Below are 124,969 nucleotides of genomic sequence, written 5' to 3' on the forward strand. Positions count from 1 at the left end.
ACGGACTCAGAGTTGGTTCGGAAACGACTGTACAACCATACCCCAATTCTTGAATTGGCTATACGTGCGTTGGCTTTAAATAGAAAATTTGGCTCCTACCCAATTTCGTGAATTGGCTTCATGTTGAGTCAGCTTTGGCTTCAAAATGACAATGTGGTCCCTAACCAATTTCTTGAACTGGTTACATATTGACTCTATATTAGCTTTTAAATGAGAATGTGGTTTAAGGCACAACGAGTCAATTTAGAGTCGTTTTTATTAATCAAAGTATCGAGCTCAAATACAAGAGTTTAAGGCACAACGAGTCAATTTAGGAACCCTAGCAATGCTTTGGAATTGAGTCATGTGGCTGTGTTTTTGGTCTCTTGTTTTGGCTTCGATTTCCTTCCCTATCATGTCGAAATCGCTCCCTATTTATAGGGAAGTCCCTTTACCCTAATCCTCAATAACGCTAGTCACTACTCCCACTGGGGCTAGGAAGTAAGCCCCACAACCCAAAGCGGCGAAGAACAAATAGAATTTGCTACAAAAGCCGGCTAACGGGGGTATTCCTGCGTATGAGAACATAGTAATGGAGAAGGTAATAGCCGAAATAGGATTCGTCTTGGCTAGAGCGCCCAAATCCGCTATATATTTGACACGGGTTTGCCGTAATGCTGAAACTATGGCGAATGCATCCATCGTCATTAATGCATAAATAAAGATACCAATTAGTAGTGATTGAATTCCTTCTATGGTTCCACATGAGAAACCAGTACGAATATAACCTACATGTCCAATTGAACTATGAGCTAGAGGTCTTTTGACTTTCGTTTGGGCCATGGCGGCCAGTGCTCCTAAGATCATAGAAGCAATGCTGCAGAAAAAGAAGATTTGTTGCAATGTAGCTCCATAGGAACCATAAATAGAAACACGTAAAATATTAGCAGAAATAGAGATTTTAGGCGCAATAGAAAGGAATGCTGTAACCGGGGTGGGCGAACCCTCATAGATATCTGGTGCCCACATATATAGAGTCAAAGGGAATATGGAGTCCGAGGAGGAGGGGGTTTTCTTCGGGGCTCGAGAGATTGAATAGACCCACAAGTTTTAAATTCGCCACTGGGGAATTCACACGAAAGGGAACGAGGAATTCTCAACGAAAAAAGTGCTCTCTGAACCGAACGTGAAAGTTTTTTTCCATCAGACGGCTGTTCCTGTAACTCTACTCTCGACTTGGATTATATATCCAAAAAGGTCCGCTCTCGGCCATTCCACACGCTGCCTAGCCGAGGTGTGGTTATCTGAAGTGGATTCTCTCTTTTCTAGTAGATGTCGAACCTGCTGCCCCATTGACTAAGAAGAGGGGCGGGCGCAGCAGCTACATGGACCCCTTCCTTTCTGTTGTTGCCAGCGCTTTCCCGGGCCGAGCCGGAATTTTTGATTATTATTCTAATGGGCAGGCAAAGCCCGCAGGCTGCTATCCCAATAGGCCAGCGGGCGGAATGAGGAGAGGCTCCAGCAATCATAGCACCGCGGTCGAAAAAGCGTGCTCCCTTCAGATAACACGCACCGTAGGCTATCCTCGGCCTTCTTCGTTTTCAATGCAAAAGAAAGTAAATCTCTCGATCTTCGAAAGCTCTTTTCCTTACCCCGCCGCATCTCCCTCCTTTCGTCGAGCCTTTCCGGGGTTGTTCCTTCCTTATCAGAACTTGGCGGGCATTCTTTCCAGCCGGGGGATGGGTTTTGTTTGAACATAGGCTCAAACATGATTTGAAGGTCCTAGCTACGCCATGCGTTCAATACCAAATCTGGAAAGCTGCAGAAATGACAAAAAGAGGGCGCTTTCCTATGTTGCACTGAAAAAAGAAGGACCTAAGAGCGTCTTCTCTTAGGTTTTTTCCTCCCGCGCCCGCCGCCGCCTGGCCCCTGTTAGAGGGGAAGGGGAAGATTAGCAAAGCGAAAAAAGACAGAGGGAGGGGGAGCAGCATTTTATTCTCTTCGCGAGAACTTCCGGATCAAAGAAGCATTCGGAACGGGCTCCGCGTTCATTTCGTTGGCGGAAACGATCCAATCCATTCGGGGCTTCGGCCAAAAACGAATTCGACTTGATTCATAGATAGAATCAATGATAAATAAACAAAAGATAGATGAACGAGATATCTTTTCTTTCTATAAAAAAAGAGGAATAGAATAGACATCCCTTTCTTTAGATGTCTATCTATCCTTCCGATTTTATATCGTTATATCTGCTCTCTCAATTTTTTTTAGAGAGAGCAGATAGATCCTATCCCCTATATCGAACACTAATTCCTATCTATTGATAGGAAGATCTTCGTCTAATAGCGGACTTTGCCTTTTTTTAGGAATTTCTCATATCCAAGGCAGCTTACCACAAGAACCCCACCCCATACGACTACTAGTTGGGGGGGCTGTTCGCCTTTTGAATCAAACAAAGTAAGTTGTAGGTAGGGGCTTCATAGCTACTTTCATTCTAAAGGAAAGCGAAGAACCAATCTTTAGTCAATAGGAGCCCTACTTCCCTCGACCTCATCACTTCAATTGTTGCGCAAACCAATTTCTTTCTTAGTCACCGGGCGGAGCGCACCTTTGTCACAGTAGGGCGAGCTGTTTGATAGTGACTTCTTGCGTTTGGTAGGGCGACGAAAGGCTACTTCCTTCAATCTAGGAAACAGCCGGAAACTCGAGAAGGTCGCCTTTGGAAGCGTTCGCCAGTAACCAAAGCCTTACTCCTTCCTTTTGATTATGTCGTGACGCTGACTGAATCCAATCTACAAAAAAACCCGGAAACTCAACAAAGTGCGTTCCCTTTCGTCAAGTAGGTAAAGTAGGCATACGAACCACTTTTGCTTTGCGGAATAAAACAATGAATGAGGCGGAATGGAGAAAGGAAAGGTCTGCAGGTATTTATTACTCTTATAAAAGAGGAACTCGAGCTTATTGCGAGAGGTGCTTTAGCAACTCGACTGAAAAGGAGAGGGACAAGGGCGGTCTTGCTTGGCGCGAAGGCTGCTGGTTTGGGGGTACGGTACTAAAGGTCCTCGGACTTCCAGGCGGTTTTTATTTTGGGCAGCTGTTCACCGTTGGATCTCGCCAATACAGCCCCCTATGGTTTTTGTTACCGAGATATCTTTTTTTTTCATTGTTCCTAGGGATTTTTTGGGTAATCTGCTCCCATGCTGCAAACAGTCAAATCTGAACTCAACCTTGTCGCTCTTTTTTCTTTCCTCGCGGGCAGGAAGCACACCAGCAGCGTGCGTTGCCTGATTCTACTGTGTTTTTTGCACTTGACTGGGTGGACAGTTGACCGGAAGAGAACTTCGATTCGCCCGGCCAGCAGGCGGGCGGCGTGCTTATCTTGTGTGACAACACTACAGAGCGAGTGGCTCTTCTAGGCGGGCAGCTGTGTGACAACACTACAAGGGTTTTTTTTCCTCGTGTAACATGCTATGGTCTCAATGCCCTTACGAGGTAGTGATGAGTTTCACTCGCTCTAAGCCCGGCCCGCGCGCGGTTAGGAAGATTGTCCGCAATCTGAGCGGTACCACCCACCCTACCCTACCACCTATAGGCGTCCGTCCGTCCTACAGCCGCCCGAAAAGGAACTGCAGTGATCTTGAATAGGAATCCTACAGCGATAGCCAGAATCCCCATAAAAATACCACTAGATCGAGCACCAGTGATTTCGTATCCGGTCAAAATCTTGGCTAATTGATCGAAGTGGGTAGCTAGAGTAGATCCATAGATCATGGAACAAATAGGGTGGGTAGGCCCAACCACCACACTACACGTATAGACGCGAACCCCCCTCGTTACCGTACGTGCGACTCTCACCGCATACGGCTCGCACAAAGACTCCTAAATCCATTCCGAGCCTTTTCTTCCCACTTCTCCCTTCAGTCGAGTTACTAAAGTACCTCTCCAATCCTCGATCAAACTTGCCCAGGCGCTATTAAATAAATGGGGGTCTTTCCTTCGCCTATCGTATATTGTATGTATCGGCTTGGCTTCGTCCAAAACTAAAACAAGAAGGCATTCCGGCGGGCGCGTGCGTGTAGGAAGGCCGACCATTACATAAGCTAAAAGACTAGGACTATAAGCCAGCCGGAAGCGACTCGCTTCTATTCCCCGTTGGGATTGGATATAGATGGGGAATCTATTGATCGTAGTAGTTCGCCAACCTCTCTAACTAACATACGATCAAATTTTCGGTACGGCCAAAAAAAAGAAAGAGCTTCGCTCGGTGGGCCTTCCTACGCTGACGAATGCCTCCTTTCTCTTCTCTTCAGTCTACAACAAGTGGGAGAGGCAGGATTCGAACCTACGTAGAAAAACTTTAACAGATTTACAGTCTGCCGCTTTTGACCACTCTCCCCTTTCCCTTTTCTCTTACCTTCTGCCTTCTCCCCTTCCCCTAGTTCCAATCGTTTTAGGAAAGTCGGCATTCTTTGTGGAAAGGACTTATACCATGAACGGACTCTTTGCCTTGGGTCAATCAGTTCCTTGGCTTACTAATGACCACTTCGAGAAGAACCTATTTGAAAACAGTCTAATGCCACATCTGACTCAACAGCTCCTTCTTCCTTTTCTTCTTCATACAAGCCCCCTTCAACTATATGCAACCACTTCTTGAACAACCTATTCCTATTCATGCGACAACAGCACATTCTATGCCATCTTACTTATACTATTATTAAACCAAGCTTCAATTGCACAAGCCATTCTAAGGAAGATTAGACTGGCATCTGCCTTAGCCCTGTCTCCCTCTCTAGCTAATTGAATACCAGCTTTCTCTTATATTAGTATTATATGTCACTTCCTTGTCCTATTCTTTTAGTTTTAGTATGCATGGGGGTAAGGAGATATTGATTACACAGTAGTTAGGAGCTCATAGTTTCGTGCGCTTACGGTGTGCTCTTTCTTTTCTTTTTATGACAAATGGCCGCCAGTAGACGACAATAGGTGAGGTGTCCGGTACGTGCTTCTAATGATTATTCCAGGCTGAGCATAACATTCTTATGCACCCATTTCACATGTTAGGTGTAGCTGGTGTATTCGGCGGCTCCCTATTTAGTGTTATGCATGGGTTCCTTTGTAACTTCTAGTTTGATCAGGGAAATCATAGAAAATGAATCTGCTAATGAAGGTTACAGATTCGGTCAAAAAGAATAAACTTACAACATTGTAGCTGCTCATGGTTATTTTGGCCGATTGATCTTCCGTTTCAACAATTCTCGTTCTTTACATTTCTTCTTAGCGGCTTGGCCGGTAGTAGGTATTTGGTTTACTGCTTTAGGTATTAGCACTATGGCTTTCAACCTAAATGGTTTCAATTTCAACCAATCAGTAGTTGATAGTCAAGGGCGTGTTATTAATACTTGGGCTGATATTATTAACCGTGCTAACTTTGGTATGGAAGTTATGCATGAACGTAATGCTCACAACTTCCCTCTAGACCTAGCTGCTGTTGAGGCTCCATTTAAGAGGGAACACTGTAACAACAACCAGATCGGGTCTATTCCCATTCCTTCACCGAAGTGGTTGACGAGCTCAAAAGTTCCTTTTTTCTTACTTTTCATGGCTGATTAGATCACTGAACTTGGTTCACTGACGCTAAGAGAAGGAACCATTGGATTATTTATATATCCCTCCCTTTCCACTAGGCTTAAATCGGCCAGTAAATTCTGGTGGACCAAATACAGCAACCTCACCTTTAGCCATGCAGAAGAGGAGATTCCCAGACTATGATGCCTGGCACCGATCAACTCTGAAAGTCCTGGATTTTTTGTACTCTCTCTGAAGAAACTATTGGATATGTATTTGGACTTGCAACAGCTCAGGAGGTCTCTCTTTGGCTGATCATTTCAATCATTGTTCTATCTCCCGTGACTTTTCTTTGCTAATAAGCTAGCTCTCTGCAAATGATAAGAAAGGTAGAACTAGGGAGATAAGAGATAAGAGATTTCTTTCCAATTCCCTTTTTTGGAGGCCAAGCGAGCTAAATGGTATAAAAATCACTCGCCAGCCAATGGGAGTTTGCTTAGGAAAATAAGGTGCAGGTCAGGTTCGGTTCATTCCTTTCAGCAGTATCGAATAAGCCAAATGAAAGTGAGAAAGCAGGCCATCTATCCGTTGACTTGCCCCGGAGTGAGCTGCATCGACAGAAGAGAGAAGAGAGAGTGGAAGCAGTAAGTGAACTTGACTTGAAAGAATTGCCACTTGACGCCCGAACATCATTTTCAGAGGGAAGATATCGACCATACATAGGGAGAGAGCTCAAGTTAGACGGCGCCTTAGCGAAACTTTCTCACTCTACATTCATTCCCTAATCACACATGACTTTGAACGTTGATTTTACTTCACATAGCTTTTCGTCTCCTTGATAGCTGGAAGAGAACGTTGAGAAGCTGATCTGTCTTTCCGCGCAGAATCCTCTTTATCTAAAGTAAAGAGCAGAGTTGCGATAGAGAACCTATTTGCTTTCTTCGACTCCCTTGCCCCTGTCCTTGCAGCAAATTCAAAGAGTTGTGTGGCATTGACTAACTCACTATTCCTGCCTGAAGGAAATGCATGAGCGAATCTTTCAGTTGCAATTCCCCTTTCCAAATCTAAATCAAAGAACGGGATTAAGGGGAAATCAAAGTTGGCGATGGGACTGATGCTCTTTCATTGCTTCGAGGATCACATTTCTTTTCAGGTCAGAATCTGATTGATGCGTTGTAACATCCACTGACTCAAAGAACTACCCTTTAGTAAATAAATCCCAGGGAAAGTCCATTTATGTTCAAATCTCTAGTGTAGTGGCTGGTTCCTCTACAACTACATCATAAGAAGAAGCCAGGTCTGAGGCCAGCGAGCTCAAGATCAGGAGCCAAAGCGGACCGAAGAAGGCTTCATCTGCTCCAAGCCCCTAAAGAAGTGAAGGGACTTGCTTTCCTAAAAAAAATGAAATGGAAAGAGTTCGTTTCTTCCTCAAATTGTAAACATGGGTTGTCCAACTGGAAATGATAACAGAATGCATAGGTCAAACGAAGGAGTCCCAATAAGCGGATGAATATAGTATACCTATTTCCTCTATGAGGGAGAAAGCAAATTGAAGAACCCGCGGATATGTGCAAAACTTCAATTCTTCTTAGCCAAGGCTTTCCAACTCTTATAGTAGATAATATCTAAAGCGATAGAGCTGGTGGATGGAAATGAAAATGTCCTCCAGAATGAAAGTTATAAAATAGATAAAGAAAGGGCGCAAAACGCAGTCCTCCAACGGAATCAATGGCATTCCTTTCTTACTAGTCCTTACGAACTCTACATTGCTTACAAGGTTGAATAGCAGAAAGCCTTAGCTTTAGCTACTTCAATCTCTCCTTTCCTCATATTCGAGCAAGGAAAGCTGTACAAAGGAAAAGGTATTCTAAAGACTTGTTTGCAAAAAATGCAAAATCTCTTACTTAGAAAAAGTACCTGCAGATTCCTGCCCAAAATCAACTGCTATTGAATCTAAGCCAATTGAATGGAATCAGATCATCCGTTTCTGGTATTTTGGGTGTCATCCTATCCAGTACTGGATGCAGTAGAAGGTGCTCTCGGGCGAATTCCCGGCTAAAAAGTACACTGAGTTAGGCGAGAATTGTCTCGAGATTGACAGATTGACTTAGGGGAATTAGGAGTTGTTTGGAGGTGGGTACCACGGAAGAGGTAGGTTATCCCTGAAAAAGGGACTCGGATAGGAATAGAGACTAGAAGCTGACAGCAAGCTCTTAGTCTTGGCTTCTTCTTCCTTTATTTTATGGAGACAGGGTTACTACCATACTTGGAGCATGAATTCATATGTAAGATCACTAATTCGTAAATTGACAACCTCTAGAAAGGGCCTTTTTCCCAAAAGATTCCTAATAGAAATTTCGTCGATATTGAATACCTTATTGACTTTGAGACTACTAATAGCAACGAAGTTGACTCGACCAGTTTACAACTTCGAAAGAAGGAGAGCGGAGATCTTTCTTTCAATCGAAGGGTCATGGGTTTTTTCATAGGCACCGGACTGAGGTATGAAATGAAGGACTTGTTTCACTCGCTTCGGGCTCAAGCTTAGATAAAAGAGTCCAATGAGCCCAAATGGAAATTCGATAGAAAACTAAAGCTGAGAAAGTCACAATCCATTGAATAAGATCGGCTAAAGGTGAGAGCTCAAAAAAGAAAGAAAAGAAGTCGCTCACCCGCCTACGATTGATTGGAGACTTATTCAATAGGTCCTCCTTTAGGGGTCTATTTTCTCTGACTTGACTCAGCTTGACCTACTTGACTCAGCGGTTAGAGTATCGCTTTCATACGGCGAGAGTCATTGGTTCAAATCCAATAGTAGGTAAACCCGGCCGAAACCCCAGCAAGAAAACCTCCTTAAAATATTTCCCTGGCAACCTTTTAAGGGAACCCGCCCAGAAGCTTCGATTTGTCAAAGCTGCGCTAAAAGCCTTGAATTCAAAAGTTGAAGGTCGATAAAAGAATAAGAAAGGCCATAGAAGAACTAGACGCCATTCAATCCCAGCTATTCTTTTTCCAGTTCAATGAAAGGCTCGCAGAGCAGAAGAGTATATTATCAAATTGGATGAATTGAACGGATACAGAAAAGGATGGGGACCACAATATCAAAGACTTCCACACTACACTCACAGAAAGAAGGGCAAGGAAGACTATCAATATCAGTATCAAGAGAATAAAGAATGAGAGTGGAACCTGTGGAAGCCTACATCAAAAGAAAAGACAGGCGGAACTCTACTTTATTAATCTAGTGGGCACAGCTAGCAGAGTGGAGGGCCTCTATAATAGGTTAGGCTTCTTTCTTCTGGGAATTGGCAGTTGCTTTAGCAGCTGTGCATATCTTAACTAGTGGGCTTAGTCCGAAAAGAATATTGCCTGCTCTTCGTAGAGCAACTATGTCATTTCTGTCTATTAGTGAAAGGCTAAGGCTCCATCCATCCGAACTTTCGAATGATTCCTCTATCAAAGTTATGAAATAAGTTTGTTAGAGAAAGCTAGGTTTCCCTAAAAAAGGGTTTTCTCGCTCAGTGTCATCGTTCCGGTGATCACCTTTAGGTCAGGATACTAAAGTGGAATGGATTGCATTTCAATCTTGCCTATAATGTTGATTATTTTCCCCAGCGTAGGTGGTCTTGAAGAGCCTTTCAGCGGCTTAATAAAGGCTGGAATTTACGGACCGGACTACTACGTGTCGGTTCCTTTTCAATCTAAAAGAGCAAAGGCCTATTCTCCCACCTACCAGCAGCCTAATTCCCCCTCTTTCCAATCCTAGCTCTACGCTTGATTCGAGAAAGAGGACCGAAGGAACAACCTAAGAGACCAATCCAAATCCAAACCTCACCTCTTCGCTTCTTCCTCTCTAGGCTTAGGCTTTCACGGGAGCTCTCTCTTCTTTCTTGTTGAAAAAGCTGTTCAACTGTGGCTAATCTCCGCGAAGGTTCGCAGGAATATGCTCTTTGCCTTTAGCCTGGCACTTTTTCCATTTCATCAGATGCTGTTAGCTCTCCAGATAGCGACGGAACTTAGGAATGAACGGATTTCAAAGTTTTCTGCTTTTACTTTAAAAAAGAAAGTTACGAAGTCTCCCTGACTTTTTTTTAGAGCCCGACTACAATCCGATCTGTCTTCTCTTATGCTAAGATATTTCTAGTTACCTTGCAAACACTCTAAGACGCAACAACAACGGTTATTCAACTAAGACTTTTCTTCCGATAACAAGAACAGAAACACCGGTTATTGCCTACACTGGTTATTCAAGACCGGCTACGAGAGCTGTACCACCGAATACTGAATCAATTGCTAGTCTTCCCACACCGCTTACTTTGACAGAAGCGGATTGCCAAGAGTTGATTCATTACCATTTGTCCTGAAAAGCCCAAGTGGAACATACAGTAAACCCTGCCCCAGTCATTCTAGCAGAAACTTTCCGATCACTTCATCATTGTAGACTCTGTGGAGAAGAAAGGTTCGTAAAATGTTAAGCAACATTTGACCTATGCCACACTTTCGATTCCCCGAAAGTTCTAATCGAAGGCATTAAAGGTCGGCAAAAAGCAAGCTAATTCGGGTTATATCAAGGAAACGGCTCTCTTCAAAATTCGAAGACAAAGGGAATTTGGCTATACCACACAAAATGACAGGCAGTGAATATCCCCGAGTGCCTCTTTTCCGCGAACTCTAAATAGACTTTAAGTAAAAATATGGAACTCTTATTCGTTACTTTTGATCAAGACGAAGCGAAAGAAAAAAGAGCCAGACTGTCGTGTACTTTAAAGTGTCCTTCGATTCGGGGGGCGACTTTTCTTTGAATGTGTAAAAATGAAGGTACTCCCAGGGGCTCAATGCAATGAAAGGGTTGGGATTTTCTTTGAATATATAAGCCAAGAGTCAAAGATCCCGATTGGACTACACGGCGGAGCAGATTCTTTTAATAGCGGTTGCTAGTCAAAATCATAAGCCGAGCACAAGCCTACCTGCGGACTAGATTCTAATTATATCAAAACCCAAGGGTTGTTCGGACTGGTACGATCTTGACTTCGACTCCGACCCCCGAAGTCAGGTATGACGCTCCTATAATCATATGATGAATGTTTTAGAGGATCTGCAGGTCGTGAAGGGGATAAGAAGAACTCTTGGTGAAAGGATTTTTTCTGACTTTCAAATCCTCATCAACTAACTAGTTAATGAGACTTCTCCAGAAGAGTCTTCTTTTGAATGCCTTGAGGAGCTCCTCTTTTTATCAATCGTAACAAAGCAGAAATGATTTCGTCTTGTAGGGACGACCGACTTGGAATTGGAATGCAATGTTGGCATTTACATTCCCTTTTTCAACTTCAGGGCTTTAGCGTTCCGGATTCAAATCCTTTTTTGGTTCCCGGCTTACTCTAAGCTAGACAAAATCCCTTCTTTCAAAGTCACTAGAAAGATAATAAAAGAATAAAAAAAAGGTCTAATGAGCTAACCAATCCTCCTACCCTATGGGAATGCTTTCCTAAACTCTGATTGCTCTTGCCGACTCGGAACGAAAAGATAGCGAGGGATTGAGAAATTCCTCGTTGGATTGGGAGACCAACTCGGAAAGAAAGAAAGAGGCTTGGATGCTAGGGATAGCTTGAAGAACGAGTACCGAGAGAAAGGACCTTCTTTTGAGGAATGAGGATTAGGAAGCTTACTCGTAGAAAATGAAGTTGGCACCTACTAAACCAAGTGCCTGAAAAGGGGTAGTGAAAAAGGAGAAGGCAATCTCGGATTGTTCAGACACTGCCTTTGGTTCATTACCCGTTGAGAAGGCAGTAGAAGAGGTAGCATTCGCATACCAAAGCAAAGACGGCTGGGGATTCTTCATAGCATAGCAAGAAGGAAGGGCGTGCTTAATATATAAGGACTAGTAGAGGCAGTATAGGTCCTTCACCATGAAGATTGTATGCTTTCCTTTTCACTCAACAATGAAAGCTAAACGAAACCGATTCTAATCTCTTTTCCATTCAGAAAGAGAATCGATTATGTAGCTCACAGAAGGGGTGATCAAAGAAGTTGACTAAGTGAATGGGAATCCGATAGCTCTACCAGCCTTGGAAGAGTAGTCAGAGGCAATTCGCTAATATTGAACCTTTTCTATCATCTTTCTTTCCTCAAGCATGAAACAGAGTTGAGCGGTAGGCATTCCTTTCCATTACAGTGGGAAAGCGTATGCGAGTCATAGAGTTCTTTTAGTAAGGTTTGAGGTCACAGGTACCGATGCAGTGGAAAAGGAAAACTAGGATATAAACAAGACCCATTTGTTTCAAGTTTAGGGCCCCCTAGTGTTACAAGCTACTGCTTGCGAAGGAAAGAAAGAGTTGCTAAAGCTCCATGAAAATAGTCTCCTTAAGATAACCATGCAGAAATTTGTAAAAGTTCTGTTAGGTTCTTAGTAGCAGTCGGCGACCTTTTCTTCTTTTACTTCACATAGCTTTTCGTCTCCTTGATAGCTGGAAGTTCTCCAAAAGTATGAAAAGCAGGAGGACTTTGTACCATCCATTCCAGTGTAGTTGAATTCAGTTCAAGAGCCCAAGGACTCGGAGCACATCTTTTGTTATTTCCACTGCTTAAAGTGATTGTTACGACTACGAAGAAACAACAAATCCCAACTACGGATATATAAGAGCCAAAACTGGAAAGGGCATTCCATCCAGCGTAAGCATCCGGATAATCTGGAATACGACGTGGCATACCTGAAAGCCCTAAGAAATGCATAGGAAAGAAGGTCAAATTAACCCCGAAAAAAGTGATCCAAAAATGGATTTGACCTAAAGTTTCAGGGTATGTCCGACCAAAGATTTTACCCACCCAATAGTAAAATCCTGCAAATAAAGCAAACACGGCTCCCATAGAAAGTACATAATGGAAATGTGCAACCACATAATAAGTATCATGTAGAGCAATGTCTAGCCCTGAATTTGCCAGGACTATTCCAGTGAGTCCTCCTATGGTGAACAAAAAGATGAATCCTACAGCAAATAACATGGGTGTTTTGTATTGTATCGAACCCCCCCCCCACATGGTAGCGATCCAACTAAAGATTTTGATTCCAGTGGGGACAGCTATGATCATGGTAGCCGCGGTGAAGTAGGCACGGGTATCTACGTCTAAGCCCACAGTAAACATATGATGAGCCCAAACAAGAAATCCTAAGACACCAATACTGATCATGGCATAAACCATGCCTAGATACTCGAAGACCGGTTTTCCCGAAAAAGTCGAAACGATATGACTTATGATACCGAATCCAGGCAGAATGAGAATATACACCTCTGGATGACCGAAGAACCAAAAGAGATGCTGGTATAAAATTGGGTCTCCCCCTCCAGCGGGATCAAAAAAGGTTGTATTAAAGTTTTGATCGGTTAATAACATGGTAATTGCCCCTGCCAGTACCGGGAGTGATAATAAAAGTAGGAATGCTGTCACTAGAACGGACCACACAAATAGGGGTAATCTATGCATAGTCATTCCAGGTCCACGCATGTTGAAGATAGTTGTTATAAAATTGATAGAACCTAAAATGGATGAAACACCAGATAGATGAAGACTAAAAATTGCTAAATCAACTGCTCCTCCAGAATGACTGGTAATACCACTTAAGGGCGGATAGACCGTCCACCCAGTGCCGCTACCTACTTCTACTAAGGCTGAGCTTAATAGGAGCAAGAGACTTGGTGGCAACAACCAGAATGAAATATTATTTAATCGTGGAAATGCCATGTCAGGTGCACCTATCAGAATCGGAACAAACCAATTACCAAATCCACCTATCATCGCCGGCATAACCATAAAAAAGATCATTAAAAAAGCATGAGCTGTTATTAAAACATTATAAAGTTGATGATTCCCACCAAGAATTTGATCGCCGGGTCGTGCTAATTCCATACGAATCAGTACTAAGAAGCATGTGCCCATCACTCCAGCAATGGCACCAAAAATAAAATAGAGAGTTCCTATATCCTTGTGATTTGTGGAGAACAGCCATCGAACTAGATTTTTCATAAATTTGAGATTCTTTCGTTTATTACCTTATCAGAGAGGGGTAGGGTATTTAGTAACTCGAGCATTTATTGTTTTTACTATCGTCCGAGGAACGCTTCAAATAGAAGTGGTTGTGGATTCGAACCACTGACACAAAAAGGATTTACAGTCCTTTGCTCTAACCAGCTGAGCTACCTGTGAACCACTTTGTTCTCAACTTATCCAATGAATCTCTTTCTCTTATTCAAATTCCACTTTGTTTAGTTTAGTGATAGTTAGAGGTTAGAGAGCTAGATCACTCCTCTAAGCAGCCTTCTGATTATATACGTATTTTTCTCAAAATCGATAAGCAAGGGTAGGGTTCCTGGATCGGTCTCGACCAGAAGACCGAGAGGTACTTTTGTCACGAGCTGGCTTAACCCATTCCCTTACCACCAAGCCTGGATAAGCAACTGAAAAGTAAAGTAGAATCCCTGGCTCTTTAGACTTCCACCAAGAATGCAACTAACAACTGTTGGACAATGCCAATAGAAAGAATTCATCCAGCTATATTGAAAAAGCTACTTCAGTTTCCCTTGTGGTGCAACTCACCAGACTGAAAGGTGGAAGAGGAAAAGGTAGGTATGTATGATGGCACGCTGTGCGCCTAAGCTAAGTGGGCAGATAGGCTACCGATGAGTTGTTCTGCTTTGAATCTACTAATGCCATAGGATGTCTTTCAAGAGAACCTTTGTGGAGACGGAGATGGAACTCCTGATGATGCGCACCCGAAGCTTTGGCTTAGTTATGCTCTCCTTGCTTTATAGCTCAGGGGATACCTAAGGTCAATTGAAAGCCGCCCAACAGATTAACCTGACTTCAAGGAAAAGCTCCGGGTGCTTACCTTATTCATTGTATGGCTCTTTTCCGGCGCGAGCTAGCCTGTCTATAGTTTACCCAGGTATCCACTAGTGATAAAGGAAAGACTTGAGACTACTATTGCGCTAACGGCTGGGCGAGTGAGGTCCCGAGTGAAGTCCATAGATAACCATATACAATCTAGAGCTTTACCCTAAAAAAGAGAATAACAATTGATAGAGCGGCAAAGGAGGCTACCCTCCGCGGCGGGAATACCTGACTAAGCGAATAGGGTGAAGAGGCAAGTTTGAAATGCGAACATTTCATTTCATGTGAAAAGGTTAGCTAGCTCGACTTCCTGTCCAAGTCTGCCTTTGAAGCCTAGTTCCCATTTCCTTCGTGTATAAGTGAAATCGGTCGTAGTTGGATGAATAATCTAGTTCTTACTACGGTTAAGCAATGCTCTTCGCTGTGGGAAGAACTTGAGAATCACTTTCCTTTGCTGGTGCTTTAGGTTCACTTCAGTAGTTCGTAAGCCTTCAGTTCTTGCTCTTCCACTGGTTACCAGCTTATGACCAGCGGGTAACCTAAGGTTCTACCCTTTGGAATTGCTCCCTTTTTTTGCCAGCTCTTTGGAAGTGCCTTTTCCTTTACTTTATTTCCTTTAGAAAGATTATCCTTGTCTTTGTTTATGCGGAACAAATTACTAGAATTCGTCCCGATTAGTTGACACTTTTCACAAATTTGACGAACATATAATTGAGCTCGAGCGACTACGTACCTTTTAGTCGAGCATATTCTAACCTCAAGTGGCCGAACTCAAGGGACAAGGAAATGGAACCTCTAGAATAAGCGATAGGGCGGATAGACCTACAACCTCATAACCTACTTATAAGATTTAGAAAGCGTAAAAGACTCAAAAGACTCGAAGGCTAAAAAGGATTCATACCTTCCGTGATAACCCGATTATCATGTTAGCGCGACTAGTGATTCCGCACCTCCTTCGTTGTTACATCCAATAAAGTATGCTCTGGTCTTTATTGATTTGGAAGGCCCCTATGAACATCTTTTTCCCTTTCACACACTTTTCATCCTCACAGCGACTTCTCCTGTAGATGCCCAAACTAAAGCTTTCGCTCAAGGGATATCGCTTCATTTACTGCGTTAGGGTGGTGCCAAGCCCTTCATCTCTGGCTAAGGCTCAGTCAGATAGGCTCAATATCGGGCTTATCCGGCGAAGTCTCAAACTCTGTTGTGCCAGGGATATCAGGCTTGAGTTGGGACAGGTGCTTATTTCGATACCGCTTCTGTTGTTTTTGTGATGCTAGTGATCACATTTACAGTTAGAAGTAGGCCATGATTTGATTAGCTAGAGTAGAGCTAGGTTGGTGCTGCTTTGCTTGGCAATCCTTGATCTAATTGAATCAGAATCCGCAAGATAAGCAGCCGAACGAGCAGAGCAGTAGAAGGACATGTCATCTAGAATCCTATTCTTCCGATGCTTTGATCGGTTCCTTCTGATATGGAAGAGTTGACTACCCAGCACATCTTTGTTTGCTCGACTCGGTAAGTACAGCCGCTTCCTTTATTCTTTTCTTTGAACCATTACCCTCAAGGGACTACTCCGTTGGCCCAGTGACCCTTGGTCTTTTGTTGCTGTTCCCCGTTCCCTTTATCAGCTCTTTACCAGCTATCCGATTACCAATGAACAATAGCTATGACCGATAACCAAGGTTCGTAGAAACTCTATAAGGAGAGGCATAGACCGGTGGTCCCTTCAAAGTGCCTCTTTGTTTTGTACGAGCTGTTTCCAAGTGTTTTGATTAGTCGATTCTTCTTCTGAGTCCAGCACTTTTCCTTTGTCCGATCGTCCGTCTCTTCCTCTCCTCTTGGTCGAGTTGCTAAAGCACCTATCTTTCTGATCCGAAGCCAAGGGATGTGCGATGTTTCTTTCTTTTGTTATTGTGCTAATTGCACTTTAGATTGAGAAGATAGGACTGATCGGTATCCATTGAAGATTCCCTTGCTTATCGGCATTCCTGCCCTGTGCACTGCTTTCTCAGCTTCGAAGCTTGGTTTGTTTGTCTCGAAGATTGACGACTTATTGGCTGTTGATTGACCGGTATCTGGTATGCTTCTTCTTCCTTACAGTCGACTGTTGCTACTTCGGACTACTACCATTCACTGCTGAGAAGAAGCTGTTGTTTAAGGAGCGGCACCGATCAGTGCCTTGTTCCTGTTACCAGTGTCTTGTCTTGGTTCCTTGTGCCCATTGTCTCCTAGTGTTTTGTTGAGTTTACTGTGTCGATAAAGTCCTTTTTATTCGAGGAAGTGTAGCCTTTTCAATTACAATTCTTTTATTCGTCCAAGTTTACTGTGCCATTTCGAGACTGTCCTTCATTCGAGGTATCATGTTTATTGTGCCATTTATAGACATTGAGGACATTACTGTGTTGTACCAAGCACCAATAGTGTGAGGATTAAGCCGTTATTCTATCTTCCTTCCTTCGCTCTAACGGGTGGATTCGCTCTAACAGGAGGATTCCGCTCACTTGGGGTGGAGTAGCGTATGCACCTCTCTTTCTTTGTTGCCTCCGGTGTGCTACCGAGCCTTTCCCAGGTATTTACTTACTGCCGGTTTACTCCACAGCATTGCCATCTTCTTTGTTTTGTTGGTATGAGCTGATCGGCCCTCTCAAGCGTAAAATAGTCCTCTGATTGTGTTGTATTGGCTCCTTAAGCAACATTTGTTTACTTATGACCGGGTGCTGCTTATGCCTAGACATCTTCCCCAGGACTTCTTTTCGAAAGACGTTGCCCTATGGTAGGTGCTGAGTCCAGCACAGTTGTTCCTTTGTTACTGTGCCATTTCGAGACCTTCGTCCGATCATTGTTCCTTTGAAGACCTGTCTTTTATTCCTTCTCTTTCCTTGCAGTAATTAACTCACATTTATGGTAATGCTGATGCTTGGCAGCTTCACTGTTCCTTCTTGTTGTGCGTAGGCTTGGCGTTGTTTACTCCATCGTGCTATCTTTGTGCTGCTAATCAGTATATTCTTTGCATACTGCTATCTTTGTGCTAATCCATTTCAGTAAACGGGAAAGTGGAGGAGTAATGATTGGTTCCATCAATCTTATTATTTCCTTTGTTTTGACTTGGGTTTCTTTCATACGAGTAATGCTATTTATCAATCTTTGTGTTCATCAGTAGACTCTTCAGCTCCTGGCTCCTGATCAATCTTCCACTCTGCGCCTGCTGCTGATCCATGTCATTCAGATGTTCCTCGTCCTGTTGATAAAGCACCTTTGCACCTTTTCCTCGAGGTTGGGGTTTCGGTATGCTTACAGGGGTTTTAGGGCGGAGTATGAGCGTGTTGTTTATTCATCGGCACCTTGACCTTGACTAATCAACGTAGAGCGTCTTGGCTTCGTACGGCTTGGTGCTGTAATCTTTCTTTCCTTGGTCAGTGGATTATGGTTCAGTACAGATAGTGATAATGCTCCAATGGTTACTGCACCTGTGTAGGGAATTTTATTTCTTTTTCTTTCTTTCGTAATTAAGTCCATTTTATCAGTCGGGGAAGGGAGGGAGAGTCCTGCTTCGGACCTGTGACCTGCTTCGGGGCATAAGTGTATTAGTGCTTCTGTGTACGATTGTGCTGATCAGTCGTTTGTGCTTTTGCGATAATGCGATAACTAAAATAAAGAAGAATGTGAAAGTATGAGTTTTGTACTTGAGTGATGTGCTACTGATCAGTTGTGTGAGGGCTTTTGTTTCCATAGAGCGTGTGCGAAGTGTGGAGTTTCGTACTTGACTCCATCCCGTGATCAATGTGCTAATCATTTCAATATTGAGACTCCATCCTGCTTCTGCTCCTGATCCTTTGTGCTGCTAATCAGTTTTGTATGCCAAACTGCTCCTTTGTGCTAATCATCAGTAGAAAGTGGAGGAGTAATGCTTGGTCAAAGTGCTGTAGATTTGTTTCGGTACGAGCACTGCCTTTGTGCTAATCATCATTTCAGTATATTCTTTCTTTCGTGTTCCATCCTGATTAATCTGTAATCTATGTTTTGTACAGCTGGCTTGGGAATCATCAGTAGAGTCTTTCCGCTCCTGATCTGTCAACTTTCTTTCGTACGGCTGCTTGGCGTGCTGTCATCTTTGCTACTCCGCTTCGTACGGTTTTGGGTGAAGGTTCAATCTTTTGTTTCGTACGAGTCGGATATGTTTGTGCGAGAAGAAGGACAGCTTTCGTAGAGAGTCCGATCAATCTTCCACTCTTGCACTTGCATTCATTCGGTTCTCCTCTCAGTTCCATCTAAATCCCCTCGTCCTGACTAAAGCACCTCTCCGTGTTCCGTCGATCACCTAGATAAATTAAATATAGTAATAAGAATGAAAAGTATGGCTTGGCGTGTTGGATCAATCAGTCATTGCTTTCATCTTTAATTAAGTATATAGAAAAGAAGTGTTGTCTGTGCCAAGTCTAGAAGTGGTAGTATTAGCGATCCTATTGAGGTGTTTATCGGGTTCGCAGCTCGAATTTCAATAAAGTCAAGTTTCCTCAATCCCGTTTCTGTTGAGTTGCCAAGATTTCTCAATCCTTGTATTAGTTGATCCTTTTGTTTATTTGAAAGATCGGCGGGATGCTACTTCAGGTAGGGTACGGGTGCTCTATCATTGTCTGATTTTAGGTTTCTGATCGCTAGCCTGCCGGGCCCCCCATCAAACTATCAATCTCATAAGAGAAGAAATCTCTATGCTCCCTGTTCTTGGTTTTCTCCCATGTTTTTGTTAGTCAACAACCAACAACCACAACTTTTTATAGTTGTTACTCCTAGAGGCTTGACGTAAGCTGTCTGGAGGGAATCATTTTATTGAAATCAATTAATTTAATCATGCGACAAAATCCGAATCTCCTTTTTTGCAGTTCCACGAATTCCGGAACTAACGACGTTCTGCCAGGAGTGCCAGTTCTCGACATGTTTCCTACTATCTCAGTCGAGAACATAATTACCCACCCCTTCTACTGTTTGGGTACAGTAGCTCTCTCAGAGGAATTGGTGGATCCAATTATTATGGATAGGTTAACCCGGTTGAATCACTTCTTAGTTAATATGCGCTGGGATTTTTACGAGGGAGTGATTCAGGCCGGATATATTCGGAACCTCCATCGAGAATTGGACCAGACTCCTGCGGAACTACTAGGCGATAAGCTGAACGTTATTTATTTTCGGGAATCCCTTAATCTATCTACCAAAGTGAATGAATGGTATCTGCAAAATTTTGGCGTTCCTGGCCCTATCAATTTTATTCGAGAATATGAAGCAAAGTGTTATTCTAAATTTGTTCAAGTTATGCAAGCCCCCACACCGCTAGAAGAATTAAATTTTACATTTTTATTTAGTATTACTACTATCGGTATTATATTAGTATTTTTCCTATTCTGGGGTATGAGAAGAAAGAAGAATTGCAATAAGTGTGAGAAAAGGATGTTAGAAGGTGCAAAATCAATAGGTGCCGGAGCTGCTACAATTGCTTCAGCGGGAGCTGCTATCGGTATTGGAAACGTCTTCAGTTCTTTGATCCATTCTGTGGCGCGAAATCCATCATTGGCTAAACAATCATTTGGTTATGCCATTTTGGGCTTTGCTCTAACCGAAGCTATTGCATTGTTTGCCCCAATGATGGCCTTTTTGATCTTATTCGTTCTGGTCGGAGAAGCGGGCTAGTCCCCGAAAATGCCCGTTAATCAAGTTGGGGATTCGAACTTTATACAGAAGGTTTTTCCGTACCAGCTTCTTCTACCTATACCGCAGTTGAAGCACCTAAAGGAGAATTTGGTGTCTTTCTGGTCAGTAATGGAAGCAATCGTCTCTACCGTCGTAAAATAAGAGCACCCGGCTCTGCCCATTTACAAGGACTCTCATTTCGTCCAGATCTTTGCTTTGCGGCATCTCCAACTGTAAGCTCTGATGGACCAACACTTATGCATGCGATTTCAAGTCTTCATAAATGAGAAAGTTCGAGTCATTACACAAGCAAAGGATAGCTATAACGAGAAAAAGGTATTTTTATTTTGCTAATCCCAAGGGGAATGTGAAATGTGGAATGAATCAGGAAGTAGCCCTTTGATTTATAAAAAATACAGAAGTAGTAGTCTTCCCGGGTCTCACTGTTCGGATAACTTTCCTTTTAATCCTACTGCATAGGCAAGATCTCATCCTTCGGCGAATCATGTGGGGCTCAGAAGAGTGCTCCCTACGACGGTAAATCGGGGCAAAAGACCCTTTCTTCGACGACGTGGACACGGGGAGGGAGCAGGCGAAGCGTGTCGTTCGTAATGGAAAGAAAGAGACCACTACTTCGCCTCTTTGTTGGACCGCCGGCGCAAACACAGTGGTCTCTGATCAGGACCAGGAACCAATTCGAATTTGGATCTTGACATGTTGGTGGTTTTTAACCGTAGGCATCTTGCCAGGAAGTTGGTGGGCTTATCATGAATTAGGTCGGGGTGGCTGGTGGTTTCGGGATCCCGTAGAAAATGCTTCTTTTATGCCTCGGGTATTAGCCACAGCTCGTATTCATTCTGTAATTTTACCCCTTCTTCATTCTTGGACCTCGTTTCTTAATATTGTGACTTTTCCATGCTGTGTCTCAGGAACCTTTTCAATACGGTCCGGATTGCTAGCTCCCGTTCATAGTTTTGCTACAGATGATACACGAGGAATCTTTTTATGGTGGTTCTTCCTTTTAATGACCGGCATATCTATGATTCTTTTCTACCAGATGAAGCAGCAGGCATCGGTCCATAGAACGTATAAAAAAGAGATGGTTGTGGCGCGAAGTACTCTTGTGCATCTACGCCACTCGGCTCGCGCGCAACCCCGCCCCGTTATGTTATGGAAGAATTGAACTTCTTGCTGGGCTGGTTATTCAGAGCCAGCAATTGGCTGCCGGATTTCGTCCTGCAATGAGGCAGATCGCTTCGGGGGGTCACTATGGCGTGGCTGAATGTAGAGCAGTCCGCCCCTATAGCGTTTGATCAGTAGATTATTTAGAACTTCGGAAGATGGTCAAGGTACGAAGTGACAAGCCACTGCGCTAGATGCGCATGTGGTCGTAGTAGTCGGCTCGTCGCTACTTTTATCCAAAGAATAAGGCCTACAAGCTCTCTGTTTGGAGACAGAACAACGTTATAAGTTCTGAGTCGTATGAAAACTAGCGGTTTGGGGGAAATAGCGATTTATCAATAACATAGAATAAACAAGCTTGCTTGGCAGACTGGAAGATAAAGGCAAGCAGCAACATAGAGTAACTTGACCTGCTCGCTGGGGACATAAGGATTGACATGTGCCGAGACAGCTGTCCCGCGGATTAAGGAATCCGCAAAGGCTAATGCCATAAGACGAGCAAGACTAAAGAAAGAGAAGATCGGTCCTCGTCCACTCGGAAAGCTTTTTCTCATCATAGGGGGACGGAGACGGTTAGTCAGCATTCCACTACCAACGAGCAGCAAACTCCTTGCAACTCTAATTGAGAAAAACCCAACAACGGCCACCCTCCCTAGGTGTAAGATAATAGGGCTTGATGCCTAGCGGCTTCCTTTTACGGGTTGTCCGATCTCACAGGTTTACACCTTTTAGGAATGAATGTTCCACGAGTCGTGATGCTTTGATTGTCGTCTTTCGAATGAAGGATTTGTCTAGCTAATAAACATCATCCTTCAGTCCGCGCCGGCATTCCAGAACAAATTCTTATCGCTTAGCACAAGCGCTAACCCTGACAAGGCCCTACATCGCATATGCAGTTGGAGTGGTTAGTCGATTCATGCAAAATCCAAAGAAACCTCACTTTCGACGAATATTGAGGTACATGAAAGGAAGACTTGACTATGGTCTTCTGTATAAGAAAGGAGAACAGTGTAAGATAGTTGGCTATTGTGACGCCGACTATGCTGGTGATCACGACACGCGTCGATCAACAACTGGAAACGTGTTCAGGCTTGGTTTAGAAGCAATTTGTCTTTGAAAAGTAAGCGGTGTTTTAGCCGTAACCCTTGTTGGAAGAGAATACCACGTAGGAGTGAAAACTCCCCTGCTCATCTATCTTCATTCCAAAGGCGAACATTTCAATTGAGTGACTGTAACTGCTATCTATAGTTTACAGTCAGTAGTTCTTAACCAACCGCCCAGCTTTATAAAGCTTTAAGAGGGAATAGGGAGTAAGGGGGACCTTCGCTTCATTATCAAATTGACCTGGACCCTCTTTCTTCTCCTGCTGCAGATTTTGCCCTGCGCGGATTCTGGAGCTTCTTCTTTAGTCTAGGATTTCAAATAATAATCAAATCAAAAGAAGCGGCTGGGCGAGAACAAGAAGCGGTCGTCGTACGCCGGCCGGTAGCTCTACTAAGCGAAGAACCGCTCGCTGCCTTTTCTTCGCGAATAACCATGTGGAGTGGAGGTAGCCTAGGAGAAGAGAAGCAAGCTACCTTCGCCTACCTCCCATCTATAAGCGGCAATGGTAAGAGCTGGTAAGCATGGTAACTGTATCGACTAAGGGGCCGTTGCTCCGCGTTCTATCTAGGTTCCGCTCTGACCTTTCCCCACCTCACATAGAAGAAGGGGAAGCCCTTCAATAGAAGAACCCGTGTGAGTGGGAGGATTGAATCATTCATTCATCGGATACGTCTTTTCCCGTGATCCATTTCATGTCAACTCTAATTAGTTATCAAAAGGCCTACCTTACAAAGGGAAATGGCCGCATCAGCCCGCTTCGTCACCGTCGGTTCCCGCAACCAAGCCTTTCTCTTATTCTTTCTTTCAGAAGGGCTTGCGGTTCATTACACCAAAGGCTTTTAGTGAACTATTGAAGCTATCGAGAGAGTACCAAATGCTGACGGTGACGAAGGTTACCGACTTTCGGTGGACGCGGAGCCAACGAGTTCAGTCGAAGAGCGTAACGAGTCTAAGGTTACAGAAGCGTTCGCCAACTTTGATAGGTATAGCATTGCGAGCAAATAGAGAGCAGAGAGCTTACCCTTTCTTTCTATGAGAGTCGCGAGCTTGTTGTAGTCGGTCCTAAAGAACCTTGTTGCTTACTTGCTATATTCCCGCGTTCTTGCACGGCTCGCGCGCAACCCCGCCCTGCTTTTCCCTTCCCCCTCCCCCCCCCCCTTACCGTCCAAAACTCAGAGGCCGTATAAACTAAAGGAAAAGACTTACCCATTCGGTGACTTTCGCGGTCGCCCTCACTGAACCGATTTGAATCTGAACTACAATTTTTTCCAAGTCTTACCGAAATCGGATTTCCTTTTCGTGCCATATTTTTTGACTTTATGGATTTCTGTCCCTTTTTTCTTCCCGGTCCAATATTTGTTCTCGAAAGTCTGAGTTTACGTGTACTCTCCAAATTTATGACCAACCTTCCCCTCAGTGATCTTAGAACGCTACTACGCATCTTTACTATATAGTGTGGTAAGGTAGGTTTGGGTATAGCAGGACTTGAACCTGCGACCATTAGGTTAAAAGCCCAATGCTCTACCAACTGAGCTATACACCCAAATAAAGATGTAGTAGTCAATTAAGATTGGTGCGGAAAAGAGAAAGAGGTCTCAACAAGCATTAACTAGTTGATGCTGATCGAACTCTCAGTTCGAACCTCTTCGCCAACATGTTACGAGGCTCCAGTCTTAGGCGGGTCACCATTACTTGACTTAGCTTAGAAAGGCGAACACCTGGGCAAGGGAAAGCGCAGTGCGCTTGGTCCTTTCGAACCAGTCTTTATAAACCTGGTGCAAATGGCTTTCGATAGTTGCATCGTAAACGGGCATCCAATAGATTCTACTCATAAAGAGATAGATCAGTAGTTTAGGAATGTATGCTTGCTTTCTTTTTTTTTCTTTCCTTTCATCGGAAAATCAACAACCTAATTCAACTCACTTCTTTTACCGGGCGGTGGAAGACTAGGGATATATCATTTAATCAGGAAGGGCATCACCAGCTACAGTAGTTGCATTCTCACCAGCCTTCATAGCAAGATTTCATAAGGAGTATTTACTTAGGAGGGCTATAGATAAGATTCTAAGGTAGGGTTCTATATAATCTATTTATTTCCTGTTGAGGATAGTTTAATAATCCCATAGCGCATCGACGTAGATCGCCCAGTTGGTTCTAGGTGGGGTCTCGAGTAAGGGTAGCCGCACTCTCCTTCTTTTATAACAAAAAGCGGAGGACCTTCCCTCTTAGCTCTTAAGGAATTCTGAAACCTATACACGTTGTTAACGAGCTAACCTAACTAATATAGATAGAAAAACCTGAGCAAAGTAGCTAAGGGACTAGGTCGGTTATTTCAGTTCCGAGGAAAGAGAGGACTAGAACTAATTCTTATAAGCTAATGTGCGATACGCGTTACACGTGTTAAGCATATACGCGTGTAACATGTTCATATGTATGTTCATTCACATGTTCACATCAGTGGTAGCTTGAACAAACAACAATTTCTCCCTTCTCACATAGCATGTCTCATTCATATTCAAAGCAGACTGTCTTCATGCTCAATCAGTAGCAAGTTTACTTCATCCCCGAGGACCGGTCCAGTAGAGGAGCGGAAACAACTCTGTTATCTTGCATTCCTCATTCGCATTAGAGCATTAGAGTATGAATATAAGCAAGCTTTCCTTATTCTGAAATCTAAAAAAAAAGAGCTCTAGAAGTTCAGTCGGTGTTCTCTCATCTCTTAATTAAGATATTTCTTAATCGAGAATCGTGAGACTCGCCCAACCTAGTAAAGGGGCTTGAATCGGTATTTTGTTTAGGGAGAAACCCTACTAAGGAAAGGATGAGATATAGCATTAACTCCACTTGTTGGTATTCGTTGGGACGCATGCTTGGAACGGCCTCTAAGGGGTTGTTGTATAACAAGTGCATAATGTCCACTAGAACGTCCGTGTATTTTATCATCAACCTAATGAATGAATTACAAGATATAGGGCTTTCCTATTATCACAGGCTGTTCAAAAGGATCTCCTGTTCTTCCATAAAAAAATCTGCTTTTTCCTGGATACTCGGGTTCAAATACCCATGGATTCGCTGTTTGCTTACTGGCTTCATATAATTCAGAAAACACTAGTTTTCTCGAAGCCTCTTGTTCATATCTCTCATCAAAAGGGGCTATTCGATAATGTCTATCTAGCAGACTTCCCGCTAACCCAAGCGAGCATTCAAATATCTGTCCTACATTCATTCGTGAGGGTACTCCTAATGGGTATGGGTTGAAGACCATATCCACGGGTCTTCCCGCTTAGGAAGAATTGCGAGCCGGAGTTTTGTTTTAGTCCATACAATGCCTTTCTGAGTCTACTAACTAGATGTGAAGAAACTGATCACCCTGGCGAAGGTATAAACTAAACCCGACTCTAAATCTAGAATCGTTTTCCATTCATAAAAGCATTCCCCACATCTCACTGGAACTTAGTATCAAGGGCTACAGTAAGAAAGACAAGAGAAAGGTAAGATGCCGTGGTGATCTAAGCCGTCAACGAGCAATTTTTCTCAGTTGAATCCAAAGAAAGAGGGCGAAGAAACTCATTAATTCATTGATGAGGGCTAGGCCCGAGAGAAAATAAATATGAAAGGGAAGGAGATATTCAGGTGGGTCGAATCCATAAGGTCATAATCGAGTTAAGCTTGCGCTTACGTTTTACAACATTGAGAACTTCGAATCATCCTCCACAACCCTAACCTCACAATCAAATCTTTTCAAATTCTCTTTTTAGCTGTGATTTGAATGTCTAAAGTTTGTCTTCAACCTCCCTGGTTTCGACATGGGTTCAAAACTCCCGGTTAAGATCAAAAGTAGGAGCTAATTCGTCTATCACAGGTAGTAGCTCACCCGCCTCTCTTTCTCAAGTGAGACAAAGGCATTCAAGATGGACTGCTAAAAGACATATCTTACCTTTACTTTACATCGCATTTATTCTTTCAGAACCTTACTATCTATTGAGCTTGAACTACTAAATCTCTATTATTACATACCAGGGTTTACTACAGTTTCACTGCCCTGAAGGGAGCTAGCCCTGCTTCTTCTTCAGTGTTTGCTAACTGCTTCTGTGCTTAATCCCGCATGATAAGAGGAGGTTTCTGAAACGGACACGGACTCAAAACTCCCTGAGTCTATACCTAGTGAACTCCCTGGGGCTGAGAAGAAAGCTTATAATTCGATTGGAACATTTACTTCGAGGGCACTCATAACTAAAGTACTGGGGAGCGGTTTGTTGCCCTTGTAGGTAGTCCTTGTTGGAGAGTCATAGCTTATCTCAATTGAGAGTCCTGCGCTGCATCTTATCTAGACCGCTGCCAGCCGGATTGAAATTCCAGTTGTTGGAAGAGCTACTGCAACTAAAGCAACAGATACTAGAACTATTGAAGTCACAGCTACTTCTGCAACTAACTACTGAGACTCTTACTTGAATCATTTATGGAACTCTCGTTGGAGCCTGTTCTTTCTTCTACGAAGCCTCCTGTAAAGGCATCATTTCCATTCATCTCAGTTAAAGGCTTTAGTTGTTGAATTACCTGGAGTTTCCTCAACACCCACTACTAGAGAAAGTGAAGATGGTTCATTTACAGACCCTGTCACTCTTTCTTATCCTGTAGTTTCATATGGAATGGTTTCAGCTTTCTCTACTCCTACTAGGTCTACTTAGCCTTCTATTCCGAGGTGGCTTGCTTTCCTGGGGCTGCTAGTCTTTCCTATCCCTATGGTGTAAGGAATGCTTACTATCCTATTTATTAGGTAACTCCCCTTCTCCTCTCCTTTCTTAGCTCTAGGCTTCAGCTTTCCTTCATTACAGTGAATGTAAGCAACACACCCAAATCTCCTGAGATATGAATAAGTAGGGACTGATTGAAACCATACCTCATCTGGAACATGGAAATTGATTGCTGTGGAAGGGTATTTGTTGATGATGTGCACAGCTGTGTTTGCAGCATCTGCCCTGAAAGTCTTGGGAAGTCCACACTCACAAAGCATACTTCTGATCTTTTCAATGATTGTGCGGTTCATCCTTTCAGCTACCCCGTTTTGTTGAGGGGTGTATGCACATGTCTTACAATCCCATTTCTCCGATTTACAGATCTTTCATTAAGGGATCTAACATTAAGGGATCTAACATTGATTTACCATTCCTCCTATGAAGTGAATAACTAACCAAACCTTTCTTCCTTGGCTTACTTGGCTTCCCTTGCTTTCCTACCATTCCCAACTAACCTACTTTCCTAGTTCTTTGATTCTGATATTCCTATTCCTGGGATTACTAGTTCTCACATTCCTCTTTTCTTTCTGGTTTCCCGGATTTCTCTTCTTCCTACTTTCTTTGCTCTCCTGGCTTTCTGGATGTGAGGGTTAGAACTATCTCTAGCTCTCCCAGCTACATCCGCTCTAACTGCATCTGTCCACCTATCCACCTCTCTAGGCTCGATACTTTTTGAGAAGAATCTCACATGTATCATCTAAAATTGCTCCATCCTCCTAAGATATGATGGAAACTGCTCAACATCCGCAGCCCTTGGCTGCACCCCGCTACATGCGGCACAACTGGAGCCTGCACTAGTACCTCTCTCGATAACCGCTCCAACAGCACGTCAACAGATCCGCCAAGCGATCATCTCGACCCTGGCCTCCACCTGCTGCAACCCTTCACTTGGGTTCCTAGCACCCCCAGCACGCTCACCGGCTAACCCTCTCTGGTCCCTCCTGGTAAGCTTGCGACCCTCTAACGTACCTCCTTGTGGAACTCTAGGCCACCAACTTGCTGGCCTTGGGAACCTGCTCGACCACAACCACGACTACGACCACGCCCACATCCACAACCAACAACTCAAACACCTTTAACCGCTGCTCTTCCAAGAACAAAGACTAACAAGCATAAAAACAAACCAAAACCACACAAAGAAACATAACATACCATGGAATCTCATTGAAGGCTCGAAGAGGATGTTCTAGGACTCCATGCCACATACAATTAACTAACTCAAATAATCAATCTAAGCATGCAAATCTCATACATCAGCAACAGAAACACAATGAACCCATACCTAGAACCGTAAGGGCTCTGTACCAAACTGAAACGATCCGACCCGTTTTTTGTAATAAATAATAATAATATTAATAAATAATAATACATAATAAATAATAAATAAATAACTCAAAAATATTTATTTAAATATTTAACCAATAAGCATCGGAAAATGCCAATAATAATAAACCAATAATTAACCAGAATCATAGACCAAAAACTAGCAACTTAAACCATGGTTTTAACTCCAACATTCCAATTCTAGCAACCTATAATACACCAAAACATAACAACTAAGTCCCTAGAACATCTTCCTCTTCATTTCCATGATCCCAATGTCACACTTTGCCTCTACCTGCACCACAAACACAATGAGATGCATGAGTATTACCAAAAATACCCAGTGAGGCGATTCTCCCATCTACGAGCAATACACACAAGCAAATCAAGAGTACAACTACAAATAAAATATAACAAACTAGCCATTAAACAGAACAACCAATAACACTTTCACCACACCTACACATCATCACACAAAACAAGTCATACAACTCAATCGCTTAGATAAGCTCATGGTCACGCACTCACCTTAACAAGTGATTCAAGAAACTAACTACAACCAAATGAGAGGCTCTCCAATATCTAAGAACAACCAAACTGGCTCCTACAACCAATAACAACAATAAACAAACACTGAAAACAAACTGCCAGAAAAAAACAGTAAAGAACAACCTCACAAGTGAAACTACGAAATCGAAACAAACCGTTAACTTTCTAATCCCTCCGGTGAAAAGCAAGATACGTCTAGACCCTTCCCACAAAATGTCAGCACGATCGGTTTTCAGATGAAACCGCTATCGATCCCGAAACACCCAATGGTCTCAATCCGCGAATGAGAAGAAATGCCCCACAAAACTGCCAATATCTCCTAGAATATTAACTCAAATTCACTTCTGTAAAAAGGAGAGTGTACGAACATCTCTTAGCTATATCCATACCAAAACTCAATACCTTTAGAAACGATTTGACCAGTCGGATCCTCCTTCTCCCAAACTCTAACAATTATGTTTCTCTCTTTACTCTAAGGAAAAAGCTTGATCTCATTTTATTTCTCCTTTACACCCAATAACCAAGAGTTATCTCTCTTTCTCTCCCTCTCTCTGTTAACAATGTTGTCGGTAGTTTAAAAAATAGAGGAGGCGTGACTTTTAGAAGGAGCTTAAGGGGGGTGTATTGAACTTGATATTTTAGGAGATTTTGGAGTATTCTGAAATCCTCTGTTATTTAATTGATGATTTTTTAAAATCATCTGAAATCCTATGTTATTGAATATGAAATTTATAAAAATCATTTAAAATCTCTTGTTATTCAATCAATAATTTATAAATCTCATCTCAAATCTACTGTTATTCAAAAAATCACAACCTTTTTATAAAAATCTAATGAATGTGATTTTAGGAGACTTTTCTAACATTTCTAGTTAAGAAATATGGCTTACAAAATCCCACCTTAAAAGGTGAAATTTTGAAAAAAAAAAAAAAAAATCTTTTAAAAAGAGTTCGACATCTACAGCAACTCGCTTTCTCTCTCTCTTTTCTCTCTTTGATCATAAAAATCCTAAAAACTTTCGTTGAAGTGAATAATAACAAGTTTCTGCGGTCAGTTTTTTTTAATTACTGATGTGCTGGGAAACACACAAAAAAAAAATATTTCTTGGATTATCTATGATCATAGGTAAGAGTTGTCGGAGTCGAAACTTTGATCGGATGATCGTCTCTACCATCGCTCTCCATGTCTCCGCTCACCATAAACTTCTCTCCTGGCAATAATAATCCCCTTTATCATCTCAAGATTTTCAATTTCATGTTACAGACCCCCTAATCACTTAGCAGGTTTGAGATAATTGAAAAGTTGGATTCAATTTTCTTTACTTTCAGGAGCCAGTGAAGCAACATGATGAAAACCCAGTTATTATACAGGTATTTTTGATTTTGCAAACTCTGTTTATAATTATATCAGAAAACCCAAAAAAAAAAAACTGCAGACTTGTTTCCTCATGAATTTGCTTATGATATGAAATTGAAGTTTCGTTTGAGGTGATTAGAATGCAGTTTGCTTTTGTGTGGATATAGATTACATTGGAACAACTCATCATGGACCAATAACTAACAACGCAACGATATTAGGAGATTGGTAAAAGCTCTCTGCTTTGTTTCTTTTGTCTGAATTGAAAAGCTCTATGCTTTCTTTAAAAACTCTGATTAGTCATTGCTTATTGTGTATATGTAGGTAGTACAGAGGAATACTGGAAGAGAGAAGAGGCAGCTCAAGTCATCGCTCTTGTAAGTGTAAAAAGTTTGTTACAATAAGGTCATTGTTCTTGTTTCTTTTTGGTTCATGTGGATTATAATACCTCTTTGGGGTTTTAAAGCTTATAGTCATCATTATGTTTACCAAGAATGATTAGCAAAATTTTTGGTAAATAGCAATTGTGTTTGGTGATTCAGTTAATGTGGGAAGGAATTGGGCTAGGAGGTGGTGATGAACAGCTCCTCGAAGGTGATTATGGCAGCTACAATGGTCAAGGTAGTAAGCTTAGTCAAGGTTTTAAGCTTAGTCATCTCCACCACAAGTAACGAACCTTCGCCATTACCATCATCAAACATCGATTCTTTATCCAATCCTCTCTACACAAGTGTTTTTCAAACTCCAAACAAAACCCATTTTCACCATGAACCATCTTTACAAGCTTCTCTTGATCTGATTCAAGAAACATATCAAACATATCAAACATATCAAACATATCAAACATCTTTACAGGCTTCTTCTGTTGATAACTTTATCTACATATCAAACCCAAATTACTCAAACGAAGCTACAAGTAAACAAACCACACCTTTGAAACACCTCAGTCTTCACCGTCACGGCTTGAAGATGATGAAGACGACGACGATATAACCAAAGAAGATCCAACACCAACATTGTCTCCAATGAAGGATCTGCCTGAAAAGTCATGCTCCGTTTCACTAAAAGCTAAGTTTGAGAGCTGCAGTTCTTCATATGAGATTAGTTCTTCATATGAGATTAATCTTTTTATGAACCTCACTTTTTGGTTAACTGTGACAGCTCTTCATTCTTCTGAAATGCATATCATTTTGGGCTTTTTATTTGTGTTGTAGTTGCTCCACCAACGATTGGAAAAAGAACATGACCAATGTCTATTTTTCTTCTTAAATTAATCATAGTATGAAAGAAGATTAGGTAAATAATCAACAACATTCCAAGTTGCTCTTTTTTTCTTCTTTCTAAATATTAAAATCACTTAAAATTCAATAATCAAATCTCAACAAATCTCAAAACCCAAATCTCACCAAATCCTAAAATCTCAAATTTAATAACCAAATTTCCTAAAATTACACTCAAATCTCTCAAAATTCTAAAATATTAAAATCTCAGTAAATCTCCTAAAATATCAAGTTCAATACACCCCCTAAGAGTTTTTGCTTTAATTAGATTAAAGCAGGATTTAATTAAACCAAAATTAATTAAAATCTACTTTTTAGGTTTACTTAACATATCACAAACACTATTCCTGAAACACGGATGTTACAATGTGTTAACAACTTAACATGTCTTATACACTTAAAATAAATTTGAATTTTTAAAACAAAAATATTTTAATTTATTAATTGAATGGGTAAACTTTATTTAAAGAGATTATAGTTTTTATTTACTTTAAACCTATAAAATCATCTAGTAGAACTTTTTAATAGTTTTTAGAAAAACAATTTTTTCTAAATAATATTAATTTAATGTTTTAGAAAAAAAAACTTTTGGATTAATGAAGATCGTGTTGCTAAAGCAAAGAGGTGAAAAGATCAATGAAAGATTCCTTATGAGATATGGAAACTTAAGGTAAAATAAAGAGGAAACAATATCGAAATATGGAAACGTAGTCCTAAGTCATATCGACACTAGGACGTGAGTGTAACTCACTATATATAAAGAAATACTCAAAGCTTGTATATCATCACTAGATGAGGACCCGCTCGATGTGCGGATAAATTAAATTAAATATAACAAAAATATATTAAAATTTATTTTACGTTATTTACAAATTTTATTTTTGTTATAATACACTGATTTATATCCATTTACAAATTTTTATGTATGTTATTATTAAAAGTGTATTTTTAACACCTAAATATATTCTATGTTACAAATATATCTTTATCACCACCTAGAAAATGTCTATATGAACACATTAAGCTAACTATTTTGACTTTCACTTTTACTTAGTATTTTAATTACTAAAATTGTTGGCTCAAAAAATATTTTGAATAAAAAATATATAATATAATCTACTGATCAATGATGTATCATCACAATAATGTAATCACCATGGAGAAAACCTCGGCTCCACCCTCATCTCTTATGGAGAGAACCTTGCGTCCAACCTCCTCCACCATGGAGAGAACCTTGGTTCCGCCTTCCTCCCATGGAGAGATAACCTTTCGTCCAACCTCCTCCACCTTCCTTCCTTATGGAGATAACTTTTTGTCCAACCTTCTTCACAATAGAGAGAACCTCGGCTATGCTCTCCTCATGTGTGGAGAGAACATTTTCACATCTTTTTGCTATCTCAAAATGACTTGTTTCAACAACCAATGAAAGTAAAAACATTTTTCTAACGTCCCAAAATCTTTTGATATGTTCAATTTCTCAATGTATTCGTGGAAATGTCTTTCACACACCATGATGTAGCCTCTTTCTCTGTAACGCCTCAACCACCACCTTGCTTAGTTAGGCCATGTCCACTCTCAGTCCATGGGACCACCTTCCTAAGTGGGTCCAACATCTATTCCCATCCCGTGGACCCATACATATTTGATTGCTTTAAAAACTTGTTTACCGACTCTACAAATCAACAAATGATATTTTCCTGAGTTTTGTCCACACTTGCACAGTTTCGACAATCACTTCCAGGAAGGTCACTCATCATGAAGTTCCCTCAGGACCCTTGACCGAAAAATAAGTACATTTTGGTGACATATGTGGCCAAATTAATTCTTTTAAACCTTTCCGCAAACCATGGTGTCACAGTCTTTGAGCTCATATGGATCTATCAACAACGATTTTTTTTTCCAATCTATCTAGCTACATTTGTTGTAAGCTTGTGTTTGATTAGCCTATTTTATCCATCCATTAGGTTGATGAGCTTCTACTCGTTATCTCCTTTTGGGATTGAACGGATAATGGTAACAATTATGTTTGCAAAAAAAAAAAAGTTTATGACCAACCAAATAACCAATCAAGGTTAGAGAAATTAGAAGAAAATTAACTTGACATAATTAAAGAAACAATAGAAAATTATAAGCACAATAATATATGAATCCCAAATAATAAAAAGATGAAAATATAAATTAAATAAAATTATCAAAATTACTACATTAAATTTTAAAATACAGTATTAGGAAAAGAAGAGGCATATATTAATCTTTTTTTTGGGTCAACATATTAATCTTACCTATTACCAACTGAAAAGGGATAAAATAGGAGAAAAATTTTATTCTGTTTTTTCTTCTTGTTTAAGTTCTATGTATTTTTTAGAATCCTTTCTGATTTCTTGCATCTTGAAAAACCAGCATCCAACAACACTTTCCACGAAATTTAGGAAAGATTTTACGAAATTCAGGAAAGCGTCATTAAACTTTAGGATGACCTTCATTAAAAAATTGGAACTTAAGGATTACCTTCATAAAAAGTCTGGATATTGTTAAGTGATATCATTACCTCTCACTAATAGAGTAATCTTTCACATATTGTGGCAAAACACCAAAAACACATTTATTTAAATTTTAGGAAGGATTCAATAATATTTAGGAAGAAAACCTTAAACTTCATGATAGCCTTCCTAAAATATTTAGGAAGAAACAAAATCAAAATTTTTAATCTTTCATATATAGATAAAATATCATGATGTGCACAAAATAAAATCAAATATCACTCACCAAATATAGAGTAATATGTGGTACATTATGGCAAAACATAAACTAAAAGATCCAAAAACTCATTTCTTTAGATTTAGGAAGGATTTCACGATGTCTAGGAAGACATTCTTGCAATTTAGGAAGATTTTCCTAAATAATCAGAAATCCCAAAAATGACGATGATCATAACCAGAAGATGCTCCCCCGCTGTACTCTGCATCATCAACACTACTAGCCAACTCCATCATCGACGAAGTACAAGCCGAAGACATCGACATCGAAGACGATGACAAACTTTCGTACTCTTTACCAACTGCTTTGTTATCAATGACATTATATCAAACACTTGGTATGCAACAACTTTGGTGTCCACATAGGAGAGAGTAGCACTCAAATACACATTTCAGCTTCAAGATTACCCATGATTTTCCATTTCATTCACAGTTCAGATTCCAATACCCAACAATTCAAGCCACCACTCATAATCAGATTTTATTCATTACCCAACATTTCCTAACAATTTCAATACCCAAACATTGGTTTAGCTCTGAGACCACCACTCTTAATCAAACGTACATATCGTAGAAGAATTTATTCTAGAATCTCAAAGAAGGTTCTGGCTGAGAACAGAGTAACGAGGACCTCGCGTCTCCGTTACACGGCAACGACGTGGCGTCTCCGACCAATCTTCGTTCTTCTCAAAACTCTTCCATCTTCATTCTTCATTTTTCTTCTTCTTCCATCTTTGTTCCTCCTTTATTTCTTCTTCCATCTTCGTTCTGCTTCTTCTTCTTCATCTTCTTCCAATAATCATCAGATCAGATTGACTGCAAATTTGTCTAATTTTTTAATTAAAAGCCATAAGAATCACGTCAGAAATCTCAAAATCTAAGATCAAAACTGATATATGAAGAAGAAGAAGAAGATCGGAAGCTTCACGTCAAACATCATTGGAAGCTTTACTTAAGCTTTCAAAATTGTAAGTAACAAAATAATAATTAATTTTATTATTTAAGAAAAAATCATAATAATGCTACTTTTGGAATATTTGAACTTGTGTGCTAACTTTGGAAGAAAAACATAAATTAGTGCTAGTTTAGGGTATTTCTCTTATAATTTCAAATTTTATGAAATATATATATATATATATATATATATATATATATATATATCCTTATAATTATTTAAAAAACTTTGTAATTTTCTATATTTTTTTGTAATTTTTGATAATTATCTTTTTATATTATTAATATGTTTTAAAACAAATATTTTGTTTTTGTTGTAATCAAATTCCTCCTATTAAATATTAAATTTTACACATGTCAAAATCTCAGATTGATAACTTGGCACATGTCAAAATCTTGTTAAAGACTAATTTTAAAATCCAACTTTATATAATAAGATAATCTCTTCTTCCGAAATCTTAACCAAGTTCGTGTTCTCCGATAAAATAAAATAAAAATTACTCAGATATTATAGAAAAATAGGAATATTGCTGGTGTATTATACATTTTTAAAAATTATTATATATTTAGTGTTATGGGTGTAATTACAATTATCATCCTGGATTAAATTTTCATTTTTAATTTTAAAAATATTAAGAAAATACACATTAGCAAACTATTCTACGTCATACAACAGCTGAGATATAATGTTTTGTCGCTGACTTATAACAAAAATAAACTGAAAGTAAACAGCTGAATTTTATTACTTGACGGCTGGGTTATAATACTCAAGTAAAAACGAAAGGTCTCGTAGATTCATATGACGGCTGAGTTATAATGTTTTGTGGCTGACTTATAACAAGAAATAAACTGAAAGTAAACAACTGAATTTTAGTACTTGACGGCTGAGTTATAATACTCAAAGGAAAATGAAAGGTGTCGTAACAAGAAATAAACTGAAAGTACACGACTGATTTATATTACTTCACGGTTGATTTATAATACTTAAGAGAAAACGAAAGGTCTCGTAGATTCATATGACGACAGAGTTATAATGCTTTGTGGCTGACTTATAACAAGAAATAAACTGGAAGTAAACTGCTGAATTTTATTACTTGGCGGCTGAGTTATAATACTTAAGGGAAACGAAAGGTCTCGTAGATTCATATGATGGCTGAGTTATATTGCTACTCGGCTGTATATAAATCACTCAGCCAACACAAACCTTGTTCGAGAACATATAGCTCAGCTTTAGCTGATGGCTCAATGCGTTCAATCCGTAGTCATCGAGAACCAACTTCACAATTTTGTCGTGCGTTGTTTCCGCATCTATCTACAAAACTCTACACCCTCTATCGTTGGTGTTAAATATATTTATGTGTTTCTTTACCCAATTATTGGAAACAACAATTACCGGAACTGGATTCATGAACGAAATTGAAGAAGAATGAAGAAAATGAAGTTATGGATATCTCTGTTGATGTGAAGAACAAGTTGATGAACATGTAAATCCTTCACTTTTGAACCAGGTGTAGAAGAAGAGTCGAAAAAAGACATTTCATATTTCCTTAGAAGATGATGACATGGAATGATGACATGTAAATATGTGTGCGGCAAGTCAGCCACCAAATGAAAATGTAAATCAGCCTAATTAAATCAGCCATCAAACAAAATTATAACTCAGCCGCAACATGAATACTATTACAATAATTAAAAAAACAAAAAAACGGCTGCCAAACTCAGCCGCTTAATGTCATAACTCAACTGAAAATCTGTAACTCAGCCGTAACGTTTAATAAGTCGGCCATAACTGAATGGTATAATTAATCTTTTGCTACTAAGTCAGCCGTAAAATGGCTGAGTTTTCCAATAAGTCAGCTAATGACGGCTGAGTTATAGTATTTAATCATAACTCAGCAGTAACGACATCTCATAAGTAAAAGCCATTGTTAATAACTCAGCCAGCCGGAGAAAGTTAATTCAGCCGTGTCGAAGTATTAACTCAGTAAAAATTTTGACGACTCAACCATCGAATAAAAACTTAGTCGTACTTATGGCTGAGTTATGCTCTTAAGTCAGTCATTTTCTCATAACTCAGACAGATTTCATTAAGTCAACCGTAACTACATGCTGATTTATGCTCTTAAGTCAGCCGTCCTTTCATAACTCGGCCATTTTCCATAAACGAGTCTAACACCGGAAGATCCGTGCAAGAGCTAAAGATCGCATACACCACAATTATATGTGCAATTGCAACCTTTGCGATTGTGATGATGGAGATTTTACAGCTCAAGAATAGATGGGATAGCTTGTTTGGAAAGAAAGCGAAAGATCTAAAAGCTTATTCAACAAATTCTATTGATGTGGTCTAGTTTTTATTTTGCTTTTAATGTCTTAGTTAATTATTATCATTTGTCCACTCTTCTTCTTCAGTAAAATTCTAGGCTTGTTAGTCATTTTCCCTTTTCTTTTACATAAGTCATTCTTTGGTTTTACTTGTAGAAGATGAGTTAAGTTCTTTTATTCATTAATTAATTTTCTCAATGGAACTAACTGAACATATAACTGGCCATTATTCGTTTCTTCCCCTTATGCGAGTTTGTAACGGTGTAAATTTTCTGTAGGAAGCTTACACTGTTTGTATATCCTTCAAAGTCCTCAGTAGATATACTAAAAAAAAAAAAATGATGTGAGAAATAAGATTCGGACATACTCAAAGAAAACATGTGAATTCCTTTGCATTAATTTTTATTTTAATGCAAAAACAATAAAGAATGTGTTTTCATAATATACATCTCTCTTTATATTATGAATAAATTACAACTCTATCTTTAATAAACAAAAACAATGGCTTACTTAAAATTAACATCTTTCATAAATTAAAATATATATATGAATAAATTACAACTATATCTTTTCTTTGTTCTTTGAGTTTATCTTCTCAGATAATAATTACCACTAGGCTTTTGGATATACATGAAACTAGAAAGAATTCCTAGTTCCAGAGTCGGTAGGAGAAGCCAATGTTTATATATATATATTGGAGGCAGAGAGAGATCATAAGAAGATCATTGAAGACACGAAGAAGGCGAATATTACTTGGTCTTCGTACGTTGTCGTTAGAAAGAGAAAGCAAAAAGTAGTACTTAGAAAAAGAAGCGTTAACACACATCGGATCTCGGAGGATAATCTTTATCATCGATGGAGGGGAGGAAGAGCCACGAAAGTGGAAAGATAGCGTCGTGTTCAGAGAGAGGAAGGAGAAGAAGTGAAGAAGAGAGACTGTCTCAAAGATGGAGGAAGAAGATAAGAGATGAATACTACGATGGTACATCATCATGGAAGAGGGACAGAAAACACAACATCTCTTGGTCGTCGTTGTCACAAAGAGGAAGAAGAATTGAAGACAAAAGTTGGAGATCAGATGATCTATCATCCATGGAAAAGGGAAAGATTGCACCGTCTTCATGGAGAGGAAGGAGAAGAAGAGATGAATATGACGGTGCATCATCATGGAAGAGGAAGAGCAACGGAAAAGACAAAATCTCTTGGTCTTTGTGGTCACGAAGAGAAAGAAGAACTGAAGAGTTACATCGGAGAAGAAGTGAAGACAGGCGAGATGATGCAACATCATGGAAGAGGAAGAGCAACGGGGAAGACAAATTCTCTTGGTCTTTGTGGTCATCACGAAGAGAAAGAAAAACTGAAGACTTACATCGGAGAAGAAGTGAAGACAGGAGAGATGATGCAACATCATGGAAGATAATTGAAAGAGCAAGCAAAAGAAAAAGAAGAAGGGAGGGAACTGATGAGATACTTAACCACGATGTGTTAGAACAAGTTATGTTGCGACTACCAGTGAAATCCCTGTTGAGATTCCAAACCGTGTCTAAACACTGGAGAGGTACGATAAGGTCCAAATCTTTTAAGGAAAGACACATGTTGCATCAGAAAACACAGGAACCCAAAGTTGTGTGTTTATATTCTTATACAAGGTATAGAAGCTGGTATAGGAAAGTTGCTCTAAAGACTATGAGGTTGGAGTGGTCTTCCGCTTGTCTAGTAGAAGAAGAAGAAGAAGGATATCATATTAGCGATGATAAAGGGATACCTACTAGCGACGAATATGGGAGTCCTTCTGATAGTATCGATGGTCTTGTCTGCTTGTATGCCTCCACAAGAGAAATTACAGTGATAAACCCAGCCACGAGATGGTCCTACAAGCTTCCTCTTGCCAACTTTCAAATAGACAACAATGACTCAGAGGTCCCTTTGCCAGGATTTGGAAAAGACTACGTTACTGGAACACACAAAATAGTGTGGTTACATAATATTAACAAGTACAATACCACCTTATCATGCGATATATTCGATTTTGAAGTCAAGCAATGGAGGCAGGTGCCTCCACCTCTTCCTGAACATCGCTTAAACAACACCAACTTACCAACTTTTGCAAACGGATGGCTTTATTGGTTCCACCTAGACTTGACCAAATTGATTGCTTTTGATCTTCACACGGACATGTTTCAAGTCATTCCAAATCCTATTATTGAGACATTATCATCATCCGTTGTTGATATGAGCTTCGGTAGCATAGACGACGACCGTCGTCTTGTGTGGGCTTTAGAGACAAATGGAGATGGCATGCAACACGTTTGGAGGCTCACTAACCACAACACTGGTGGGGCATTATTGAAAATGGACAAGTTGTTCTCCATTGACTTGAACAAGATTAACCCCACTTGCTATACGCCTCATGATGAGACTTCACTCTTCCACCCTGCGGCAATTTCCAAGAATGGTAACAAGGTGATGCTCTTTAAGCAATTCCTGGAGCCCCTCCTATTTCAACCCCCAAACTCTACATATCACATCTTGTCTTGTTCTCCTCTTCGTGACAGTCTCCTTGTTCCTTTTTTTCCAAGTTTAGTCTCTCCCTTTATGAGTTAATTTCAAGTTCTTAAAATGGATTTTAATTAGTGTCACATTATATGACATCTTGTTGAACGTTGTCATATTTTTCAGTGCAAGTTTCAGACTTAATTTGGATTATTTTTGATCATCTATTAGTTCACCATGATGCTTCTTCAAAGGATATTAAGAAGAAGTGCTTGGATCTCATCCTACTTGTGTGGTTTTTCATTCTATTTTCCTTATCTTTTATTTATTTAAGTATTCCGTATTCGGTTTCTATTTGGAGTTTCCTAATATTGTTATAGTAGTGCATGGTTAGAGTTCTACGTCAAAGTGGATTTCACATATATATTCTGGAGGATAATTTCCTTGTAGCCATAGAATAATACAATTATCGATAATTAGTAAAATTACGATTTAGCAAATCTCTTTGTGTTCTAATTTGTTTGACGAGGATGGAATTGGAATACAAACACTACTTTACTTGTTCAAACCTGCTTAAGAGAGAATAGACCTCATGAACGACGACGATATCAAACATTGACGGTAACTTGTTTGATTCGCGGTCGTCAAAAAAAAATTCAGTCTTAGAAAAAAGTATTCTGCAGCTCAGAATCTTCGATAGTACAAGTGAGTATAATCTCGTATAAGGGGTTGTCCTTTTTATATCTAATATGAACTAGATAAAAAGCTGCGCTAGGCCACAAAAATATTTTTATAATTTGTATTAATTTATTCTTAGTCTAATACATTTTTATTAAGAATTATTTTTACTTTAGCTTATTACAAATGATTAATTTATTTACTTTAATAAAAGTTTTAAAACTATTACTGAGAAATTCATTTTAAAAAAGATTTATTTATTAGATAAATATATGCATTTATAAGAAAGTTTGAAGGATAACTAAGATCATGTTATTTCAACTTTATCATTTTTGGAAACTAAATATCAAACATTGCAGCTAAATGATATTTATATGTTTAGCAAAAAAAAAAAAAAAAATGGAGCAAAATCTTATATCTCTCGACAGTAGTTTTCTAATATGTTAGGTAAATTAAAGGTAAAAGCTAGAAGATTGATCGTGAAGCTTGTATCATCATGTAGTTCCCTCATGAAACTGCTTTTTTTCCATGGATGCAAATGTGCTCATGTTCTTTATCTTCTCCCAAACCCAAATTATGTCACATATTGAGATAAATGACTAAAAATGATGATAAATTTTTTAAAAGGATAGAGACGCTTCATTCTTATTAGGCAATATCTTCTTCCTAAGGATGGATTAATCTAGTAAAAGGCTAAAATTGTCGGTAACACATAAATTGCTTAGAACCTTTTGATCCTCTCGTTTTTATATTCTTTATCTCCAAACTCAACATGATTACATTCTTTTCGCTTGAGGTTCATAAATCACCTTCTAGCTGGTTATGAATATTTACAAATCAGACTTTATTACTCGGATGGACAAGTCAATTACATTCTGATTCCAACGATGACTGTTTTCGGTGGAAAGTCGATGGTAAGGATGTTCGAGTCCGACTTCAATTCAGAAATTTCATCATCCATCTGATTCTAAATCTTCACCTATCAGAAAAAAAAATTAAATTGAAAATTGTTATCACATCTCAAATATGAGTATATGTAACGGAGGAAAGACTTTGGGGCCGGGTTTGGTTTTATCAGTTTATTCGGTTTTTTGGGTTATTTATTTATCAAACATTTTTCAAGAACTAATATTCTCCTCTCGAACTGATAAGGGTGAGATGCGTACACACAAAACGTATGCCGTAACATACACATGTACGTGTACATACATGCAATGGTGTGTAACGTGTTCGAAATGACTTGATCGAGAGCCCTTGAGATGCGGAAATAATAACTAATGAAAGTTCCCACTTCTTCCCCAAACATATTGTCCTTCTTTCTCTTTGGACAACTTCTCGTTATACCAATGATCAACTCGCTCAAATTATATTTTTTTATTCTTCTTCTTTTTTGTACAACCCGCGATTTGAAATTCGAACTAAGTCGGATGTATTAGATTTGAAGGAAACAATTATCTATAATAAATAAATAAAAAAGTGGAAGATAAGGTAACGTTTTGGTGCTTAATAATCGAAGGATAAGAAAAAAAGATTAAAATAAAAATTTATATATAAAAAAAAAGAATGTCATCTCTGTTCAGAATTTGTATTAAGACACCAAAAACCCCACGCCAATCATATTACATTTTTTTTTTTTTGTTTTTTTTTTTTTGTCGAGTGTGAGAATGTGTTTATTATTATATATAATCACATCACAAGTATTTCCTTTTTTTTTTTTTTTTTTTTTTTCGCTCTCTCTCTCTCTTTACCTCCTCTGTTTTTATTTTCTTGCTCTGTTCCAATGGCGGAACAAAGCTGGATAAGAGGACCAATCATTGGGCGAGGCTCAACAGAAACGCTATCAATTGCAATGGCAAACTCCGGTGACTTCTTCGCCGTCAAGTCCTTTGAGTTTTCTTCAACGGAGTTTTTTCATAGAGAAGAACCGGATCCTCTCAAAGTAGAGCTCTCTTCACATATTCAAGTACACTGGGTCTCATGTAACGGTGGAGTCCGAAATTTTCGGTGGAGAAGGTGAGAAGATGGAGAATAAAAAAAACTTAGTAAACGTTTTGGGTTTCGTTTACTACCTGTTCGACGAAATGCCTCTGAGGAGGTATGTATGGTTCCTTAGAAATTTTTGTTTTCAAAATTCGTCTTTTTATTTCGTGTTTTATTTTTTATTTTTAGAGTCATATATAATAGAGGATTCTAAATAGAATACCCCATACAATCTTAACTCAAAGGCAGGCACCAAGATTCAAAGAAGAAAACGAAGAGTTCAAGAAGGAGTTCAGAAGAAGCTAGAGAATATGGCTCCACGATGGTCCAAGAAGGAGATTGAAGAACTACTAAAGGGTTATAATGATGGATCCTCATTCGTATCTCTGAGTTATTCGACATTCTCCTGCAAACGCACTCCTTCCGAGTGCAAAGCCAAGATTGATGAGCTCTCAAGAAACGTATGTAATGCATCGTTTTCATGTTCAAGACTTTGGACTTGTTTGTTAAGTTTCCAGACTTTTAGCGTCTCTTTCTTTATCTTCTTTTCCAGCCATGGTCGAGTAAAGAACTTGATCAGGTCCGAAGGTCAGGGGACCTCATTTGCTGTAACCCTTATCAAGCCTCACTTCGGTTCCAGAGACCAATCTGTGTTCTTCAAAGGAAATACAAGTTGTTGGCTCTAGCTAGACGGAAGCCTCTGCTTCATTTACAACATACACCCATGGAGCAACGACAGGTTAGTTCTCGAGTAGAAACTCTCGATTGATCATGTGATTAGGTAGGATTTGAAATAAGAATGGAACCCTTCTGTGGATTAGGTCAATAAGATGTGTCCTGGGAGTGATGTTGAGAAGATGGCTCTGAGTGATGTGGATAATTTTCTATTATCCGGCTTAGAGAAGGAGAGAAAGAAACTTAGGGAGCTACTCGGTCTACGAGGTTGCATAGCAATTGTGGGTCCTGAGCAGTCTGGGAAGAAGGTTCTTCTCCGATCTGTGTGTGAGGAATTAAATATCCAGATAAATGTTGTTCCTCACAAGGTAAACCAATATACCTTTTTGAAACACGGTATATATTAATATACAGTAGAGTGCCTCACAGTAGTTTATCTCTCATAGTTTTCGTCTTGTCTTTTCTATCAGAATCATGAACCTCAAGACTCCTACTTGGTTCATCATGCTTTTTCACAAAAAAGCATGAACTCGCTTCTCTTTTTTGATGATGAAACGCTCTGTAAATGGGGTGCTGCCCTTGTTGATTTTCTTTCTTACCCTCGGAGTAAGAAGGATATATTTGTCGTGCTTTGTTTAAGTAGGCCGTATGTGCTTGACAAGATGGTTATAAGATTATTTGGGCAGAGGTACAGTAAAGACTCCCTTAATAGGTTTTTTTCTAGTTTTACAAGGTCTCAAGTTGTGATCCAAACTAACTACAATCTCATTTGATCTTTATACAGATTGATACTCGTGAATCCACCTGCTGCTTTGATAAGGACGTTAATTTTGAAGAAGATTCTTCAGGAAAAGGATATTGAAGTCAGTGATAGTATCGATCTTCAAATGTTCGGTACCCTCACGTATGGCTATAATCCGAAGGAGCTTGAGGTATGCTTTAATTTTTTTTCTACAAGTCGAAGTACTGTACTATTCTATGTTTGCAAGTTTTACATGGCTTTTGTTTTTTTTGCTTATGGTAGCGGTTGTGTGACCTGGCGAGCTCTGCTCGGTTAACTAGAGAGGTACATGACGAACCTAGCTCACATTCCAGCTTGTTAAAAGTCTCTCAGGGAGACCTTATTGAAGCCTTTCAAAGAGTAAGTGGTAAAAATATAATGAAAATGGGTGTAAGTAAAAGTTGTGCGTGTGTGTGTTACTGATTTTACTATTTTCTTCTGTTTGCAGATAGAGCCCTTGTCAAGTTTGCCACTGTTGCAAAGTATGAAAGACTGGTGTGAGAGTGTTGCCAGTGTCAAGAACGACTGAGGAGAATGTTTTTAAACTAGTGTAGTGGTTTATAAAACTAGCTTCGAGTTTCCACATTTAACTCTTTCATGGTTTTTCCAAAATTTCATTCTGTTTTCTATACTTTTGCTTTCTCTCACTATTTCTCTCAATTCGAAAATCCACCACATTTAACTCTTTCATGGTTTTTCCAAAATTTCATTCTGTTTTCTATACTTTTGTTTTCACTCTCTTTTATGGTTCAAATACAATTAAATAAAAAAACACATTGATTTCATTAGCCTCTCGATTAATTTCATTATATACATTGCTGGGATCACTTATTTAGCTATGTCATGTGTACACATTTATTTGACTAAAAATATTAATGTGATGTAGGATCAAGTATATAATCTTCGATTGTATAGAATTAGTTCGTAAGCAATCTTTCATAATTCATTTTTTTTTCTGGTTTTAGTATTTACCTGACCAACTAGGAATTGAAATCATACATTTGCATTACAGAAAGAATAGCGAACCAAAAGAGAAAGAAAAAAAAGTAGCGAACCGGTGAATGAACCGGTTTGGTTCAATAAATGGTTTATAGGGATTGAGAAGACAAGACAGAGTAATGGGTAAAAATAGATGCATGAATAATGTGAACTGTTAAGGTTGATTTTCACCTAAGCGTTTATAATCAATACAATAAAAGTAGAATGTGTTGTTCTCCCTATCTGACAACTCAGCATTTTAGGTTATTCTCAGCTTGACATCTCAGTAAAATTGTTAACCAATAAAAACATTTTAAATAATACAACTCAACATGTCTTAACCTATGATAAGTCTCTTTTTTCCATGTCACTTTTTCTATTAAACTTAATCTTATTTTGTTGGACTTACTTTTTAAAATAAGTGGGCTTAAAATAATTGGACGAAAGAATTCAATAAAATTTGATTGAATAGATTTAAAGAATTTTTATTGGATGAAATTGGATGAAAGAATTCATACATAGAATTCAATAAAAAAAATTTTACTTCGTGATTTTTATGAAACGTTTGGTTCTATTTAGTAAAGAGTCTTAAAAATTGGTTTAGTGATGTAGAAGATTGATATTGGTCACGTTTAACAATAATTGAAGTTGGTTCAGTTTGAGTTAAGATGGATTGGTCATCAAGCTGCTTCGGCATAGTTAATCTGGGTTAAGATGGATCAATCACGTAAGATCAACGAAGTTCCACAATATAATCATAGTTAATTCTATTTCATTATTTGTATGGATCTGATTTCTAAAGAACTCTTTCTCTCGAGTATATATGTATGTGATTCTGTATGTGTATCACGTTATAATCAATCAACACATAAGTTCTCAACCTCTAATCTTTCAAGTGAATAGAATACTTATCCAGAAGGGTTGTTCGAGGTTGGTGATTTTTTGTCTCAGTTTGGAGATTTTTTTAAGGAGGCTGGGGAAGAGGGAAGAACCGGTATAGGTTCTTAATGTTAGGTTTTGATGGGTTTAATTTGAAATCGGGTTGAAATAAGGTTTAATCCGGTTAATAAGATTAATTAGTTGGTTAAGCAATTATTAAACCAATAGTAAACCACATAAATCCAGATTCAAGGAGTAATAGATGATATTTGATATTTTGAGGGGGAAATGACAATAAAACTATTGATTTGGGTGGAAATAGGTCTAAAACTATTGATTTAGGGAGACACGTAACGAGGTTAAAGTTCTGTGTAGATTTGATACGATGTTATAGTTACGAGGGGAAATAGGACGTCATTCCCATAATATACGATAGATTTACAAGCATTCTAAATACTTTCAAATCTTTCTCGTAAATTCTAACAATTATATTTTGCAACCCTTTAATAGAATAAAAGAGAGATTTTAATAGAATTGAAAAAATATCAATTCCACTAATTTCTCTGTTTCTTTCTCTCACCACGTTAACAAAAAAAAAAAAGCAAACTGAGCATCACGAGCACACAACAACCTTAGCAGAAATCGCAGGCACTAAAAAAGCTAACATGTTGCCATCTCTCGTTCATGAAAGTAAAGAGATCGAGCCAAAGTTATTTTGCTGTCGTTTTAGTTGAATCCATATGTCGTCATTGGTGTTTGGTTGACTCCGTCTTATCAAAAGAGAGAAACGGCTAGGAGTCTAGGACACAAAATCTCCTTAACTGGAATAGGAGAAGTGAGGTATCATGTAGAGATGTCATGAGTGAGGCTTTGATCTCGTCAATATAAAAATGAGAGAAAAAGAGACGTTGGGTCTGTGATTTCTTCTATGTAGACTGATTCGGTTGAACTCAAATTATTGCAGTAGAATGGAAAAAAACATTATAATATTTAGAAATCGTTAAATTTTTTTCATAATTTTTCCGAACATAATATAATATAATAAAGACATAAATCAAATAGAATCAAATCATCAAGAGAGATTTTAAACCTGTAGATTCGTAAATAGAAGCATTTTTTGATCATAAGGTGGATTCATCAATGGCAATGGACATTCTTCTTATTCTGTACCGCGGAGAACAGACCCAGCCGCCGTAATCAGTCATCGGTGATTGTTATTTTTAATTACAAAAACATATAAAATTATGAAAATAAATAAAAATAAAAATAAAATATAAAACAATCCCGCGGCATAGCGCGGGTACTATCCTAGTCAATACACTAAAAACAGAATGCGTTTTTTTCCTGTGTTGACACCTAAGCATTTTTTGGTAACCTGGAGCTGACATATCAGATTATTTTTCAACCAATAAAATTATTTTATTAATACAGCTCAGCTTCATTTTTTTACACTTTTTTTTCAATTTTTTTTTTTTTTTGAAACACATTTTTTTACACCTAAACATTTTTCTCCTTTACTTCTTGACACATCACAATAATTTGTGTCATATGAAACGAATTCACAAACAAAAAAAGATGCTAATCTGAAAACAAACAAAAAAACTTAAGACGGATCGAGCTTGAGAGAGATTAATCGGAGATGGAGCAGAAGACTAAGAAAAACCTGATACAACCAGAGAGAGATGGATGTTAAGAGAGAAGATGGAGAAGAAGATTATCATACACAAACAAAGAAGATTAAGAAACATGGCTTGAAGCAAAACGCATCCCTTAATTCTACTGTTCGATTCTTTGTGGCTATTTCATTTGTGTAAAATTGAGATTAAGGAGTTTTTAAATTTGTTTTGCACTTTTTGTATCGTGAATCTGATGTATGGAATTGGTGGAGACCCCTAATTTTGATTATGGGGAAACCTTTGTTCTTTCTGGGTTATTAGGACTTGGGGCAAGTGCTGACTTTTTTTTGTTTATGTAGTTTGGGGAATTAGAGAACTAACATTCGGAACATTTGATTGATTCGTTTATTTTTAAGTGAGGGTTTTTGGGTAGCACAGGTTATGTATCATGGATCGAAAATGGGACTGTTCAAGATAACTTTGGCTCGATCTCTTTACTTTCATGAACGAGAGATGGCAACATGTTAGCTTTTTTAGTGCCTGCGATTTCTGCTAAGGTTGTCGTCATTGGTGTTTGGTTGACTCCGTCTTATCAAAAGAGAGAAACGGCTAGGAGTCTAGGACACAAAATCTCCTTAACTGGAATAGGAGAAGTGAGGTATCATGTAGAGATGTCATGAGTGAGGCTTTGATCTCGTCAATATAAAAATGAGAGAAAAAGAGACGTTGGGTCTGTGATTTCTTCTATGTAGACTGATTCGGTTGAACTCAAATTATTGCAGTAGAATGGAAAAAAACATTATAATATTTAGAAATCGTTAAATTTTTCTCATAATTTTTCCGAACATAATATAATATAATAAAGACATAAATCAAATAGAATCAAATCATCAAGAGAGATTTTAAACCTGTAGATTCGTAAATAGAAGCATTTTTTGATCATAAGGTGGATTCATCAATGGCAATGGACATTCTTCTTATTCTGTACCGCGGAGAACAGACCCAGCCGCCGTAATCAGTCATCGGTGATTGTTATTTTTAATTACAAAAACATATAAAATTATGAAAATAAATAAAAATAAAAATAAAATATAAAACAATCCCGCGGCATAGCGCGGGTACTATCCTAGTCAATACACTAAAAACAGAATGCGTTTTTTTCCTGTGTTGACACCTAAGCATTTTTTGGTAACCTGGAGCTGACATATCAGATTATTTTTCAACCAATAAAATTATTTTATTAATACAGCTCAGCTTCATTTTTTTACACTTTTTTTTCAATTTTTTTTTTTTTTTGAAACACATTTTTTTACACCTAAACATTTTTCTCCTTTACTTCTTGACACATCACAATAATTTGTGTCATATGAAACGAATTCACAAACAAAAAAAGATGCTAATCTGAAAACAAACAAAAAAACTTAAGACGGATCGAGCTTGAGAGAGATTAATCGGAGATGGAGCAGAAGACTAAGAAAAACCTGATACAACCAGAGAGAGATGGATGTTAAGAGAGAAGATGGAGAAGAAGATTATCATACACAAACAAAGAAGATTAAGAAACATGGCTTGAAGCAAAACGCATCCCTTAATTCTACTGTTCGATTCTTTGTGGCTATTTCATTTGTGTAAAATTGAGATTAAGGAGTTTTTAAATTTGTTTTGCACTTTTTGTATCGTGAATCTGATGTATGGAATTGGTGGAGACCCCTAATTTTGATTATGGGGAAACCTTTGTTCTTTCTGGGTTATTAGGACTTGGGGCAAGTGCTGACTTTTTTTTGTTTATGTAGTTTGGGGAATTAGAGAACTAACATTCGGAACATTTGATTGATTCGTTTATTTTTAAGTGAGGGTTTTTGGGTAGCACAGGTTATGTATCATGGATCGAAAATGGGACTGTTCAAGACAACATCTTGTTTGGTCATCCAATGGTTAGATACAAAGTACGGAGAAGTTCTCAATGTCTGTTGCCTTGACAAAGACCTACAAATTATGGAGTTTGGCGATCAGACTGAGATTGGGGAACGCGGTATTAATCTCAGTGGAGGGCACAAGCAGCGTATACAGCTCGCATGTGCGGTCTATCAGGAATGCATTGTATACTTGCTCGACAATGTTTTTAGCGCAGTGGATGCTCATACCAGTTCAGATATATTCAAGGTAACAAGGGATAGAATTTTGTTATTGTGATGTTTGGCATAGAATTGTGTAAGAGGAGCTCTGAAAGGCAAGACCATATTGCTTGTAACCCATCAAGTGGATTTCTTGCACAAAGTCGATTGCATTTTGGTAGAACAATTATTCCTACTTTTATCTTCTCGAAATCCAAAGACTCGAACTTTGTCTTACGAAATAAATGGACTTTCAGGTTATGCGGGAGGGGAGGATTGTTGAGTCAGGAAGATATGGTGAATTAGTCAACTCAGGGTTGGATTTTGGGGAACTCTGGCTGCACATGAGACATCAGCAGAGCTAGAAGAGCAACTTCTTCAGCCCAATAACAACCGCTCCAAACGCTCAAGTCCGTGTACGACCCAGTCTTCCTACAAAGGAAGATGAACTTGATGCAACACAAGCTAAGATGGCTCTCTAGAGTAACTTTCTCATGTGACAAAACAAACAAAACCTATTTAACAATTTTGATATTTTATCGAATTGTTAAAACGCCTTTGTTTATATTTCTATTAATGAAGTCAAAGCTGTGTAAAGAAACACTAGGTAACAACCCGCACTTCAAATAAAATTATTACAAGTGAATTATTATTTGGGATCTAAAGTATCATAATAATAGTTTTACTCATATTGTTTTGTTTTATTTCAATTTGCATTTAATTATTTTGTGTAAAAATATGTTTGACCCGTGAAGTGTGGAAAAAAATTAAACGTGGTGGAAAAAGTTTTGATAAAATGTTATTAGTTATGGTAATCTGTTTTTTGTGTTTTTAAAAATCAAATTCATATATTTTATATTTCACATTATTATCTACATTCATATGCCATTAAATAGATAAGACAATATTTTTAGAACGGAAAAAATGTCATTAAAATCCCCAAGGTAGCATTTTCGTTGATTTAAATCACGAAGTCTTCATTTGTTGAAAAAAATCCTCACTCTTTTCTTGACTTCTATTTAAATCATGAAGTCTTGTTGACTTCGCCGTTTGAAGCACAACGTTAACTGGCCAGACGTAGATATTAAACGAGGTTAATTAGGCGTTAACAAAATTCATTAATTACATCCCTAAATCGAACCCGATTATCAATTCCTCTCAAAATCCCCAAATCACAAATCCTAATTTGCGATTCCTCCTTTTTTCTTCGATTGGATCTTCTTCTTCGAATTCAACTGATGATTCCGGCTCCACAAACACACTTCGATGGCACTCCACGGTCAAACAAAGCTACCACTGATGTCTCTGAGCTAGAACTCATCTGTTGAACTCGAAGAAGAAGAGAGAAATCGAAGAAGAAAATAGATTATCGATTGGGGTTTGAAATTTGGGGAAAATGAGAATCGATTTCTCAATTTGAGGGTTTTAGGGTGTTATAAACAGTGTCGTTTTGCTATTAACGGATCTCGTTAACAGAAAATTAACCACGTCTAATTTCTCCATTTGGCCACTTAACGTTATGCCTCAAAAGGCAAAGTCAACAAGAGTTTGCGAATTATTTGGAAGTTAACAAAAGATTTTTGTTTTTTACCTCCAAATCCAGAGTTTATGCTTTAAATCAACGAAAATGCTAACTTGGGGATTTTAATGATATTTTTCCTTTTTAGAATACTCAACTTAAACTAATCCTAAGTTTTAAAATACCGTGAGAAAAATGTATTAAAATGGTAAATAATAATAATAATAAAGTGTAGTAGTGGTGAAAATTAACAGGGAACAATTAATGTATGGAGTTTTCAAAAAAATTCATTCTCATGTTAAGATCGCTGAATCACCATTTATTATGAAATTATTAAAAAGTCAACATCTTATTATTACTATTATTACTATTTTTGATAATTTTTTAAATATATTTGAATAGTCATTAAATTTTTTAAATAGGACACAACTTTTTTGTTTTTCAAAAATTTAAATTGGTGAATAAAGTTAAAATTTTTCACGGAATGTTATTTATTTTTAAGATTATTGTGATAATTAATTTTTTAAATATACTCGAATAGTCATCAGATTTTTTAAAATTGGAAAATAAGTTTTGCATTTCAAAAAGTTAAATAAATGAATAAGTTTTTAATAGTTTGTGAATGTAATTAACTTATAATTAAATATGTTATGAAAATAATAATAAAATAATTACTTATATGTTATGGTTTTAATAGTTGATTATTTTTTAAAACTAATAGAAATAAACATTACCTTTATTCTAAGGGTGAGTTACTAGAATATTGCATAAAAGCTTCCTTATTACAAAAGCAACATACAATTGTTTGTAATGACTAGACTAACACCTTGTGCCTATACTACCCCTGAAACTAATATTGAGAAAAAACGTAATTACGGCTAATGCCATTAGAAAAAAAAAACATTGGAAGTTGAGACTAAGTCTACCGATCCTTTGATAGTAGATTTATACACGTGGACTGATTAAAGGTGTACGTCAGATATTTTTGGTACACTTAGTTGTAGTCTTGGTACACTTATCGGTCACTGTAGATGGTACACTTAGTTGTAGTGTTGGTACACTTATCGGTGGACGTACATGAAATCGGTTCGGTAGATTAAGTTGGTAGAGGAATTTCCCTTTGATGATAGACTTTTGTTTTTAGCGCGTGTAGCGGCAAATGTAAAAGGGTGGGAAAATATTTATGGTAGACTAATGGCCTGTTGTGACAGATTTTTGCGACAGCCTTCTCTCCTTACAGATATTTTTGGTATACTTTGTTTGTTTTTTGAAATAGTTTTCGTAGTGTTGTGGTAGGCTTCTTGTCCGTGGTAGATTTAGTAAGCAAAATTGACAGCTGTAAAGTCTTACCACACTAGACGAAAACAACAACAAATAACTCAAGAAGCTCTGACGTAGATTGAAGACTTGTATATTCACGATATAGACATTTCCACCTTCATAATTACTAAAGCAAAATTAAAACAGTAGACAAACAAAGATATCATGTCATGCCGGCAAATCTTTTAAGTCTTAAAAACAACAACAATAAACGCAAGAAGCTTGTTTTAGGAGAAATTAATACAGACCTGTGGATAGTGATGTAAAGCCTCATGAGCTCTTTCATCTTTTCATCACCAAATCCCAACATGTGGGAAAACAAATTTGCACCATGATACAAAAATAGAAGTAAAGAGTACACTATCAGTACCGAAAACTCAGAAGCTACAAGAAACATGAAAAATATCACAGAAATATATACTCTTCACTAATCTCCGATAAACATACGCAGCTACAACAGGAACACGAGCAATCAGGTTGAGACAATCCTCATATGTTGGCTCCTAGAACCTGGACAAAATGATTTTTGTTATGATACCAGCTACTATGAAACGCTGTCAATAACTAAACCAGAAACTTGAAAAGCACACTTTGATATTGATATAAGGTAAAGAAAATTAGCATTCCGCTAAAAATTGAAAAAAGAAGAAAATAAGCTTTAACCCATCTCACAACAAGAACAAACAAAACAAGTGTACAAGTACAGAGAACCACACAATTGTATCATACCAACCTTTGGCCGTCTGAACGAACAATACTCACTAGTGACCACGACGTGTGACAGAGTTGTCCATGATGCATCATCAAGCACAAGAAAATAAACATGAAGCTGCAATGCAAAAGATAAAACGAGCATTGAGATAAAAGAGAAAGAGAGAGTCAGACAAAGAGAGAGAGAGTAAAAAAGGAAATTACTGATTCAATGCATCACCTGAGAGCACACAAAATGAAAGTCTCTTTATCAGTCAAACATTGGCCTTGCTGCAACAGCTTATATTAAGTATGGAGAGACCACGATTGAACTTCCCTGGATTGTTCACTATACCTTCCTGGATTGTTCTTCGAAAGTCAAGAAACTCAGACCCTGTAGTGGTAATTTACTTAAACAGAATTATTCATTTACAAACTTAAACATGAACAATGGAATTAGCTCTAATGTGTTGCTGAAGTATTTTGTTGTTGTTGTGTCATGAATATTATTTAGTTGAACTTGCTTACATATATGACATTTTTGAGTGGAACAGTTTTACAGGGTTCAAGTAAGTTTGCAATCCCCTGAAGGTGTTACCACAATGCGAGGAGTGTTGAGAAGATTTAATGATTTTCTTAAGCTATTATCCGATGTAAGTACTTGAATTTAAGGGGTTGTACTACTCTCCGTTATTTATGTATGATTAAATATAATGTGGTTGATGCCATATATGTTTTCCTTGCAGCTTAAAAGAACATTTCCTAGAAAAAGTTTTCCATCAGCTCCTCCCAAAGGGCTCTTGCGTATGAAAAGCAGAGCAGTGTTAGAAGAGGTATGCATTTTTTTTTCTGGGGCTAAGGAACTGAATGAGATCACTTGTGTTATTCTCAATAACTTTTCTGTTTAGTGCTACTTTTTCCCCTTCCTCCAATTCTTCCCAACCAAGATTAAGTACGAATAATGCAGATTGATGGTAGACTTCATGTGTATAAATATATGGAAAGCCATGTCCCAACAGAAAAATTACAATTATTCGTGTAAACTATTTGTTTCACAAGTGATAGTTGTGACCTCGTTGCAGAGAAGGTGCTCTCTTGAGGAGTGGATACCGAAGCTTTTATCTGATATAGAATTGGCAAGAAGTGTCGTAGTTGCATCCTTTCTTGAACTAGAAGCTGCTGCTAGGTCTGGTATGAGCTATTACAGTATGCACTTAAGTCGTGCATTGGTCAGTTCTGTGATATGTGATTAGAGTCTAACATGATCTTGCTTTTCAGCATGCCAAGATGTAGATCAGAATGCCTCTGATGCCAATAATGATAGAAATAGCACAAGTTCGTCTCCTTTGGTTCACCCAAGTCTGAGCTTGTTTCATGCGGGTGGGAGTTCTCTTACATCTGACTATGGCAGTGATACTGCTTACGAAACATCTGAGCTTGGATCACCAAGTTTAGGACAGGATGATATTTCTGAAATTGGCACCGAAGATCTAACTCTGGATGAGGATATTACAAATCCAATAGAGAAGCTTGTTAACTTCAGCATGTCCAACATTGACGAGGGACTTTCAATGAGCCAAACTATTCTTGAGCAGCTTGAAGACTTTCCCAAGCATAAAGCTCGCTCAAGATATGTCAATAATATCCTAGGGAAGGATGTGTACAATGGAAATGCTTCTAAAGGTGTATTTCTTGCTAACAATGGCTCACGACTTCTCTCTGAACCAGAATCATCTCACTCAGTAATGCATGATAGAAAGCTTTCTGTTGAGAGTGCTGATGGGTTTGCTCTACACACTGGTGAAACATCAACATCTGGATCGAACTTCTCATAGAAAGATTCCAATGCCTGAAAAAAAAGAAAAAGCAACTTTTTATATACAAGAATTCGAGATAGGGAAACCAAGACAGGTAAAAAAAACATAAATAATGCTTATACGAGCCTGCGGCAGTTCTGAAACCAAACACCATCTGGTTTATCTCAATCGAGACATCGTGGAACATCTCTCATCTAAATGTGCGTGTACTCAGCAAGAACATCTGGGAAACACCATAAACAGAGGACCAACAATAGCCCATATTAGATAAAGCAACCACTAGGCAAAAGGTTTATGGATGAAAGGTAACCTGAAAGTTAAACTCTGAAATCATACGCACTGCCACAATGCTTTCTCTCAGCACCTCCCACACTGTAATCCCGTGCCTATTCGATCTGCATCAAAGAAAGACAGAGATGTTTTCACTTACATAGAAAGAAAAAAAAAATCGGTTGAGAGATGTAGTGCAGAGAAGACAAAAACCATCCATCAAAACCATCACTCATCGATAAAAGGAAGAACAAGAGATAAATCATGTTTCAAAAGTCCCTGATGGCACAGTCAAAAATTCAAAATCTAGTCAATTAAAAAAAGAGATAGCTGACATATATTACCTGAATAAACTACATGTCCAGCCTTTTGCATCAGAGGAGCTTAGAGTTACCTGAATATTCCTCATGATTCCAAATTAAACAACACTAAATATAAGACATGAATCATAAGATTAAAAACCACATCAATCATTGACAGAGAAATGAAAAAAGCAAATCAAGATTCTTCCTAATTCTCTCCTTTTCAAAGATCGAAACAAAAAAAAAAAAAATTGGATACCTCACAAGAGATAACATCGGTTCTGGGATCACCAGGCAATTCCTTAACAAAGGAGTGGTCCCAGTTAAAATCTTCGACCTTCCATTTAACCTTACAACAACCTTCATCAACAGCTCCAAGAGTTTGATTCTGCAGATCTTTCGCTAAAGAATCAGTAGATGAATCTGTTACAGTCGTCGGAGACGAAGACGAAGCCGAAGAAGACTCCATCCGACCGAAGGAAGATCAGGTCAATCGAAATTGTCGGCGAAAGGAGAGACAAAAAGGGAGTTTCGAAGTTGAACTGAAGAGATGAAGTGGTCGGAGGTAGAAGAGAGACGACGGACAACACACACGCAACAACATTTCTTCTTTCCTTCTTCACAAAAAATTCGTACGACATTGAAAATAAACACTAGATCTACAACTAGATCTACTTTGTTCTTGAGAGAGAAAGAGAGAAAGTGAGAAAGTGAACAGTGAGATTATCTCCGGTGAGTCGGGTGAGATTATCGGCTTTCGGGCTGACCCGGATACCCAAAGAATCGTTGTCTCTGCTGCAATCTTGAAGCTCTTTCTGGACTCGACTGAAATCTATCATTTTTTTGATATATCTCCTCTGATTGAAATATCTCAAAGAAAAGAGAGAGAAAACCCTAACAAGAAAAAAAGATTGAAACTTTTATTGGAGAAGTAAAGCTTTTTTCTTGTATCTTATGGGAATTTATCCAACAGTCGATTCTTTTCTTGCAGAATCAGAGTAAAGGAGGATTTGACAAAAATCAAACAAACATCGATTCAAAAAGAAATAAAAACAAAAACAAGAAAACAAGAGCAAGAACATAAGATCTTAAGTTTTTTTCGACCAAATTTAATTATAAATGGCATACATCATAATAAAACACACAACCCTGGTTCATATGTAATTTACAAATTTTTATGTGTTTTTCTAGTAAGACAGAAATCTCAACGTAGTAGTCTAGTAATAAACCTACTTTTATGCAATATTCTAGGTAATTTCCCTTATTCTAATGGCATATTTATATAAATAATAATAAAATAATTATTTCCTTATATATTTTAATGGCACAATTAATAAATCAAAAGGTTTGTTTTTGTAAATATGTTTATCTTGAGATGCGTAACTGCAACTAAATCTCCAAATCATTTTGGCAATGATACATTAGCATTTTCAACAAAATGCTTCTCTATTAATATATAGGAGATATTTAGTTGTAATTTAATTCTATTTGATCCATATAGTATAACAAACACTAGATTTTAATCTGCCCTACACCGCGGAGCTCATTATTTATTACTAATTTTTTTTTTTTTTAATTTTTAAGTTTTATTTACTTGTTAATTTTGTTAGCTTAGTTTAGTGTTTAAGATTGTATATTTGTATTTTGATTGTAATTTTAAGATTGAACTCATGGTATACCGTGAAACAATTTGTTTTTTTACATAACATTTATTTCAACTTAGTAAATATGTATATTACTCAATATTGATAGTGTTGAAAAAATAATGAATATAATGTTTTTGTCTGTGTAGATTTGAATTAATGATATTTTAAATTTCTATCAATATCGATCCAAACTCGTCCCATCATATAACCATGTCCCATGATATTTTAGCTCGATGTACAACTTACTTTTAAATATTTATTGTTTTATTTTATAAGGATTAGATGAGTTTAATATGATATTTATTAAAATTGTAAATATTTAAAAAAATATTGATAAGATTTTTGCTTTTTACAAAATTTAAAAATTTATAAAATTTTAATATTTATCACATTTGTAATTTTTTCACGTTTAAATATTTCTAATATATGAAATTTCGTAAATGAGTAAATATATTATTAATATAAATGTTTTATAAAGTTTAACTTTTTCGAAAAATTAAAATTTCTAATTTTTAAAATTATTTTAAAGTATAACTATTTATAATATCTATTTTTAAGTTTATATTTATTTATAATAGTTTAAATTTTTTTGGAAATTTTAATTCTTTGAAATAATTTTAAGAGATATTATTGAAAAAAAATTTCCTTTTTAAGGTGTTGGCAGTTTTAATTTTCGACTAAAATGATATAAAAATCTTAAATTTGAATCTTGACAAAATCTTCTAAATATCTATATTATTAATTGTGAAACATTATATGATAATTTTAAAATCTTTTAATCGTGTTTGGTTATATAGATAGTAGATAAAATTAATTGTGAAGTTGTTACCTTGTAAATAAAATAATTATGAGTATTTTCTAGCAAAATGTACTTCAAAAATACTATAGTAAATGTTTTTTTAAAGACTGACATATATTTATTAAAAAGAAGTTAGTAGTGATATTTGAGATAAAATTAATATTATTAAGCTATTATGTGCTTAGCTTTACACAAGTAAACATTTAAAAATATGGCATACAATGTATACAAATTATGAAGTTAAATAAATAGTTGAACAAAACAAGAAATTAAATAAATAATTAGGATAAGTATTTTATCGAATATTTATATTTACCTTAACATATCACTATGGGAACTGATTTGATGATTCTCTATTTCTTTGTAAGGTTGTTTTGGCTTGGACTTCCATCCCAGGATCCCAATGAAGGCATGAAAAAAAAGAGTATTACTAACCCTCTTGCTTTTTTGAAAGGAAAGCATGTGTGATGGAACATGACTTTTAAACTATATGATTAGTTTTCTAAGTATTTGTTTTTTGGTATGAACTGAAATTCAAATACAATTTAAGAAAATTACTCGCAGCGTAGCGCGGGTGTTAACCTAGTATCTTTAAATACACACATGTACAGAGAATTATAATCTGTATAGAATCGAGATTTGGTAATTTCTTCTTGTCATAAATTAACAATTCTTAATCAGATTAATCAAAAATATATGTTTGATTATATATTTTAACAACAAACACACATAGGGTAATATGGTTAACTTTTTTGTAAACCAAAAATTATTCTCAATTATTAGATGAAACCTGAATTAGCTATATATATATATATTAACTTCAATCATTGGCCTAAAACAAATTTCCTTAAATTTTATCACAAATTTCCATCAATTTATGTGGAATTAATATATCTACCTAAAATTTTCATGTTCAAAACAAATATTTCTAATATATTTTAGTAGTAAATTTTAATAAGTTATCCATTAGGTCTCATATAGCTATAAATATTTTAACTAGGGAAGTACCCGCGCTTAAAGCGCGGTATTAAGATTTTAATAACAACAGTTTTGTTACTTCATGATATATTACTTTTCTGAAAAATATGTAATAATTGACATATTTAAATATAGTATTTTATTTTTTGAAAAATTTTAAAATGTTTTATTGGATTGTCAAGAAGGTTTTGTATTTGCATATATAGGCAAAGATTTATCTTACTAAAGATAAATAATACTCTCAATGTGAAATATTAATTATGTCTTTTAAATAAACAACTAAACTGTGGTAAACAGATATTGAGATTCAATAATGTATTATCTCAATTACAAAATAAAGATGAGAGTAATGCAAAGTTGGATTTCAAGTAGCGGTTAATACAAACATACTAAATTTTATAGACATTCGAAAAGAGACAAATAAACGACCAACACTCCATTCTTTACATTTGAGTGCCTGTAACATCCGTGTTCCGGGAATAGAGTTTGGGTTATGTTGAGTAAACCAAAAGAGTGGATTTTAATTAATTTTGGTTTAATTAAATCCTGGTTTAATCAAATTAAACCAAAAACCCTTATTTCTCCTTCTAATTGTCGACACCTCCTCTCTCCTTTTGGGGCTTTTGTCGTCATTTTCATCAGAGAGAGGGAGAGAAAGAGACATAACTCTTGGTTATTGAGTGTGAAGGAGAAAGAGAAGGAGATCAAGCTTTTTTCTTAGTGTTAAGAGAGAAACAGAACTGTCAGGGTTTGGGAGAAGGAGGATTCAACGGGTCAAATCGTTTTGAAAGGTACTGATTTTTGGTATGGTTGTAGCAAAGATATTTTCGTACACTCGCCTTTTTACAGAAGTGAATTTGGGTTAATATTCTTCATACATCTCCTTTCCTCTCTTTTCTCACTTCTATGGAGCTGATTTCTCCCTAATTTTCTCTTTTTTTTTTCTATCAAAGGTGTAAGCGAATACTGGGGTCATTGGTAATTTACCTACCCCTCGCTTCCAAACTTTGTGTGATCATTTGACTCAAGAGTAGAATAATGAGGTCACAGGTAATTTACCTACCCCTCTAAACTGATCAAAATCATCTCATCTTTTATTCTTTTTTTTCTGATCTTTTTTTTTTCTTTTTCTTAAAGTACTGAAGAGAAGAGAGAGGGGAGACATCTTTGAAAAATTTACACTGTCTTATATGGCCTGAAGAAGAAGTCTAGTCCACTGATTTCCAACTCCCTAGGCAAGAGAATAAGGTCCAATTAAAATCCTGATAAAAGTTGAGACAACGTTAGATCAATCAGATATCCATTGAATAAGGGCTTTCAGGATTGTTGATAAGGCTCATAGTCTTTCTAAGGTTGAGTTATGAGATTAAGCATAAACAAATAATCATTAGAGTGTTAGCCAAATAAGAGAAATCATTAATCAAGATCATAATTCCCAAAGACAAAAAGAAAAATTTTGAAAAATTTGACTCAAACTTTATGGTATTGAGTGACACAACTGAAACTCAAAAACAAAAACGTAGTTAGTAACTAACCTCCCCAGACTTAAACAACACTGTCCCCAGTGTTATCAAGCCTAAGATTGGTCAAAGAAAAATAAAATAAATATAAATGAAAATCAAAAAAAAAAGAAAAACCTACCAGTGGGTTGCCTCCCACTAAGCGCTTGTTTTCAGTCATTAGCTTGACTGTGCTGGAGCTCAGGCATCTGGTGGAACAGAACGTGGCATTGAATGCTTCTGAGACGAATGTCTCATCATCCAAGGTGGTGTATAAGCTTTAGGTGCATGAGGTATGCCAAGGATGTGAGTAACAAGACCAGGACGGGATTTAGGGACGAGTTTGCTTCTCTTATGTCCTGCAAAATCATCAACAGAAGAAACAAGCGCTCTACGATAATCTCGTGGCTTGGTTAACTGCAAAACAGCTTTTGTATCTTTGAAGGTCTTATTGATGATAAGAAGAGGTTTAGGTGTAGAACAGGTGTACCTTTGCCTTACCTGAGGACTCTGGAGTGTGGAGTGGGGGGCTTTTTGTTTGGGCACAGCTTTATGACTTGGAGCATCAGTTTTGGACAAGTTCTGTCTCGGATGTGGAGGAGTGTCGACCGACACTAGTGTTGTGTCGATCGACACTAAGTCTGATGCTCGTGTATTTGCTTCTCTGCAGCTTATCTGAGCAATCTTCTCAACAGAAAATATATGTCCATCAATGGTAGGAGCTCTCCTCAGCTTATCCATCTCAAAATTCATATCATCTCAAAATATTTGTCCATCAATGGTATGTGCCCCTTCTTCACATCATTGATGGCACCAGCTGTAGCCAAGGAAGATCTTCCTAAGATGAGAGGGTCTTTAGGCTTTGTATCATACTTCAACACCACAAAGTCAGTGGAAATCATGAAGTTTCCAACCTTAATTGGAATATCCTCTAAAACACCTTCAGGAATTCTTCGGGATCGATCAGCTAAGATAAGAGAAATCTGAGTTGGCTTGAATTATGTCATCACAAGTCTCACAACAACAGAATGTGGCATCAAGTTGATACTAGAGCCAAGATCACTAATTGAGTGAGAAAACCTTCCTACTGAGATTGAGCAATCAAGTACAAACCTTCCAGGATATGGTAACTTCTTAGCAGTCCTACACTGAATTGTTGCACTCACTTTCTCAAAGACAACCACTTCTTGCTTCCTCTCTTTCCTCCTTTGAACAGGCTGGTTCAACAGAATTGCACTAACATCCTTAGTTACTAGTGCTCCTTCCTCAGGGCTCAAACCATTGGATACATTCTCTTAACATAGCTCTTGAGTGATGGTGAAATCTGTACTCCATCAATCAAAGGCATCTCAATCATCACCTTATCCATCATTGCTTTGCATCTAGCTTCCTCCATCTCCTGCTTATACTTTCGTGGCTTAGGAAAAGGAATCTTAGGTTTGTACACCCTCTCAGCACCTGGAATCGGAGATTTTGTGTTGTTTGGTTCCGTCTGAGATGAGTGTCGACCGACACCTAGTTACCGTCGATCGACACCATCATCTGAGTCGACAGATTTGACGATTTCTCACCCTGTTCTGCAGAAACCATTTCAACAACATCTTCATCTCTCACAGATATGGCATTACAAGCATGCTTGGGGTTTGACTCAGTTCTTCCAGGACGAAAACTCTCTTGTCGTTTTATAGACCCAGTAGTCTGTGCAACTTGACTCTCCAGCTTCTTAACATGAATGTTTAATGCATCTATCTTCCCATTCAGCTCAGTGTAGACATTGTCAATCTTTCAATTGAATGTCACTGTCAAATTCTCTTGTCCCTGAAGAATCTGCTCATGCATGGCCCCCATTCTACTCTCAGAAGAAGTCTGTGGAGGCGGAGACTGATAGGATGAGTTCCCATAGGTCCTTGTGAAGTTGCTCCCTTGTTGCTGCTTCTGATAATCCGGTTTTGGAGTGTAGCCTGAAGAGTTTCCTTTGTAAGGCATGTTGCCTTGCTGATTATCGAATCTCTGACCTTGATTCCCATCTCGATACACATAATTGACATTCTCTTCTGTATTCTCCAGCTCTGGCTCAAATGTCTCAACTTCAGCAGCAAAGTAAACTGACTTCTTACCCACAAGAAGATTGTGAACTGAATCAAGCTTAGCATTAAAAGAAGAAAGCTGGTTTTCATCAAATCCTCCATGCAATCTCTTCCTTTCAGACCTTGCTCTCTTAGTGTTATTACTGGAGGCCAAATTCTCAGTTAAAACTTCAGCATCTTCTGGAAATCTTGTTTTGAAATTCCCATGACTTGCAGCATTCAAGGCTAACTGATACTTCCAGTCACACCCTCTGAAAAAGATACTCAGCAGTTGTACCCTTGTAAGACCATGGTGTGGATAGTCCCTCTGGTAAGCTTTGAACCTCACCCAAGCTGCCTTGAAAGCTTCATCTTGTCCTTGCTTGAATGAAGAGATCTTAACTCTCAACTCATCAGACATAGCATCATCATAAAAATAATTAAGGAAAGCCACCTTAATTTGTTGCCAAGATGTCAAAGATCCAGCTGACAACTGTTTTAACCATTGAAATGCCTCTTCTGCAAGTGAGTAAGGGAAAAGCTTGCAGTAGATGAAGTCTTCAGTCACACCATTAGCCTTGATACTGGTCACAAGATCCTCAAAATGCTCAATGTGGTCCAAAGGCTTCTTGAAACATGCTATTTTTATGGTGTGATGAATGATGATAGAGATGATGAATGAACAGGTGGAATGCAAGGTGTTTCAATTACCCTTATGTAGTTGTAGCATAAAGGATGTCAAACCATAATGAGTGTGAAACAAGCAATCAGGATGTTAACACTTATCTAAGTTAAGCCAAATATGATGAATGTTTTTAACTAGCAACCTAATGACAATGATAAAATGCAGAATGTAAAGCTACTAAGACAAGATACTAAATGCAAAGTAAACAGTGTAAACAAAGCAGTAATGATATTAAACAAGAACAAGTACTACACTAAATCAAGACAAGTAATGAAACATGATCAAACATAAACAAAATGAATGCAACAGGAATGAAACAGGAAAGATGTAGGAAATGAAAAAGGAAGTGAAGCAAGTAAATGCAGAACAAAAACAAGAACACTGGATGATGCTCGAGCAAGCACTCAATCGGATGCTCGATCGAGTGGGAGGTCGAGTGGACAAATACGAAGAACAGAAACAGAACCAATCAATCAAAACAGAGCAAACAAAAGCAAATCAAACAGCAAGCAATCAACAAGATTTAAACAAGGAAATCCGTAAACAAAGAAAGGTCCTAAGGATGGATTCATGGGCTGGATTCAAGCTAAAATTATCTATACTGGTCAACAAACCTTAATCAACAATGAGCTATCTCTAGACAATGATCTTCTAATACTTGCTAATCCAGTCTCATGGCAATAACAATCAAGCTTAGATACTCCTAGACCTAGTTCTTACTAGCTAAGAACATATAAAAGCAGGCAATAAACAACCAGATCATTAATGTCAAAAATTACCTTACACAACAAATCTCTTGGGATAAGCATGATAATCTCTAGCATTAGCCTTATCTAACAACTTAGATATTGGTGTGATGCTAAGAAGCTTAAGATCTATCCTTACCCTCTCAGTATAAGAACAACATAGATCACATCTAATCTAGAAGAGATCTATAAATAAGCAAGCTTGACCAATCTAAACAACCATTACCCTTATCCAGCCTAATCCATCCTTAAGATCTCTACACACTACTCACAATCACTAAACATGACGAACAAAATCATAAACCCAGAAATCAATGAAATTTGCATGATTAGAAAGATAAGACAAAGATCTACAATATTGAAGAAGAAATCAAACTCAAATTCTCAATACTTAGAAAGTAATGGAACCAACAAGTATCAAAGATTTATGAGAAAAATACAAAAGTGGCTAATGATCTAAGCAAAAAGTAGATATTCCCAAAAGGGTAAAAACTAGGTTTAGAGATTGTTTTCTCTGAAAAGTGGCTCTCTTGCGGCCATAGAGTACAAGGGGTTTATGGCTAGAAGACAAAATAGGAAGGTGACTCGGTCAACTCGACCAGGTGCTAGGTCGAGTGACCTCTTCTTCTGCTTCTTCCAGCCGGTCGAGTCCTTCTCCGCACACGGTCGAGTGTCTGGTCGAGTGTGGTGGTCGAGTTGACTTCCGTACCTTGATACTTCTGCTCCAACTTCCTTGTCTTCTTCACTTGATAGCTCTAATCCTCCTCAGCATCCTTCCATGCTCCTTGGGATCCAAAATCACCTGCTTATGCTAAAAACTATGCAAATGTAATGCAATTCTACTCTAATGCATAAACAGTCCTAAAGCTACTCAATAATGGCCAAACTAGATAGTAAATCATACAAAATATGTAAATAAACTAAGGTAAAACAAGGTGAAATATATGAACATCAACACCCCCAAACTTAGTGTTTGCTTGCCCTCAAGCAAATAAACAAGAAATAAGGAGGTAGGTGAGGTTTGAAAATGGGATCTCAGCTCCTAAAGCTTGCTAATAAACTAGCTAGAATCAATGTCCAAGTTACTAGTACTATGATGCAAGTTGAATGAGCTGTACTTAAAAGATTTTAGACAAGCTTATCACAACTTTTACTGATTTAAGCCTTAGATATCCACATGCATTCAAGTAGCCATTTCCTTTAACATACATTAAACAAGAACATGAATCAACTTATGCAATGCTTAAACTCATTTTGCTTGGTAATAAAAGGTTTAGAGACAATGATGGTCTCTCTTTAGAGTGGGGCTTATCAATATCAAGGTTCTCTCATAAAAAAAATGGATTGAGCTTTAAAAGAAGGCTAAAGGTAAGAACACTTAGACACATACAAGAACAAAACCTTGTCTACCCAAAGGTACCCAAAGTTTTTATCCTATCATTCTAATCCCAAATGATTTTAGTTCTACCCTTTATCTTCATCTCTTCTCAAATACCCTTTTCTCTTTTGTTTTTAAGCCTTAGGAGAGGTTTCTTATTTGAATCATCTAGTGGAATTGGGGTTTCTTTCTTATTTGCTATGGTTCCCTTTTCTTCTTAATCTTTAAGACATAAAAGCTTTTTTCTATACTCTTCTTTTCTTTCTTTCTTTTCTTTGACTAGAACCATATTCAACAATCTTATACTTCCCATTCTTTCACTAGAGCTTTAATTTAAACACATTTCCCTCCTAAAGACTCTAACCTTTAATTTTCTTTCTCTTTTTCTCTTTTCTTTTCTTTTCTTTTTCAAAACAACCAAGTCTCAAACCCAACAATTAAACCACCTAGTCCTATCTAGTTTGAAAATTGCAAACTAGAACTACACAAGGCTTTACTCTTGTCAGCTCAAATCTAACACTTTCTACCAAGTTCAATCCCAAATAGGCCTCACACACACAAGAATAAACATGGCTTGAAAGAAGGATTGGTTAAGGGTAGGGGAAACCGATTTTTAATGATTAAATCAGCTACTTGGATCAACAAGAGTGGTAACAAAGAAGAAAGATGATCCAAATATGTATATGGTATCCATGAGTTTAAAGCAATGCACAAATTGATAATTAAAAGTCAATATTAGGTTCTTATAAATAGGAAATGGCATCAAATCATAACATGCTTCAATTTAGACCATAATGCAGTTTAGTAATTCAAGGCTTGGTTAAATCTTATGCTTCTAGCTACTCAACTAGCATCAAAGTACTATTAACTTGGGCATTGATCCTAGTTTAGTGAATTTAAAGAAGCTAAGAAGGCAAAACTCATCATAGATCCCTAATGCAAAAATATGATACAGTCCTATATGAATCATGCTAAACAAGATCCTAATATGCAATGCAAACTACATGAACACTCTTTTTTTTATAAAGATTTTTGCAAAAAATATCAAATTTTTTTTTGTTTTTTCTATGCCTTAGATGAAATGCAAATACTAACATGATAATGCTAAAATTTGAAATAAGAAAACAAAACACAACATCAAATACTATCTCAAACCTTCCCCCAAACTTAAATTACACAGTCCACTGTGTAAGAGAAATTTGTAAGAGGATTCAAGACTTAAAACAAAATAAAACTAGAGATGCAATGGTATAAACAATGGAGAGGTGATGTTGGTACCTTATGGGTTGTGGAAGAAGCTGTCCACATCCTCATTCATGCTTTCATATGTGTAGTTGGGGTCTTGTTGTTGACTTGGATGTGGAGAAGGAGGCAACTCGACTATAGCCATCGATTGGCACTCGGTCGAGTAGGTTGGTCGAGTTGGTGGTGTTGGAAAAATTTGTTGACCTTGTTGCCCAAAGTATTGCTGCATGATGGCTGGGTCCATGAAATATTGTGGTGGGAAGGGAGGGTAAGCTTGGCCATAGGGATAGCTTGGATAACCAGCTGGAGCTGGGAAACCATAGAGAGGTATGGGCAGGTACTCGGCCGAGTGCATTGGAGGTGCTCGGTCGAGTGGGTGCTCGAGTGATCCGGTCGAGTGCCTTGGAAACTGTTGTTCTGGGCGACTTGAACCTCTCCTCCTCTGAATAGGCTCATGCAGCGAGGCTCTTGCTGGTTCCACCGTTTTTTCAGCTCTAGACAATGCTCTAGTTGAGCTACTCCTCCTCAATGAGCTAGATGGGCTTGGTGATGAATTTCCACTCTTCAATATAGCAATCTCCTTCTTTAAACCCTTGATGGACTTAGTCATCCTTCCCACCTTCTTCTTCAACTTGTCAAAATTATTGACATGCCACTTGTTCCACTTTTGTAGAAGTGTCAACCTCTTGCTAGTCTCTCTCACTCCTCTACTATCTCTTGGATTTGGCTCATAATCTTCAAAATAAAAGTGTTCTTCCCCATCAGCCATCTCCACATCTCCAGCTTGATCTTCTCTCACTTGGGCTGTACCATCAAACAAAAACTCAACAGCTGGCCAAAAGTCTATGTTTAGCCCTTCTCTTATGGTGGTGAGAGCTTGATTAGGTAGAACAAGCTGAGTCTTCCCTAGTGTTGGATGCTCAAAGTTGAAGAAGTGCTTCCCATTGTGCATCTCCTTAGCTAGAATGAGAGTGGAGGTGAGGTAGTTGGTGTCAATCCATCTTGGCTTGGCCTTCTCTCCTTTAAGTGGTACTTTGGCAGCTACTAGCATTGGAGTGATGATGCCTCCAATGGTTGGAACTCCAGTTGAGCCTTTCTTGTGCAGCTTGCTCACCCAACTCCTATAGTAGGTTAATTGATCAATGAGGACCATAGCAAAATCTGTCTCCACACTGCTCCCAAGGATAATGGTTCCATCCCTTGCTTGAGTGATGATTCCATAAAGGACTACATCAATTATCTTGAGTTTTCCTTCATTAAGATTTACAGTTTCCTTCCTAGCAAAAAATGTATTTGCTAGGGCCTTGTGAAAATACCTCAAAACTGGGCTTCTTATCTTGGAACTCTTGGTCCTGGAGGATGAGTAGATGTTGCTATCTCCAATGGTTTCCCAAACAGCAAAGAGCTCTTCCCTTGGTATAACCATATTCTTTTCACTACCAACTTCAAATCCATAAATATTGGCTATCTTCTTGAATGAAAGCTCATATTTCTTTCCCTTGATGGTGAAGTCACAATAACCACCTCCCAACTCTTTATCCATCCTTGGGAAGAAGTGCAACTTGATGGTGGCTAAGAACTCACAGCTCTCTTCTCTATACCCTTCCATGCGCAATCCCATGAACTTGCGTAGATTGCACTTCCCAAAGAGAAACTCTACATCTTCAGCAATCCCCAGCTTCTCCATGGTCTCCTTGTGTGGATATCTTGTTCCTTGGAAGTTCATCCTCATGAAAGCTTCATAGAGCTGTCTTGGAGTTAAACCACCAGATTCTTCTTCCTCTTCTTCATCTTCTTCCTCACTTTCAACCTCTTCTTTTTGTTCTTCAGCAGCTGGCCTCTTCCCTCTTGCTTTTTTCCTCCTCATGTGTTCTTGAAGAGTGAACTCCATCTCCTCCTCACTCTCAGTTCGCTCTGGATCTTCCTCAACTGGTTGATGTTTCTTCTTTGTTACGCCACTCGACCGCCTACTCGAACCAGCACTCGGTCGTTTGCCTGCTCGAGTGGGTGATCGAGTGCTTCCACCAGCTTCTCTTCTTGATGCGGGTTGAGCATCACGACGATCCAAGAAGCGATCAGCAGCTTTCTTGCCTTCAGCTTCACGAATAACAGCTTGTCGTGATGTTGTTGTAGACCTTGAAGACATTTTGAAAGAGAACTGAAAGGAATAGACTCAAAGCTCAAAGTTAATAGGTTAGTAACCCAAAAACCAAAAAAACTAAGCTTAAGAAAGAAGATGAACTTGAGAGAGGTTTTAAGCTAGATTTTGATTTTTTTAAGCAAATGAGAGAGTGTGAGAAGCATAGGATCGAGTTTATCTCTTTATAAAGAAGCTAAGGGGACAAGGAGACAAGGGTGATGGTCGAGAGCTTGACCAAAATTTGAATTTCAAACTCCTTTCTCCCTCCACTCAATCGTGCAAGACAAACTTGAACCGAGTGGGCTTGGGCTTTGGTGCTGCTCGATCGAGTACCTCTCATGGGCTGGTCGAGTGGCTTCCCAAATTCATTTCTACAAGTCCAATTTTCTCCAAATCCATCTACACTCTCATAAAATGGCCTGCCCAACACAAACATTAGACAAAAAGTTCAAAACTACAAGGAAAATTAAACATATGTACAATGATACCTTAGGGACTTCCTCCCTAGTGAGCTTGTTTAGAGTCACTAAGTTTGATTTTTGATGCCTTTTCAGGCTTGGTTTAGAGTCCAAGGAGGTGATGAAATCCCCCTGGCTCAACTTGATCTTTTTGGTGTTGCTTCTTGATCACTAACTCCTTAACACTTGAACTTTGTTTCTTCTTAAGCTTGAGTCTTGGTCTTTCCTTCTTCAAAGACCTCTTGTTGATTTGCACTTGAAGATCCTTCACTAAACCAGTTAACTCTTAAACTAAATCCTTGAGATGTTGAACTGATTCCTCATGAAATGAGACATTTGCTTTTGAAGTCTCTTCTTCCCTTGAAACCCCAAAATCAGCCTTATCTTCAATCTTAAATGGTTGACCTCCAATGGTTGGTTGGTTAGATGGATTTGTAATATCAAAGTTCATGGTCAAACCTTCGGCTATGTTCAACCTTATCAGCCCTTCCTTAACATCAATGACTGCTCCTGCTGTGGCAAGGAATGGTCTCCCAAGCAAGATTGGATCCTCTAACTCCTTATCCATCTTTATAATGATGAAATCAGTGAGAATTCTTGCCTTGCCTATCTTGACTAAGAGGCTCTCCAATTTACCAACCACATCCTTGTGTGAACCATCAGCTAGACTTATGTAGAGATTGCTTGGCTTGAATTCAGTGTACCCAAGCTTTTCTGCTATAGAGTATGGCATGACACTAACATATGCTCCTAGATCACACAAGCATTTGTTGAAGTGTAGGTAGCTGATGGAACAAGGTAGATTGAATGGCCCTGGATCTTCAAATTTTGTTGGAACAATAGCTGTCTCAATCTCCTCTTGATCTCTCCTATCTTGATTCTGAGCTTTCTGCTTGGATATGTCAAGTAGCATGCCTTTGTAGAGAGGATATGGAGCATAGTGTTCCAAGGCAGGTCCTCTCTCTTCTTCTTTCTTTTCAATGACTTCTTCTTGTTGCAAAGCCATCACTTCCCTTCTTTCAATTATCTCCCTGAGTTCCTTCAGCTTTTGTTCCTTGAAACGTCTTGGGAATGGCAGAGGTGGTTTGTAAGCAGGAGGAATGTATCTAACAGGCTTAACAGCTTCCGCTGCAATAACTCGATTGGTCACTCGATCAGGTACACGATCGTGTGTGTGGTCGAGCACATGGTCGAGTGCTTTGACGGCTTCAGTCTGCTGTGTAAAACCTTTACTCTGGGCTTCAATTAGTAAAGAATCCTCCCCAGCTTGAACCTCATTGTCCTTAGTGACAGCTTTCTCACAGAGATGAATATCTTTAGCAGTAAACTCCCTTGGGTTTTGAATAGCTTTTCCAGGAAGTTGATTAGGCTTAGGAGCTGAAGTAGAAGCAATATGGCTATCCATGTACTTCACTTTAGAGTTCAGACTTTCAAACTTGATGTTGAAATCATTATATTGAGAAGTCAGCTTTTGGTTCAGCTCAGCAAACTTCTTTGCATCCTCAATCTGCCCATTTGCTTGCCCAAGTAACATTTGCTGCATCATAGCTCTCAAATCTGGTTCTTGGCCTTGGGAGGTCTGAAACCCTGGAGGGGGACACAATTGAGGCTGGAACCCTTGGTGTTGTTGCTTGGGTGCATAGTTGTATTGTTGTTGAGGCTGTAGAGGTGGATCAACTTGATCTTGAAGATTGGCTACATTGGTGCTTCTATAGGAGAGGTTGTTGTTCTTGAATTGATTGCAGCCCTTGAACCCTCCTTGATTTTGCATGTAGCAAATCTCAGCCAACTCTCTCTGTAACGCCCCCGAACCGTCCTATGACCACGAAGGCCGTCGGACAGCCACTGGACGCCACTTGCGGAATTGCGCCGAGGTGATCTGGTCCAGGGACGGAAGCTGCAGACTTCCCGATCGGTCCTTCCTAGCACGATCCCACCCGCAGCCGAGTTTACTTAGGCTTTGCAACCCTCGCGGCCTGGTGCGTTGTGTTAGCCCGGACAAGGCCGAGTATCATTTGCAACTTGCCATGTTTTCTCCAAAAACTGATTATATATTACTTTAACAAAATATTACATCGTAAATAAATCATTAAAGCAATATACATAGATAGTCGGAAAATTATACAATAATCGTTTAGGAAAACATAGGGTTTTACATGAAACACAAGAAAACCCTATCCGGCACCCTAACGTTCGCTCCGGCTCTAAACTCACTTAAGCTTCCCTGCAAGACACAAATAATATCATGAGTAATCTAAGATTACTCAGTGATCCTGGGTACCCCTTCATCCTAAACAGGATTCTACTTTCCCAACCCGACTACCCCAGCAAGCAAAGAAAACCAGCAAGTTGTAACAAAATAGCAAGTTACCAAAGCAACGCAACAAAAGCTTAGCGGAAGCAATTCAAACAATAAACATGCAAGAGAGGTTAGATCACTACGACTTAATTCGAACGATCCAAACTTGCTGCCATACGAGAAAGATGACCTAAGGAAACAAGGGACTACTTGGACCTTAGACTCTTACCTCCCATTCACCACTTACTAAGACGTCTAGCATATGACAAGGAAACTTGAAATACCATAGACTCTTAGACAACACGCAACATGCAAAGACGACTAGACATAAACAAGGGAAGCTTGAATACTCTAGACTTTTTACACCTAGGGCCCTTCGATAGTATGTTCCGTTCCAACACTTCCCATGCCGAGACCACAAAGTTCACCGGCATAAACCCACAAAGAGCTACATCGTCATGTAGCGGTTACGTTGGTAGCTAGCCAACCGTAACATTGTCTCGCGCGAGTGGTCGTTGAGAACTCTCGCAAGACATCCGCTCTTGGAACAGAAGATCGACACAATCCTAGCCAAGACTCAAGAAACAAATTCAAGAGACTAAGCTAAAACCAACACACAACCACAATTTCAAGCCTTGATAAACCAAGCACGATGGCGTGAAATCAAGCAAGAATATAACATGCAATAATCAACAAGAAGCAAGAAATGCAATTCATGCAACTTAAGATTATTCAATGTGCATGCAACCAAAATAATCAACTTAAGCAGGTTAATGCAACAAGTTCTAATAAGCATGCAACCGTTTAAAATTTACCCTCTTCAAATCCTTAAATCCAACTTTACATGCGACCTATTCGATTTAACCATTTAAATCCTTAAGGTTCATTTAAACATGTTCTAACTTCGATTTAAAAAAAAATTATGCAACACATTGCAAAATACTTAGCCACTTAATCATGCATGGAACCGGTTTTTAAACAAGAATAAATTCAAGTAAAAAAAAACTCGGTTCGATCATGCATGCATCCATTTCCAAATTTTAAGCATGTCCAAGTTTACTTAAAATGTATTACACTTCATTTGCATGGTCGTTCATGTTAGATGTGCATTTAAACATTCCACTAACATGACTCCTACCAAACCTACGCATGCAACCAATTTAAACCACAATTTTCATACGTATATCCTACATGCATTACCGCAGAACTCACCTCCTTCACGCGTCGATAGCTACGGGATCTCACTGCACCACTTGATCAGACAGTCTTCACGTCGATCAGCTTCCCGCCTCTTCGACCGCAACCGCTTATCTCCTCGATCTCTCTTCAACACAGCTGTCGATCTTTCTTGGTCTTTTCTAGACGCAACCGTCGATGATTTCTCCTCTTGATCTTCCTCGACAACTCTCTCTTTTTCGCCTCTTTCTTTCTCTAAAAAAAACTTAAGTGTTCTGAGTGTTTTTGAGCTAAACACAAAAATGAGGTCGAGTATCCTCTATTTATAGGCTCCAAAATTCTCTTCTTTCTCTTAGTGCTTCTTGACAAGTGGCTCTCTCCCTCCTTGCATGTTGAGCGTGTATCTCACCCCCAATAGCTGCTCGCCATTAATCTTTATATTAGTGCATGTAAAACTCTCTATTAGTGCATGCCAATTAACACTTAATTGTGTTTAACTTTGGCCAATAGAATTCCGCCATCTTCCTTAATCTCCTTGATTAAGTTAATCCTCCACTATCTCTCTTAATCTCCTTGAATTTTTAATTCCTCCACTAACTCCTCCTTAATTAAATTAATCCCTCCACTTTCCTTGATTCTTATTGGTCGAAATTTTGAGAAAATAATAATTTTCCCAAAATACTCAATCCTTCGTCTGGCAACTTCGACGTTCCTTCTGGCGATTCTCGTCCCATTCAGACTATTTTCTCGATCGTTCGGACGCTCCGTTCGGCAATACTCGGAAATCTCTCGGGCAATTCAGACAGTACGCCTCGGCGATACGTCTCGGGCAACTTCGACTACTTTCTCGGGTACTGGGCAACTTCCTCGGGCTCTCGACAATTCTCTCGGGTACTCGGCAACTTCCTCGTGTCCTCGACAATTCTCTCGGGTACTCGGAAACTTCCTCGAGTCCTCGACAATTCTCTCGGGTCTTCTCGACAGATTCCCTCGACGAGTTTTCTCGACCTTCTCGACGAATTTCTTCGACCAATTTTCTCGACACTCTCTCGACGAATTTTAGGGTCTCGACCATGCATCCGGTACTCCTGTCTTGGCTTGGTCATCCTCCGACTCACAAATATTTCCTCGGACTTCCTTGGGTCATTCTTCTTTATTTTCCTTCCTCTTCTTTCTAGGTCTTTTCCGGTTCGTTTCCTCGATCTTTTATTTTGAGATTTCTACTCTTGGTGAGGGTCATTACACTCTCTCCCTTGAACTTGAGATTCTTCTTCACCAATGAAATGAATGGTCTTTTGTTGGCTAAGTAGAATTCTGTTTAGCTTCTCATTAACCACTTTTAAGTCCTTCTTGTACTTCTCCTCTTGATCATTGGAGACAAACCTTACTTTTCTGTCATAGTCTTCATTATAATTTCCATCTGATTGTGCTAGATTCTCTACCAATTCCCAGCCTTCTTCTACATTTTTGTTGAGGAAATTGCCATTGGAGGCTATGTCCAAAAGCATCCTTATCTTAGGTAGGACTCCTCTATATAAGGTGCTGAGCAAAGACTCATTGCTGAATCTATGGTGTGGACATTGAGTTTGGAAGCCCTTGAATCTCTCCCATGCCTCACAAAAGCTTTCATTATTCCTTTGTGCAAACCCAGAAATCTCATTCCTCAACCTTGCAGTTCTAGCACTAGAGAAGAACTTAGCTAGAAAGGCCTTCCTACAAGCATCATATGTAGTGATAGCACCAGTTGGAAGTGTCTTCTCCATAGATGTGCTTTGGCTCCAAGTGAGAAAGGAAACAGCCTAAGCTTGAAGCCATCTTCACTAACACCATTGATCTTGGTGAGTCCACAAATCCTATCAAACTCATCAAGATGGTCTAAGGGGTCTTCCATTGGCAAACCATGGAACTTATTAGCTTGAATCATGGTGATTAGACCACTCTTGATCTCATAGTTGATGTTGGCAACTGGAGGAGGAACTATACCAGCTTTTTGGTTATGTGTATTTGGTGCATCTCCAGCACCAATGTGCCTTGGCCTTTGCTTTTGATTGTTTTGTTGCTCCATTAGCAACTGATTTTCTTGTTCTTGGAGGATTCTTGTTCTCTGCTGTCTCAGGTCTCTTGGTAGGCGGTTGATGTGATCAAGGTACCTTTGAAGATTCTGATTACCCTTGGATCTTGTTTGCATCAACTGACTCGATCACTGACTCGGACAGGCACTCGGTCGAGCTCTGGCTCGAGTTGAAAACTGAACCGACTGAGACGAGAAGACTGACTGAATCCGGGTTGTGGCTCGATCAGGTACTCGATTGCGCAGACGGTCGAGTGGTTGGTCGAGTTGGTACCTGAGACTCAAAACAACTGAAACAATATCTTTATGTGGTGTGGTGAATGAATGATGAATGATGTATGATGTGATGATCAAGTGGAGTGCAGGGTGTTTAAATTCCCCTTATGCTGTTGTAGTATAAGAGGTGTCAATCCTAAATGAGTGTTTGCAAGCAATCAGGATGTGCATATATGTCTAAGTCAAGCCAAATATGTAGGATGTTTGTCACTAACAACCTAATGATGAATTGTAAAATGCAGAAAGTAAAAGCTACTAAGATAGATGCTAAATGTAAAGAGAACAAACTAATCAAAGCTATGATGAAACTAGAACAGAAATGGAAACTATAGTAATGCAAGTAATGAACTAATGCAAGGCAAGTAATGAACAGGACACTAAGTGAATACTACAGAAATGCAACTAAAATTAGACAAGGAATGAGACAGGACAAACGTAAATCATAAACAAGAGTTCTGGAGATGAACTCGAGCATGCACTCGATCGAGTGTAGATCGAGTACAGGGTCGAGCTGGCTAAACGCGAAAAATAGAGCAATGCAAGCAAAACAGAGCAATACAAAAGCGAATCAAACAACAATCAAACAACATGATTTAAGCTAGGAAATCAATAAACAAGGAATGTCTTAGGGTTGGATTCATGGGCTGGACTTTAGATTGTGGTTATCTAACTTGATCAACAAACTTCAATCAATATGAGCTAATCTCTAGACAATGATCTCTAAGAACATGTTAATCCACTCTCATGGCAAAACAATCAAGCTCATATATTTCTAGGCTTGTTCTCACAAAGCAAAGAACCTATACAAGCAAGCATTAAGCAATATGTCAAAAATCAAACAAGACTTCTAATCTCTTAGCAAGCCTCATGATAGTCTCTAGATCTAGCCTTATCTATACACCTTAGACATTGGTGTGATGCTAAGAGGCTTGAGATCAATCCCTACCCTCTCGGTTATATGATCAGCATTAAGAATATCTAGCCTAGAAGAGATCTACAACAATCAAGCTTGACCAAATCAAACAACCACAACATCCATCCAGCCTAAACCATCCCTAAGAGCTAAGGAAACTACTCACAATCACACATGATGAACATCGAAATCATAAACCCAGAAAATGTCGAAACTTGTATCAATAGAAAGATAAAGCAAAGATCTACAATATTGAAGAAGGAATCAAACTCGAATTCTTAATATTTTGAAAGTTATGAAACCAACAAATATGAAGAATCTTTTGTTCTTCTCCTTCAAGGAGGTACAAGATCTAAGAAAATAAAAGTGCAAAAAGTAATAATTCCCAAAAGGGTAAATACTAGGTTTGAGAATATCTAAAAAGCTGGACTCCTGGTGGCTTCAGGGTACAAGGCCTTTAAATAGGAAAAGGAGTGGAAGCCCTAAAAATGCTAAAAGACAAAATAGCCAGGCGGCTCGGCCAACTCGACCCGGTGCTCGGTTGAGTGACCGGTCGAGTTGCCTTTTCTTTTGTTCCTTCCACTCGGTCGAGTCCCTCTCCGCACACGTTCGAGTGTCTGGTCGAGTGGGCAGTCGAGTGGGACTCCGGACCTTGGTTCTTCAGCCCTAACTCCCTTGCTTTCTCCTCTTGATTGCTTCACTTCTCTTCAGCATTGCTTCCATGCTCCTTAGGCTCCAAAATCACCTGCTTATGCAAGAAAAGATGCAAATGCAATGCAACTATACTGTAATGCATGAACAGTCCTAAAGCTATGCAATAATGGTCAAAATGGATAGCAAAAGATGCAAAAGATGTGAATAAACTAAGGGAAAACAGGGTAAAATATATGAACATCAACAACCAAGCAGATCTTAGACTTAGTAGTGATCAAAGGAGCAATAGAACTTAATCTTAGACTTATGTAGATCCTAAATGTCACAAACAAACACTCCCCGGCAACGACGCCAAATTGAAACATGGTATTTTTATGGTGTGATGAATGATGATAGTGATGATGAATGAACAGGTAGAATGCAAGGTGTTTCAATTACCTTTATGTAGTTGTAGCATAAAGGATAACAAACCATGATGAGTGTGATGCAAGCAATCAGAATGTGAACACTTATCTAAGTTAAGCCAAATATGATTAATGTTTTTAACTAGCAACCTAATGACAATGATAAAATGTGGAATGTAAAGCTACTAACACAAGATACAAAATGCAAAATAAACAGTGTAAACAAAGCAGTAATGATAATAAACAAGAACAAGTACTACACTAATGCAAGACAAGAATGAAACATGATCAAACAGAGACGAAATGAATGCAACAGGAATGAAACAGGAAAGATGCAGGAAATGAAACAGGAAGTGAAGCAAGTAAATGCAGAACATAAACAAAAACAATGGATGATGCTCGAGCAAGCACTCGATCGGATGCTCGATCGAGTGGGAGGTCGAGTGGACAAATACGAAGAACAGAAACAGAACCAATCAATCAAAACAGAGAAAACGAAAGCAAATCAAACAGCAAGCAATCAACAAGATTTAAACAAAGAAATCAATAAACAAAGAAAGGTCCTAAGGATGGATTCATGGGCTGGATTCAAGCTAAGGTTATCTAAACTGGTCAACAAACCTCAATCAACAATGAGCTATCTCTAGACAATGATCTTCTAATACTTGCTAATCCACTCTCATGGCAATAACAATCAAGCCTAGATACTCCTATACCTAGTTCTCACTAGCTAAGAACATATAAAAGCAGGCAATAAACAACTAGATCATTAATGTCAAAAATCACCTTACACAACCAATCTCTTGGGATAAGCATGATAATCTCTAGCATTAGCCTTATCTAACAACTTAGATATTGGTGTGATGCTAAGAAGCTTAAGATCTATCCTTACCCTCTCAGTATAAGAACAGCATAGATCACATCTAATCTAGAAGAGATCTATAAACAAGCAAGCTTGACCAATCTAAACAACCAAAACCCTTATCCAGCCTAATCCATCCTTAAGATCTCTACACACTACGCACAATCACTAAACATGATGAACAAAATCATAATTCCAGGAATCAATGAAACTTGCATGATTAGAAAGATAAGACAAAGATCTACAATATTGAAGAAGAAATCAAACTCAAATTCTCAATACTTAGAAAGTTATGGAACCAACAAGTATCAAAGATTTATGAGAAAAATACAAAAGTGGCTAATGATCTAAGCAAAAAGTAGATATTCCCAAAAGGGTAAAAACTAGGTTTAGAGATTGTTTTCTCTGAAAAGTGGCTCTCTTGCGGCCATAGAGTACAAGGGGTTTATATAGGAGAGAGGGGAAGCCTTAAAATGGCTAGAAGACAAAATAGGAAGGTGGCTCGGTCAACTCGACCAGGTGCTCGGTCAAGTGACCTCTTCTTCTGCTTATTCCAGCCGGTCGAGTGCTTCTCCGCACACGGTCGAGTGTCTGGTCGAGTGTTGTGGTCGAGTGGACTTCCATACCTTGATACTTCTGCTCGAACTTCCTTGTCTTCTTCACTTGATAGCTCTAATCCTCCTCAGCATCCTTCCATGCTCCTTAGGATCCAAAATCACCTGCTTATGCTAAAACTATGCAAATGCAATGCAATTCTACTCTAATGCATAAACAGTCATAAAGCTACTCAATAATGGCCAAACTAGATAGTAAATCATGCAAAAGATGTAAATAAACTAAGGTAAAACAAGGTGAAATATATGAACATCACTTCTCATTGGGAAGGTTTGAGAAAGGTCTCTGTCCAACCAGCTGGAAGTAAGCAGGCTTCAGCTCAAAATCATTCCTTTGGAATGGAGGAGGAACAATTGCAGATCGGTTCTGATAAACCAGGTCAGCTCTGTTGAAGTCATCAATGGTCCTGATCAAGTCTCGGTTGTTCTCCTGTCCTCGAACCGGGTTTTGGACGTGGTTTGCAGCTCCATGTCCGTCTGCAGGAAGGGGGTGTCAACCGATACCCTGTTGGTGTCGATCGACACCATCGGCCTGTTCGTCAACGACAACAGCTTGCTCGTTGCCAACAGCATCTTGCTCGTTGACAACAACAGCTTCAACAATCACAATGCTTTATGCATCATGCTTTTGGCCCTGCTCATTGCGCAAGTGGCCCTCTTGATCCCTCAAAGCACCATCCTCATCACGCATCATAATGATTTTTCTAGTGTTAGGCTTAGGAGCGCAAGTGGCTTTTCGGTTCTCACGCTCAAGTTTTCCCAACTCTTGGTTTGAAAGCTTCAAAATTGGACCAGTCTTATTGTTTCTAGTGTTAGGCTTAGGAGGCATGCACCTGAAACACACAAGAGAAAAGAAAACAAAAACGTGTAAGTTTCAAATAAAAAGAAAAATTTAGACAAAATCAAAAACTCAAATCTAATGGTAGATCAAAGAGTCCCCGGTAACGGCGCCAAAATTTGATATGCTCAAATTAAAACCCTAGAGCTACTCTCTCAAATTAAGAGACCACTACAGTATTTAGGGGTCGAATTCCACAAGGACTCTAGATTACGCAATAAATTGTAGAGTTTTATAATTATGATAAACAAGTTGATTTAAATTAAGAAAAGCACTGCAAAATATTAAATAAAAGTTGTAAATTCAGAAGATCAAAAAGCTAGGTATAGGAAATTTTTCAGCAAATTACAAAATATTAAATCAATAGTTAAATAGGATTCAAGCAATTAAAAATCAGATCTAGAACTCTAAACACTTTTGTAAAATAAATCAGTTCTCACTGCAAATATTATCTAAATTTAAAAGCTGAAAATCTAAATCTCTTTGTAAAATTCAAGGTTAAAAATCAGCTTTAAAAACAAGTTTAGTTTGTTCATAATAATTATTAAATCAAATCTCTTTGCAAAAAATAATTTTGCTCATCAAAAGGTTTTATCAGAAAAATCAAGGGAAATTACCTAGAATATTGCATAAAAGTAGGTTTATTACTAGACTAACACATTGAGATTTCTGTGTTACTAGAATAACACATAAAAGTTTGCAAATTACTTCTATATCTGAGTTGTGTGTTTTATTACGATTTATGTCATTCTCTTTTAAAACGAAGATCGTAAAAGGGGAAAATAAAAAGATCATAAACCTAAGTCGATCTCTTGAATCTTTGTGTTGTTTGTCTTACGATTGTTGGGTTGAGATCAGCTATTTTTAGATAGCTTGCGGCGTGAAAAGAATCAGTGTGGAGGACGTTTGGCTGGAGGACCACTGACGGCGAGTTGACGGCGAGGTGGTTTGAAGTAGAGGAGGAGGGAAATAAAGCGATTTGCTCAGAGGTAAATTTCTATATCGTGGTTTAGTCTCTATTGCTTACTGTTTTCTTATACCCGAGTATTACATAGTAGGCCTTGTATATTGTATGTTAGTTTTCTGTATGTTGTTGAGCTCTGTTTTTCGGAAGATATTTGTGTGACTTCATGTTGTTTCGTTGCTAATCTAAGCAACAAATGTTTTGTGATATTGAATTAATAACTAAACTAAAGCTTCTGTCGTAGATATGGGGTCAAGCAAGAGGTATCCAAGTAGGTTGTATGGGGTTGGTAATTTTCCACTACCGATGAGAAGCATGCACCACGATTGTAGTTTGTCCAATCTTGGTGGTTTGAAAGGCTTTGTTGGTGATGAGGTGTATGACAAAATAAGAAAGAATTCGCAGCTGGGAGTTCTATTGGATCTAGCCGAATCTGACTACCTGTTTTGTGGGAAGACCATCCATTATCTATTGTCCAATCAATTGGCAATAAACATTCCTTCGGAGGTATGGTTTTTGGTTGGAGGAAAGCCGTTGAGGTTCTCTCTATATGAATATGAAGAAATTAGTGGTTTGAATTGTGAGAAGATTGATGAAATAGAGTTTGAAGTCGATCATACACCTTTATGGGCGGCTTTAAAGGTGAAAGCTTTTAATGGACCCAACTGGGAGGAGCTAGTTGAGGGTTTGAGAAGCTGTCGTGGGTGGTCTGATGAAATGAAGACGCAGATAGCTCGGTTGTATCTTGTTCATGTTTGAGTGCTTGGTTTATCAAGGAACAGTCGGATTCCTCTGGAATACGCTAAACGGGCGTTGAATGAAGAAGCATTTGAGAGTTTTCAATGGGGTAGGGTTGGATTCAAGAGTTTAGTTGATTCCATCAAAGTCCTTGGGTTACCTAACAATGCTTATACCCTCCATGAATGTGTCCATGTATTGCTGATATGGGCATTTGAGAGCGTGAAGGTGCTGGGGGCTAGCTACGGGAATGTAAGAGAAGGTGTAGATTTGCCTCTGTTAAGGTGGAGAGGAGGGAGGCCAAGGAAGGACATCGAAGCCTTCATATCCGGGAGCAAACTCCTTAATAATGGGGAGGTATGCCTTCAATTTACGTATACATATTTGTCTGCATTTTTTCTTTGTGATAGATTATTAAAAGTTATGGTATCTGAAATGCAGCTTCAGGTGAAGCATTTAGTACCTAAACCTTTGGAGTTATCCAGATTGGCCAGGACAGTATTGTGTGTATGGTGTAGGAGAAGGTTTGAAGAAGAAACTGGATAATCTGCTGTTAGACGTGATCAATGGCGAAGTGGATGAAAGAGAATGGGATTGTGTAAAAAAAAGGAAGGGGGAACATACGAAGAAGAGGGAGAGGAGGCAACATGTTGTAGGGGTAAGTGACGATGATTTCCTTGAAACAGCCCCAACCAGCATCCGTAATGTCCCCAATAATGCGAAGGAGCAGAAAGAAAGTGTTGGGGACAAATGTTCAGCAGAGAAGGCGTCTGCAGATAAGCATTCAGGTGTGCAGGGTGAAGATGGTAGTGGAAGGTTATTTACTATGGTTGAAACACTAGGGGCGAAAATAGATAATATTCAGATATCGTTTTCTAGAGCAATAGCGGAAGTTGTGTTCAAACTTCAAGGTATGGAGAGTAGGATGGGTAACTTTGAGAGTGACGTTCAACTATTGAAGAAAGTTGTTATCAACACAACGGATGGAGGAGCGCATACGCAAGGACCTATTACATTAAGAAATGACGAACAAAAAATAGAGGAGGTATGATCTGCGTACCATATTGATAAAATTGTTATTATATATCTATTGTTCAGTATGAAGTCATTGTATTTATATATTCGAGGAAACAATATCAATTTCAGTTTTGTGAAGTTGTATAATTAATTTTGTAATTATTTTGATATATGATTTTTTTCGTACACACAATTTAGCAATTTGTATACTTTGTCTCTAGTTTAACAGCGTCATATTATATTTCAAATGTCTTGTAAATAACGTCAAATACATGTCTTTTGTTTCAAGTCATGGCTATATCAGATAAAGCATTCGGACAAGGATGGTTATAAAGTTGCTAGTTGTGTTAGGAATCCGTTAGCCATTAAGGATAAGGTAATGTGGTCTGGGAGTATTAAAATCGAACCAGAGGACAGTGTAGAGCGAATTCCAAAGCAGATGGTAGACAGTGTACAGCGTGTCAAAAGAGTACAGAGTTGGGAGACAGAGGAAGGCGATAAAAGAGCAAAGTATAATGACAAAGTTGATGGAGCAGGTGCTCAACCCGTTCCTATTAATGTTATCCATCCAGTAAGTGGTGGTAACCCTCGCTCGTCGGATCGAAAGTGCGAATCTGTTGTGGATTTAACCAATGAGACCAGGAGTCGTGCATCGTCTCATACAGTGAAAGATAAGGAGAAAGCCATGTATTTTGCATATTTGTTACAAAAGGTGTTTCCTCCATCAAGAGAGCTTGATCTTCTATTAGTAGATCCAGTGGGCACCAACCCTAATGACGAATCAATGCGAGCTGCATTAATGACCCGACGTGAAAGCAACATTGTAGTCATATCTCCCGCAGTGTACGATCCTTTTAGTGAGGCAAGTCCTGAGAAAATTGCAAAGCTGATGTCCTTCCTAACTGATGATTTGTAAGTCTTCATTTAGAGTTGTATATAATTAGTGTCTATATTCGGATTTGAGGACTACGATCTATAACTGATTTGTTAATTTTGGTATTCAGGGCTAAAGTACCTTCCACTGGAAATGCCGAATTTTATTTTCGCCTCCTGACCCCTAAACAATTGTGGCCAACTACAACATTCGGCTGGTTATGGGATGCGGTAAGCTTCGTAGCATAACATTTGACGCAGTTAACTATGGTATACTAATGCCTGATAGATGTCACTCGTGTTGCAGCACATGGTTACATGTATGCATATGTTCCGTATTAGGGGGACGCAAATGCCATCCCCATATAAATAGATCGTATTGCTTTTCTCGATCCTTTGTTTGTTAGTATGTGGGCACTCGAATTCCCTAAAATGGAAGCCTCTAATCAATGGGTTTTTGGAGAAGGTTGTTTTGAGACGTACGTGGGAAGGCTGCCAAAATACAGAATGACAAACAAAGTGTGGGTTGACGATGTAGACACCCTGCTCTTCCCATACAACCTCGATAACAACCATTGGGTAGCCATCAAAGCTGACTTAGTCCAGCGGAGGCTAAGAGTTTACGATAGCATAAACAGCGGTAGAACCGACGAGAGTCTACAAAAGAAGTGCAAACCGTTTGCAAAAATGATTCCACGCTTGATACAAGCATATAACCGGAGGTACAAAGATGAGCATATCGGGGCGGCGGCATTTAGTTACTACCGGGTGAAAACACTCCCACAGAACTATCAACAAGGTGACTGTGGTTTGTACACGTTGAAGTGCTTAGAGTGTATAGCTCTTGGAGTAAATTACACAGGCCTATGTGATGCGGCCATGCCTTCTATTAGGATGAAACTTACAGCAGACGTGTTTGATGAGGTCCCAGACCGAGACTGCTTTCTCCAACTAGATGCTACGTCGGAGACAGTAGATTATCCAGAAGCTGAGTTCAACTCGGGATCAAAAAGTTGAAGAGGTTCCATGTCCATTACCGGAGCAGTATGATTTTGCAAAATTGAAGATTGATTTTACGCGTGTTGCTAATAGAAGATGCGTGTTTGGTCATTATTTTGGTAACATGTGGGATTTGAGGATGTCGTTCTTAGATTTTCCGAGGGCTGGTCACTCAAATAGCTCCTATCGGTTGTTTGTAAACCCTCTTCAGGTGTAGTGTTTTTTTGTATATTGGAGGGTGTAGATATGTATCATTATGACGTCTTTCTAACCAGTATTAGTATATGTTAGGCCTTTATCAGATGTGTACGTACCATCAACTAAGTAACGGCCTTATTATGGTCTGTGTACAGACGTACGTATATTCATATATGTACGTACCATCAACTAAGGAACGGCCTTATTATGGTCTGTGTACAGACGTACGTTTTTCTACCGTTATAGACTTTATTTTTAGGTGGATGGTTGGTGCTTAGTTTCTATCCATTATGAGCACACTAACTTGTCCCTACTGGCAATCCTATGATATGATGAGCGTGGCAATTAAATTGTATTCAAAGTCAGCGAACCATAATCATCCTAAGAGACTGTTACGGATCATATGGACCACCTGCGTGAAAGTAATAAGTACAACCAGGAAGAATGTTTATTCGCTACTTAATTTATCGGACCAATACCATCTTCGTAGACGTCCATCGTGAACTTCTTTCGGAAATTGTCAATATTGTTGTCGCAGATCTTCAAGCAATTAGTGATCGGTTTACCCATGCTCAACAGTTCTAAAAACTTCATAGTAAAAGGTCCACAATCTCCCGTCCTCAAGTTTTGTCCTACTAGGCTAACCCTTACAGCGGTAAATGGATCGAGAGGGTAGTTGACATAGATAACCCTCTGAAGTAGGTACGGTATCATCTCACACACCGGCTTGATCCGGGACGTTACAAGGGTTTCTCTGGTGGAGGTCATCAAAGGATCGTAAATGGAAACATGTCTCGTTATAAGATTTATGCCCACTCCTACCCAATGCTTAGATTTCCAGTTCATTGGAGCATATATAACGTCGACATCTGTAACCCACTTCAACCTTGGTTCGTGGTGCATCCTTTCCCCATTGACGATGTCAATGAGTACTTCGTCCCATCTGAAATTCCGTTTCGCTGTGCTCCTGTTGAATGCTTGGAACCTTCTTGTCAACTCGTAAAACAGAACGTCGTCCAAAATTACGGTCCTTTGTTTTCTTCTCCGTTTTTGTGCCACAGCGTTAGGGCAATCATCTCCATGCCCCAAAATTACGTTAGGGCAATGCTTGGAACCTTCTGACGTCTTATGTCCCCTCCGTTACTGTTAAACCACTCGAACTCGAGTTTCCCGCCTTCTTGATGCAGTTCTTTCCCATCCTCCTATTCAAAATAATGAAACTTTTAAGACGCGTGTTCGTAGTAGGTCCGTTGCTAGAAGCAAAATTTTGCACACGTGTAGATTAGAGGAGATAAACAAATAACCGAATATATATGAAACCCACAGATGGTTATCCCTTTTATGGTTACTTCATGACCTACCATTTTGTTACAATGCAGATCAGGTTCCATTTTAGTATTTAGCTGCAGCAATATCTGTTCAATTAAAGGTGGACAATGCTTTATTACGAATTTAGTGTTGTAATCTCCATTCCGTGTCAAATACTTACATCGGATACGATTTTAGTTGGTGATAACTCGACAGCAATGTCCCCCGCGTCACAATCTTGGCGACATTCATTAACTCCATTGTCCGGGGATGGTTCGTTCAGGCCACAGTCGTTATTATCGGTGACCCACTCATTAATATGAGTACGGTTTGTATCCTACTGTCAAATATATAAAGCGTATATGATAGGTGCATAAGCATAAACACCCCCATTACGTTGATTGAGTCGTATTCTAAAGAGGATCTTGTTGTCCATTACCTGGCCTCCAACTAAAGAGTCACCACTTACAGTGTGTTGACCATCTATGGCATCCTTCGAACCATCATTATTCCGATCACCCTGTGCACACCACGATAGCAACATAAATTAATATACGTAAGTAGTGAGAAAATCCTTAAGCTATTTGTCATATCAACCTTAGCAGTGGCAGCGCATCCCCTGTTTCTGACTTTCTCTCCCTTTTTTTTCATAACCATTACTGAACTCATTCTTCTAAACTTTATAGTTTTCCCTCTTTTTTTTTTGAATACTTCTTCTCTGAAACTGTATGCGAAGCGTCAGAAGGTTCCCCATGTTCGTTTCTTTTAACCTCTAATAGTACAGCTCTTATCTCCTTGCGGATCTCTGTACGTACGAAAATCTCCATGTTTGCCTGATTTTCCTTCATCAGAGCTTCTTGTTTCCTGTAGAACCAGTATAGTTCCGCCTTAAACCTTTCAAATTGGTCATCGTCCAAACGTTCATGAACAACGTGCGTACCCCCCGGTCGCACATCAGTTCTCGTGCTCTTCTCTTTCTTATTGTCAATTGTTGCGGTGTCTGCTCTTTTCCTCTTCCGACAGTCAACTGTAACTATATCACTAATTAACCATTAATTTTTTAAAAAATTAACTTTATAGTGTATCCCTTTGTAATGTATAAATGTTTTTAATACCTTTCTCTTCGGGACGTGTCTGTTTTGGACACCTATCATCACCTCCCATCCATATTGCCTCATCCCATTTGTGGCCTGCTTTAATAAGATTTTCAATGTTGTCAACTTGATGGTCTTCCTCTTCGTCACGCCACGCCAATTCTCGAATATCACAATGATCCCCACTACCAACCATCCGTCTAATAACCACCTATAATATGATTACAAAAATATATACATTTTACGGAACTTATAGATTTAGGTTGTTAACGTATTATATCTGATAGACAAGGGATAAGTACATACCTCTTTAGCAGCCTCGCATGCGAAGATGTCTGCTGTCTTGATTGGCCGCAGTTTAGCCAGATTGTGGATCGATCTTTGATTAAACGCCTGATCTTGAACGTCAGATGGTACTAATCTTGCAATTGCAGGGACAGATTGGAAAGCCAGCAGCTTGAGTGCTAGAGGAAATCCATGAACAGCAACTGATTGTTGCTTGAAAGTTTTTACTAAGCTGTCTACGTCTGCTGGACATTTAAATCCTATTATAGTCTCCAGCGTCCGTTCAAATGACAACCTTCCCCATGGATATTTTTTAAAAAAATCAATATTCTTGGTCATCTCCACTGTCTTCGGATCTGGTTTTACTGGTTGCGTGGCGCATGTTAGAACTCCATCAACTATTATAATCAGCGCTAAAGCTAGTTTCTGCCACGATTCCATTTTCTCAGTCTCCAACCTTTTTACCAACTCGGAGATCGTTGGTTCCATATTTTCCCCGAATAGAACCTCCCAAACAGTCTTACATCCTTTATCCGTTTTTGTAGCTCTTTCCACATCTCTCTTTTTAGGATAATTCCTACATTCGAGTCCTGTCAACTCTGCAAATTCCTGTAAACCAAACTTGATTGGATTGCCACCAAACACAATCCACATCTCATGCCGCTTTTTGGTCACCAATTGACGGCAAACAAATCCATGAACAAGTTTACCGGAGAACGAGATCTTGTTAGCAGGGATACGAAAAAGCTGCCCAAATGGAGACTCTAACAAGTTTTCCATTTCCTTTGTTCCACTCAGCACCCTCGATATTGTAGAAAGATATTCCGGTTTTGAATACGCATTTATCTTGGTTTTGAGAGGGTAACGGTCAAGAGCAAATAACCTCCTCGGTAGATCCAAGCTCAATTGAGGAACGATCTCTACAGCCTCGGGATCCATCCTATCACCACGAAGTAACCCTAATACCATATTAATATGTACGTACACTAAACCAATTAACCCTAATACCAATGTCTACCAAAGTTCACTTCTGTTGACGATTAGGGTTATTTAGCCTCTGCCCGCCGCAAATACAAAACTATTCATTGATTTCACATCCTGGGCTACTCAAATCGATACTTAATTGTATTTGCTATATACTCTTCCAACGTAATATAGAATTTGGGGGAACAATCCCTCTTCCAATTTAAAGTAGGAAGTCAAGACAAACACTTACCTTCTGATTCAACACCGGTGATGATAGAGGGATCGAAACTACTCGCCTTTTTCTGATTTCACCCGACCTCTGTAATCTCTTCTTCCTTAAATGTTCCGTCGCCGACTTGTAGGGAGTGTCGTTTTGTAGTACTTATCCCAGATCTAAACACCTTGATTCAAGAAACTGGGAGGTAAAACAACCCTATCGGACAGAAGATTCCGCCGTCGCAGCTGAGGCGTCAGTTTTCCGTCTATTAGCAAGAAAGAAGATTTTGCCTCTACTACTAAACTATTTAAAAAATAATTTTTTATTTATACACAGTGCAATGGCTGAGCTTGTCTTTAATTATATTTATTCATAATATAATGTTTTTCAACGTTATTGGTTCATTTGCACTATATATCAGCCTTTATCTGTCAGTTTATACCAGATGAGATCTATTCCTTGATGTTTTATAAAGTTTTACATTGAATTGGTTTGTTTAATGAACCAATATATTTTCCGCCTATATATAACGTCGACTATAGGGTCATAATTAAGTGGTGCATGCGATGTATCGTCTTCGCTTAACCGGCTGTTACACGTGTTAATTATCTAAATGCTATGTATCTGTCTGGATTGCAGTCACGACGTTTGAAAAACCACAATATGATACATCCGTTTGTGTTTCTTCGCGGATTATATAAGAAGACAAATACACACCCGGTGAAGTATGTATTCGTCTCTCAAAAACCAAAATATCACATCACTAAGTAAACATAAGTGCAACAAAGTCATGGTGCATTTCGACAGGCTATCCGATCTCCAGACGTGGCGTTCTGATTGGAAGGTTTCTGTTAAGATCAACCGCAAGTGGAGAAAGAGAGAAGCGAACATCGTCACCTTCGAAATGGTTGTTTCGGATGTGTTCGTAAGTGACTCGTCTCATCATCATATTATATGCACTTAATATTAAATGATTCATGTAGATCATGGTTGAACTTTTTTCGTATTCTTAGGGCGATAAGATGCAGGCAACAATCACCGAGGACCTGTTGCCCCAGTTCTCTGCGGAGATTGAGGAGGGTTTGTGGAAAACCTTCTCTAATTTCGTCGTCACTGACGACACATCCGCTGTGAAGGTCGTGGCTTCCAACTACCGGATCATATTCACTGCTAGGACGGTTGTGGACAACATTCGTTGCTGGTCGACCAATCACTACATCGACTACGTCCCCTTCGACCAAATTTATGAACGATGGCCTCCTTGGACCCAGAACTGCTGCTTAGGTAACGTTGCATTGTGTTGTTACGTTTTTTAATATCAAATCTAATGAAATGAAACCATAGATACGATGGGGCAAGTAACTCACGTCGAACAAAGAATATTGGTGGACAATCCAACTGCTCCACGTTTTGCCGAGAGGACCCGGTTGAAACGGTTTTCATTGACGAATCTCGAGTGAGTCGTTTTGGCGATTATTAGCTTTCACACACTTTAAAGATATACCGTCCAATTAACGTAAGGTGTCTCTTTGGGTAGGGGTCATCACTTGCAATGTGTGGCTTATGATGAAATGGTCGATGATTTCGCCCGTAATTTTTGGCTATGCGGAGGCAAACAAGTTGTAGTCTTGCGATTCTGGAGGCCCAAGTTTAAGGATGGAGGTACGGATTAGGCAAACGTATTTAAAATAATTCAATCACCTTTTCAATATAAGATTACTTCATAATACTAATTTTGGTTACCCTTTTTCCTTATTTTTCCACACCGCAGGAGGGATGGAAGTGGTTAGTCAACCGGGTGTTTCTAAAGTGATATTTGAACCACCCTTCCCTGAGGTTAGAGATTTCAAACTCCGGTTGGAATACTTCGACCAGCGCGAGCGGAGTGAAGACGATTCGTAGCCTATGTTTCCATTTGTCAATGTTGCTTACATTATAAACTTCTAAACCACGTTGCTGAACTCTTTATATTATCTTTATTACCTACATCCAAACAATCTATCTAACGTGGATAGGAATATTTTGATGTAAAATGTTTGTGTGTAATACGCATGGTTAATTATATATATTTATTTTAATTTGGTAAGCATCTTCCTAATACTGCCGACCCTTAATGTTAGACGTATGTGTACAAACGTGTACAAATGTTTATGTTTAATTGGAAGGGTTTGGTTGATAATATTAACACGACAAGGTTCCAAACAGTCTTTTTTTTAGACGACAAAATATGTCACTAAACCAAATATAACGTTTATAACTTGATTTCAAACAATTAACCCACAACCCAAAATACTACTCTAATAAAACGACAAAACTACATTAAGAAATAGGTCATTGTTGCTACTATAAACAAAGTCGCAACAAACACATTGGTCAGTTTTAATTTCATAATTAATCCATCACTCTTGTACGCAATCAACGTCTTCATCCTTTCCAACTCCATCTGATTTTCCTTGTGCATATTTAAGATGTTAGCAATGTCCTCTTTTTGTGCCTGAAGCGCTTCACGCAAATTCAAACTAGTTAACTTTAGAATATCTTCCTTCACTGTTTTCAGTTCCTCTATCATAGCTTCATCCCACCATTTAAAAATGTGATAGTCCCCATCCTGCATTAATTTAAAAATATTTTTTTACACGAAAGTTAAATTATGCAAATAAATCTGATCTTTAATCAACCTCGGCGAAACTGTAAATCACTTACCTCTCTATTTCTACAAGTGTAGTGAAGCCTCCCTGGGTTTGTCCTTGTAAAAGAAGGTTGTAGGTTTGGCGTTTCACCACAGTAACAAACAGCCGGGATCCCATACTCCGCATCGTCATACTCGACTGGACTCGTGTTTGGCAAAGCAAACATTAAGAATGAAACTGATAACGTAATTGAAGGAGTGAAAATAAAAAAAAAGAGGAACTTTAAACTATTATCCGAATATCCAACTCTCAAAATCTAATCGAACATCTACGGCAGCGGCTCTCTCTGTTTCCCCCAAATCAGTTCAATGAACCCTAATTTCCCTGAATCTTATAATATATCTATTATATTCGGTTGGCCTTTTATAGAACTTTCTGTATTGTGTCGTTTTTTGTATTGAAAAACAACATGAAGTTTTCCAAGTTGTGTCGTTTTCCAATAGTTGCGAACGGCGTCGTAAGCTTGATACAGTGCCGATATACCAAGGGCTTTATGCTACAGATTGTATTACCGATTATAATGGATTCAATATCAAAAACGGTGCGGTGGTACAGTGATAGGATTGGCCATGAGTGTCCTTCAGTGTCACGAGTTCGAGGCCTTGTAAAGCTGTACTTTTTTTTTCTTATGTTTGTTAATGGTAAAAATATGTTTGGGCGGCAGTGTTGATATTTGTTGGTGTGTTTGCCCGGTGAAACTAAGTACACGTCGTCTTCACTGCACTGTTGATATTTATTTAGGAATATAAGGAACAATACGACATCTACTAGACATTTTCGGATTAAAACGAGCAAAACGCCCAAAACGACAACGATTGTCATCCACGTTAATTAACATCTTCATTACATAGTAATTTAATTATCTAATGAAACATACGTGGGGAGATGAAACGCAACACAGAAGGGAACCGACGATACACCTAGAGGATTTCACAAATAGATCTGGCCACCCACCATACTCCGCAATTTACACAGATGATGTCATAATAACGTGTGTCGGTCGATAACCTGCCCCATCTCAAACAACTACTCATGGCACAGTCCGGGAAAGGGATCAACGAACTGGATGGATATACAAAAGAATCTTTGTACGTGTTTTTACGCGCCGTCTTAAACATACTCAACCGTTGGAACAGATCTTCCCCGATAAGCCGAACTCCCTCTGAATGGAGTGGATAGTGATGTGCATCAAATTGGTGAAGAAAACGAACCGCCATCTGCTCGTCCCCATATAACATAGAGAAAATTCCACATGCAAGAGTGGACTCGGCATCTTTGGGGACGTTGTTTTTTAGTAGTGCGATACCGCCCTGAATGTCTCGCTCCTCGGCAACGATCCGAAGGCCCTCGTTGTAGATTGCTATGCTGTTCCCTGCTTTCAAGCATTTTTCGAAAATACGCTTGTGAATCCCTTCTTCCTGGTGTTCACCATTTGGATTCCTTGTCGTTTGGAATGAAGAAGGATGTTCACAGATGTGGTAGATGCTGGCAACCTTCAGAACTTCTAGGGCAAGCACCGCATCCACTCCTCGCCGACCAGCCTTTAATAATGGGCCAAGGCGCCAGAACCCATCAATTACGAGATGCTTGGCTATTTTTATCAACATCTCGTCTGGCAGATCAATCTTCTTACGGCTAGCAGACGCCATTTTTTGGGAGTTCAGTAAACTAATAGCAATATGTGCAGAACCAAATAGACGGAAACTGCCGCCTGCCCACTAATATAACCTACGATGTGAGAGGTGGTTGGGGAGTTTGGCGAAAATCCTGGAAATTTATACTACTTTCTTTATGAAGTCGTTTTAAATTACCCTTTTGTTAACTACTTAATTACGAAGGAACCCATTTTAGGTTTATGAGCTCTCATGCACGCCTACTCGATTATAATTACTAAAACATATAAGTTGTGCGAACCACGTGTCACTTTCGTGTTATCGGATTTCAAATTCATTATATTCGTATTCGTTAAATATCGGCTGTAACTCAACCATCTGCTAACCCTAAGCCTAGACTATGACATTTGTAGGTTCTCTGATGTGACAACTTCGAAGAGAGTAGTATTTATTGTTGCTTTAGATATGATAGTTTTCTCATCATTATGTTTATTTGATGTGTATCCAGTTACGTAATTATCATCACTTCCTCTCAAGTAGATCAATCCAGAGGGTTGCTATTCACTAGTATTGATTGTACGATTATTTAAGCTTCTGTACGTAGACGACTATCACAATATATTATGACTTCCAACGTACATCAACTATGGTGTGGGGAATAAATTATCTTTCTTATAAGACAATACAAACATTCGTCTTATTATTAGGAGATAGTACAAGCATTCCGTCATTTCTTTTACTTTATTTAATGTCCAAAAAGAAATAAACATTTAATAATATTTTTGTGAAATAGCTACTAATAATAACAATTTTAATATTCAAAACTCTCCCTATTATTTTCTATCTCAATTTCAACAATTATTCGAATATTAAATAAATAGGATAGAGTACGTTTTAATAATAAAACCATTGTACATATTCTCACGAAATTAAACCAATATTTGAAATAGAAAACAACATTTGATTTCTATTTCTCGTTTGTTTTTCATTCCTCATTCCGCGGACAGTCTGACGAACATCCGTGCAGATTCTGTATGGGTTCCGGAGCTTTCTGCTTCCTGGGCAATTGTTTCAATTGTTGTCCCATCGTGTCCCATCACATTGTTAATGTAGTGTTGTGCAGCAAACTCACTTCTATAAGTTTAAAAAATTAAATGTACATGTGAGAGTCTGAACAGATAAGAACACATACGCTTTCATACCAATTATTAATATAATATCAACTTACATCTCCTTGTGATGGCCAAGTCCTTCGAAATCTGCTCGAATGAAGAATTTAGAAGACGCTTCGGTGTGTACAAGACATGGTACGCCTACACACAATTACGTAATTGAGTTGCTAGACAAATTACATGTACTTGCTTCTATCATAATATCAATTTCATCTGACGTACCTTCATAACTCCCAACCTTAAAGAACCGGAAGACACAAAACACTGGCTCGGATTTGTGGAGAACATGACATCCCTTTGATTCCCAATAAGAGAGGAATTGATGGGCATAGAAGTCTGTGAGACGACATTTGACACTTTCATTCCTGCATTAACGCACAGTTGCTTTCAAATTTAAACCTATGAAGTTCCAATATATATATATATATATATTACTATGTCTATAGCATAATAGGTACTTAACCTGCCATTCAGGAGAGTGATGACAACTTCAATACACCTGCCATCGTAACGTCTTCTTATGACGTCCACATTTACGATGCACCCACAAACATCTAAGGGGGGGAAAATAAAATGGGGATGTAACGTTTATTTTGTACTTTTGCAAATGATACAAGTAAAAGTAACGTCCTCAACTGACCAAACGACCACTAAATGAATCTCAGCAACCATCGCAAGTTCATAATTCCACGGACATTAATATATACATATTAAAGAAATTATAGATAAAACATACCGAAAGAAACGGGATGAGTAACTCTGCCACGAGTTATATCATCGATATCCTCGAAGCGGAAGTAATTTTTGTGATTCAAAGGTTGGATCACATCCATGGTTGACTCATGCGTAAACTTGATTTGGTATGGGTGATGAGTATTCCTCTCCTTGAGAGTTGGATTGATTAATTTAAACTCCCGAATATCGTACCAGAAACCGATTTCAGGGTTTGGCGGGATATTTGGGTATTCACCCTGTAGAAACGCCACTTCGATTGTGGAACCCTTCATAACATATAAATTGTTATACATCAAAAACTGTTGGATTTAGCGAATTAAGAAAGACTTGTTCAACTAACCTCTTCGTCCACAAGGAGGAGAACTCGTTTTATAAAGCATTCGTGAATCGACCAAGCGTTCAACACCTTGGCGTGGATACACCAACACCAATTCCTTCTCTCACGGTCCAGTTCAGCAATACGATCGGTTCTGAAGCTCATGGTGATCTCAGATTTTGGATATCTCTTACTTTAAACTATGTTAGGATTTGACGAAGGTTGAGAGCAATTTAAATATTTACGGAGAGCGAAATCTCGAAACGGCGCGGCCTTTCAACTTTCCATGGTGTCCGTTTAATAAGACCCTAAATGTACATACCTTCCCAATGTAGTATACGTACATATGTATAGTTTGTATATTTACAAGACTAACAAATAACCGAGAATCATAAATTAATAACGAGATCCCGACCAAAACGAAAGAGGATATCGCTAAGCCCACACCTTAACCATTAAACTCATAAATGTTAACAAGCATCGATAGACCAAAATTATGTTTCCCTCAATTCGAAACCCTGTACCATAATTGTGATAAACACTTCAAGAGATGATTTAATCGGGCTTGTTTTAAATAATATTCGGTTATTAGCGGTTTCAGATTTACAAGCAGAGTAAAGGTAGATCAAATATTTAGCTTTTCTAAATTAAGGGTGAAGAGCATAATAAAAAGGTATACAATTTATGCATGTCTTTCTCATGCATTAACCACAAAAAGACAAATAAACTGCAGTTAAAAATAATATCTATCTTGAACAGCCACATATTTGATTTATAAAGTTAGAGAACTCGTGTAATTTTATTTGTAAAATATGCTAGTACGGAAACGTGTCTTTTTCTACAAACCGGATTTGAGACAAATTATATACGAACTACACAACTTTCCAATTTGACGTCCGGAACAGCCAATAGCTATAGCATTAAATGCGACAAGTACATGCAGGGATTTGACATCTTCTTTTGTGTAAAATCATTCTTACTTATATTTTGAAATGACTATTATCTCATCATAGTGTTTACTGATCACTTTTTAAGCAAGTAATAATTATAAACTTTGCCCAACGAGTACAGTATATATTTTTGGTTACCGAGACGACGAGAGAAAAACCTTTATCGTGTGAACCAGTATGATGTTGCGTAAGCATTACGTACACCTTTTCCCAACTAATTACTCTGTGTAACTTATTCTTCAATACGCATTGTGCTAAAAGGACACGCAGAGTAATTATATTGTACAGTTTATATACAAATTTCACAACCTACCTCCTTTATTGTTGAAGCATATATAATAGCTCCGATAACGAAATCTCAAAAAAAAGAAAAAATGCCGAAAGCACACAATAAGCTCCCATATCTCCCTGATGATATTTTACTCGAAATCTTTAGGCTTCTCGCAGTAGATGGGCTGTCGCACCTTGCTCCAATTTTGAAGTTGGGTCGGCGAGGACTGAAGACGGTGCTCGACCCCTATGTTCTAAAGGATGCAAACATCTACAACATCTGTTGGGATCCGTTATTGATCCAAACGTCAGACGACCCAAATGGTGGCCCTCAAGATAAAGGGATTCATAGGCGTATATTCAAAAAATGCTTCAAAGCTGGAAACGAAGTTGCAATCTACTACGAGGGCCTCCAGATTGTTGCGGAGGAGAGAGACATCAAGCGAGGCATTTCTGTTCTATCTCGTTCCCGCAGACGCTGAGGCAACACTGGCATGTGGTATCTTTTCTATTTTATATGGAAGCGAATAGATGGCGGTTCATTTTCTTCACTTATTTGATGCACATCACTTTCCTCTCAAATCGCATGGGGTCAGCTTTGTAGGCAAGTCTGTGTTTCACCTGTTGTTTACATACCAGGTGGCAATTCAAAACACGTACAAGGATACATTCGTCTATCCATCTACTCACCTCATCCCTAACCCGGACTGTGCCGCCATTTGTTGTATCCAATCCGGTTTCTTCTCTATAAACTTTCGAGATTACGACATCTTGTGTACTAATTGCGGACTTTGGTGGTTGGCGAAATCTATATGTGAAATCCTTTAGTTGTATAATCTCCAATGGCTGCTCTTTAAAGTTTATTTTTTTTTTGTTTTAATGTGCTGTTGTATACGTCTGGTACGTACATGTGAACTTATATGAGCGGTGGTACGTACATCGATAATTTGTAGGGTATGTTATTAAATAAAACAAGACGATATGAACGGGACTAGTCCATGTGTACGTACACGTCACACACAATAGAACTAGTAAGGTTCCCCATGTACAACTATGTATTTATGTACGATGCCCTGTTACGTTGTACGTACACAAATACATAGGTGTGGCACCGTGTACGATGGCGGGATAACACTAAATAGAATACATACGTTGATTATAAAATAAACTCCGGCATACACCGGATAACGGTTCGAGGTTCCAAAAAGAAAAAAACAACCATCAAGTACATAATATTTATACATTAACCTAGTTGAAAACGTCGTCACTAAGGTTAATCCGCAAAAAAAATAAAAACATGAAAAGAGGATCTTAAAAGAACGGGCGCAACTCCTGTGCATACCAGTAGAAAAAACAGGACTTACACCCGGTGAGGTAGCTACTGCAAGTACACCTACGGCGGTGGAGGAGAGAAGGCGACGATCTCACTTCAAAAAGGGGACCACCGAGATGGAGGTTCGCAACATGGTACATAACCAGGCCAGCGACTTCAACGGCGGTGTTCATGTGAGGGACCATGAACCAGAAAATATTGCCAAACGCCTCGGCCTCCGTCACTTGGCCGGTAAACATTGCGAACAGCACATAAGCAAAATTCGCATACGGATCCGTTGGTGCAAAATAGCGTAGCTTTGCCATACCTTCAGCAAAGGTGGGGGAGTTTGAAGCTAGCCTGACGCCCTCAAGATAGTTCGCTACGATGTGGCCCCTGTATAGGAGAAGCTCAAAGTAGGGCCTGAACTTAGACTCCATAGTGATGAACTGTGGCCACGTGATGAACGGACAAAGTTGAACAGTTTGGAGGTCGACAGTGTTCAGCGCCTCGACCAATACGGGGATAGGAGTGACAGATACGGGAATAAAATTGACAAGGAGGCTTGTAGGGTTTGGCAGCTTGATGGCCAGGAATATCTCGTTCGGAGGGGTGTTCATTGTTTTTGTTTTTGTTTTTTATTTTGTTGGAGACGATATGGGCTGTGGATGGTATTTGCTGTGTGTAGGGAATAAAACATCTTCTTACGTACACACATCTATATATAGTGAGAACAGTGGTAATTTTATTTTTACTATAACAGGTAATTAATTCGATGGTATTTAACAGTAAAATGTACTGATTGTATAGGATTATATTTATATAAAAATGTAATGATTCAATTATGTTTATTAGCCACGCCAAAAGTATTCAACAAGCTATGTTGGTTCTTTTGTACTCGTGTACGTATATAAGTAAAATTACATAACTGATATTTGACATCTACAACCCTGCAAGTCATATGGATTAAAATTCACTTATATGGACGTCAAATCAGTTGGCCATTGCATTAAAAATAGCAACATGTCATTGCATTAAATACGACTACTATTAGATACAAACACATTGTTAATTTCCCTATATTATATATTAAATATAGTGGTTTCAATTTTAAGTATGAAAGGGTAATATTCAATTCGAGCTACACGTGCATGTAACTGTTGATGTAGGTCTTAGCCATGTATCGTACAGAATAAGATATTCGATAAACTATTAGTTTTAAAACTAATAGCCAGTTATCACATCTAACAAAGTTCGTGGCTACCTTTATTAGCTTGACTTATTCTGCAAAGGTGCATCGCTGACAAAATACTTCGTTTAATATTAAAATTAGAATTGATAGGAGATAGGGTGTACACGGAAACGAGGAAATGCAAACATGTTTCGTTATAAAACTACCAAAGCATTTGACTAATTCGGCGAGCGCACCACCAGATTGTGCATTTCCTGCAACGATGCTTGTAAGGGCCCACCATATTGAGTACGTCTTCCTTCCTCATTGAGAGCGCGCATTTTAGTGCGCACGCAGGAGTTGTTATTTCCCCATCATCAGGGTAGTCAAAAAACACACCATAAGTTGTATTGTGTGATGCTCCATAGTGAATAAGCTCAGTGATGAATTCTTCACACATATCTCCAACCTCTTCGGAGTCAAGTGGGTAGTGTTTTATAGAAAACAGCTGAAGCAAATGACCCGCCTGGACTCCGGACCCTTTACAGATGCACAACATGGCAGACGCAAGAGTAGCGTCGGCATGTGTTGGTACGTTACGCAGGAGTAAATTTACGGCCCCTTCAATGTCCCCATCTTTTGTTGCAAGACGAAGGCCTTCATAATATATGGCCGTTGGATTATCCGCATCAAGGCACCTTTCAAAAAACTTCCGGTGTCGACCACCAAACATGATATCATCGGGGTCACTGCACATGTTGAAGATGTTTGCCTCTTTCAAGACGTCGCGACGGTAAACTATAGTTTGCCTCTACTTCCCGAACGTAGGAGTGACTACATGTACCACCAGTGTTTTGCTGCCATTAGTTTAGCTATTCGCGCCAACAGATCGTCAGGAAGATTTGGGTTGGTCATATTTGTAGTGAAAGTATTATGTGCACATTGTAATGCAAATGATTTTATAATACAATCGTTTGATATGGTTGGGGAAGTATTTGGTATGGATATAAATGATACTTGATATAACTGCGTGACAAGATGGCGAGGTAACATCAAACCACTAATTATTAAGAGTTTATAAACATCCACTAACAATATAGATGGAGTGTCGTTTTGAGAATCTTAATGGGCCGGTTGGAATATTTTAGGCCTCTTTACATCATAACCATATATAATCCCCCACATCCCCTATTAGTATACACGTGTCATAACCATATTACGATTTGAAGTCTACTACTATAATCTACTATCTCAATCTCGATTATTCACTACCCGCTCAGCTTAACGTCTATTGTCAGACATGACACCAGTTGGCAACTGCGATGTGACAACTAATACCCGCAAAAGTCTTATATGGGAAGACATAGAAGAGTTTTTTAACAAGTAAGTAGAGGGATGTGACTTATATCTCATCGATGTGTCTTGATGAGTACGTTTAACATGATGTGTTTGTAATCATTACTAAGTTACGAAATCTGGTCATAGTGTGAACTAAGAGTGTGAACAAATAATATATTCATACATGGTTCGTATGGAACAATGATTACTACGTATTTAGGCTATACTTTGACCTCTCTCTATGTCGAATTATGTGCGGATTTGTAACTTGTATTAGTATTAAACAAATAAGAAAAATCAAATTATTACTTTGTTCAGTGCGGAATTTATGAAACCGCTAGGTAAATGGTAGTTGGGTAAAGTATATGCGGTTCATGGGCTCCAAGTATATGCGGTTCATGTGTTAACTGTTTTGGAAACCGCAACAGTAATTTTGCGTTTCCAAAAAAAAACTAAAACTACAGAATATGTCTTGATTGGTAACATCACGCGGATTTAAAAAAAAAAGCTTAAAAGGCGCACTTATGCATGTCGCCGTTCATTGCCATAATTATTAAAAACCCTGCAACTCCCAACTACAACTCTCCCTTTATTTAGAGTACCCTTCACAAGTTGCAACACATACGAAACATTGTTTTAAAAAATTCAAGTGAAAATGAGGACTGCAACTCGAAAAATGCCTGATATACCCGATGAAATATTGATTAAAATCCTCGGCTTTCTCGCAGTTGATGGTTTGGAGTACCTCGCTCCAATACTGAAGGCAGGTCATCGAGGTGTAGAAACGGCGCTCTCTCCCCAAGATTTAAAGGTTGCTAACATCTTCAGCTTATGCTGGGATCCGACAAGCTTTCAAGCACCACATCACCCAAATGGTAGAGTCCAAAATGAAGGGATCCACAGGCGTATCTTCAATAAATGCCTAGATGCTGGCAACAAACAGGCAATTTTTTTCGAAGGTTTCCGGGTTGTTGCCGAGGTGGAAACATTAAGCAAGGTATCGCACTCCTAACTCGTAACGTTCCCGCGGAATCTATAGCGACACTCGCTTGTGGGTTTTTTTCTATGTTAGATGGGAACTGCGAGATGGCTAGACATTTTCTTCAACTGTTTGATTCACATCACTACCCACTTAAATCGAAATGAGCAAGGTTTCTGGCCAAGGGGGTGTTCCGGTTGCTGTGTAGATATCAGACGGCGCGAGTAGACACATACAGGAACACATTCGTCTATCCTATTGCTCCCTTTATCCCTTCTCCAGAATGTGGTCGATTGTGTTTATTGAAGCATGGTTTCAAAAACAAATGGTATGAAGATTATGACATTGGCTACAGAAATTGCGGCCTCTGGTGGTTGGCGAAAGCTATGTCCGAGATCCTGTAGTTACTTTTCTCATAATATGTTTCTCCCTAAACGTAATATGTAACGAATATCATGTTTTCAACGCAGTTCTTATATCTTCTAGAATCCTTCTACGGCAACTAAATCCGTTTACAATGTCTCCCTGTTGTACTACCATTTTGGTTCATGTAACACCTAGGTTGTATCCTTCATAAGAACGCGGAATCTATCGCTACTTAATATGTTGTTTACGAAAACTAAGAGGTTGGGTGCCTAAAACTCGTACCTACCCATTGCAAAACCACTTATATATAATACTAAGACGTACACAACCTGAAAGATATTAGTGTAATAACAACGTTTATAATTTCAGTGTACGTTCAAGAGAATGTACGTTTAGTGTACGTACAATAGTATATACTTTAGGCCTTGTACGTATTAGATTTTGCAATTTGCGTGTTCGTAGAATGGGAAGGAATAGTTCAGGCATTATCTCCCTTTATGCAATTATTGTTTGGGTGAGCAAAACCCCCTTTATGCAAATTAATTATAAATATATCCGCTGACGCAGATTCTTCTATTTCGTATTAGTATATACGTGGCGCCACCATAATAACGGATGTCAAATGCGTTATACACTACTTAGACAATTATTTCTCTTAAATTCCGCTAGGCTCTACTTAGGGTAGACATGACAGCAGTAGGTTGGACGAAGTGACAACTCCTACCCCCCAAGTCGTGTTATCTCAGCGTGATGTGATTTATATCTCAGCGAGTTTTAATTAAACAGTAGTAAGTGACGTTTGTCTCGGCGCATTACAACAATAAACGGGTAGGGTGTTAGCTAAATACGTATCTCGTTAGCGTTCTATAAATTATAATTACCAGTCCCACTGAGTGCAACCTGAACTTTGTGTTCTTCAAACACCCTTCTGTACAAGTTGTAGTTCCTACTGAAAAATCACAGCAAGATGGCGTCTGCGTCTCAAAAAATGCCTCATCTACCAGATGAGATGTTGATTATCATCTTCGGGTTTCTCGCAGTTGATGGTTTGAACTACCTAGCTCCAATAGTCAAGGCAGGACCTCGAGGAGTCAAAACAGCGCTTAGGCCTCAAGTTCTCAAGGATGCTAACATCTCCAGCATTACTTGCCATCCTTCTTGGTTCCAAAAATTACATCATCGAAATCGTAGAATAAAAGAGGAAGGGATGCACCGGCGTATCTTCGAAAAATGCCTTGACGCTGGAAACGAAAAGGCAATCTATTACGAAGGTCTCCGGGTTGTTGCCGAGGAAAGCGACATTGAGGGAGGTATTGCACTTCTAACTCGTAACGTACCCGCAAGAGATGATGCCACACTAGCATGTGGATTTTTTTCTATGTTACATGGGAACCTCGACATGGCGGGTCATTATCTTTACCTGTTTTTGGAATACCACTACCAACTAAATACAACTCAAACAAGGATTTTGGGCAGGGAGTTGTTCATGTTGCTGGGTAGATATCAGACGGCACGAGAAAACACGTACAAGGATACATTCGTCTATCCGATTGCCCCTTTGATCCCTTCTCCGGAATGTGCTAAATTGTGTTTATTGGAGCATGGTCTGTACTCTCTCAACTATCGAGACTATGACATGGTGTGCAACAATTGCGGCCTTTGGTGGTTGGCGAAATCTATATCCGAGATCCTTTAGTTATATTATCTCTTTAGATGTTTCGCCCTAAACGTTTCATCTAAATGCCTTCTGTTATAAACGCAGTACTAATATCTACGTCATAGGCTTTACGCGGACTGAATCCGGCCTTTTGTTTCAATGGTTTTCTCTTCTACTTATTTTTAAGCATGTACCACTTGATGTTGTTTCCTTTCCTTTTGTAACTGTTCTATCTTGCAAAAGAACTATACACAATAGATATATCTGCCAATTGTGTATGTACAACAAAGTGTGTGTGGGTACATGGGTCCTTACGTTTGGTACGAGAAATGTATTGTTTTGTTACTACTGTGCATTCGGTTGGTGAAGTCGGGAAGTGTTCACATCCCTATGATTTCAAGGTAACGGGCCTCAATTTTAATAAGCCCATTCGGTATGGATTTGTTGTTTATTTCTTAAACTCAAACAACATTCCGTCAAATTTAATAAGCCCATTCGAACGCACATCAGAAGGCCTCAATTTTTAGAGTTTGAGTTGAGAACCCATTTAAAAATTTCAAAAATTACATCGGCCTTACTGAGAAAAACAATTTAAAAGTAAACAATACAATTTCTTTTCGCATTGGGCCTCCAATGTTGCTGGACCGGCAATTAAATTATGGTTTTTTAATATGTAAACTACGAATTAAAGTAAATTTAAAATATAAACCCGAAGAAAAACAAAGAAAGCGAAGAGTCGCGACGTTTTGTTTTATTTAAATAGCATCACCCTGTCTCCTTTCCAAACCCAGGGTAGACACGAGTAACAGGATCTTATCAGAAAAAACCATGGAGTTTAGAGTTGATGCCATCGCTGATCTTAGACCAGGAAAAACGAATTGGATTATCCAAGCGAAGGTCTTGAATTCGTGGTATGTTACTGAGTTCTTTTGGAAGCGGGTTCTGCTCCTTGCTGATACACGGGTTAGTCCACTTTGCTTTGTAAAATATTTGCACGAAGTTGTTAACCAACGCAGTGGTCTTCTACACAATTGATATGCAATTTGTAGGGTGACACAATCGAGGTGGCGTTTTTACCAGGGACCTATAAGAAAATGAGGAAGTATATCTATGATGGTGATTGGTATGAAATTAGGAATTTCAAGGTCATCCAGCCAACACTTAGGGAGAGGAATACACATCATCCTTTCCAAATCAAATTTACTGATGAGTTGACGATGGGCCTGCTCTCACCGGTGAATCAAAAACACTACTTCCATTTCGAAGATTTGGGTGATATATCTCGAGGGAGAATTACCCATCCCATATCATTCGGTACGCTTATCTTCAATTTTCAATTACACAAATCGTTTGAAACAACGTTAAAAAACGTTTGCTAATTGATATATTTGTGATTATCACTAGTTTTTAGGCCTCATACTAAATAAATAGGTTAGTAGACAATTTCATATCAAAATACATAGGTCGTAACATTTAAAGTATGTGTCTACCCCGAATCAGATGTCTGTGGGTGTGTAGTTGGGGTGGAAGACAGAAGATTACTCGAGGGGGCAAATGCGGCCAATGAAGTTGTCCTCACCCTACTGAATGGGAGGTAAAGGAGATTTGTGCTACCTTTTCAATACATTTACATTTAAAGTTATTTCGTATTCCCGTTCAATATTAACCTGAGAAAATCGTAGGAATGAAATCCTCAAGTGTCGTGCCCTAGATGATTATGCTGCTCGCTTCATAAATGCTTGGGAAGCACTCGGGTGTCATCTTACTTTTACATCCGAACCTGTCTTTTGTATTTTGCGGTTCTGGAATGTTGGAAGCTACGAAGGTATGTTCGATTTGATAGATCACATAAGGACACCAGCCTTGTGAAACCATATACAACTAATTTTGTAAATGTTCTGAAGGTGCTCCTTGCCTCGTCAACACAACCGCCTCTTCGCTGTTCTATATAAAACCAGATTTCGAGGGAATGGAACATCACAAGGAGATGTAAGCTCTTTGTTTTCCTACCAAAAGACCTAATTGTATTTGTTGCTACTATCAAATACGTTAATACACTTTCTATATTTACCGCAGATCTGAAATTGCTGGACGTTACTATATAGAACATATAATGGAGCACGTAGGGGAGAATGCAGTACCTTGAGAATAAAGGAACCATATGGGCGAAAGGGAGAACTCAGGGAGTGTACCATATTTATTTAAAGAACCGGCACAGATCTATGCAATTTATTAACTTTTTTTTCCCTGGTGTGTTTGTACTTTTGAATGAACCCAATGTTACGCTGATTATGGATAATATATGGTTATGTTTTGTCAACAAAATATAAAATTTAGTACTCCGCAATATATGTACGTACATAACAATAGTTATCTACGATAAGTGAACATGTCAACACTATCCAACCATCGAATTATGTCCTCTCTAATGGACCATATAAAGCCCACAAACAGATATATTTCGCTTTAAAAAGCTTCTTATTCAAACAGAAAACCGTTTGCTTGAGATTTCTAAAAAGCCCACACGAGTAATAGGCCCATTTAGGGCAGCCGGCAACAATTTCTCCAACAATTATAGTTAAACAAAAATATGGGCTTAGAAATTAAAAAGGGCCATCATAAACATGTTACAAAAAGCTATGTTGGCACTTACGAAAAAAGAGTATTATCCTCACGCCAATTAAAGATAACACGTCTATTGTCGCCCATGCACTACGTATTAGCTGGACATGTTGTACGGTTGTGGCCAACCTGTTGACACTGAGAACAAGCATGCTGTTTGCGGGGCCGCTTCGTCTCCAACGCAACCTCGACAAAAGACTTCCTCCTCGTCATCTTTGGCCTTCCTGGAGGATTCCTAACAAAAGGCGGTTTACATCTGGACGGTGTAATATCAGTAGGAACGATGCAGGATGTATCTATCGGCATTATCGCCTCCGCATACCCACTGCAGAGGCTGTCTCTGCGGAAGTATGGATGGTGCTGGTTTATAACTGATACGTTGGCCGTATATGCGGCTGCGATAGCATGTACGCATGGCATCCTCTCTAGATCAAAACGCCTACATGAACACCTCTTATACCTCAGATTGACAACATGCGTTGAGTTACCACCACTTACTTCAAATCAATCTTCATCAATTTCTTGAACCTTTAGACGCCTTGACTGTTCAATACGTGCCTATGAGTAAATCAAAGCGTAAGTTCATATAACCAAAACAACAAAACATATCCACTAACATTTTTCAGGCCTTTCGTTAACATATATATCGATGGATATGTTAATGAATGTCACACCTGTAACAGGTTCTCCACTCCTTTGGTGAGTAAAGTTGGCATTGCGGCAGCTTGTTTTCTCCTTGTAGCAAACCAACGTGTCAACATATTCCGAACAGCTTCTAGTAACTCTACAATGGGATAGGCTCTAGCAGGATTCAGTACTTTGTTTAGCGATTCTGCAATGTTGCTCGTGGTGAAGTTGTACCTATCACCAGGAAAGTGCGCCCTGCTCCACTTGGTTACATCTGCACGAACCAAGTAAGCATGCAGTTGCGGATTCGCTTCTTGAATTTGCTGGAAGATTTCTTCGAAATCAACTACACGGTACGCTGCAGCTACTTTTTTTACCAGCCGGAATGTTTCGCTCCCACTAAATCTCAGGATAATATTCTTGTGAAGATGATAAGTGCAGATTCCTCGACTTGCCAGGGGGTACACTTTAGCGATAGCTTTACCAATAGATTTATGCCGGTCAGATATCAGTGCAAGCTCTTCATCATCAGGAATTACACTACTTAATTGAGTAAAGAACCATTCCCACGACACGTCGTTCTCTGTATCAACAACCGCATACGCCAGAGGGAAAATATTAAAATTCCCATCTTGTGTTGTCGCTATCAGAAGAGTCCCTTTGAATTCACCTTTCAAAAAGGTTCCATCTACAACTACAACTTTCCGCATATACCTGAAACCCTTAATGCATCCAGCAATCGCAATGAAAACATACTTGAATCTGTCTTCTGCATCAACGACCAGTCTAGTAAGGATCCCCGGATTAGAGGACCTCAGCCTGTATAAATATGCCGGTAATTCAGCGTATCCACTTTCAGGTGTACCCCTAACATACTCCCGCACCTTTATAAGTGTACGATGTGCCTTCCAGTAGCCAAGCTATTATATGAAAATGGTCAGTAAAAGACATCAGCACTAAACACTATCAACTAGATCGAATTATAAATTTCTCTCCATTATTTATATTTATATTCACCCCAAAATCAAACACTTTTTATAACACATTATCAACACGATCACTCTACAGTGGGTTATAATTATATATATATATATATATATATATATATATATATATATATAATATGTCATTATACTCTATATGTTATTCAACCAGACGGTATGTTGCCTCGTTAAATATTCAATGGTTTTTTAAAATACCATTATTTATTTATTACTATAGTGGGAGGTATTGCACCCTGATAAGTAATTATTTTAATGGTTGCTTAATGCACCATAACAATGGACGGCTCAGCTGTAGATAATGTATATAACTCCGTCACCATAATTGATTTACTGTTATAATGTGGATGACTCTGTCACCATAATATTGCCGTTAAGTTATATTTACATTATGGTTATATAAGGAGGCTCAGCCACCTTTATATTATGGTTAGTATATAAGGAGGCTCAGCCACCTTTATATTAACATGTATCTGAAATTGCTAAATTTTAACTGATTGATTTTTAAATTTATGATTTATTTTATGTTTGCTACTATTTACCAACGGTCACAAAGAAAAAATTTCAAATCTATTACACTTTTCAAACTGCTATGAACAGTAATTTTTCATTCTATATATACACTCATATTTTCACTCTTCCATTCATCTAAATTCGCATCACTTCTCATAAAATGTTCTAAGGAAAGTTGTTTAAGTTTGCATCTTGGAAAATGATTAGCTTGTTTTTAATTGTATGTTTAATTGCAATTATTACTTGTATTTACAGTCTCTTCGTTGGAGAATTTACTCACAAAGAGTTTACCATTAACATTGGTCTACTTGTCTATCTATTTGTGTTCTTTCTAATCGCTTGCATTAATAATATAAATGGTGCATTCTAATAATATTTATTCACTTTTGTGTTTAGATAACTAATGGCAAACATTGAGAATCTTAAGTTTTCGGCTCTCAAAATTACTAGAGCAAAATACATAGCATGGATGACATATGTGGAACTCTATTTAGAGTCGCAAGAATTGTCAGAGACCATAAAATTGGAAAATATGTCGCCTTCCAAAGGGCCAAGGTAAAGACCCTTGACCGAAAAGACAAGTGCACTTTTGGTGACATAGGTGGCCAAATCAATTCTTTTAAACTTTTCTGCATGTCCTTGGAATCGAGGTGTCACAATTTTCCCCACTAACAAATCACAATGTCTCGTTGTGCACTAAGACCGTCACCCCCGACAGTGTGAGCCCACTCGGCTCCACACTTGTCTAGTTAGGCTCTAATACCACTTGTAACGCCCCGACCGCCACCTCTTAGTGGAGCCTATGTCCAATCCCAGTCCATGGGTCCACCTTCCTTAATGGGCCTCATGTCCTCTCACTAGGCCCGTGAGCCCATCCATATTTGACGGGTTGTTTGCTACGTCGATGAGGCTTTAAAGACTTGTTTACTGTCCCTACAAATCACCACATGATCTTTCCCTGTGTTTTTTCTTCACTAGCACAATTCCGACAATCACTTCCCGGAAGGTCACCCATCCTGAGACTATTCCAACTCAAGCACGTTTAACTCTAGAGTTCTCTCATGACACTTGACCGAAAAGATAAGTGTTCTTTTGGTGACATAGGTGGGCAAATCAATTCTTTTAAACCTCTTTACATGTCCCTAAAATCGGGGTGTCACAACAATTGATTGCAAGACCATTGATCATGAGATCAAAACTCCCAACCTCTATATGGGGACATGCCATCTTGGATGCAGAAGCACTAATTCGGATAAGACCAAGTGCATATCATAAGTATTCCCCTTTACAGTTCGCATTTAGTCGAGAACCAAATATATCCCATCTAAGGATTTTTGGTTGTGCGATATATCTGCGTATAGCACCTCCACAACATACAAAGATGAGATCACAAAGAAGGTTGGGTATATATACTGGTTGTGATTCTCCATCAATTATAAGATACCTAGAACCACAGACTGATGATGTCTTTACGACACGTTTTGCCGATTGTCATTTTGAAGAAAAAGTTTTCTCGGTTCTAGGGGAGAAAATAAACAAGTAGGAAAATATATCAAATGGTGTGTACCATCTTTGTTACACCTTAATCCTCCTACAAAGCAGTATGAAATATAAGTTCGACGAATCATACGTATGCAGAGTATTGCAAATCAACTTCTTGATGCATTTGTTAATACCAAAACAATAAGTAAATCATATATACCAGTTGCAAATGTTCCTGCTAGAATTGAAATACCACAAGAACATGGATAAGCAGATGATACACGAGAGTTTATAACATGTTTGAAGGGTGGTAGCCTAGTTGGTTCTAAGGATAATAATCCTAGAAAAAGTAAAGAAGTTGAAAAGCATGATATACCCAAAATAGCAGAGAAGCATTTTGGAAGAAACGAATCATGAGTCTAATGAAAGTATTGAGCATCATGAGCCTGAAGAAAATCATGAGATTTCTATCAACTATATCCATAATAGAAATATATGGAATCGAAATAAAATCGATGATGTTGTTGACACTTTCTCGTACCTTGTTTCATGGGAAATAGATGAGGAAAGTAAGGATCTAGAGCTAAAGTATGTATATGAATGTCAAAAGAGACATGACTGGACAAAATGGAAATATGAAATACAAGTCGAACTTGACTCGCTTAATAAACGAAATGTATTCGGACCTATTGTACTCACGCCTAAAAATATGAGACCGGTTAGATCACTACAAGAAAATAGGCGTTTAGCGGCTACCACTTGTGACTCTTTATTCAGTCGCAAAAAATAGCGACCACTTAGCGATTCATTTATGATTGTTTCCCGACCAAAGTTACAGAAGAAGCAAAACAGTCGCACATTTACGACGGAAACAATATAGTCGCAAAACAATCACATTTTAAGAATGTTCGGTGACAGTAATTTATAAAAATCAAAGAGTTACAAATTAGCAACGATTTTGCAACGTATACTCCGGTCACAAGTTTATTTATCGATAACTTGCTAACTCCTATTTTTTGCGACGAAGGTGCTACCCATGTGCGACTTATTTGCAACTTCTTTTACGACTGTTTAGCATCTAACACCTGAATTAGATACTGTTTTGCGACTTCTTAGCAACTCTCAATTTTTTGAATTTGAAATTTCACATTAGAGAAATGTTAACATGTTTCTATACATATTTCCAATTTGAATTTATCAATATCAGTCATATAAACTTTGTCAAAGCTTTCCATTTCAGTATTTATACACAAAAATTTCATAATATCTAAATCATTTTAAAGAGTTACATGTTATTTCATAAGAAGGTTTGTAATTTTATGAAAATTGCAAAACAAAGATATGAAAACAATATTTAAAGGTCATAAACTATTTCATATACTCTATAAGACAATCATGAGTCCATATTGTTGATTGATATAAATAGAACTGGTCAAAAATGATAGATTCCAAAAATTTGTATTGTGACTAAAGTCGGAGAGTCACAATAGGGTAATAATTTGAGACTAACTTGTTACTAACTTTGCGACTCTTGTTTTTTTGCGACTATCTTGCTATTAAATTTGCGACTACTGTGCAACTACAGTTGCGGCTGTTTAGCGTCTAACACCTGTGCTAGATACTCTTTTGCGACTGTTTAGCGTCTAACACCTGAATTAGATACTGTTGTTTTGCGACTCCTTAGCAACTCTCGATTTTTTAAATTTGAAATTTCACATTAGAGAAATGTTAACATGTTTCTATACACATTTCCAATTTGAATTGATCAATATCAGTCATATAAACTTTGTCCAAGCTTTCCATTTTAGTATTTAGACACAAAAATTTCATAATATCTAAATCATCTTAAAGAGTTAAATGTTATTTCATAAGAAGGTTTATAATTTTATGAAAATTGCAAAACAAAGATATGAAAACAATATTTAAAGGTCATAAACTATTTCATATACTCTATAAGACAATCATGAGTCCATATTGTTGATTGATATCAATAGAACTGGTCAAAAATGATAGATTCGAAAAATTTGTATTGTGACTAAAGTCAGACAGTCACAATAGGGTAACAATTTGCGACTAACTTGTTACTAACTTTGCGACTCTTGTTTTTTCGCGACTATCTTGCTATTAACTTTGCGACTACTGTGCAACTACAGTTGCGACTGTTTAGCGTCTAACACCTGTGCTAGATACTCTTTTGCTACTATTTAGCATCTAACACCTGAATTAGATACTGTTTTGCGACTCCTTAGCAAATCTCGATTTTTTGAATTTGAAATTTCACATTAGATAAATGTTAACATGTTTCTATACACATTTCCAATTTGAATTGATCAATATCAGTCATATAAACTTTATCAAAGCTTTCCATTTCAGTATTTAGACACAAAAATTTCATAATATCTAAATCATTGTAAAGAGTTATATGTTATTTCATAAGAAGGTTTGTAATTTTATGAAAATTGCAAAACAAAGATATGAAAACAATATTTAAAGGTCATAAACTATTTCATATACTCTATAAGACAATCATGAGTCCATATTGTTGATTGATATCAATAGAACTGTTCAAAAATGATAGATTCCAAAAATTTGTATTATGACTAAAGTCAGATTGTCACAATAGGGTAACAATTTGCGACTAACTTGTTACTAACTTTGCGACTCTTGTTTTTTTGCGACTATCGTGCTATTAACTTGCAACGATTTTGCTACCCTTCTGTGACCATTGTGTTACTCTATTTGATAGTTGTCTAATTTTTATTATTTTTTGTCAAGGTTTAGGCGCGTAATATTCTCCCTTTTTTTTAGTATGTGTCTCTTTTGCGACTACTTTGCGACCCCTCTTTCTTAATTACTAGGCAAAGAATCCATTTAGGGTTTCTTTATCTTTTTCTATTTTTTGACTAAGTGTCGAAAACCTCTCAAATCTCTCTTCTTTCTTCTCTTGTCCTCTCAAATCGATCAAATCTCTCCTCTTCTCCTCTCAAATCTCTCCTCTTTCTCAACTCTCTCTAATGGCTGGTAGGGGTCATGGAGGCAGATCCGCTGGAGGTGTTAGGGGTCGCGGAGGCAGATCCGCTGGAGGTGTTAGGGTTTACAATGGTGCGAGTACAAGGGAACCCAGTTCTGCCGCAGTTAATTGGGCCGTAAATGGTGCCTCCAATGGTGCGACTTCACGCGGAGGTCGAAGTGGTGTTGGAACTTCGTCTCACTCCTCGAATCCATCAGGCTCTCATTCTGTGACTAATTCAAATAGAACTATGCCGTCCCAGTTTCCGCCGAGGACACAACAATCGCCTCCTGCTTCTCAACCACCGCGGGTTGCTTCTCCACCACCGCGGGTTGCATCTCAACCACCACGGTTGGTTCTCAACCACCGCTTCTTGCTCCTCAACCACTACCTCCTGTTCCTCAACTCATACAAGAACAACCAGACCTAAACATGGAAGAGGATTACGAAGAAGAAAACCCTAATCCCAATCCTGCCGAAGAAGAAAACTCTAATCCTAATCCAGCCAAACAAGACTACCAAGATTTGTTAGATGTTATGCTAGCTCTTCCAGGCCGACAACATCTCCCAGTTCTGTCTGTTGATCCCATCCCCGGCGTTGAGACTCTATGGTAATTTCTCTTTGCTCTTAGTGTTAGGTTGAGACTTTGTTTTTGTTTGATTAAGTTTAGTGAAAGACTGCTTTGTTTGATTAAGTTAGAGGTTGTGTTTGATTGTTTGGTAGGTTGAGATTGATTGTTTGTTTTGAGATTGAGATTGTTTGTTTTGTTGATTAAGTTGAGATTGAGATTGAGATTGTTTGTTTTGTTTTGAGATTGAGATTGAGATTGTTCTCTTTGCTCTTAGTGGTAGGTTGAGATTGATTGTTTTGTTGCTTAAGTTAGAGGTTGTGTTTGATTGTTTGGTTAAGACTAATTGTGTTAATTTGTATTGGTCAAGACTGATTGTGGTTAAGACTGATTGTGTTTGTTTTGTGACATGTTTAACAGACACAAAGGAAAAATTTCTCAGGTGATTGCTGGAATATTTAGAAGGAAATTCGATGGTCCTTACTACAGCTGGAAGGTTACTCCTAGACCCATTCAAGAGAGATATTTCAGGACATTTGCGGTAATGTCTTATAGCTTTCAAAGTTTTATTATCTCTCATAACTGACTTAGTTTCATCACTAACTTAACTCAATTGTAATATGTAGTGGAAGTTCAAATGGGATACTGGGGTTACTGAGCTTGTTAGAGAGGGGTTCTTAAGGATAGCCAAGAAACGAATGAAAGGCATTGTTAGTCAAGCTAAAAGCAGTGGTAAACAAGCTGTTTGGATTACCAGTGTAGAACTGTGGGCTGAGATGTGTGATCATTGGAACGAACCTGATGTAATGGAGAGGAGCTCAAATGCCTTGCAGTGCAGAAACTCCGATCGTGGTGGTCTTGGAGTCCACACACACCTTGCCGGTCAGAAATCATATGTGCAAATTCATCAAGAAATGGTAATTTAACATTGCTTCCATGATTTTAACAACTTAAACACCTTGCTTCCATGATTATAACACCCTAAACACCTTGTTTCCATGATTTTAACATTTCACAATTTCTTTGTAGGAAGAAGAATTGGGCCGTCCGGTATCATTTGGCGAAGTGTTCATGAAGACACATACTCGAGCTGACGGATCGGTTGTTGATCAAAAAGCTAAACAAGTAGCTGAGACTTATGAGAAAACATTAGAGGAGAGACTGTGTGAAGTGGACGACGATGGTCCAGAAAATTCAGGGAATTCTTCTGAACGTTCAACTCATCGTACTCTCGACATTCATGAAAATAATGATATCTTTCTTAAGGTAACTCTTTAGTTTCTTTATTTTGATGAGTGTGTATGATTATTCTTAATTGGTAACTTTCTTTATTTTGATGAAAAGAATGAGTATTTTCCTTTCTTAATCCATATTTTAGTTTTCTTAATCCGCATTGTTTCTTTATTTGCTGAGCATTTTGATTTCTTAAGACTTGTTTCTAGCCTTGATGTTTTTCTTTGTTTTTGAAACGACCGACCTTTTTTTTTTAATAAATAATAAATCATATATATATAAATAAACTACAACTAGTGGTCCCATACCCACTACCAACCTAACCACATTCACAATCAACAGCGGAATAATAAAACCAATATCCAATAATAATCCAATAATAAACAATAACAATTCATATCATAGCATAAGCAATATCCAAATTCCAAACAACAAGAAACATGAAACCAGCAACCTAGCAATGTTTCTAATGACTCAACTCTAGCAACCTAGCAATGCCAGACAACATCCAATCGAGTCCCTAGAACATCTTCCTCTTCATTGCCTTGATTCCACGATCACACTTTGCCTTTCCCTGCACCACAAACACAAATTGAGATGCATGAGTATTTGATAAACACTCAGTGAGGCAATCCTCCCATCTACTGGGCTATACACACAAGCAACAGTGATTCCAATGTTCCAAACAAACAACAAACAAAACAAACAACCAGGAAACCAAACATTGTCTCGCTGGAAGGGGGGTGTCGACCGACACCAGCCAAGTGTCGACCGACACTGGCCTTGGTGTCGACCGACACTACCCCACAATGTCGATCGATGCCCAATTTGCTGGTGTCGACCGACACCAAGTGGTGTCGATTGACACTCCCTCTGCAACTGCGTTCCGCGCGAAGTCCAGAGTCGAATCTTGCCCCCAAATCTCCTCCAAATCGTCCAATACTCGAAACCCAAGCCTTATACATCCGTAGGAACCTGTATCAACCAATCCCAGCAAGAAAAACACACAAACAAGCAACAAACAAGCAAGAACAAGGGAATCAAAGGCTTCGGTTAGCCATGGTCATGCACTCACCTCTCTGCAGAAAGATTCTGACCAATAAGAACGAATTCCCTCACTCCTAGCAAGCTTCTAGCACTTTCCCAGCCTTAGATCTCCCAAGAACAGCAAGGAATCTCACCAATCTCTCTCAAAAACCTTTAGGAACTGTTTTCTCCTTTTCTCTTTCTCTTAAGCGGCGTAAATCAACAAAAACACAACCCTAGTCATTTTCCCTCTTTTAAACCTCGGTTCAATGGTTTCCTTAAACCAAACCGGCCATAAATCGATAATTAAATCGAACCGGTCGAACCCGAAACAAACAGTGTCGATCGACACCTCCTGTGGTGTCAATCGACACCCCCACCAATTTACCAAAAATTGGTTTCTGGGTGTTACAATTCTCCCCCACCAATCTAGATTCGTCCTCGAATCTCATACGACCATCAGTCAAGGACTCCCGTGCAACCGTCTCCATGGCCCGCACTCCTCCGACCGATCTACAGAAGGTCACCTCTAGACGATAGACTCACGCTCCAGGCGTCATTTGCTCTCGACTTTTGGACTTTCCTCTACTCATAGGCCTAAACCTTGAGTTTTTATTGGCTCCTCATCAGACCTAAGTCTGCATGCCAAATGTTGGATTCTCATCGGGCCTAGACCCGCATGCCATAATATATGTATGTATAAGAGAAAATCCAAACTCGTCTCTCGGGTTGTCACCCTACAGCGCGCCTCCGGATCGTCATCCGAAGTCGATATACCAACCATACTCCCAAGTCACAAATTCTCTGAATATAGCAGTACTAGGAGAACCAAGGTCCCCCAAGAGTCGCGAGCAAACGATTCTGAACACGTCTGAGTCCTATCCCTATCCAAGTTTCCTTCCCGTGGCTCGCGTAAAACATCTCAATGTCCTACCAATCACATATCCCCTCACTGGAATACCTCATGACCACACAAGGATCATATATATGCCACAAGGGCCGCCACCAAGGCCAAACAAAATGTCCTAAAGAGGACCGCCACCAAGGCCAAACAAAATGTCCTAAAGAGGACCGCCACAAAGGCCAAACAAAATATCCTAAAGAGGACCGCCACCAAGGCCAAAGAAATGTCCTAAAGAGGACCGCCACCAAGGCCAAACAAATGTCCTAAAGAGGACCGCCACCAAGGCCACTCGTCCCGAAGGACCATCACAAAGACCATCTGTCCCGAAGAACCGTCATAAAGACACTCTGGCTAAACAGCCCGCCACAAAGGCCATGCAATTGGCTAAACAGCCCGCCACAAAGGCCACACAATGGCTAAACAGCCCGCCACAAAGGCCACACACGGGTAAACAGCCCGCCACAAAGGCCACACAATGTCTAAAAAGACCGCCACACACGGGCACACTGACTCGAAAGTCCGCCACTAAGGCCACACAAGCCCCTCCAAGGCTCTCCACCGCTAAAATGGACAAATTCCAACTCCCGTAAAACTTTCCATATTTAGCACTTTCCATTTCTGGATACTTTCCACTTTTGGAAATTTCTATTTCATGAAACTTTCCTCCAGAAATCCCGCCTCATGGAAATTTTGTACCCTGAACACCACCTCATCTTGTTACTAAGTCGCACAACCAACCACCCCAAGCGACCGAGTAAACAAGGGAGATGGGCTGGAATACTCCATTCCCGCTCCAGCCACGGATTACAGATGGGACCAGGCTAAACAAGCTCAAGTTGCGGCTTGCTTCTCATACCACTTCTTGAACCTTGCTTTCATCATCGCCTCAGGCTCCCAAGTCTGCTCCTCAACACCTCCTCCCCCTCACGGAGACACTTCCGCAACATAGACACATGGAAAACCTTATGGAACGCACGCATAACCTCAAGTAACTCCAGTCTATATGCCACTGGTCCAACTCCCTCAATCACTCTGAACGGACCCATATACCTCGGACTCAACTTAGTCTCAGACAATGACCTGTTCGGACCCCGCAACATGGCCATCTTGAGGTACACTTTGTCTCCTACCTGAAACTCAAGATCTCTCCTCCTCCTATCAGCATAACTCCTCTGCCTATCCTGAGCCTCCTTCATGTTCAACTTGACAACCCGAATCTTCTCTGAGGTCTCCTGAACAAAACTAGCACCAAACATGCTCCTCTCCCCCACCTGAGTCTAGCTTAACGGTGTACGACATGGTCTCCCATACAAAGCCTCATAAGGAGCCATCCCAATACTCGCCTGATAACTGTTGTTGTAAGCAAACTCTACCAGGTTCAGGTGATCTGCCCAATGGCCACCCCAATCCAACACACACATCCTCAGCAAATCCTCCAGCGTCTGGATCGTCCTCTCAGACAATCCATCTGTCTGGGGATGATAAGTTGTACTCATATGCACCTTAGTACCCATCTCTGCCTGAAATGCCTTCCAAAACACTGAAGTGAACTTAGAATCCCTGTCAGACACAATGCTCGCTGGCACCCCATGCAATCTGACAATCTCCCTCACATACTTCTTAGCCAAGACCGCTGCTCCATCAGTCTTCTTAATGGCCAGAAAATGTGCTGACTTAGTCAACCGGTCCACAATGACCCAAATAGCATCAAAGGTCTGTGACACTAGCAATCCTACCATAAAATCCATAGTGATCATATCCCAGTTCCACTCAGGAATGGGTAAACTCTTCAGTAATCCGCCAGGAACCTGATGCTCAGCCTTCACTAGCTGACACACATCGCACCTCGAAACCCAACCAGCCACATCCTTCTTCATCCCGACCCAGTGATAGTACCTCTTGAGGTCACGGTACATCTTAGTCGCTCCTGGATGAATAGAAAACCTGCTCGCATGAGCCTCTCTCAGGATCTCCTGTCTCAACTCCTCATACTTGGGCACACAAACCCGACCGTGCACCAAGATAGTACCATTATCTGAGACCTGATACTCTGAATCCACATCCTTAGAGGCATTCACCAGCCCCAAATCCTTCTCCTGAGCCAACCGCACCCTACTCAGAAGATCTGCTCTATCTACTGCTTCCAAACCCAACGGTTCCTGTGAAACAGCACACAAGCTCAAAGCACTGATCTACCCTACCAGAGACTCTATCTCCTGCTCTTGAGCCAAAGCTACCCTCTTCCGACTCAGAGCATCTGTAACCGTGTTAGCCTTACCAGGGTGATAGGCTATCTCCAAATCATAATCTGCCACAAGCTCCATCTACCGCCTCTGTCTCAAATTCAACTCAGGCTGAGTGAATATATACTTCAGACTCTTATGATCTGTAAACACCTGTATCTTTACACCATAAAGATAAGATCTCCAAATCTTCAGGACAACAACTACAGCACCCATCTCCAAATCATGAGTAGGATAGTTGCCTTCATGCACCCGCAACTGCCCCGAAGCGTAGGCAATCACCTTCCCATGCTCCATCAGAACACACCCCAAACCAACTCTAGATGCATCAGTATAAACCACATAGGGTTCTCCCTGCTCAGGCAAAGCCAACACTGGCGTAGTAGTCAACATCTCCTTCAGGCTTGCGAAGCCTTCCTCACACTCTTCTGACCAAACAAAAGGAACATCCTTCCCTGTCAGCTTAGTCATAGGACATGCTCTGCTCGCAAACCCCTGCACAAATCTCCTGTAGTAACCTGCCAATCCAAGAAAACTCCTGATCTCTGTGGCATTCTAAGGTCTAGGCCAATCTCTGATAGCCTGAATCTTCTCTGGATATACAGAAACCCCCTCTGCAGAAATAATGTGACCCAGAAAGCCTATCTCACGCTGCCAAAAACTACACTTGCTCAACTTAGCAAACAACTTCTGCTCCGCAGCTTCTCCATAACTGCCCTCAAATGCACTGCATGCTCCTCAGGACTCTTAGAATAAACCAGGATATCGTCGACGAAAATGATGACAGACACATCCAGAAACTCCTGAAACACGCTGTTCATCAATCTCATAAACGCTGCTGGCGCGTTAGTCAACCCGAAAGGCATCACCACAAACTCATAATGCCCATACCTCATCCTGAAAGCCGTCTTCCTCACATCTGCCTCATCAATCAGTATCTGATGATAACCCGACGTCAGATCTACCTTAGAGAACCAAGTAGCACCCCTCAACTGATCCAACAACTCATCAATCCTAGGGAGAGGGTACTTGTTCTTCACAGTGACCCGGTTCAAACCCCGATAATCAATGCACAACCTGAAACTCCCATCCTTCTTTTTCACAAACAACACCGGCGCTCCCCACGGAGATAGACTAAGACGGATGAATCCCTTACTCAACAAATCCTCTAGCTGCTTCTTCAGCTCTGCCATCTCTGCTGGAGCCATTCTGTAAGGAGCCTTGGATAACGGTGTCGTCCCGGGTTCCAGTTCAATGGTAAAAGGATCCGATCGAGATGGTGGTAATCCCTACAATGACTAGAACACATCCTCAAACTCCTCCACTATCGGAATACCGCTAACCGTAGACTTCCCCACTAACTCTGGCATAGATATAGTAACCAAATAAGCCTCACGGCCCCGAGAATAACATCATACAACTCCACTGGACTGATAAGCAAATCCGCTGGCCACGACTCTCCTACGATCTGGATATCAACTCCTCTAACTCGTCCAATAACTCTCAGGAACTTGCCTCCCGCAACTCTGACAACTCTTGTACGCTCTCCAGGATCCCCTCTGATCCCCGCACTTCTGCACACTCTAGAGTAATGAAGCTATGAGAAGCTCCAGAATCAAACATAACATGGGTTTTAAACCCGCCCACCAACAAGGTCCCTACACAAACCTCATGTGTTGAGAACCTAACACTTTATCACAGGAAAAACATAAAATCTGAACCTACTAGAATTCACAAAGTTTAAGTACCAGAAATTATACCTGTGATCGCCCCAGCACTGGTTCCACCAGGCTCTACTGTCGTGTAAACCTGTGGTGCCTGCTCAATCCGTGCCACCTGCTGACCTCCAGGCTGCACCAGCTGCAACGCTGCCACTGCTGCCGGCTGCAACTTGGGACAAAAAGGCCTGATGTGCCCTGTCTCCCTACAATGATAACATACCCGAGGCCCTGCCGTTGGAGCACTCCTCTTGGGACAACTAGCAACCTTGTGATCCTTGCTCCCACACTTGAAGCAACTCGCACCACTCTGCGTCTGCGTAGCATCCCACCTCATCTTGGTTCCCTGTGCAGACCTACCACCCCTGCTAGAACCACCCTGCTGCTGAGCCTTACTAGGCTGAACTGCTGGAGCTACCGCCACTGACTGTGCCCGGATATCCTCCTCAATCTTTGCTGCAGTCTCAACCAGCTCTGCACGCGTAGCATAACTCCACCCTCTACAGTGAACTCTCAAATCATCACGTAGAGCCCTCAAAAACCTCCTGATCTGAGCCTCCTCAGACTCCAAAGCCCGACCCCCATAACAAAGAAGTCGGCTGAACTCCAAGTCCAGCTCCCGTACTGACCGTGTCCCCTGAGACAACTGAAGGAATTGCACCTCCAACCGATCCAATGCCTCTCTAGGAAATACTTGCGGTTGTACTCCAAGACCAAGTCAGCCCAAGTCAACTCCCACTGCACTCTCCTAGCAGCCACTGATCTCCACCACAACTCAGCATCACCCCTCAAATAGTAGACCCCTATGTCCACACAAAACTCCTCAGGACAACTCAGAGTATGGAAGTTACGTTCCACACCAGTCTCCACGCATCCGCAGCAGTAGGATCTGTACCACCCGAAAACCTCTCAGTGAAAAGATCCTTCATCTCCTTAAGCATGGACAAATAACGTCCATGTGCTCCCACATCCGCAACCACTGGCTGCCGCTCCTCCGCCACCACTGGTGGCACTACCTGAGCCTGAGCCGGTACCGCTGGTGGTAACCGCGCTAGCACCTATGCTAGCATAGCCGCAACGTCAGTACCAGGGACTCCACCTGCTGGGACTCCCACACCCGAGACCCTAGCATCACCGGCAACTGGAGCATCAACACCGCCCCTTCCTGCCACACTCACGGAATCCCCCGGAACCCCCTATGACTCGCCAACACCCTCAGCTGTCACACTCTGGTCCTCGGTCTAACTAACCACTGGGACTCTGCCCCAACCACGACCATGTCCGCGTCCACGAACATGTCCGCGTCCACGACCACGACCAGCCACAGCATCATCTCTAGCCATCTGCACTACCATGAACAGAAGACTAAGCAAACAATTTCTATTATAACACACAAACATAAACTCACCGTGGAATCACACAGTCGGCTCGAAGAGGATGTTCTAGGACTCCATGCCACACACAATTGACTAACTCACAAAATCAATCAAGACATGCAACCCCAAACATTACAACAGAAACCTAGTGAACCCAAACCTAGAACCGTAAGGGCTCTAATAACAAAATGAAACGACCGACCTTTTTTTTTTATAAATAATAAATAATATATATATATATATATATATATATATAAACTACAACTAGTGGTCCCATACCCACTAGCCACCTAACCACATTCACAATCAACAGCGGAATAACAAAACCAATATCCAATAATAAACAATAACAATCCAATATCATAGCATAAGCAATATCCAAATTCCAAACAACAAGAAACATGAAACCAGCAACCTAGCAATGTTTCTAATGACTCAACTCTAGCAACCTAGCAATGCCAGACAACATCCAATCGAGTCCCTAGAACATCCTCCTCTTCATTGCCTTGATTCCACGATCACACTTTGCCTTTTCCTGCACCACAAACACAAATTGAGATGCATGAGTATTTGATAAACACTCAGTGAGGCAATCCTCCCATCTACTGGGCTATACACACAAGCAACAGTGATTCCAATGTTCCCAACAAATAACAAACAAAACAAACAAACCAGGAAACCAAACATCGTCTCGCTGGAAGGGAGGTGTCGACCGACACCAGCCGAGTGTCGACCGACACTGGCCTTGGTGTCGACCGACACTACCCCACAGTGTCGATCGATGCCCAATTTGCTGGTGTCGACCGACACCAAGTGGTGTCGATCGACACTCCCTTTGCAACTGCGATCCGCGCGAAGTCGAGAGTCGAATCTTGCCCCCAAATCTCCTCCAAATCGTCCAATACTCGAAACCCAAGCCTTATACATCCGTAGGAACCTGTATCAACCAATCCCAGAAAGAAAAACACACAAACAAGCAACAAACAAGCAAGAACAAGGGAATCAAAGGCTTAGATTAGCCATGGTCATGCACTCACCTCTCTGCAGAAAGATTCTGACCAATAAGAACGAATTCTCTCACTCCTAGCAAGTTTCTAGCACTTTCCCAACCTTAGATCTCCCAAGAACAGCAAGGAATCTCACCAATCTCTCTCAAAAACCTTTAGGAACTGTTTTCTCCTTTTCTATTTCTCTCAAGCGGCGTAAATCAACAAAAACACGACCCTATGTCGTTTTCCCTCTTTTAAACCTCGGTTCAATGGTTTCCTTAAACCAAACCGGCTAGAAATCGATAATTAAATCAAACCGGTCGAACCCGAAACAAACAGTGTCGATCGACACCTCTTGTGGTGTCGATCGACACCCCCACCAATTTACCAAAAATTGGTTTGCGGGTGTTACAGTTTTAGTGTACTCAAACAAATGAGAAGGGAAATCTTTTTGGTCTTGGATATCTTGTTGAGACACTTAGGAAATGGAAAAGGAAGGAAAGCTATGCAGAATCTTCTCCACCATCACTTCTCGAGCTTCATGAACAACTTTGCAAGAAGATAGCTCATCTAGATGCTGAGAATGCCCGACGTGAGAAGGAGCATCAAGAGCTTCTCATCTACGTGAAAGAGAAAGATCCAGCATATGATACTATTATTGCTTCCTTGCGACCAAGAGTACCAGCAACAACACTAGCAACTGCACCTGAAGACTCTACACCTGAAGACATCATACCACCAGCCACCGTGTCAGGTACTCACCAGCCACCGCGTTAGACACAACACCAGCCACCACATCCCCTTTCTCCACTTGCTCCAAGTTCTAAACAATGTCTTTTCTAAAAAAACATGAATTGCTTGTTTGAGACTTTTTACTTGTTTTTGCTTTAGGATGATCTTTTTGGTTAATACAATGATTATGCTAAGCTTTATGTTTAATGAATGATTATGATATCTTTTGTGGTAATTTGGTTTTCAATTTTAATTTATTGTGATTCATTCCAAATTTGATAGATAAAACAGGTTTATTAGATGCTAAAGTGTCACCAAATTGCGACCAAATTTATTTCGATGAAATTATCAGACTAGTGGCAAAATGGTTACTAATAAACGAGGACTATTTTGCGACGACAGCAAGGAGTCTGAAAATGGTCACACAATTTAATCACCCACTTGCGACTGACTTGTAACTACCTTTACGACCGAAGCTTCCTAATATAAAAAGTTTATAAAGAGTCGCTTATTAGCGACTATATAACGGCAGTCATAATTTCGTCGTAAAATTGCGACCATTTTGAGACACCTAAATTTTGCGACCATTTCTTAGCGACCATCTTAAATAATCGCGTAGTAGTTGCAAAATAGGTTTTTGCGACGGTTTAGCGAGGATTATTGGAGTAGCTAAACGCTTGTTTTCTTGTAGTGGATACAAGTGGGTATTCGTTAGAACAGGAAATGAGAAAAATGAAATTACGATATATAAGGCTTGTCTTGTAGCTCAAGGATTTTCTCAAAGACCTGGGATTGATTATGAGGAAACATATTCCCCTATTATGGATGCAATATTGTTTAGATTTCTAATGAGTCTAGTAGCTGGTGAAAATCTAGGCATGCGTCTCATGGATGTCATTACACAATGATTATATGGATCATTAGATATTGATATCTATATGAGAGTTCCTGATGGATTTAATATGCCAAAAGTATTAAAAGCTTAGTCCAAAGATTTATGTGCAATAAAGTTGCAGAGATCATTATATGGGTTAAAGTAGTCTGGACGTATGTGGTATGATCGTCTCAGTGAGCATTTAACAAAAGAAGAATATGTAAATAATCCTATATGCCCATGTGTTTTCATTAAGAAAATAAACTCCGGATTTGTGAAAATCGCGGTATATGTTGATGATCTTAATATAGTCGGGACTCATCAGGAAATACAGAGCCATATCAAATCAAGTAGCAGATTTTGTCAGAATACAGAGCCAACTCTCTTATATGAGAGCAATATTGCATGTGTTACTCAGACAAAGGAAGGATATATCAAAAGTGATGTAACCAAACATATCCCTCCAAAGTTCTTTTGATACACCCAAAAATTCGTGAAGAACAAAAACATTGAAGTAAGATATATTTGATCATCCGAGAATTCTACAAATCTCTTTGCAAAATCATTACCCACGAATACGTTCAGGAAACATATCCATAACATTAGAATGCGTCGTCAACAAGACTTGTAAGATGAAATCCTGATCAGATGAGGGGGAGCTTGTGAGGTTGTACCTTTTTTACCTTACTAAGGTTTTTCTCATTGGGTTTATATCATCTCTTTATAAAGAACGATGTAATTCCTTTCAAAAAGATTTCTTCAGAGACTATAGGACTATATAAGGAAAACAAATATACAAAATAAATAGAAAGCGTTGACAGAGGAGATTAGATGATATGACAGAGACTCACTCAGAAAATAGTTAGGAACTAACATGAAGTCTTTCTTTGAAGTTTGGAATCTCACTTTCTGAATCATATTCATCTCTGATAACCCAAATGACATAGTGTTACATACGATCGAGCATGAAATATCATAGGAGACCTCTCCAACTCTTAGAACAGAAGGTGCAATACAGTTCGTAGTCAAATATATTTTTGTGGCTCATCGAAATATTGGACCGCAACCAATGGACATATAGCTTGTTCTTTTTATTAGACTAAACTGTGGAATCAGGGTTTGGCCATATGAAATGTGATTATATAGAAATGATTCTTGTGGTTAGAATTGAAATGACCATAGAGATCCTTGTGCAATCTCGAGTAGTTGTACTTTGATCTAGCAAA

General features: G+C 39.0%; 11 protein-coding genes, 2 long non-coding RNA genes, 2 other non-coding genes and 2 pseudogenes across 19 annotated transcripts; 10 read left to right on the forward strand and 7 right to left on the reverse strand.

The window, feature by feature from the left end:
• Positions 1 to 15,494: 15,494 nt before the first annotated feature.
• Positions 15,495 to 17,425, forward strand: LOC147944740 (uncharacterized). Its single transcript, XM_087449773.1, has 6 exons — positions 15,495 to 15,665; positions 15,818 to 15,853; positions 16,229 to 16,292; positions 16,958 to 17,088; positions 17,175 to 17,203; positions 17,383 to 17,425. Exons 1-6 carry the CDS (start codon positions 15,495 to 15,497, stop codon positions 17,423 to 17,425), a joined length of 474 nt encoding a protein of 157 aa, XP_087305899.1.
• A 3,132-nt stretch (positions 17,426 to 20,557) lies between these two features.
• On the forward strand, positions 20,558 to 21,367 carry LOC147944741 (cytochrome c biogenesis CcmF N-terminal-like mitochondrial protein 2; annotated as a pseudogene). The gene is made up of 2 exons (XR_015557703.1): positions 20,558 to 20,782; positions 20,889 to 21,367. The product of XR_015557703.1 is annotated as a cytochrome c biogenesis CcmF N-terminal-like mitochondrial protein 2 (transcript).
• A 2,501-nt stretch (positions 21,368 to 23,868) lies between these two features.
• TRNAK-UUU (transfer RNA lysine (anticodon UUU)) lies at positions 23,869 to 23,941 on the reverse strand. The gene has a single exon. It is a non-coding gene; the product is annotated as a tRNA-Lys (tRNA).
• A 4,641-nt stretch (positions 23,942 to 28,582) lies between these two features.
• LOC147944743 (uncharacterized) lies at positions 28,583 to 29,673 on the reverse strand. Of its 2 annotated transcripts, none has more exons than XR_015598121.1 (4): positions 29,469 to 29,673; positions 29,222 to 29,372; positions 29,046 to 29,121; positions 28,583 to 28,812 (listed from the first exon to the last, which is right to left on the reverse strand). It is a non-coding gene; the product is annotated as an uncharacterized LOC147944743 (long non-coding RNA). The 2 variants fall into 2 exon arrangements; XR_015598122.1 differs by having other exon boundaries at positions 29,222 to 29,385; positions 29,469 to 29,619.
• A 455-nt stretch (positions 29,674 to 30,128) lies between these two features.
• Positions 30,129 to 31,726, forward strand: LOC147944744 (uncharacterized; annotated as a pseudogene). Its single transcript, XR_015557704.1, has 5 exons — positions 30,129 to 30,279; positions 30,395 to 30,436; positions 30,590 to 30,650; positions 30,747 to 30,799; positions 30,965 to 31,726. The product of XR_015557704.1 is annotated as an uncharacterized LOC147944744 (transcript).
• A 6,758-nt stretch (positions 31,727 to 38,484) lies between these two features.
• On the forward strand, positions 38,485 to 40,443 carry LOC147944745 (putative F-box/kelch-repeat protein At1g12870). Its single transcript, XM_087451059.1, has one exon. The coding sequence runs from the start codon at positions 38,593 to 38,595 to the stop codon at positions 40,339 to 40,341; it is 1,749 nt and encodes a 582-aa protein (XP_087307185.1). The 5' UTR covers positions 38,485 to 38,592; the 3' UTR covers positions 40,342 to 40,443.
• A 2,050-nt stretch (positions 40,444 to 42,493) lies between these two features.
• Positions 42,494 to 45,129, forward strand: LOC104787664 (uncharacterized). Of its 2 annotated transcripts, none has more exons than XM_087451060.1 (8): positions 42,494 to 43,003; positions 43,134 to 43,349; positions 43,442 to 43,627; positions 43,710 to 43,931; positions 44,034 to 44,251; positions 44,348 to 44,495; positions 44,588 to 44,704; positions 44,793 to 45,129. In XM_087451060.1, exons 2-8 carry the CDS (start codon positions 43,200 to 43,202, stop codon positions 44,871 to 44,873), a joined length of 1,122 nt encoding a protein of 373 aa, XP_087307186.1. In that variant the 5' UTR covers positions 42,494 to 43,003; positions 43,134 to 43,199; the 3' UTR covers positions 44,874 to 45,129. The 2 variants fall into 2 exon arrangements, with proteins under 2 accessions (XP_087307186.1, XP_087307187.1); XM_087451061.1 differs by having other exon boundaries at positions 42,529 to 43,003; positions 43,138 to 43,349.
• An 8,643-nt stretch (positions 45,130 to 53,772) lies between these two features.
• On the forward strand, positions 53,773 to 55,326 carry LOC104787667 (PX domain-containing protein EREL1). The gene is made up of 5 exons (XM_019245384.2): positions 53,773 to 53,862; positions 54,015 to 54,113; positions 54,207 to 54,293; positions 54,543 to 54,651; positions 54,739 to 55,326. Exons 1-5 carry the CDS (start codon positions 53,773 to 53,775, stop codon positions 55,293 to 55,295), a joined length of 942 nt encoding a protein of 313 aa, XP_019100929.2. The 3' UTR covers positions 55,296 to 55,326.
• Positions 54,429 to 57,102, reverse strand: LOC104787666 (uncharacterized). The gene is made up of 5 exons (XM_087451062.1): positions 56,109 to 57,102; positions 55,892 to 55,941; positions 55,588 to 55,672; positions 55,404 to 55,500; positions 54,429 to 55,309 (listed from the first exon to the last, which is right to left on the reverse strand). Exons 1-4 carry the CDS (start codon positions 56,316 to 56,318, stop codon positions 55,468 to 55,470), a joined length of 378 nt encoding a protein of 125 aa, XP_087307188.1. The 5' UTR covers positions 56,319 to 57,102; the 3' UTR covers positions 54,429 to 55,309; positions 55,404 to 55,467.
• A 17,425-nt stretch (positions 57,103 to 74,527) lies between these two features.
• LOC147944746 (small nucleolar RNA R71) lies at positions 74,528 to 74,634 on the forward strand. Its single transcript, XR_015558657.1, has one exon. It is a non-coding gene; the product is annotated as a small nucleolar RNA R71 (small nucleolar RNA).
• Positions 74,635 to 80,806: 6,172 nt separating this feature from the next.
• LOC104733566 (uncharacterized) lies at positions 80,807 to 83,557 on the forward strand. The gene is made up of 8 exons (XM_087512706.1): positions 80,807 to 81,067; positions 81,149 to 81,297; positions 81,343 to 81,655; positions 81,740 to 81,812; positions 81,985 to 82,343; positions 82,620 to 83,227; positions 83,320 to 83,419; positions 83,531 to 83,557. Exons 1-8 carry the CDS (start codon positions 80,807 to 80,809, stop codon positions 83,555 to 83,557), a joined length of 1,890 nt encoding a protein of 629 aa, XP_087368832.1.
• A 3,488-nt stretch (positions 83,558 to 87,045) lies between these two features.
• Positions 87,046 to 88,041, reverse strand: LOC147944747 (uncharacterized). Its single transcript, XM_087512707.1, has one exon. It carries the CDS (start codon positions 88,039 to 88,041, stop codon positions 87,046 to 87,048), a length of 996 nt encoding a protein of 331 aa, XP_087368833.1.
• A 1,004-nt stretch (positions 88,042 to 89,045) lies between these two features.
• On the forward strand, positions 89,046 to 90,157 carry LOC147944748 (uncharacterized). Its single transcript, XM_087512708.1, has 5 exons — positions 89,046 to 89,180; positions 89,269 to 89,539; positions 89,600 to 89,711; positions 89,793 to 89,917; positions 90,027 to 90,157. Exons 1-5 carry the CDS (start codon positions 89,046 to 89,048, stop codon positions 90,155 to 90,157), a joined length of 774 nt encoding a protein of 257 aa, XP_087368834.1.
• Positions 90,158 to 93,563: 3,406 nt separating this feature from the next.
• On the reverse strand, positions 93,564 to 94,033 carry LOC147944749 (uncharacterized). Its single transcript, XR_015558094.1, has 3 exons — positions 93,953 to 94,033; positions 93,787 to 93,871; positions 93,564 to 93,692 (listed from the first exon to the last, which is right to left on the reverse strand). It is a non-coding gene; the product is annotated as an uncharacterized LOC147944749 (long non-coding RNA).
• Positions 94,034 to 103,652: 9,619 nt separating this feature from the next.
• On the forward strand, positions 103,653 to 104,970 carry LOC147944750 (uncharacterized). Its single transcript, XM_087512709.1, has 6 exons — positions 103,653 to 103,787; positions 103,874 to 104,138; positions 104,343 to 104,418; positions 104,507 to 104,649; positions 104,729 to 104,813; positions 104,901 to 104,970. Exons 1-6 carry the CDS (start codon positions 103,653 to 103,655, stop codon positions 104,968 to 104,970), a joined length of 774 nt encoding a protein of 257 aa, XP_087368835.1.
• Positions 104,971 to 105,536: 566 nt separating this feature from the next.
• Positions 105,537 to 105,866, reverse strand: LOC147944751 (uncharacterized). The gene has a single exon (XM_087512710.1). It carries the CDS (start codon positions 105,864 to 105,866, stop codon positions 105,537 to 105,539), a length of 330 nt encoding a protein of 109 aa, XP_087368836.1.
• An 84-nt stretch (positions 105,867 to 105,950) lies between these two features.
• Positions 105,951 to 107,397, reverse strand: LOC109132928 (protein FAR1-RELATED SEQUENCE 6-like). The gene is made up of 3 exons (XM_019245395.2): positions 107,347 to 107,397; positions 106,121 to 106,993; positions 105,951 to 106,004 (listed from the first exon to the last, which is right to left on the reverse strand). The coding sequence occupies exons 1-3, from the start codon at positions 107,395 to 107,397 to the stop codon at positions 105,951 to 105,953; spliced, it is 978 nt and encodes a 325-aa protein (XP_019100940.2).
• Positions 107,398 to 124,969: the final 17,572 nt, after the last annotated feature.

This window comes from Camelina sativa, chromosome 5, assembly GCF_030686135.1.
Source record: "Camelina sativa cultivar CO46 ecotype springtype chromosome 5, ASM3068613v1".
In the NCBI taxonomy this organism is placed as follows: Eukaryota; Viridiplantae; Streptophyta; class Magnoliopsida; order Brassicales; family Brassicaceae; genus Camelina; species Camelina sativa.

What these genes read in the sequence shown, in the direction of transcription:
- LOC104787667 (XM_019245384.2), top strand. Translation starts at nt 53,773, where the DNA reads ATGGAGAGACCACGATTGAACTTCCCTGGATTGTTCACTATACCTTCC. An exon ending in TTCTTAAGCTATTATCCGAT is followed by an intron (nt 54,114 to 54,206) that starts GTAAGTACTTGA and finishes TTTTCCTTGCAG; the next exon opens with CTTAAAAGAACATTTCCTAG. An exon ending in GCAGAGCAGTGTTAGAAGAG is followed by an intron (nt 54,294 to 54,542) that starts GTATGCATTTTT and finishes ACCTCGTTGCAG; the next exon opens with AGAAGGTGCTCTCTTGAGGA.
- LOC147944751 (XM_087512710.1), bottom strand. Translation starts at nt 105,866, where the DNA reads ATGCCATGCGTACATGCTATCGCAGCCGCATATACGGCCAACGTATCA.
- LOC147944745 (XM_087451059.1), top strand. Translation starts at nt 38,593, where the DNA reads ATGGAGGGGAGGAAGAGCCACGAAAGTGGAAAGATAGCGTCGTGTTCA.
- LOC147944740 (XM_087449773.1), top strand. Translation starts at nt 15,495, where the DNA reads ATGCCCAAACTAAAGCTTTCGCTCAAGGGATATCGCTTCATTTACTGC. An exon ending in GCAGAGCAGTAGAAGGACAT is followed by an intron (nt 15,854 to 16,228) that starts GTCATCTAGAAT and finishes TTCTGAGTCCAG; the next exon opens with CACTTTTCCTTTGTCCGATC. An exon ending in TCGAAAGACGTTGCCCTATG is followed by an intron (nt 17,204 to 17,382) that starts GTAGGTGCTGAG and finishes TGTTGTGCGTAG; the next exon opens with GCTTGGCGTTGTTTACTCCA.
- LOC104733566 (XM_087512706.1), top strand. Translation starts at nt 80,807, where the DNA reads ATGGGGTCAAGCAAGAGGTATCCAAGTAGGTTGTATGGGGTTGGTAAT. An exon ending in CAATAAACATTCCTTCGGAG is followed by an intron (nt 81,068 to 81,148) that starts GTATGGTTTTTG and finishes AATTGTGAGAAG; the next exon opens with ATTGATGAAATAGAGTTTGA. An exon ending in ATGAAGACGCAGATAGCTCG is followed by an intron (nt 81,298 to 81,342) that starts GTTGTATCTTGT and finishes ATCAAGGAACAG; the next exon opens with TCGGATTCCTCTGGAATACG.
- LOC104787666 (XM_087451062.1), bottom strand. Translation starts at nt 56,318, where the DNA reads ATGGAGTCTTCTTCGGCTTCGTCTTCGTCTCCGACGACTGTAACAGAT. An exon ending in TGGACATGTAGTTTATTCAG is followed by an intron (nt 55,673 to 55,891) that starts GTAATATATGTC and finishes TCTTTGATGCAG; the next exon opens with ATCGAATAGGCACGGGATTA. An exon ending in TTTCAGAGTTTAACTTTCAG is followed by an intron (nt 55,501 to 55,587) that starts GTTACCTTTCAT and finishes GGTGTTTCCCAG; the next exon opens with ATGTTCTTGCTGAGTACACG.
- LOC147944750 (XM_087512709.1), top strand. Translation starts at nt 103,653, where the DNA reads ATGGAGTTTAGAGTTGATGCCATCGCTGATCTTAGACCAGGAAAAACG. An exon ending in TGCTCCTTGCTGATACACGG is followed by an intron (nt 103,788 to 103,873) that starts GTTAGTCCACTT and finishes TGCAATTTGTAG; the next exon opens with GGTGACACAATCGAGGTGGC. An exon ending in GAATGTTGGAAGCTACGAAG is followed by an intron (nt 104,650 to 104,728) that starts GTATGTTCGATT and finishes AATGTTCTGAAG; the next exon opens with GTGCTCCTTGCCTCGTCAAC.
- LOC104787664 (XM_087451060.1), top strand. Translation starts at nt 43,200, where the DNA reads ATGGCTCCACGATGGTCCAAGAAGGAGATTGAAGAACTACTAAAGGGT. An exon ending in ATAATCCGAAGGAGCTTGAG is followed by an intron (nt 44,496 to 44,587) that starts GTATGCTTTAAT and finishes TGCTTATGGTAG; the next exon opens with CGGTTGTGTGACCTGGCGAG. An exon ending in TTATTGAAGCCTTTCAAAGA is followed by an intron (nt 44,705 to 44,792) that starts GTAAGTGGTAAA and finishes TTCTGTTTGCAG; the next exon opens with ATAGAGCCCTTGTCAAGTTT.
- LOC147944748 (XM_087512708.1), top strand. Translation starts at nt 89,046, where the DNA reads ATGGTGCATTTCGACAGGCTATCCGATCTCCAGACGTGGCGTTCTGAT. An exon ending in GACCCAGAACTGCTGCTTAG is followed by an intron (nt 89,540 to 89,599) that starts GTAACGTTGCAT and finishes ATGAAACCATAG; the next exon opens with ATACGATGGGGCAAGTAACT. An exon ending in GCCCAAGTTTAAGGATGGAG is followed by an intron (nt 89,918 to 90,026) that starts GTACGGATTAGG and finishes TCCACACCGCAG; the next exon opens with GAGGGATGGAAGTGGTTAGT.
- LOC147944747 (XM_087512707.1), bottom strand. Translation starts at nt 88,041, where the DNA reads ATGGTATTAGGGTTACTTCGTGGTGATAGGATGGATCCCGAGGCTGTA.
- LOC109132928 (XM_019245395.2), bottom strand. Translation starts at nt 107,397, where the DNA reads ATGGTGACGGAGTTATATACATTATCTACAGCTGAGCCGTCCATTGTT. An exon ending in CTGAGCCGTCCATTGTTATG is followed by an intron (nt 106,994 to 107,346) that starts GTGCATTAAGCA and finishes TTCATATAATAG; the next exon opens with CTTGGCTACTGGAAGGCACA. An exon ending in GAGTGGAGAACCTGTTACAG is followed by an intron (nt 106,005 to 106,120) that starts GTGTGACATTCA and finishes ATTTACTCATAG; the next exon opens with GCACGTATTGAACAGTCAAG.